Below are 144,179 nucleotides of genomic sequence, written 5' to 3' on the forward strand. Positions count from 1 at the left end.
GAGCTAAGTACCCATCCTACAGAAACCCCCAAAAAAGCTGCATCTTCAATGTACCTTGCGTAAGAGATACTAGAAGCTAGTGTTCACAACAGCACAATGAATACATGCTTCCGTGGGCAGGCTCTGTGTTCTTCAATTGTAATTTTTTCTTTACCCGCTGTGGAAGGGGTGGTATTTTTTTTCCTACAGGGTAAGAGATGCTTTCCCTTATACCTGAGTGAGTAGCAGTGAAGTTTTGGCCCATGGTGTTGCTTTTCCCTTAGGTCAACAGAGCAGTTCTTTGAAAGGACAGTTCTGTGGTGTCTGTGAAGTTCTGTTTCAGCTGAACATCTTTACCTCAAGTGGTCTTAACAACCTCTACAGCAGTGCTTTGTTCAGGTGTCCTAGTTTAGCCCAGCCACCACACAGCCACTCACCCACCCCCAGGGAACAGGGAAGAGAATTAAAGGGGAAAAGGGAAGGAGACAGATGGGTTGAGGTAAGTGCAATTTAATAATAACGATAATATAAAATTGTAAGTAATAATGATAATAATATATGGATATATATGTATATAATAATAATGTGTATCAAACAAGTGATGCACAGTGTAATTGCTCACAACCCAGTGAGCAAAAGCCCTTCTTTCCAGTCAGTCCTCATCGATATGCTGGGCATGACGCTGCATCCTATGGAATACGCCGTTGGCCAGTTTGGACCTCAGTCTTAAGTCCAAGTTCAAATCCTAAGGGGAGTTGTGGACCCTCTGTCCCAGCCATGCTCCCCCCAGCCTGTTGTGCTCCCGCACCCTGGCAAAACACAGCAAGCTGGAAAGTCCTTGATGTCTCAGCACCAACTATAAACATCAGTGCACTATCAACATTGTTCTCATAACAAATCCCAGACTAAAATCAAAATACAGCGCTCTTCTAGCTGCTAAAAAGCAAAACCAACTGTCCCAGTCAAAACTGGGACATCAAACCTGCTTCTTGCCATTTATTACTTAGACATTTTTATTTCAGCGATGCACATCAGTAACATTGCTCTAACGCTAATGGTACGTTTAAGATGCTGAAGTATTTCTGTTTGGTAGTAAGTCATTAGCATAAAACAACAGTGACCCTCAAAATGATGAGGTATTTTGATACACATACACTTTCTGATTATGCAAAGACTTTAAAATCAGTTTTCTAGCCAAGATCATTATTTTTTTTTTTTTACTTCAGAAATACCTAAAAGTCATTATCTAAAAAGGTAGTGACTTCATTCCAAGAGAGGTAACTGATGGGAAGATGTCATTCTCCCACTATCAAGCAGTGGATCTGGTCCTGAAACGTCATTGTAAAAGAGGATCAGAACACATACACAGAACATGAGGTTTATACACAGAAGAACACCACTTGGCAAACTAAACCATCGCAGAATACTAGTGCATGTTCCTGATCAAGTTATTCCACCTGAGGAAAAGAGAACCAAGCTCAAAGGGTTGACATTTCTATTGTCAACCAAACCATTGTCCAAACCAGGGTGGGGCGAGAACTTCGGCCAGAGTGGTGAGTTATGCCTACAGGAGGAACGCACAAAAACTGGGCTCTAGAAGAATTCCAAACTCTTACTCAAATTTTAATAGGACACTAACATTATTGCTTGTACACCTTCTCCAAGACAGTAACAACATGAGAATAAACAAATTATCCAAGCTATGTGATCATGCAAAATATTAGGCTTCTTTATTCAGTCTTTAAGTTATTCTGAATATACAAACAATGAGCCAGAATTACGAAGTGGCAATAACCAGTATTCATACTTCTGTAGATTTACACCCACAACACATCTCATTCACGTTTTCTGCATGCTCCTGAAACACGTTCACTTGTTTCGCTTGGTATTATATGCAAGAAGTAGACAAGTGCTTTCATTCTGAGCAGAAGCAAAAAAGTTACTTTCATTAGCATGATGTGTCCTGCTCGTAGCTCCAAAATTACTTACACATGCCAGTTACTAACACTGCAGCGTAACTTACCTCTCCCAGAGAAAAGGCAGCCGTTATTTCACCTCTTTGTTAGCTCTGACATGTGAAATAAGTGACAATGCTCGAGACAATCATGCAAAAAAACTTTTCACATCAATGTTCTGATAAAATACTTGAAGAGGTGAGGGAATACGATCTGTGAAGCAGTAATAAGGGACATGATAAACACTGCTCATACCTTTTTCTACACACGTGGCAGTTTAATTAACATGATTTGCTTTACTGTCTAATACTGCAGTTCTCGTTCTCTCAGTTTTATCACACAACTCAGGCAACTGCTTGGAAAACGACTTGGTTTTCTAGTTACCTGCCAACATCCAAAACTGTCAGAGCAATGTTTCTTTTAAGGTGGAGGATTTCTAGGTATCCGCTTTCCAGAGACTGACCAACAGAACAGCTCCTTTCTGCAGTTCATACAGCCGCTTGCTTTCTCACCAATCAGAGGTTAATACTTCCAGAATTCATCTGTATTGTTTCTCCTAGGCTTCTTTGGCATTTATGAAAACTCCAATGCTTCCAACGTAGCTGCTGGTACGATACCGGAGCAAAACGTTTTCTTTAGCTTCTGAATCACTTTCCCATTTAATTTGGGCAAAAGATTCTGATAGACACCTCGATTTGAGTTTTGGGGTAGGTGTTCACTGGGGGTGGGAGGGGATGTTCAAAACCAGTCTGGAAGTCTCATCTTTCGGTATCATCTGACGCCGTTTCTCCTTACCACAATAGTTCCCGCTACAATGTCGTAGGCTGTTCTGTTGTGCTGGAAAAACAGCAGTGTAATGAACGCAGGAAAAAACGAAGCAATAGAAAAATTCTTGATCAAAGCTCGTATTGTGGACCTGGAATGAGAAGAAAAACACGGCGCCTTATTTTCACTTTTCTGCTTATATTTTCACTTTTCAAGCTTAGTGCCTCAGTTTTGCACAGCACAAAAATCAGCCTCTGGAGTTCAGAGGAGACTATTTGGCCAATTAGGCGAAAAATATTGAAATGATTGACTAATTGCCAGTTTATTCTTAGGTTACAGAATCCAACAATAGATCCTGCAATCTCATTATTATTGCCAAGCCCAATAACAAAGTAGTAGTGTGTTTCCTTCCGAACAACATGCTTTCCATGCTATTCACCGGAAAGCAACGTGTCCAAGCTAAGACCACTTACGTCGTCATGCTGACGTTAGAAGATGGAATGACTAACACACGGCTGGGCGCAATAAGTACGGACGTATCACATGTCACAACTCGCAGTCCAAGCAAGAACTTCCCTGGGGTTGCTCCACCTGCTCCCCAAATGCAGATGATCTGTAAAAGAAAAGTTATTTCAATTCCATAGAACACTTTGTTGTCGATGGGTCTAGCAAGCATGGTTTTCATCAGAACTGTGTGAAAGTCATAAGCTTCAGCATCATCCAAAATACTGTAAAGAGGCTTTACTTCATAGGCCAGTGGTGACAGAACACTTTTAAACATTTACTCAACAACTGGCAACTATTAGTTACAGAAGTTAATGAGTAGTTACCTCATAGAAGCAGACTAATAGCCTGTAGATGAGAGCCACTATCATCATTTTCTGCAAATCTTCCATGGATGTATCTTCATCTATTTCTTCTATGATGTAATGCATGGCAAATTTGGAGATGTCCCTGTGCAAAATAAGACTGAACTTCAGAACGATCCTTCTTCCAGTACCGATGTTTCCGCTTCAGCACTAGAAGTCGCTCCTTCAGCTCTGGTATTAGTAAAGTAACAAAAGCTCTTTGGCTGCTTCAACACGAAACATGCCATTAAAATTCAGAACACTAGGCTTCCTTCTGAGCTGCTGTGCTGTGCAGTTTGTTTCTCTTTTCCACTAAGGAAAGAGCATTCTTTATTACCACTGTTGCACAATGGTGGAGCTGCAGAATTGTTGTGAAAATTCTCACACTTCTTGGGAGATCAACAAGAGACTCCGCATGTGACCATCTAACTCTATAAATGGAAGACATCCAAGTCGCTTCCTTATAGGAACTCTCAAGGAAAAAGAAACGGTGGCACTCTTCTCCATAAATGCAAGGGAGAAGTTGCAGGTCTCCCTAAGCCAGCCAGAGAGACCTGTCCTCCCTTTGCGTCATCAGGGTTCCTTGTTCTCTGCAGTCTTTACTGCTCACCACACTCTTCTAGAGGCAGGCACGACAAAGTTTTTAACTTAAAGCAACTGAAGCCTTCAGCTGTTTGCCCTGACAAAGCATCAATTTGGAGTCAACTGCATATTTCCACATGCTAAACTCTACATGATTTAACATTCTCAGCTGATACCTGGAATGGACATACCTGCAACATGGGTTTAGGCAAGGACTTCTCACCCATCTAAGTGAGAATTACTACTCACAGAAACGTGCAGTCCCACTTCAGAACAGTACATCTGTGTTTGTATGACTTGCTCTCCTCTTAACTCCTTATCTTTTTCAATCCTTAAATCTGAATAAAGAAAATGGTGTGGCACAACCTGCATTTCCCTTCAATACAACCTTGGTCTGAAGTCTGTCTTGAGCCCGTGAGGACGTATTTTTTCACGACAACTCCTCAGCCTAGCCTCAAGCACACCGCATCTCATGAGCAAAAAAACCCCAGAATGTTTCTCTGAAGTTACTTATAAGCAACTGACTGGGTCCTGCAGAAGTTCTGATATTGAACACACTGCAAATCAACTGAAAAAGATTCCCTCCTTCTGTCACCACTGTTTTACAGAAGCAATATACAAAGAGTTGTTCCCCGTCTTTCTAGTACTTCATTTTGTGTCACTCTCAGCTGACTAAAACCAAAATGGAAATACAAGCTGTTGAGTGAGAGCTGGAGGTTTTGACAACTAAACGGAACTGAGAGGTTGGCATTTTAATTGCACGCTTACCTGAACAAAACCCACTGATCGCTTACACTGACATACTCACTGGTTTGGATTTAGCCCTCTTCCACACACCTCTCAAGCAGCAGTTTAAGGTGTCTGAAAGATGCTGTCTATATAGTATCAGTTTACAGTCAGTCAACATTTGGAGAGCTCTTTAGCAGAAAAATTGGATTCTGAAATGTGTCTGCACAGTCATGGCATTACTGGCTACATCGAGCTCTCATCTCCTAATCAGACAGAAACGTTTGATTACACCAACCCAAAGCAGAACTAAACGAGATATAGAATAAGATACCTACAGCTCAAGCAGCAGATAAAAAAGAAACAGTCTTTGAGGTAAATGGTTATATCCGAGTATAAGAATGTGAAATGAAGAATCTTTCAGTCTAGTGTGTAGTTATATATCTCATATATATATCTTATTATATATCACAAATATATATCTCTCATACTTCTTAAGAAACCCAACTTATGCCCAGTAAAGACCACAGCATGTTGGCATTGCAAGCAATCAGGCTGCACTTTTAAGGCACATATCTGACATGCAGGACCTGAATTTTTTAGACTGTTGCTGTGGGTTAGCATTGTTTTGGCCATAAATCATAGAATGGTTTGGGTTAGAAGGGACCTTAAAGATCATCTAGTTCCAACCCCCCTGCCATGGGCAGAGAAATCCTCCACTACGCCAGGTTGCCCAAAGCCTCATCCAACCTGGCCTTGAACACTTCCAGGGATGGGGCATCCACAACTTCTCTGGGCAACCTGTTCCAGTGCCTCACCACCCTCAATGTAAAGAATTTCTTCCTTATATCTAATCTAAATCTGCCCTCTTTCAGTTTGAATCCATCGCCCCTTGTCCTATCACTACACACCCTTGTAGAAAGTCCCTCTTCAGCTTTCCTGTAGGCCCCCTTTAGGTACTGGAAAGCTGCTATAAGATCACCCCAGAGCCTTCTCTTCTCCAGGCTGAACAGCACCAACTCTCTCAGCCTGTCTCCAGAGCAGAGGTGCTCCAGCCCTCTGATCATCTTCGTGGCCCTCCTCTGGACTCACTCCAGTAGCTCCATGTCCTTCTTATGTTGGGGACTCCAGAGCTGAACACAGTATTCCAGGTGGGGTCTCACGAGAGCTGAGTAGAGGGGCAGAATCACCTCCCTTGACCTGCTGGCCACACTTCTTTTGATACAGCCCAGGACACGGTTGGCTTTCTGGGCTGCCAGCGCACGTTGCCGGCTCATGTTGAGCTTCTCATCCACCAGCACTCCCAAGTCCTTTTCCTCAGGGCTGCTCTCAATCCATTCTCCGCCCAGCCTGTACTTGTGCTTGGGATTGCCCCGACCCACGTGCAGGACCTTGCACTTGGCCTTGTTGAACTTCACGAGGTTCTCACAGGCCCTATAAATCTAACACACAGCACCACAGGAGATGCTATGAAGAAAATTAACTCCATCCCAGCCAGATCCAGTACATTTTCAAAGGCTCTTTCAAAAAACAAGTTTATTTGTCAGTTTTTAATTTGAAATTTTTAAAGGGCTTTTTAAAAAAAAATAAATCTCACTATTGCCTCCTAAAAATAAGAGTGCAAGTCTAATCTGTCCCTGGTAAGGAGTTTGTGAGCCTTGAAGACATCCACACAAATTCTTTGTTTCCATCCACTGACCCAAAATCAGGAAGCATTTGAAAGGTTAGTGTAATGATCCTTTTTCCTCAACTTTTGACAGCTGTTAAGTGCCAATACATGCATAAGCATACCAGAGGTGAAGAGCTTAAAGCTGTATACAACAAAGCTTTAAATTGTTCAACTTACTTTATTCCGCTGAGGTGCATAATACTTAAAACAATGGTTGCCTTTATAAAGAACAGAATAAAAAAATCCACCATCTCTGCAATGAACCTGTGTGCCAGCGAAGGGATAACAAACTCCCGACCTGTAACAGAAACAGGTAACGTGACCCACATGTTACTGCACTGACAAAGTTAACACCTGTCATCCAAAGAACATTTCACATTAACCTCACTGCAAGAACATAATCAAGATCTGGATCTCAGCTCACATCTTCCAGAAAAATTCTGGAATTGTACGAATAAAAAAAAATTATCTGAATCATTTAAATTGAGTTATAAGAACCTTCTTAAATTAAATCAAACTCTTTCAGAACTCCAAGTCCTCTCATAATTAGGATTAGAGGCAAAATCCCACTCCGCTAAAGAACTGAAGTACACTGCAGATGCATCGATTTTTGGTCCTCTCATTTAGAACAGCCTCGTAGAGAACAGATTTCTGAGAGTTCAGATAAAAGGGAGATGAGATCTGCCACAAGTTTTCTATCGCTCAGCAGCAAGGCTTCCATACATTCCTAGTATCAGCTCTCTGAAAGTAAAACGGCCTGTTTTGTCCCCAGTCAGGCCCAGAATTAGTAGCAGATGAAAATATTAGTCACACTTGACATAAACATTCCTATAGACTACTTATTGTAATAAATCATAGCGTGCTGCACTACTACAGACCAGAAAGCGTAACACATTTCTCCTACTCCATTGGCTCAGTGCACATGGACACAAAGTAGTCACAGTTACAAGCTTTTGTTGCTAATGCTACCTCAGATGGCTAAAGCAAAGAAAATGAGTATCTTAGAAAGTCTCCAAGGAATAGTGTTCCAAAATAATTTCATCTGGACCCATCGACCCCTCTACTTCCCAAAGGACAAACATGACTCTCACATGAAACCAGCAAGGACTCACCTTGAAACTTCGTTTAGAAATACCCAAGTAGTAGTATTAGATGTGGAAATTAGTGTGGAAAATAGTGACTGGGTTTGGTAGTGTTTCTGAGAGTGCCAGAACTCTTTTCACCCCCACACAGGGAAAAGAGAAAAGGAAAGAGGAGAGAATATCGTCCCTCTCTCCAATCTCAAAAACCATCATCAAATTCCACTTAGAATAAGTCTTCGCAGTTCAACAGCCGACACTGCCACTGCCAGTCCTGGCCTCACACGCCACACGAGCGAAGCTGAAAGCCCCTGGCACTTCAGTGCTTTTTAAATTTGTCCAGTATAACCCAGCAGCGATTAGGTAGGAGCAAGTTCTTATTTAACAGAGCATGGTCTATAAATCTTTGTATCATATCTGTTCCACCGATAACTCTGCACCGATGCTATTGAGCAGCAGGACTCTTACACATATGACACCAAAATGGTTCAGTTCTCATTGTCAAAGCGGATTCAAGTGCTCAATTAAATTCTGATTAGAGATTCTTCAACTAAGGCAGAAGGGAGCACAGCCAGTCTCCCAGTCCCGGCCTGACCATGCAGCACCAGACAAAAGCATTGACCTGCTCTGTCAGAAGGAGCACGTTTGCTGAAGTTAGTGGCCCAGTTTCATCGGAATAAGTCAGATTCGATGACTGAATAAGGAAGACGCTAAGTAGGGCTACGAAAATAAGTACTCAAATCACATTAAACTCCATTATATCAAGAAGCCTTGACACCCCTTAGACTCTAGCAGATTTCCACTGCAGTGATTTGAGATGCTCCTCATATCAGAACCCCACCATTTTTCCAGGGGTTACTATCAGTACGACAAGGACAGCCAAACGCAACACGGATCCGTCTCAGCCCGAAGGTGAGGAGCTCACCCTAAGCTGGCAACAAGGACGGCTTCACACCAGTCAGCCACAGGGATGGGCCTTTTGCTCTACTCTTCCCAGCAGAAGAGCAGTGATCTCCCGCAGCAAGGCAGGGAGGGGCGAGGGGAGGAAGCGTCTTGAATCACAACGACCATCCACAAAAACCCTGCTGCTGCCCAGAGTGCTGTTAATACTGGTGCTCTGACACAACACCTGCAGGCAGACTGAACTGGAAGAGGCAATTACCAGTTCCACTTTTTGACACCCCAGTTTAAAACCTGCAACATTAACATGAGCTGTCACTTATTACAGCTTACGCCAGCGCACCAGGCTGTGAATTGCAGCGGCGTGAGGACGGAGAGATGACCTGCCCTGCCCAGCCTGCTGCGTGGGTAATAATCTGCAGCAGACAAGAAGGAGCCGTAATCGCTTTAGCTGTTCCAGATAGATCCATTTGCAATCTGGAGCCAAAGCACCTGCACAACAGCGTTCGTTTACAACCCTATTGGATCACTGTGTCACATACTGAGTTCCCTTCATAGGGCCAGGCATTGCAACAGTATCTAGCATTCAGAATAACCATATTCAGCAGCATAAAATGCTGTTCCTGCCCTAAATTACCTTTAACATATGGAACCAGTTCCTGAAGAAGTAGGTAAAAACCCAAGGATCATTTCACTCTAGTCTTTGTCCACATCCTCTCTTTCAATGACTGGCAATATCTGTTTATAAACAATCTATATATCTCAGAGTCCGGGCACAACTAAAAAAACCACTACTTTGTGTTATAACCTTGTTTAAACAACATCTGCTCAAAACCACAAGAAAGAAGTAAGTTCAAAAGCTAGATTAACTTTTTCTTTCTTGAAAAGGCAAGGAACTAAAGAGTTCTCCCCTCACACCCAGCACTGAACTTATAAATAATGTCACAGATAGCAATGCTGTACTTTGCTCTGCAGAAAGAAAGGAGATCTGGCTTTTCTCCAAAGTCCTTCAGCAGTGTTCTGCTCCAGTTTTCTACCATTACTCGAGGTAACACTCAGGAAATGTCACCTAGGCTCTCCTCGACGTTTGTGCTCGTTTTTAATCTCTGATGTGATCCGAGCAAGTCTGTCTTACTCTCGAGCAAATGTAAACAGAAACACTGCTATGCATGGTCTTCAATATTTAGAGCCATAACAGACTTCTGTTTATCTCGGGTCCCGCCCCTAGCTTGTTGAACATAAGCATGTTTTCACTTCTCTGCTCCAAACTCACGAAATTATTTTATTTGAGCATCAATAGCCCACTAAAACTGATAAAGTTAGTTTAGATTTCATCACCCAAACAGGCTCACTCACAAAGCCAGATGCGTTACAAGCCTGTGAGTGCAAGAATAAAATTCACTGGAAAAAAAAAACAAACTCCATATCCACGAAAACATCTTACAAGCACTAAAGTTCTTAGCCGTACACACAAGTCGACGCTCTCAAACCTGCTTGGGGATTAAGTTCTGGGTTTACAGCCGCGGTATCCGGGCTGTCACCTTTTACAGGGCACAGCCACACACCGGAGTGCAGCAACCCCCAGCGCTGCAGAACCTTCTCGGGACGCGGTTTCCTGGAGCGGCCCGCGGAGAACGAAGGCGCGGGCGGGGGCGCCGCCTCCGCTCGCAGCCCCCCGCCCACCCCGCACAGCAGGCGGCGGTGAACAGGGGCCGCCCGCCCGCCCCCTTCCCCGCCGTGCGAAGCGGCCCACAGCGGCCCCGCGCCGCCCGCCCCCACTCACCTGCCGGCCGTCCCGTCTCCCTGGGGGCGCCGCTGCCGCTGGCGGCGCTGCTGGAGGCTGCCCTGGGCAGGGGGGCCAGCCTGCCCGCCGCTCCCGGCCAAGCGGCGGCGGTGGCTGCGACGTGAGGCGCCGGCCCAGCTGTGGCCGTGTGGGCCGGCGCCGGGGCGAAGAGGTAGAAGGGGCTGTAGTAGGCGGCGGCGGCGGCGGCCGCCCCCGGTGGCGGGGAAGGAGAGGGCGGCGGGGCGGCGGGGCGAGGGGGCCCAGCGGAGGCGGCGAGGAGGGCGGGCAGGCAGCCCTGCCAGCTGAGGTACCCGCAGTACGAGTCCCACAGCCACTGGTGCACACGCCGCGCGTACTCCGCTGCGCTCAGCGGCTTCGCCCCATCGCCCTCGCCCCCCGCGGCCGCCGGAGGGGAGCGCGGCGGGGACGGCGCGGCGGCGGCCTCCCCTCCGGCGACGCTGTCGCTCCCGACGCTGTCGCTCCCTTCGCTGTCGCCCTCCGCCATCGCTGCCGCCCCAGCGCCGCTCCGGCCGGCGCCCGGCTCCGCCATCTCCTCCGCCCCCTCCGACACTGACTGTGGCGCCAACCGCGCATGCGCTGGGGAGACGCCTCGCCTCTCCCACTTACCCCGGGGGAAGGGGGGGAAGCAGAGAGAGCGGACTCTCACTTAGGCGGAGCCCTTCAGGCACCCGGGCCGGCGAGGAGCGTACCACTCTCCAACAACCCCCTTTCCGCTGCTGCGCCAGGACAGAAACAGGCTTCCTTCTCCCCTTCCGTGAGATGGTATCGCCCGGCGTCGGGGCCGGGTGGCTGTGCGCCCGGGGCGGTTCCAAGCGCTCTGGAGGTAAAAAGAGGGGTGTCCGCCAGGGGGAAGGGTGGGCTCCCGGAGCGCGGTGTGCCCGGGGCAGCCCGCGCTCCTCAGGCGTCTGCCGGCAGCGGGGCACGCAGAGAAGGCACGTCCATTTCCCTTAGCGTGAACAGCAGCGTTCCCCGCCCCCGGTTCCTCCTGCAGTCGCCGCGGCCGTGTCGCTGCCGTCCCCTAAGCGGCGGCCCGAGCCCGCGTCCCGGCCAGCCGCCTGTCGGGGGCGAGCCGTCCTTCTCCTCAGCTGAAGCCGTCGCCGGCCGGCTGTGTGGCCCCGGCGGCAGTTCTGTGGCGGACAGCAGCTGCGAGAGCCGGCCCCGGGCGGTGGGGTTCCCGGCTCCAGCACGTCGTGCTGCGGTGCGGAGAGGGAGTCTCCATCCCCCGCGCGGGTGTGTTTCCAGACGGCTCCCCTCAGAGCGTCCTTGGCGGGGCAGGCGGGAACTCCTCTCTCAGGTTCTCTCTCTTTCTCTTCAGCTGACCTCCGAATTCGGCCCAAGTCGCGGGTGCGTCACTCTTGGCAGGCTGCGGCAGATGAGGCCCGAAACCCCCGTGCGGAGTGAAGCATGGCCGCGGCCGGACAGAGCGGCCCGTCCTCCCGCTCGCTGCCGCCTGTGATCGCGGCCCTTGTTCCTGACCTCTAGCAACTCTCCAGACGCTTTCTCTGCGCGAATAGGAAGTGGGTTGAAATCCTTCGGAGAGAGAAAAAGGTGTTAAATTGCCCTTATGTGCTTTGACGGTTTTATTTTGTTGTCTAAAGGTTGCTTTCTTTTCCATCCCCCCTTTTTCATCCTATTGCATCCGTGTTCTTCCTGCGCAGAAACGCTGAACAAAGAATCAGGAGCCCTACAGCAAGTTTAAACACAGTTCTCCAAATTAATTGTTAATATTTAAGGTTCCTGTGTACTATTAAGCATCTCACTCACACCACAAGTTCCATATAACACAGATGTTAACGTAGCTCTGTACTGAATGAACTAGTCATATGTACTGTAAACATGCAGTGTTTCCCGTTTTTAGCATAGCTGAAAAGAAGTTTCTGCCTCTCTCTGCTAGGCTAAACCAAATACATTATTTTCCCATGTAATCCTAACTCCTTTAAAAACTGAAGTCGTTTCTGCGGCCTGAGTCTCTCATATGGACAAGCTGAGGCGCGTTGACAAAAAGCTTAGCGAATATCCCATACCATCTTAAATAAATGCAGTTATGTAGGTGCTGGCACTCATTATGGAGATACGGTTCTAATACTGGCATGTGTTTTGTAACATTGACCTGTGTGAAATCAATGTGGTTAAATGATTTGGGAAATAGAGCAAGCTTTAGCATGATTAGGAAGGACAATGAAAGAAAGGAAGGAAGGAAGATAGATACATGTATAGAAGAAAACATGGTCTTAAACCAGCTATTAACTCCTTATAGAAAAACTAGCTTGGAAAACCGACAGTAAAAGTAATGTAACAGAGCTTCTTCCTTTATAATATTTTATTTATTCCTTCCTCAGCTACAGTATATATATATTTTTTTAAATTGGATTTTCACTACAAACCCTTCAGGACCAAACAGCTTCAGGCCTTTTTTTTTTTTTTGGGGGAGGGGGTGTTGCCACAGGTTTTGCAAGCCAGATCAGATCTTAAGATACAATTAACACGATCTCACAGGCTTCATATAATGCTGCCAGTAACATGTAAATTTTGGGGTCACCAGCAGAATTACACAGGCATAACCAGTTAGAACTCACTGTGATTATGCTGGGTACTCAAGGTGAACCTGAATCACTGACAGCAGAGAGAAGGGGAGTAACAGCTTGTGGAGACGACATACCATTTCTTCACTCCCAAATTTTTCAGTTGTTAGTTTTTCATTCTTCTGCCTTAAAAACATAACCCACAAAAGACCCACAAATTCTGCAAGCGTACAGATTATTCTATTCTGTGATGCGTGTGGCAAAGAGATGCTGAAACAACAGTGATTGCCAGTGGTGGGGAACCCACAGTTTAGGCTTTTGGTGACAAAGGGTCGTTTCATTGCTATGTCGGATTGCCACACGTGTTATGGAAGTACTTCTAATCTTCTGCAGCACTGCTTTGCTTCTCCCTACTTTGCTTTCCCTTGTGAGCAGAGTCAGAAAGGGAGATAATCCTGGGTAGTCGTTGTACCAGTTGAGGAAAATAAGTAGCTGAATGCTTTGGCAGTTAAACATCCCCTTTCTAGAAATGAGATTTAGGCAAGAGGAAATGTTTTGAAATAGATTAAAAGAGGGAGGTAAGAACCTAAAAGCTGATATTGCAATAGTTAAGGTTTAAGGGGAATGTGGAATCCCATCTTAAGCCCTATAGGTAATTCTGAAAAGCCCGATCTGTCACTCTTGAGTGGGGAATCTTCTATAGTCAATAGGAAGTAGAACCCTGGTCTGCTACGAATCTAGCTGTTGTTCAGAGATGTATTTTTGCTCACTTTTGAAACATGTTCTAGTGTCTTGTTTTTAAATTTTTAAAACCAAGGTATTGCTGAGCATTCATCTGGATATATGAAACTGAAGTTCATTTCCTTCCTTTGCTTGGGGGATGCAGGTCACATCTGGATCATGCTGAAGTGTTCTAAGAACAGGAGTCCTTGGGTGAGAGTTGTTGGACATTAATCAACCGCAATCTGTTGTCGTTACGAAGTGGTTAATTATTGTTGTGCCCAACAGCTTGCTATTTAGACAGATGTTTATTATTTTTTTTAATTATCCGTGCTATTTAGACATTTGTATCAAGTATGGATGTTCACGTACAGAGTGAAATTAAATGCAAATGTTGGATAAAAAGATTCTTCATTACTGAAACATACAGACTGAGTCACCAAAGAGTGAGAACTTTACCCCTTGTTGGGGCAAGCAGCCAGGTACAGAACATGAAACTTGAGCCAAAACCTGAATGTATGCATTTATGTAAGTGTGAAGTAAGACACTGTGTATTTCAGTGTAGAAAAACGGCACAACTATCTCTCAAGTCAATTTAGCCTTTCACTCTGAAGCCAGTCTGAGCCATCCAGCCGCGGACTTGGAAGGAGACATTGGCTCTAAAAGCTGTCGTGGTCCACTGAGGGGCATTTTATTTCTAACAGATGCCACTTCAAAGGTAACACAGATAGAACACAGAATCCCAGTGGTCACAGCTGATAAAAAGGCCATAGCAAATCAGCTGGAGAAAAATGAACTTTTCCATGTTTCTTTTAGGGTACATAGATTTTTAGTGTGGTTGCCTGTTTACCAGTACAGTCTGTTTTGGAAGTTGTTCATAAATACCTTCACTTGCCTTTTACCTTGACCTGCTTTGAATGAAGAGTAACCAGAAAGTTACTCAGGACTGTAGCTCTCGAATCCTTACCAGTTACCTGGTAACTGGTCACATTCCTGTCACATTCCCTGTCACATTCTTTAGTGTTCTCAGAGAGAAAATATGAGTGTGCCTTTGTTGAAGGAGCACTGGAACTAGGGGTTTGGAGAAGAGTCTTTGGTGGTCAGTGGTGATCAGGTAGGGTCCGAGGCATGCAGCTAGACTTAGGGAAGCAGGGTTAGGCCTAGAAAGATCACCACTGAGTTCTAGCTGGTGGAGTAGGTGGTGGTCTCTGTTCTACAAAAATTTGGCACCGAAAAAGATTTTTTAGGATTATTTCAATGATAAAGAGGGAGCAGGTTCTTGTTTTCTGGTAGTCAGAACATTCCTTGGGGATTGTTATTGATGATTTTTATCTAATGACTGCTTCGTATGCCAGGGGCCTGTTTATAGGCACCTTCTGAGGGCAATAGCTTCTTCTGGGCAATATTTTCATAACAGAGGAACTGATCTGTCTTGTATGTTCTTGGTAACTGCTGTGCTTGATAGCATATTGTGTAATCGAGTGAACGTTACCTCTGATTGTCTGGAGGCAGCTGCTTCTACATTTTAGAAGGAGCCCAGCTGAACAGCACATCAGGAGGGTGCACCAGGGGCATACCGAGTTGAGCCCCTGAAAGATTTCAAATGGACAAATGTTTGATCCCCGGGAAAGAAACGTGATGCATGGGTTTATGAACATGCTTATAGTACAATAGCATTTGAAGGAACTCGTGCAGGTACAGGGACGTTGAGGACTCAGAAAAGAGTAGGAACAAGAATGGTTTGTCTGGCTAATAACTATGGCACTGGGAAGCCTTAGCCAAGTGCCTGATTCCCCAGGACTTTGAACAGATTTCTGGTTTTCAAAGGCAGAGTTGAAATTACTTACACCTTTATCTTCGACAGCTCTGTTAAATATTACTTTTAAGTTCAGTCGGGTGTTGTTTTTCAAATGCGCGTTTAATGGAGATAGACTTAGCAGTGTTCAAAAAAACAAAAGACCAAATCAATCATTGGTAGCAAGTAGTTGTTTTTTCTTTTTCCCTGTTCATCCTAAGCAAACCTTCTCTTTTTACCAAGATGATAATTTCGCAATCGAAGTAACCTGTAAATGTTTTTACAGTGACTTTTAGAGAGTAGAATTTCCTAGTTCTTGGACGAACACGTCAAACATACACGTCCTTCGCAAGCGCTGTAGTCTAGCATTTTTCCATTAACAGCAAGAGCTTGTGAGGGCCTGGGCTTCAGCTGGTTTCTGCCATCTGGTGGATACGTGGAGTCACTACCGCAATACTGGCTCTGTCCTCTTTGCACCCTACCTTCAGGTATTTACACACATTAACAGATCTCCCCCCTGAGCCTTCTCTTCTCCAGGCTGAACAGTCCCAGCTCTCTCAGCCATCCCTCCTGGGGGAGATGCTCCAGTTCCTTCGTCATCTTCATGGCCCTTTGCTGGACTTTCTCCAGTGTGTCTATGTCTCACTTGTACTGGGGAGCCCAGAACTGGACATAGTACTCCAGGTGTGGCCTCACCAGTACTGAGTAGAGGGGAAGGATCACCTCCTTTGACCTGCTGGCAATGCTCCTCCTTATGCAGCCCAGGATACCGTCAGCCTTCTTTGAAGCAGGGGAACATCACTGGCTCATGTTCAACTCCTTCTTCACCAAGACTTTCAGGTCCTTTTCTGCCAAGCTGCTTTCCAGTTGGGCAGCCCCCAGTGAACACTGGCACATGGGGTGGTTGTTACCCCCCAGGTGCAGGATTTTGCAGTTCCCCTTATTGAACTTCACGAGGTACTTGTACAGAGTACTTCACAAGTACTTTTACAGAGGTTCTATTTAAGAAAGTATGAGATCCATTGAAGCTTTTCATAGGAAAAAAGCTTTTTACATTTGGACATTTAGTAAAAAATCTCTTTTCTCTTTTCCATGTGTTTTACTGGCTGATTGACAGCATCTACACTGGTGAATATTTGACCCACGCAGGTTTATAAAAATGAACTGACTAATTACACCACCCACATTTGCTCCATATCAATATATGTAGTTTTGACAGTTGCACTGATTTAGAGCATAACCACAGTTTTGGTGCCGTGTAGAGCTGAAATCCAGGGGTATATCTTGTGTGATAGCATGCAATAAAAAAAATGATCAATAGGACCTTAGGGATGCTCAGCAGTTAGCAGTTCATTCCTTGCTGGAGGCAGCCATTAAACACAGATCAAACTTGCTGCCGAAGACTTGGTGGACACGATGATCATGGTTGGGATGACTCATCAAATTGTCATTCAGCAGCTTGTTGACTGTTTCTATCTCAAGATATACTCGATTTTTCAGAAAATGAGTTTTTAACCTTTAATTGTACACAAATTCATGTAGGATGTAATCAGAACCTTGCATTTGTTTTGTTTGTTTAGCACGGCTTTATATTTTTCAAGTTAAAGACAGGTTGCAGGGAAACAGTCCAACCCACTGGAGATGTATGACAAGTATTTTTTATGAGGACCAGAACTGACAAAAGCTGGTTATAGAATTTTTGTCATGTGGCTGACTAAGAGGACTGGATGAAAGCTGGGTGCATATTTAAAAAGTCTCTCTCTGTTCTATTCTTCTGATGTCCAATAATGCATGGGCTGATAAGCCTTTTCTCCCGTTGAAGCAATTCCCTTGAGTCTGCCCATGCAAGGCCTTCTTCCTTATCTTTTAAACCTCTGCCCTCTGACAAAGTTCTCAGGTGTGTTCAGACTGTCAGGCACGCACTGTTACTGCGTAAGACTTCCTCCTGTTAAGAAATCAGTCCAAAAAAATGTACTTGGGTCTTTCACGTTGCAGAAACATGAGCATTAGGGAGAAGGTCTAGCCACAAGGGAGTTTGCCTTAAAATGTTTAAAAGAAGAATCAGACCAGCCTTCACACAGTTTGTTTTTGAGAGGGGAGTGAAATCACCAGGAGGAACTAGAAGAGTTTGCCTGGGCAGTGATTCAGAGCTGTCTAGCTGCATTCTGTTTGTCATCAAGCATTTGATAGTTGTTTTGTGCCACACCTCCAAAGGATTAATAGCTTCCTGTTGCTGCATAATGACTTGATCCCTATTTGATGCTGGATGAAAACAACAGTCAGTATTTCAGGTCAGAATGAGATTATTTTACGGAACAAATTATGATTTAAGGACTAAACAATCCTTCAACAATCCTTTTATCATGACAAGTATGTGATGACCATTTTTCAGAAAGAAGCACATCCAAGTGAAATATGGAGTGGGACCGCTTGTGGTTTCTTAACATACGAGGGACACATCCAAAGGGAAAAGCTAAAAATAGAAGGCAAACCTTACAAGCTTGCACCAGGTCATCATCGTCTCCCTAGACATAATCTCTGGAAGATACAAGTTGTACCTAGAAGTGAGAACCATGAGAAGCTCAATTCTCTGACTGTCACCAAAGTTATATGCAAGAAACTTCGGGTTTAGCTGCTAGCACGCAGAATACCCCCTGTGCACGGCCAGGTGGATTATGGCAGCAACAGTGACAATATTTAATGGAATGGGAGGAGGAGCTACTCTTTCTCAATCAAGCTTTTGAAACAGCATTTAAGAAGGAGAAAGCATATAGGGCAAACATTGCAATGGAGCAAGCTCTGAACAACTTTGTATTTAAACAAGTACATTTTCCTTTTTATTTCTTAAGAAGTTTACTGTTGAAAAAATGGTATGTATTAAAGCAAACACGTTATACACATAGATCAAACATCAGATAGCAAAACCTTACGGAATGAGCACTACTGGTTGTATCGTACGGGGTTTACAATCAAAGATGTACTTAAAAACCCTCAAGAATTAAAGGACTTTCAAGGTAAATTAGGCACAAAATTTAGCTTGTAACTAGCTCTGCAAGCATCTCACTGTGATTTCACTATTACAAAGTATTACAAGTAATCAAAAACATAAAGTGACTTTTTAAATTTTTAAAATTTTATTCGTACTATGTGCTGAAATAGTACAATTGTATACAACACTTCACCTTCGTTAAAAAAGCATATACAATAGGGACTATAAAGTAGAATCAAAGGGCTAAACAGGAAATTACCCCTTTGTTTGGGTCAGAATTAGCATGACATAGATCTATGGCTTTGCTTTGTGGACATGTTTGAAATTGAGTAAGCCCTACAAATGTGGGGAAGAAAAGGAAGAGATTTTTAATGAGTATGAGCTACAACAGCAATATTTTAGAGACTAACGTTATTAGTAAGGAAACTAGCTGGTATCTGACATATATGCCTCCCTTGGTTTTCTGAATAGGATGCAAGATACAATGTGAAATTTTAAAGAATAAAGAGATTGTCTTGAAAAAAAAAAAAGAAATCTGAGGAGCAACAAACCTTCAAGTGATTTGCTGCAAGGTTTTAGCTAAGATGAGGCTTTAGCTTGGAAAGAATTATTAATTTGCAAGAAATTAGAGGGCAACAGCAAGTCTGTGGACCATGATAAGATCTTAGTTCTCAGAAAACATAGGGATCTTCCAAATACGCATATTAGAAAAGTGTTTGATTAAAATACTAGATTTTTTTTATCTTTCGTTAGCAAAATGTATTACTGAAAGTTATCCCTTTTTGCTTGTTTAAAACAAAACCCATTATGATGGCCACAGAACTACAAGAAACTGCATACTTCCCAGGGGAACATTTCTGCTGCATCATACAGGAGTTGCTTAATAGGTTAAAAAAAAACATCTTAAAGTCTCAAGGCTGTTTTTGATTAGCAGAAACAGAAAAAGGAACGCACTGAAGCAAGATGGTAACAAAGTGTATCATGCAGTATTTTGGCTTAACATACACAGTATTTCAAACCAGTAACGTGACTGGAGGGTTGGGGGCTTTAATCCATTACGTTCACATGACGTCCTTGAGAATTAAAATCGTATGTGAAGGCAAACTGTGTGGAAATGTGCAAGATACTGAGATGCCTAACAAAAGTGTGCCGGATGTGTTATTGTTTCTTGCATGCAGAGCTGATGCTTGAAGGCCTATCACAGCAGTAGGAGCTACTGCTACTTCTAGCTCTTTACGTGACTGCTTTGTTCGTGCTGGCTGTGGTCTGGGCACAGTCAGCAAGTGCTGTATGGCATTAGGAGGTTAACCCACAATCTCTGCAGGTTCAGTGACCAGCTTAGATCCATCCCAGGCTGTCTTGAACTGTTCAGGAACCGGAAATTCTTTCTGGTAAGAAACAAAAGCAACAATGATGGTTAAATAAACAGTGGATACCTCATGAAAACTGGTGGAATACTATTAGTGCTACATGACTGAGAAAGCATTGATAGCTCAGACATGCCAGGATTAGAGAGAAGCCTTCTTCATTACCCTAGGAAGCTATTTTACAATGCCACACAGGAAAAAGCCTCGTTGCTACCCAGTTTCAAATAGCCTTGGTACGGTACTACTTTGCAATAATCCCTCTCACACCATTATGTGGAACAACTAACTAAATAAGCCTCATGTCAGAAAGGACTTTAGATTCCGTCACTGTCTGGGCTGGAAGACAGTAGAAAGGATTTAGATGTGGAGATTTAGCGATGAGGCTAATTTTAAAGACGAAAGCAATGCTATAATATGGAAGAATAATAAAAGAACTCCCTATAATTTTAAGCGTGATACCCTTCAAGACTCAGCATCCCTTGTGGGGCACACAAAATGAAGCAGAACATCAAAGAAAGTCTTCCATTCCGTGTATTCGGTGAAAGGACGGGAGGTGTCGTTTGGTCTTCCTCTGTTCCCAGTAAACCAAAAAAGATGTGAAGAGAGAAGGTTTTTTCCATTCAGACCTCCAGTGGGTGTTTTCATAGCCAGTAGTTTCAGACGATACAGCGATTCGAGGTGAGATGTATCAAAAGGACCTTTCTGGGTTTTTAATAGGTGAATACGCACCCACTGAAAATAATTAGTTTCAGTTACCTGAAGCTGGGCATCCAGCAGTCACTTTTGGAAATGGGGAGCATGAGGATTCTCTTGTTACATATTTTCTTTTATAAAGCCTAAATCCCTCTACCACACAAAATTCCAGCCCAAAAGATTTACCGGAAATTTAAGTTCTGTCTATGGCCATTCAGTGCAATTTCAGCACTGCTCTGTTGAGGAAACAAGGAAGCTATTAAGAGTATGCTTTGCCTGCATGACCCCTTGCTAGTGTGTGAAGTGACAAAGCATGACTTTTCGAGAAATGCTGGTGGGCACAGTATGAAAATCTGACTAGAACTGAAAAGGAACTGGGAAAATGCACAGGTTTAAGTGGTGTTTAAGGATGTACGTTGAAAATACTGGAAAATACTACAGCTGCTACCCATGTATCAACAGCTTTAGAAAAAACAAGTATATTACACTGTATTATTTAATCTGTAGTAGTAGTATTAATCTTAGTTTTAGCATCATCATGTTCAAGCTTGCATGCTCTTGTGTGAAGTGAGTTTCTTTGGGAGACTATGTTTAGATATCAAAAAAGAAAATTAAATGGACAGGAGATGAAGCCATTATCTATCAAAATGGAAAGAAATAATGCCATGTCTGATCGTTGAAATTAGTTTGTGCGCCAGAAAGTAAGTTCTTCCTGCGCTGATAGCTGAGATATGGGTACATAGAAAGTCAATTTTTTGGGATCATTTTTTGGTGACATAGTATGTGTGGTGTGTTAGTTTCTTTCCTAGCAGTTTAAGTGCTGTTAGCTACCAAGACTAGTGAGGAAGGGGGAGGAAAGCTTTAAAAATATCTCACTCACATAATCGCCATCTTGGGGGATGAGGATGTTCATCTCGGATGACTTGGCACTCACAATCTCACAGTCTAATGATTCTTCACTGAGGTAGATGTGGCAGCCTTCTGTTTTGTTAATAGAAATGGTTGGCACTTTCCCCATCACCTGCAAAATAAAATCTACTTAATATCAAATCTTAAAATGCACACAAGGATACTGTTAATAAAATCCTCTTTGCCTGCCAGATCTAATTTTGGCCACCAACATCTGATCTGTGTGTCAGCTGCCTGCATGATGCTTATATTTGATTTGTTAGAGACTGAAAATTCTTGGTGGTGGTAACAAAGATCTACACACAACAGCAAACTCAAACAGCAAGCTTTTAACTTGCAGTTTGATGAAAGTGCTTCCCTAATTCTAATTTCAGTTGTACTTTTGTGCCCATATTTAGGTGGTGTTCACCTTGTTCATCGGGGGAACTGGTTAAGGAATCAAAACATGTCAAGTCCAACCCAGTTAGGGCAAATGAAAGATGCCAGCTTACAGTAGTACTCAAGGAGTGATTTGTAATATGTTCTGAAGACTTCAAAGCTCTTCCAGGTTTTACAGCATACAATAGGAAAGGGTTTTTATCCCCTTCAGGCAGCTACAGTTCTAAAAAAGTACTGAGTTCAATTTAATTAAATTTCTCAAGGTATTTCTTCTGTCACTTTAAAAGCCAAGCACAAGATTTACTTGAGGGGTGAAAGGGAGATCTCCTATTTACAGTTCTACAGATTAGAAGATTTCTTCATGGCTAAGTGGCTGACTCACTGGTTGTCAGTAAAAATGCTTCCATCTCCTCCTGCCCTCTCTGGCAGGGACAGCAATGTACTTTGGACAGTGCATCAAGAGAGCAGAGGTTATTCTGAGCCATAAAACAGTAAAAGCATGTGATAGATATGTACTTGTTAAAGAACATCTCCCATCATTTAAGTTTGCAACATCAAGCAGTTTGAGCAGAAGGACGTGTGAGCAGGGCCGTGCACCCTGCTTGTAGGCCCAAAGCCCAGGGAGGTGCTCTAGGTCTCTGTAGTAATGGTGGACTCTTGCCTCAAGAGTTAAAACCAGTGTTTCTACAGAGAAAGCCCCTGAGATGTCTGACATTTCCACACTGACAGAACTGGTAAGGAAAGAGACTTCAGTATGGACAGTAGGTGACAATGAGTGCTCAGACCCTTCTCCTGGAGAAAAGGTGAGCACGAAAGATGTGCACAGGTTGATGATCTGCTGCTGCGTGTTGCAGGAAGCAGTCAAACTGCAGTATTAGAAGGGCCGAGACAGAGGTAGTCAAGTGGTTTCAAAACCATGCTCCTGTGGTGGATGCCACAGAAAATGAGGCACTTTGGACCCTGGTGACCCACAAAAGCAGGACTCTGCTTCAGTCTTCACCCTCTGACATTACAAGCAAAACCACACAAAGCTTTAACAGCTGTAGACACCCACGAGCAAGGTCTGCAAGGAGAAACTGCTCCAGCACCACACAGTGGTGTGAGTGCTTGTAGTGGGTGACTTTCTGTTAAGGGGCACTGAGGCACCCATCCGCCAGCCTGACAGGGAGTCACGAGAGGTATGCTGCCTTCTGGGAGCTAAGGTCCAAGGTGTTGCCAAGAGAGTGCCACAACTTGCCAAGGGCGCAGACTACTACCCATTGCTGCTCTTTCATGTGGGCGCGAATGACACTGCAAGCTGGAACCTGGGCAGAATCAAGGAAGACTACAAAGCCCTGGGAGTGCAAGTGAAAAGTACTGGTGCCTAAGTTATCCTTTCTTCCATTTTACCAGTTAGAGGAAAGGGTGCAGCCAGAAATAGACGTATAATGCAAATCAACTTCTGGCTTTGTGGCTGGTGCCATCGTGAGGGTTTTGACTTTTATGACAACGGGACATTCTTTGATGACTACAGCCTGTTAGGAAGGGATGAGATCCACCTGTCCGGAAGAGACAAGGGAGTCTTTGGCAGCAGGCTGGCCAACTCAGTGAGGCAGGCTTGAAACTGAAAGACTTGGGGGACAGGGTCTAAAGTGGCAACACTCACGCCATTCCATCCAACTGGGGAATAAGTGAGGCCAACCAGAGCAGTGACGAATGTTCCTTAGCTGCCTCCCAAGATGGAGAACCAGGAGACCAAGCATCTCAAGTGTATGTATACTGATGCACGCAGCCTGGGGAACAAACAAGGAACTGGAGCTCTGCGCCCAGTCAGGAAGTTGTATCATAGGAATAACTAAAACATGGTGGGACAACTCACAAGACTGGAGGATTGCAATGGATGGCTACAGGCTGTTTTGTAAAGACAGTCAGGGAAGAAGAGGAGGAGGAGCTGCGCTCTATGTTAAGTAGAACCTTGAATGTACAGAGGTCAACTATGGTGATAGCTCTATCAAATGCTTCTGGATCAAGATCAGAGAGGTTGTCTCCAAGGGGGATCTTATAGTAAGCATCTGCTACCGACCTCCAAACCAAAACAATACGGCCAACAAAGCAATATTTGGGTCACTTAAGCAAGCTTCAGGTCAACAGAACCTGATTCTTATGGGTGACTTCAAGTACCCAGACATTTGTTGGAAGAACAATACAGCAGCTTACATGTCATCCATCAAGTTCCTGGAATGCATAGAGGACTGCTTCCTCATACAAATGTTAAATGTGCCAACTAGGAATGAGGCACTGCTGGACTTGCTACTCACAAACCAACAAGATCTGCTTTGTAATGTCTTGGTTAGTGATAGCCCTAGCTGCAGTGATCACAATATTGTGGAGTTTGGGATCCTGCTGAAGGTTAGTACTAAGACAAAGGTTTTACATTTCAGAAGGGTAAACTTCAGCTTGCTCAGAGCTCAGCTGGGAGGGATTCCATGGATGTAAAGGAGGTAGTGAGTGCTGGGAGTTCTTCAAGAACACTCTCCTGGAAGTACAAAAACAGTTCATCCCCTTTAAAGATAAGGGAAGTAGGTGGAGCAAGATACTCCCTTGGCTTAACTGCAAGCTTCTGAGTCTGCTCAAAATCAAGAGAGAAGTGTGCCCAAGATGGAAAAGCAGACAGATACCCATTGAGAACTACAAGGGCATTACCAGGGTGTGCAGAGATGCAGTTAGCAAAGCAAAAGCTCAGCTTGAATTGAAATTGGCCAGAGATGTTAAAAACTACAAGAAAGGGTTCTTCAGATACATAAACAACAAACAGAATCAGAAGGAAAATATTAGCCTGCTGTTAAGCAGGAGAGGTGAATTAGTCACCAACAATGCTGAAAAGGCAGATGTTCTCAACACTTTCTTCACCTCTGTCTTTACCAGCACTGTTGGCCCCCAGGCCTTGGGAATAAAAACATGGGTTGACCATGGCTGACCCACCATCAGTGAAGGAAGAGGTGGTATGTGAACTATTACAGGAGCTTGACCCCAGATATCGATGGGCCCTGACAATACCCACCCGCGGGTGTTAAGAGAGCTGGCTGACGTTGCAAGGCCACTCTGCACAATCTTTGAGACGTTGTGGAGATTGGGGGATGTCCCAGAAGACTAGAAGAAGGCCAATGTCACCTCCATCTACAAGAAGGGCTTAAAGGAGGATCCAGGAAATTACAGGCCCATCAGTTTTACTTCAGTTCCTGGTAAAGTTAAGGAACAAATCCTCCTGGGGACTATCACAAGTCAAATTAAGCACATGACTGGGAGAAGCCAGAACAGATTCACCAAGGGCAAAGCGTGCTTGACAAACCTGATCACCTTCTAAGACAAAGTAACCTGCTCAGGAGATGTGGGGCGAGTGGTGGACATTGTCTACCTGGATTTCTCCAAGGCTTTCAATACAGTTTCCCACAGCCTCCTCTTAGAGAAATTGATGTGTTACAGTCGCATTATGGTCTAGACAAGTGGTCTTTGTGATGGGTGGGGAACTGGCTGACAGGCCGCATCCACAGGGTTATCAAACTGGCAACCTGTCACAAGTGGGGTCCTCCAGCGATTGATATTGGGCCCAACACTGTTTAATATCTTCATAAGTGGTCTGGATGATGAGATCAAGTGCAACCTGATGAAGTTTGCTGATGATACCAAACTGAGTGGGGAAGTGGATGCTTCAGAAAGGAGAGCCACCCTGCAGGAAGACCTGGATAGGCTGGAAGAGTGGGCTAACAAGAACCTTATGAAGTTCAACAATGACAAGTGTAAGGTCTTGCAGCTGGGAAAACATAATCCAGGAGTGCAGCACAGACTGGGATCTACCCAGCTAAAAAGCGGCTCTCTAGAAAGGTATGTGGAGATTCTGGTGAACAACAGGATCCATATGTGTGAACAGTGAGTATGTGTGGCAAAGAAAGCCAACAGCATGCTGGGTGGCATCAACAAAGGCATCACCAGCAGAGATAAAGAAATCATTATCCCACTCTACTCAGCGCTTGTCACGTCACACCTGAATACTGTGTTCAGTTTTGGTCCCCGCCAAACAAAAAAGATATGGACAGGCTGGAGATGGTCCAGAGAAGGGCCACAAAGATGATCAAAGGTCTAGGAAGCCTGTCATATGAGGAAAGGCTGAGAGAACTGGGTTTCTTCAGTCTCGAGAAAAGAAGGCTTAGGGGAGACCTTATCACTGTGTTTCAGTAGTTAAACAGTAGTTACAAGAAGATGGAGACTCCCTTTTTACAAGGAGTCACACGGAAATGATGAGGGGGAATGGGTACAAGTTACTCCTGGGGACATTCTGATTGGACACAAGAGGAAAATTTTTCACAATGACAATCAGCCATTGGAATAATCTCCTGAGGAAAGTGGTGGATTCCCTAACATTGGATGCTTGTAAGATTCAGCTGGACAGGGTGCTGGGCCAGCTTATCTTTGAGTTCCCTTCCAATCTGGTATTCTGTGATTCTATGATTTTATGAAGTTAAGAATATGTTTTCAGCTTCAATTCCTCAAATGTGACAGCAAATAAAGAACAAGCGGTCTGTCTTCTTGCATCCCACTCTGATCCTGAAGTTCGATCTATGTAGTGGATCGATGCATCTTAAACTGATCTTTCTTTTCTTTAATGATTTCTCATGCAGTAGAGAACAAAAGGAGGGTGTGTTTAATACATTTTGCAAACATCAGCAAGGAAAAAAACCCCAGTGGGAGGAAGGAGAGCCAAGCAACACGGCACTGAAGTAACTATTAATAGCAAAATCTGTAGGAATGAATTTACTGAATTTTGTTGCACGTATCAGGTATTTGCAAATTGTAAGCTCAGGTCTTCAAAGTACTGAGAAAATGGAGGTGTTCAGCACTTGGCATACTCAAACCCTGTGGAAGCTGCCTGATTCAAGCAGCATATGGCATATAGCCAGGCTCCAAACCTCCAGACTCTGCTCCATGGCGTAGAAGCCTTATGCAATATTCACAGAACCTGCTTAATCAAAAGAATTTTGATTTTTAGAAAAAATATTTCCCCTTTATTTGAGTATTAACAAGCTGTGGTTTTGCTATTCATTACATGCAAATTGTTCAGCTTTCATGAGTAGTTCTAGAGGTAATTATAAAAATTATCTAGTTATTTAAAAAGCACTTAAATAAATGCCTGGGATCTTTTTCTTTAACTAACTGCCTCTGCCATAAGAAGACATGTAGTGATCACAAATAAAACTGCTTGTTGCAGTTCAGAAGATGATGCACAGCTGGTGGCAATGCCAGTCGCTTGCATGAGGTTCAAGATACAAAAAATCACCTTGCTGTTATTCACTGTGGTGGCTGTGACCAGTATTTCTGAATTATGGAGCAGAACTGTCTACATTTCATGTCATACAGCAGAACACCTCACCTTCCTTGAAGACTGGCAGTTTGATATAATTTAATTAACATTTCAGTTCTTTTTCACTTAAAAGAATACATCCTAAAGTCCCTTCTTGAGGCTAGATTGTGTATGTTGCACACAACCCAGTGGAGGAGCATGTTAGACCTCTTCGGAGTGGGATGAGTGAGGTGCTGTAGATATCTGGTAGACTGTCTGTATTTCGAATGGGGCAAGTGTCCCCAGCAGAGAGGGCAACACGTAGATTTAAAATACGCATATATTCTTTTAATGAGAACCACAAGGAGGATGATCGCTGATGAAGCTTTGCTTGCTGGTTATCAAAGACAAAACCAGTAGAGGCTCATAGTCCAGTTGTAGGCAACTGACTCCATTACTTACTCATGTAATATGTCACAACACCAGCAGGGAATATTTTCAAAATCCCGGTGCCCACTTTCACTTTAAGACATTTAGTTGTCCTTTGAAAGTCTATTTGAACATTTCCATTGAGAGAATGAGAAAAAAAGAAGTAACCATATTCTGGGCTTAGAAATCAGTTAGCTAACTGCCAGAATTTCTTCCATAAGCACCGCTGAACTTTCAAGTTCATGTTTACCATGAAAGCAAAAAAATGAGGGCCAGAAGTAACAGTTCTCACAGTGTATAGACCTCTCAGCTTCACTGGAACCAGAACGGACTGGGCTAAGTGAGGTTTGTTCAGTGATGCTCAATAGTTTTCACAGGCATTTTCTAAAAACATCAGCAGATTTAGTGCATATAAAGATACTTTAGATGCATCAATCTCTTAATTTTGTTGTGCTCCTGTGAGTTTCTGAAATCTCCTGTAGCTACACCTTGGCCTTTTTCTTTCCTCCTTGTTCTCTGTCTGTTTCTACCTTTGTTTCTCAAATAGATACTCACCTGAATCTGAATATCCCTGGAATTGATCACTTCCACGATTCCCACAACGTTGTCAAACACAAGGCCAAACTTTTTGCAGTTGTCTAGAGTAAAAGCAATCAAAAATAAGAAAGGCAAGATAAAAGCAAATATACGCACACCTGCTACATTAACTACAGAGATTCCCAGTCTTGCACTGGTAGCCGAGTGGCTTTACTCACGTGACCAATCCATTAAAGTGAATGGAATGATTCAGATGCATTATTAATCACATAAGTCCTTTTTTTCAAGACTGGCATTTAAAGCCCAGCTGAGCTATCCACTCACCGATAGTAATTGAATTGATTTTGCCTTTTATCTGAAGTGTAGATTTGTTACACTTAAAAATGTAGGCCACTTGCTTGAGTTCAGTGTTGTTAATGACGAGGTCATTCTTATCCTCTTGATATTCCTGTTTCAAAAGAAAATTTATTTAATTGGTTGTCTTTAACTAGCTACCAGTCAGAGTTTAGTACAACTTATCCTCAAGTCATTGCATCTTCCGTTACAACAGAGCAATATCCTTCCTGTGGCTTAAAATTCTAGTCTGCTTGGTGATCGGGTATTTCACCTAACGCACCCTTAGATGACACATGTTCAGTTTAGAGCTGCAGAACTGAAGAACTTAGCACAGACCGTGGCAAAGCTCATTCATTTTGTAGGAAAGACATTGTGTTCACAACAGTTTAAAAATACCCTCACAAATCTGTTGCTTGGCTTCCATCCGATTTAGACCAGCACCTTGAAGAGCAGAGCAAGTTTTTGTTCGCCCAAAGGTTATATAATGGTCTATACAGTGTGTTCTGAACAGGTGCAGGCATTACCACACACAATAAGGAGTAATAGGTGAAGAAATTTCATTGTGAACCATGAAGGGACACTTACACTCCATGGATGTCAAGGAAAGACTAGGGATCCACAAGGAAGGTTCCAGGTACTATAACCCTATGGCAACATAACACAGGCAAACTGTGACGGCACGTTCCGCAAACTCAACTCCGTGGTAACGACTGTGTATATAACCTTCTGCATGACTAAACTGCATATTGTTTCTTCCCTCTTTTAACCAACACAGCCATGTGAATTTTCACCCATAGATTCTTTGGTGTATGCCTACATAAATGAACTCCCAGACTTGAAACAAATCTATATTTCCATCTGTAGATTGAGCAAAAGGAAAACACTCCTCTACTTTTAAGGATGGGAGATATGCTTGCATGGTAATGAAAAATAAATGAATAATTCCATTTTTTAACAAAGCTGGAGAAAGTGCTCCGTGATAATACTGTTCTCTCTCACTCATGTGAATGGCCTGCAAGGAAGTTTTTTAATTGGAGTTCTCCATGGGACTTGTTTCTGAGGGATTGTCTGATTTTTCAAGGAATTTATACGCTGGTTCTGACATTTTCCAGTTCAGACGGATTAGTATATGATTCTCAGAGATGAATGAATTAACTTTAGATGCTACAGAATAGTAAAAACTAAACTGCAGCAAGGTAGAGCAATGCAAGAATCAGCCCATTTTGGTGGTAACTTTGATTCATTGCACCTTGATCATAGATGGCCTTTTGCAAAAGACATCCAGCACTCAACCTGTTTTGCAATATGTAGGGTGCGATTCAGAAGTGCGACTGGAACTCACCACTCTCCACTTCTTTCCCTCTAGCTCCAGGACAGGGGCATGGCTTTGCTGTGGGGAATTCTTGGGAGAAGTGGGACTTGAAGTATGGCTTTTTGTCGGAGAACGAACAGATGGACCCTGGGCACGTAGGCTGGGGTTCTTGTGAGTCTTCTGGTCATCAGAGACATGTCGAAGCCCTGAAAAAAAAAAAGGATGTTTATGAAAGACAGTGCTTTCCAGTCCTAAGGGTGTTCATATTTAAGCAGGAAAGGTTCATTTGTAATTGTGTTAAATTATTCTGTGAATTTGCATTTTTTTATTTCCTCAAGGTTTGCCTGCGTAACGACCTGAAGTGTAACTGCCTACGTATCTTTAGCAGTTCATATAAAATCTCCTTTACTGTGGATGGGCTGTGTTAGTATCTTTAGCAGGAAATGCTGCAATGTCTTCTAGTCTCTTTCTGTCTGTAGCAATCTCTGAGAGCTTGTTATATCACATTTTTCCATCCATAAAAATGAGATTATTTTTCTAATTTATGACAATATTTGACCTACCCCTGCAGCATTACAGGCAGATATATCAATTGTATGTATTTAAACTCACAACCATCCACTTTAATTACAACTGTCCAGTATTAATACAAAAAGCTTTATGATTGTACTCCACACTGAGCTGTAAGCCATACCTTTTCACCTAATGCAGCACATTTTGACACAGGTTAGTACACTGAATGGGAATCACAAAGGAGGATAAAATTTTACTGCAATTGCAACTTAGAGGTTCACCAGCTACTGAGGATTGAAGATGTCCAGCTTGGCTGCTTTAAAACCAAAAGGATACCTCTAAATAAATGGTGTGAATTTCAAGTATGCTGAACGCATTTGGGTGCTGTTGTTTCTAAAGGAGGTTTTGGTATGCAGGCTTATCCATCAGACTCAGTGCAAGCCTCAGAAAGATCTGAGCTGCTTAAATGTAACTTAAAAATGCAGTGGAAGTTGGGTTAATACATATAGCAGCTCTTGATACCGTTTGACTCATGAACCAAAAATTTGACTTCTTTTCTCCTGACCTTTGGTAATTGCCTCTCCCTGGTTAAGCTGTGCAAATAGGGCTGAGCGAGACGCAGTTCCTTCATCCTTTACGGTTTCTGTGTCAAAGATGGGGGGAGGTCCAGGTGGTGGTGGCGGTGGCGGCGGTGGGGAGAGGCATGCCCCGCTTGTTAGAACAGATCGCATAGACATGGGCGATGCAACCGGACCCTGTTGGAGACAGACGGAAATTATCTTACAGACAGTGTTTCATGGAACATTGTATTATGATAACTCTTACTTAGTACCATCCTTGAATGCTCTGAGTGACTCCAGGCAGCCAGAGGCTCAGAGGAATTTCTGGCACCATAATCAAATGTAACACTATGACTCTTTCCCTGCATCAAAGCGGGCAAGGCTGGAAAGACCCACAGTCCACAGTGCTACCTTACTGCAGAACTACTCCACCTGAAATATTTATTTAAAATACTTGTCAGGGCTGGTGTTAAACATCTTTAACAGTAAAGATTCCACAGTTTATTCCAGCGTTTAGTTATATGTATAAAAGGGAAAATGTCTCCTTTTTTCAGATACCAAATTCAGTTAGCCGTAGATTGGTGTGCATTCAGAAACATACAGAAAGTGTTTCGAGCTAACACAAGCAACTGGGAGAGTCATGAACTGTCAGTTATACATATGCAACATCCCAAATTGTATGCAAGATGCAAAATGCCATTCTTCAGACTGTTCAAGTAATCTGCAAAGATTCAGATACAGCAGAATGTAAAAGCATGGTGACTTTCTTTTTTTCAATTGCCAGAGATCACAGCACACAAGTTATGAGTGAGGGGGGCACTGGTAAAGTAAGTAATCCAATATTTCTTTCCAGTTTGCATAATCAAAAGTGCATGTTTTGGTCTGAATTATACTGGTTATATAGAATATTATATAACAGACAGAAAATACTAATAATGATCTAATTAAAATTTTATGCATCCTAACAATAGACGTTAGAATCTGAGAAACTGAGAATTACTTTTTCTGTCTTGCCACTGAGTGTCACTCTGATGCCACCTCTCTGCAGCAGAGCCGAGACTGTTTTAAAAGAACCTTTGTGGAAAATTAGATTGGTTCTGATGAATTTAGCTAGCTGTACAGCCATTGTGCATTGCACCAGGACACGTTTATTAGGTGGGCAGATCCAATGGGAAAAGGGCAGGGACTTACGGAGTCACATCTCCTCTAATTGGCTACCTTTGTTAAGAGATACAGGTGGCTAAACGTGCATCCCTGGTAATCAATACTGGAACCAGATATTGCTTAGCTGGGCTCAGAGGATATTTTTAACCATTTACGATGCCACTCCTTGCTGCTTGCCACTAAACTGAAACAGCAAAGTATCCACCTGGTTCATGCATCTCATATGAGTGAAAACTGTAGCTATCTTTTAAAAAGTAAATTTATTCTCGCCTGTAATCTCAAACTGATAATGGGAAAGGGGCTGAGGTGCACGTATTCTTTTTTTTTTTACTCTTCAGATACACCTTATTTTTTTTAAAAAAAAAAGAAGCCTGGCCCCTGTGAGTAAGTAACTGCATTCAAACTTCTTGGTCATTATGGCCCTAATTAGAGTAGCATGGAAAGGGAATAATATTAGTTAACCTCTTAATGTACACTCTCTATTGGCACATGCATCTTCAGCACGTAAGTACAGTTGCGTGTGAAGGAGCTGTCTGTGGAACATGTTAGTGATGAATACATAGCAAGATTCTTTGTCGCATTAGTGACACTAAAACTGCATTGCACAAAAAAGACTGTTGGTACTTGGGTGAGTAACGGAACTGATGTAACAGTTTGATTGTTTCTGAAAGGATCCAAGATCTCTTAAAAGAAGGAGCTTTCTTCTATGCTATTAAATCTTTTTGATCAAATGTAAACAAATGAGAAGAATCCCTTTTTGGAATTGATTATCACTTATTGTCAAGATATACTGGAACTGATGAGGACTGCTTTTAGAGACATTTCTTTGTTGCACGGATACATTTAACTCAAGAGTGTTTCTGCTCACACACTTAGTAGTTACAGCTTATTGTTTTAGGCTGGGGACAACTTCGGCACAATTGAGGGCCCTCAATTTACAGTGCCTGTCTTCTTGCCTCTGCTCGTGCCAGTAATGTCACCTGCAGCAGAGTCAGCACAACTGCAAAATATTGTGATAAAAAAAAAGAATGTAAGTGGATTTAGTGGCACGATCCGTTGTTGCTGCCTGAAGTGCACTAGAGATCTTCCTTATCTGTTGCCTGCAACCATAGCAACTGAATCCACTATGTCCTGGTTATCCAGAATTGTGAACGTTGCATTTGCAAGGCTTTGGAAAATACTCAGGACACCCAGAAATGGCACTGACCGTTCACAGTGCAGTGTGAGCATGCAGTCATAAATTATGTATGCCTTATGGAAGATTAATAGTAGCAGTGGTAGTGGTTATTAACTTGTAGTCTGAGATAAAAATCTGATTTCCCGAATTCCAGACTGACATCTGATTTCTCAAACGTACCTTATTGCTTCCACCTGCGTAAGTACAGTGCTGTGATTTTCCAGAAACTTGTGTGTATAAGACTCAAATATTCATTTGGAATTAACACCAACTAAATTCTGCAAAGGCTGCAAAGATGCATTAGAGAAAAAAAGATGTAGAAGTTGTCTGGGTATTCTGCATACAACACGGAGTGGTGGGTCACTCTGCCAGTCTCTTTGCTTAAAGTGTCAAACTGAAGGCCATCACAGGTCTTGCAGGAGACTCTGGGCTCAAATGATGTTGCTGAGTAGTGCATCAAAGTCAGCTTCCCAAATGGCAACAAAACTATGGGAATGTCTAAGCAACTGAGGTGGAAGCAAAATCTCAGGGGGATTAAGCTGTGGAAGTGGATGATCTCTCTCCCAGAACTCTGAAGGAACTACCTTGTGAAAGTATAGACAAAAGGAAGTAGTTTGAACACATCAATCAAGTTTGGACCTGGTTTTGTGTGACTGGAGAATATCTTATTTACTTTTCAAGAAAGAGCAGAGGTAGGAGAGGACCTGGGAAACTAGGAGCATCTTTCCCTTCTGGAGCGGTACCGATGAAAAGACAAGTCTAGTCAAAAATTTCATTCTTTGACCTGAGGAATGAAGACATTCTAGTCCTATGAGTCGGTTTCAAGAGTAGGAAAAAAACTATCCCTTGCACTTATGCTGCCCATGTGCCTCCTCTTTTCTTTACAAGCCTGGTCCCTCCACCAAAGTCAGTGGCTATCTCCACTGAGCTCAAAAGATTATGAGTTAGATCTAATTAAGAACACAGGAGCTGTCATAAGGTCTCGGAAGATACCTGGAGTTCAGTCACCCTTCCTACTTTTCCTCTTAATTTTGTGCAGTCACAGAAAGAAGAGATGGACTGAATCTTTGTTGTTAACTTTTCTCCTGCATGACAAATTCTTGTCTAGATTATGACCTGAGTTATGGCTACATGAGCTAACAGAGCATCACGATATTTTCGATTATGTCTGGACATCTATGGCCATTCTGGAAACTGCAAACAACTTCAACCATGCATTAGGCCAGGCAAAAACTGAAGGACAAATCAAAGGAAAAAAGGTTGCTAAAGTACACGGAGGGACTAACTGCTCCACTGTAGATCTACTGTCTTACTGTCTACTGTGGCATGGGCACATCCAGTAGGACAATCTCCCATTGAAATAGAACAGCATGGAAAAGACAGACAAGTCTCACTAATGAGGAGGCGTACGGAGACTTGCTGCAAAGAGGGGTCCAGTCTCCCTCTGGCTTTTGTCTTCTTTTCTTTGCCATTTTGATCTACCTGATGGAAATCAAACAAATATTCAAGCGAGGTGAAATTCATTGTGGGAAGAGTGGCTCAGAGAGACTCTAACAACAGGACAGAAAGCACAAAAGTGAACTGGAAATGTGGAAAATACATTGCACTTCTTGCATTCCATACATGCCAGGAAGATGAGACCTGTGCTGTATTCAAACATGCTGATGCAAAGGGTGGTTTTAAAATCAGCCTACTGAAGTAGTTCCAGGAACATTAGTTTTTGATTAATCTTGACCCCTATTAATACATAGGCCTCCAAGTTACCAACCTAAGTCACTGGCAATTGGTTTGCTTTCCTTAGTCACCCTTCTAAGACTACTTAGACCCTCAGGCTGTAGTGTGTTTCTGAACCAGACTCAAACTGTTGTGGTATCTGGCAATACTTGTGTGTAGTCCTATCCAATTTCAACTGAAGTGCCCTTCACAGAGTCCATTCATTTCTGTTCTGTATAGGGTGGTGTTTGTGAGAGCTGCTTGGAATAAAATAGCATGTTACATGCCCGCAAAAGTTCATCTATCCTAAAGCAGCAGGTGCTTCCCAGCTTTGCTATTTGCAAACAACTCTTCAGATTAACTTCAAGCAGATGTTAACAACAGTGTATCTTTACACAAAGAGTGGTAAGAGCCATTTGGACTAGCAAAGGCGGTTATTTGCAAGCCGCCTTTCTCCCTCTTTCATTTCAGCTGTTTGCCTTGGTAACAGCTGCTGTTCTCAGTGCTGTGGTGCCTACAGACATCGCGTCAAGTTATGCTGGCAGCCGACTGTTCCCACTAATGTGTTGGTGTGGCCATTTTTCCATCATTTGCAAATAACCTCCTCGTAAGAATTATCAGGGGAGTAGATAGCTTCAGTCTTATTTCGTGAAAATGTAACACAAAAATAAGCCATTAACTTTTAACCTGCTAGTTTTATACCATAGTGAACTTGATTTGCTTTACACCTTGTTCCTGGAGCTTTCTGAAATGAGGGGAAAATGTAATTCTCTAAGGTCCTGTCAAGAACAGGAGATGTGGGCCCTGTGGCCAGGTAGTAACAGCTCTGTAGGGGATGGAACATTCCAGAAATCTTCTCCCAGGGGAAAAAATTGTCTTCAACCTCTGACTAAACCATGCCCTGAATGGGGTGATAGGGACCGGTCAGGGTTTGCTCCTTGCTGGAGAGCCCAGAACCATCTGCAGAGAGGCCCAAGGGCCTCCCATTGACTGTGGCTCAGCAGCTTCCTCTAGTGACAGTGTCTGAAGCTGCTCATAGAGCTGGGTCTGATAAAAGCGCGTTGTCACTGGACACAGGTTGCAGTACAGCCTCAAAGTATGTTGTATTTCTACCTTTATCCTGCAGGACTGGAGAAGGGTGAGGTGCTCTTCATCTCCTTGCTGGCTACCTAGCTGGCTCACTGGAACAAAGAAATGACTGCTTATGTTGAAGCAGCCGGCTGGTTAAAATTCATCCTTGTTGAATCTCATTTAATTCCCTTGAAATTACAGTGGAGATGAGTGAAGCCCTTTGCTTCTGAGAAGCTGCGCCTTGTTACAGCACATTTCTCCTAAAGGCTTCTGCTGGAGCACAGGGCAACAGCCAGTCTTGTTAGAGAAATAAAACGCAGTTCGTGCATAACACAAGTGCTCTGGATGCCACACTGTCAATAATTTTGGTGGCCATATGCAGCTTGACATGTCTTTAGGTTAAACCCAGGCACTGAGAGACAGTAAGGATTTCTTTGTATACCTTATCACAGATGTTACTATTTCCTGAGCCATTCTTGCTGAACAATTCCCTGGCTTAGCCTTCCATGTCACTGTTGCTCTATCTGAAGTTTTGCAGCAGTAAGGAGCCCTAGTCAGAGGCTCGTATCTCTGGGGACACGAGGGGCTTATGTGCCAGGCCCTATACAAACACCCGCGACGTTCCTCTGTGTTTATCCGGCTTTAGGTTGACGCAGGGCAGCACGGAAACTTGGGGGGAACAAAGTTCTTGTGGTGGCAACCTGCTGTGGAGCACCTGAATGGACACACGTTTCTTGTAGCTGCAACGCTTGTTTTTACTCAGGACAAAGAGATTATGGACATCTATATAATGCCTATAAATAAATGATATATGGATGTGTATAACAGATAGTGCCTATTTGATTAACCATTCATATTAAGGGGTAAGTATCTATTTGCGGCTGAGGTAACAGGTGGCTTAGAGGCACAAAATCCCTTCCTTAATTTATTGAAAAGCCTTCTTTTCATGGCAGCAGACAAACAGGAATCCTAATAGGAACTACATTCTTCTCAAAAAAAGAGATATGTCTGTGTTCTCCCCCTCCCCCTTTACAGTAATCCTCCTTTCACACCTAACATGATTTCAGCATTCTGTATCGCTCTTTCCATACATACGCACAGCCAAAGACAAGGATCATGAAGCCCAGAATATCATGTATCAACCTTTGGGAACAGGTGGACTGTGACTTAGGGGCACAGAGCTCTTGTTAAGGTGTTTTTTTGTGTCAAAGTAGCTTAGCACAACAGTTCTATTACCTACTGTGTTTAAACCACCTGTCTGCAAGGGGTTACACTGCCCCGAGATCCGCAGTTTACTAGAGGGAACAGCTGACTTACGGTGTCTGTAATCTTTGTGAATTAAAACACAAAACAACAAAAACCAGGCCAAGCTCTTTTCTTTTTACTGGGCCTCAGCAGAATTATTTATCTGTTGAGTTTTCAAACTTTGAAGCCCCTTGTAATACACTTCTGCCATTTATCACCTGTTCAGGATTTAACAGCTCTTCACAGTTATCCAACCAGAAATGTTTTACACAGCCAGGGTCTTCTAAATCATTTGAGAACTGTATGTACTAATGTAATTGTCAACAAGTACCAAGCTCCCACAGGCACATTAAACCATCTTTTACTCACATAAGCATTCAGTTGAAAAGAAGACCAGTGCCTGTAGAAATATAGTAAAGTTTTAATAGATGTGCCTTTTCCCTTTCTCTTAATTTTACATCCTTTCAATTTGCTTTTTGCTTTCCTTTTTCCACTGGAACTAGGTTGCATTATGTTACAGGTCAGGTTGTATTTGACAGCTGTTGTCAAATAAGCCTCTCCCAGGTTCTCCCTTAACATGTCTGAACGATGTTTGGTCACTGATGTTAAAAGGACACCATTCATATCCAGTAAAGACAAATATTGTCAGCCATTGTTGGAATAAGGGAGTAAAACTACTCTCTTTCAAAGGGACATGGATGTAATTGAGGCAGTCTCCACAAAAGAGGAAACTATTGTAGAGTTGCCAGGATGGCCAGTTTCTAAACTGACTGTTCCAAAAACTGAACATTGCCAATTCTCTAAGAAAGAAACAGTTGAGATTAAAGGATGCAAATTTTTCAACAAAAAAAGTATAAGGAAATAGGGGAAGGGAAGAGAAAGGAATGGAAGGGGAGAGAAAAGGAGAGGAAAGGCTATGACTGAGAAAAATTGAGCACTCTGAAAATGTCTACATCTTATCCAAGATATAGGCGTTTAAATCAGTGTATCTATGCTGCCCTTATTTCTATCTGAATGAGGCTTCTAGGATTACAGTGGTGGCTACGATGGCTGGAATTTGGCACTACAGTTTTGATCTTTAGCTTTAGTGAAGTGGCTCAGAGAATGGCTTCTTGATAAGTGGGTCAAACTAAATACAGCATAGAAGAGATACGGAAGGATAATAGGAGGGTTTTGCCCGCAGAAGTTGGTCTTTTGCAGCTTATTCACCTCAATATGTTACAGGAAAATGTTTTGCTAGTACAGGAGAGAGGCAGGGCCATTTTATAAGATGTCTGGAAGTGATTATTTTGGACAAGAATGAAATGGCCGAAGTCTGTTCTGAGCCTAGCATCATTGCACTCAATCAGGCTAATGTAGGAATTATGATGGTTCTCCTCGGTGTGGAGCCTGAGGAGAATTTAAACTTTTTTAAAGAGTCTTTTTAGACTACTACATAATGAGTTACAAATGTTTTTTAAAATTATATTTCAAGAAAAAAAGCCTTGAAGAGACTGTATTGGCTTCAATGGGAAGAGGATATAGATAAATCTCAACTGCTTGTAAAGATGCAGACTTCCTCTTAAGAACTCGTTTTGATTTGTAAAGGCAGGGGGGAACATTCATCACTTTAGTGAAATTCTATATAAGAAACTGGGCATTGTAATGAAATTCACTGCTAGTTTGTAAATATTTCCTGTTTGCAAATAATCCTGCTGGCAAAATTTGTCCTAAATGACTATTGCATACAAATAACACACACTTAACTGCAGATCCACCTGAAACTGAGAGAAACATTCAAGACAATTATCCTTGAGCAAGATTTGTTTCTTAACACTTATTTGATGTACGGGGAACTACAGCAGTCTCTCATTATTACGGGTTGTTTTCTTGCTGCAAAGTTAACCTGTAGAAATAGGAGCAGAAGTTTCACTCCCCCCAGCTTACTCGTGCAGTCCTTGTGGCAAACAAACTTTTATTAGGCATTCTTGTGAGCTTACGTTACAGCTATTCATTTCTTTGCACTACCAAAAAAAAAAAAAAAAAAAAGCAGAGAGGGAAGAAAGAGCCATGCTTGAATAGAATCCCTTTTTTAAGAAAAAAAAAAAAACACAACAGGAAGAAAAGGGCACTTGCTGTTTATCAGTAAGAACTGAAAAAAGATGTAGGTTACTGTCACAGCTGTAGATTTCATGTCGAAGTCAGAAAGTTGCGGCAAGCAAAAATAACAGTTGCTGCATGGGTAAAACGCTACACTGGGCATTTAAAACACTTCAGTATAATAACAGCTTTTGCGTAAGACTCAGTGACATCTGAGAATGTCACACGTAGCAGCATATTAAAGGTTGCAAATCTCCATGAGGTTTGTAATTGCTACGGTTCCCTTTGTCAAGGTGGCTCAATTGAGAAGTAGTGAGCATGGTGAACTGCTACTCACCACAGGGCATGTGCGGCAGGAGGCAGCTCACACTTTACATTCAAAAAAATGAACTGCAAAATCACACTTTTAAGGAAATACTGTAGACGCATCTGACTTCCAGTAACAAGCACATTTTCGCTGACATATGCACAATCAATTAATGAAAACGAGTACTTCAGATCGTGGGGAAAACACAGAGTGGAACGTTTTACTCTCTGGGACAATCCTGCTCGCAAACATACATGCTTTAAATATGTAGGTTTTTTCTGTGAGCACAGTACCAAGAAATATCCTAACCGTGTCCATCATGTCTTGAAATGCCTGCGATTTACGTAGGGTCTAGTTTTGTATCACCACTCTACTTGGGCAGCAAAACAGGCTCAAACACACAAAGGTCTCAAGGTCCTTGACTCCACTGATTTCTTGGCTTTCTCCTCACACAGTCCCACACATTTCAAAATGATGCCCCCAAGGAGTAAAAATACCATCACACATCTTGGCAGAACCAGAGCCAAAGTGAATAAGGAGAGAGAGTTGTGTTAGATCCAAAAATCTGTGAGCATCTGGTTTTATTACAAATTTATTATGAGGCTGATAGAGGTCACTGCTTTTGTCAGAGCCGACTGCTTAGCCATTATTTCAACCTTTTGCACCTGTTTTAATGTCTGTCTTGAAATGTATAAAGATATTTATTTCTCTTTCCTCTAAAGCAGACTGCCAGAGCCAGGAACACTTTACTGCGTGCACAAGTGATCTGTTCCAAGGTTGGCTGCAGCTGCTCCGTGCAGCTTGATGGAAAGGTACAGGGGGGCTGGAAATGGCACAGCTTTGTGATAATGCCACGGAGCACGGGCAGAAATGTGCACACCACAGCACGCGGTATCCGCAGGTAAAAAGGCCAACTGCCCAGTAAAAAAAACCCTGTCCCCTCCTTTTTGGAAACCCAAGCATAGTCGGATCTAGGCTGACGCTCCTGAGGATTTGTTGCAGTTCAAGCTATGAGAACACAGCTCTCAGAGAAGCAGTAGTTAGTGTTCTCCCTGACTCTCCAGTCTCTTTAGAAATACTCAAATATGTTACTTAATAGCTTTTTATATAAAGCTTCACACATTGCTTTGTTGACTTCTGCAGATACGAAGGTTAAATTATTGGTATAATACACTTTTAAATGTCTACTTACACAGCCAAAACCCTTCTTTCTCTCTCCCTCTAGAATAATGTATCATTTCCTTATCGATGCCTCCCTTTCAGAAATGTGCCACTTTCTTCACGCCTTGCCAAACTACTGCTTTTTCCTTTTTTCCTTTTCTGCTTGTAAGTGGAAGCTGCTGCGTGCAATGATTAACAACTGTGTCTGGAATATATCTACAGCTTTTATATATATCGCATTTCTGTCTGGGCCCTGATTCTGCAGACCTTTGTGCTTAACTTCACACAGCATGAATTTGTGACTTTCATTCTCACTTTAAAATGTATAACAAAAATCAAATTAGCACTTGAGTAACTCATTGCTTTCTTGAATGTATGTGTTACCAAGCTGCATAGAAATATTTAAACAACATTTAAACAACAAGCTATTTAAACAACCTGCTAACTTAACTGCATTCTGATTTCCTTACACTCACATGAAGTAAAACTTTAAAAAATTATACATCCATAAAAACGTGTTTGTAATTTAATCCTTCTGACACACACTACATGAATGATAATTTAAATGAGCCATACTTCCAAGACAACTTTCAGATCTCAGTGATATCCAAAGTGAGTGAAATCAATACTTTGGATGCAGTAATGTGCTCCTCACTCATGAGGAATGAGCACTGTTGGCAGGAAACTATGCTTAATATGACTAAACAAGTCACACCTAGATTTGTATTCAGCAATTTCCTGCACAACTCAAAAAAGAGAAATGGAAAGATGTGGTGGTTGAGATGCTGGTTTAAGACCAGCCAAATACCATCTGCAACAGCCATACTTCTGAAAGAGATTACCAGTACTCCCAGAGAGTTCCTCTTGTTTGATCAAATGGCTATAACAAATCTTTATCTTACAATACTTGTAAAGTTCCATTAAAGGTGAAGATGATTCTTTCTCTGTATTAACAATACTAAATTTGCCCCAGATTCTTAGGCTAATTCTGCTAACAGGGTACTAAAATTTCTTTTTCTTATCTACTAATTTAAAAACCATTAGCTCTTTTCACATTCACTGATTAAAATAGAGTAGGATGTAGCAAGTGTGCAATTTTGTACTAAATTAAGGAAGAGACTCATGTTTAATATTTTAAATTTTTACTACAGAAACCTACAAAGCAGCAGATAATTCCCGTTTTCTAATTTATCATGTTTAAACGTTTTTGCATTGCTTCAAACTAAGAAGTAGACACAGATCATGGTCTCCTGTGTTTGAACTTGCACTTGAATACTTGAGTACTGTAAGGACTTGTACAGTGTCTAATGAAGGGTGTGAAGAGAAAGTGGCATAGTCCGTTGCTGAGCACAGGTAACATACATTCTCTTACATGGTTGTTGCCTCCATTAGGCAGAGAGAAAGTATCACAGAATCACAGAATGGTTTGGGTTGGAAGGGACCTCAAAGATCATCTAGTTCCAACCCCCCTGCCATGGGCAGGGACACCCTCCACTACACCAGCTTGCTCAAAGCCTCATCCAACCTGGCCTTGAACACTGCCAGGGATGGGGCAGCCACAACTTCTCTGGGCAACCTGTTCCAGTGCCTCACCACCCTCATCGTAAAAAATTTCTTCCTTATATCCAACCTAAATCTATCCTCCTTCAGTTTAGAACTGTTGCCCCTTGTCCTGTCACTACAGGCCCTGGTAAAATCTTTCTCCATCTTTCTTATAAGCCCCCTTCATACATTGAAAGACTGCAATAAGGTCCCCTCGGAGCCTTCTCTTCTCCAGGCTGAACAACCTCAACTCTCTCAGCCTTTCTGCATAGAAGAGATGTTTCAGCCCTTTTCCACATTAAGATACATTCTATACAAAAGCTTTACTTCACTTCCCTATATTCCTGAGTTCTTACAGTGGTTTGGTCTGGGAATTAAATTATCTGGTAGCCTACATTAGTCCTCTGAATAGTCATTCAGTTTTTAAAAAATTACTTGCTTATACAGAAGAAATTATAAACTTGGTATGAAAGACTGCATGTGCCATGCACTGGTAAATTTAAGAGATGATAACCACAAAGAGCTGGCTGATTATATTTTTAGTAATTCTCCTAACCTGACAATAAACATGAGCGCATTATTAGAATGATGTATTGCATCAATGTAGACAGTGGATGTAAACTCTGACATTTATGCCCAACAGAAAATTAATTCTTCATGTTTATACCTTTCTTAAAGAACAATATTCATTGCCATCATCTTGCTAGGCATCTCAGATGTAACATACAGAAGATGTTTACATATATATAGAGAGAGCATAGATAGTTATGCATACAGTTATATTTACTCTCTATATGTATTTCAAAAATTATTTCTCTATGCATGAAATAATGGTTTTACAAAGACAGCTATCTATGAAGTAATAAACTGGTATGTATCCTTTGTGTTTCTTTTTCTTGTTATTAAATTTCTCTTTATTCAGATTCTTTCCACCATTCTCCTTCGTCCGTCATGTTCCTCAGAGGTCAGTACTGGGGCCTGTGTTGTTTAACATCTTTGTCAGTGACATGGACAGTGGGATCGAGTGCACCCTCAGCAAGTTTGCAGGTGACCCCAAGCTGTGTGGTGTTGTGGACATGCTGGAGGGAAGGGATGCCATCCAGAGGGACCTGGACAGGCTGGAGAGATGGGCCTGTGAGAACCTCATGAAGTTCAACAAGGCCAAGTGCAAGGTCCTGCACATGAGTCGGGGCAATCCCATGCACAAGTACAGGCTGGGCGGAGAATGGATTGAGAGCAGCCCTGAGGAAAAGGACTTGGGAGTGCTGGTTGATGAGAAGCTCAACATGAGCCGGCAATGTGTGCTGGCAGCCCAGAAAGCCAACCGTATCCTGGGCTGCATCAAAAGGAGCGTGGCCAGCAGGTCGAGGGAGGTGATTCTCCCCCTCTACTCTGCTCTCATGAGACCCCACCTGGAATACTGTGTTCAGCTCTGGAGTCCCCAACACAAGAAGGACATGGAACTGCTAGAGCAAGTCCAGAGGAGGTCCACGAAGATGATCCGAGGGCTGGAGCACCTCTGCTATGAAGACAGGCTGAGAGAGTTGGGGCTGTTCAGCCTGGAGAAGAGAAGGCTCCGAGGTGATCTTATAGCAGCCTTCCAGTACCTAAAGGGGGCCTACAGGAAAGCTGGAGAGGGACTTTTTACAAGGGCATGTAGTGATAGGACATGGGGCAATGGCTTTGAACTGAAAGAGGGGAGATTTCAATTGGATATAAGGAAGAAATTCTTCACTCAGAAGGTGGTAAGGCACTGGAACAGGTTGCCCAGAGAAGCTGTGGCTGCCCCATCCCTGGCAGTGTTCAAGGCCAGGTTGGATGAGGCTTTGGGCAACCTGGTGTAGTGGAGGGTGTCCCTGCCCATGGCAGGGGGGTTTGAATTAGATGATCGTTAAGGTCCCTTCCAGCCCAAACCATTCTATGATTCCATGATTCTATGTTCCCCCAATTTTCTTTTAGTCTGACATTTCCTTTAATTTTGGGGGTTTATTTTTGTTCCTATCTTCTACTGTAGAAGGCCTGGAGAATTGTGTCTGCTTCTCCTCACCATCTGCAGCTGGGTGTTATGGCTATAATCACCTCAAAACATGTACCACAATGGCCTGACACATCTTCACCTGCCTTTCCAACTTTTATCAGCTTAGTTGGGAAGCCATGACTTCTCTTCCTGGTCTAGATATTTATTTTTCCTGAGCTAATGACCTGCGTTAAAAGTCAAATTGGTTACTGGCATTTTGCGGTTCTCCATGAAAAAAAAAAAAAAGAGTACTTACAGTTTTACTCCAGGTGAGACCTGTGGTATGATGCTCTTTGATATAAGCTTGAAGTTCAGACCAGATGTTCAGGTATGACTTCACCCAATCAACATGGCGTGTATCACTGTAAAAAACAGAGACAATATTTATATGTGTGAATGTTTGTACTTTAAACCAGAAAGCATTGCTACTCTTGCTTAAAGCAGCAGGTAAAACCTAATATCTGCCTTAAAGCCATGGACAAACCAGTTAGCAGGCAGCCAGCCAGCCCAGTGCTGAAAATACTGAGGCCTAGGACACTGGAAAGCTTTTAGATCCTTCCAAAGGACAAACAGGGCAAATGATGTTTCTAGCGCAGTGTGCTTCCTGCTGGAAGCGTGTATCATCATCCTGTTCAAGCTCAAAGTCAATGGAAGAAGCACTAAAGGTATATGGAGCTGTGCAGTGGCTATCCAGACTCGGAAAATTAAATATCTGTGGGTTCTGTAAGATATTCTACCTTCCAAGTTCAAATGTAGCCACGGTAACACTGGATCATGTTATAGTCATCAGACTCAAATATTTATACATCAAGAATTTTTGAAGTTCAAGTCACAAGTTGGCTCTGGAATCATTATTTGGAAGGCTTAGTTCTTACGAAAACAAGAAATATGTAGAGAGAGAGAAACTGCTTGTAAGATGGTTACACTCAGAGAGTAGTGGTCAACGGCTCGATGTCCAAGTGGAGACCGGTCACGAGTGGCGTCCCTCAGGGGTCCATGTTGGGCCCGGCCCTCTTCAACATATTTGTCGGTGACGTGGACAGTGGCATGGAGTGCACCCTCAGCAAGTTCACTGATGACACCAAGCTGTGTGGTGCCGTCGACACGCTGGAAGGGAGGGATGCCATCCAGAGGGACCTCGACAGGCTGGAGAGGTGGGCCCGTACCAACCTCATGAAGTTTAACCAGGCCAAGTGCAAGGTCCTACATCTGGGTCATGGCAATCCCAGGCACAAATACAGACTGGACGGAGAATGGATCGAGAGCAGCCCTGAGGAGAAGGACTTGGGAGTACTGGTGGACGAGAAGCTCAATATGAGCCGGCAATGTGCTCTTGCGGCCCAGAAGGCCAACCGCGTCCTGGGCTGCATCAAGAGGAGCGTGGCCAGCAGGTCGAGGGAGGTGATTCTCCCCCTCTACTCTGCCCTCGTGAGACCTCACTTGGAGTATTGCGTCCGGTTCTGGAGTCCCCAACATAAGAAGGACATGGACCAGTTGGAGAGGGTCCAGAGGAGGGCCACGAAGATGATAAGAGGGCTGGAGCACCTTTCCTATGAGGACAGGCTGAAAGAGTTGGGGCTGTTCAGCCTGGAGAAGAGGAGGCTCCGGGGTGACCTTATAGCGGTCTTCCAGTACCTCAAGGGGGCCTACAAGAAAGATGGGGAGAGGCTGTTCAGGAGGGCCTGTTGTGATAGGACAAGGGGTAATGGTTTTAAAATAGAGGGAGGTAGATTCAGGTTGGATATTAGGAAAAAATTTTTTACCATGAGAGTTGTAGAACACTGGAACAGGTTGCCCAGAGAGGTGGTGGATGCTCCATCCCTGGAGACGTTCAAGGCCCGATTGGATGAGGCCCTGAGCAACCTGATCTAGTTGGAGATATCCCTGTTCCTTGCAGGGGGGTTGGACTAGATGACCTTTGAAGGTCCCTTCCAGCCCTAACGATTCTATGATTCTATGGAGTCCTTACGAAAATCCAGAAAAGAATGATTACTGAATAGGCTGTGGACTGGATGCTCACAAGGATTTGGGTGTCTATCTCCTGTTTACTTCCTTTGGAGTTTGATGCTTAATACTGCTGAGGATCTGGGTCAACAGGTTTAATCCCAAGCCTACTGAAGTCAAGAGAGAGCCTTCCACTACTTTGGAAGACACTGTGATCTGATTCAGTGGAAAACAGGAAAAGAATTCCTTATTGGGGGAAGAGCTAAACACCTAACTAATGTACCCTCTCTATACTGTTATGTGAGACATTTTCTTCTCCAGGATAAGTACTTCTAAAGCTACACTGTAAAAGTCTTCAGTTACCCCAGTAGGTACCTGCAGTAGGTAAACTAAGGCTTCAGGAATAATACATACTGTACATATAATATAACGTATAGTACATAATACATATTTATACACAGACCATAAATAGAAATATATACAGCAAGTTTTTATATATGTAAATTTTCCACATTAAAGAGGAAAAAATCAACTGCAAATACTGTTCTTCACTGGGATATAAAAATCAAGAGCCCAAACCTGGCCTCCAGGAAGTACCAAATCAATAGCATTTATACACAACTTTTTTAAGAGGGCATAGGAAGGACCTATTTTTTTTTCTTTCCCTGTCAGCTCACAGATCTCATTCATGGAGCTTTTCTCTGAATTCCTTGTGCTCTTTAAGAACAATGCAGTGGTACAGAAAAAATCCATTTGGGAGCTATGGAATTAGCTGCTCAGTTGTATACACCTACCACCTAAATGCACATTTTCAAGCAAAGAGCGAGAACGGTAACAGTATGAGTGCACAAGTGAGACAAGGATGCATAGCAGCTCGCTAGCCACATGCTGATACGTAAATATGTATTTGCATATAAGCTTATGATGCTGGAATGCCAGAAAATTAAATATAATCTTACAATCCGCAGAGCGAAAACCAGCGCTCCTAGTGCTGCTGCCATTCTCACTGTGACACGCTGCAGGTCAAAGGTGAGGAGGCAAAAATACACTACTGCAAGCAGATTTTATCAAATGCTTTTCCATTTACAAAATGCTTTCTGTGATGGCATTGTCAACTCTATTGCTATGCTTAACGCTCTGTTCTCTGGCTAGTAGATACTGGGACTTGGCAACATACCTGTGCTTGTAGTCCTTTAATACCCTGTTAGTATAAAAGGTTGCAGCATCATTCATCTCCTTGACATAAGGACCTGGTTTAGGAGACTAGGACCATCAACCCATGGTAGCAGGAAACAACAGGAGGAGAAAGGAAGTAAAACATTAGTCAGACACCTTCCCTGATGTATTAGGTCTATTACAAAACACTTTCTTGGGTGACTGCAGAACTATGCAGATGAGACTGCAGAGTTCTGCAAGATTCGGAGCTATTCTGGGCCACACCATCCAGAAGCACATTTACAGCCCTCCCTGTGTGTCACTCACCACTGCTATCCACCCAAGGGCAGGTATGCTTTCACTGACGGCTGAGAGGTGGTTGAACATTTTACTTCCTCTGTTCCTTTCTCTGAAGTTCTGGATTTCCTGAATCTTCTCTGATATTGGCTTGAGAAGCATTTCCACCTCATTCTGAAAAAAAAAAAAAAAAAAGAAAAAAAGATGACACTGCTGTTACAATGGGTGGTCCAAAAACAGTGGTTTACCACTGTCCTCCCTGCCCATTGATTGAACATAACAGTTGGAAAGAAAGGTCAGCATATTCTCTTCATTAAAGTAACAATTTAATTACCTTCCTTTGGTTGCAGCGGCAAAATGCACAGACATTAAGTATTAATAATGTGTTACAGCAGAAACTGTTCTCAGCATTTTTACATGCTGCCCAGGTTAAGATCCATAGCGACCCCACAGCTCAGAGTTAGCAGAATGCTTGTGTTTTTCACCTGATATCCCTAGAACTTTTTGAGAGCCTTTACACTGGCTTGAGTTTTTCAAGTTACTGACCAAGTTGTTCTTTCTATAAGAAACACAAACTACTTGTTAGGTTAGTGGCCTCTTATCATCTGGCAACAAGACTGAGAAAGTAATACACTGAAGGCAATATCAATTTTAGCTTTCCCTATTGCTAAGTTTTAATGTTTTTATTTCCTTTGGCTGCAAGTAATGTGGGAGGATTTCATGGGAAACATACTGCCTGCAAACCACGTTTTGGGGAAATTCTCCTGTGTTAATCAGAAACGAATGGTATCCAGGGGAATGATTGCTGAGCGGAAGGAATAGTGTCTGAGCGAAGAGAAAAGCAGAATGAATGCAGAAGCTACCCAAGCTCTTTCCTGTGCGAAGTGAATGCTAATCACACTGGCCCAGTGTCTCAGAAAAACTAATTTAGAGCACTAACTTACTGGGAAAAAAAATCTCCCACTCAGAACCAGCACATTGAGGGACAAGGAGTCATTAGTTTACAAGCAAAACAACTGCTGTACCTTGCAACTCTATGCAACGCTTCTATAAAACCCGTCCAATTCTTTATTGCAAAAGTATGCCTGCAGAACCCACACTGTGTCCCACCAAAGAGAGAGCACCATTCTTATTTTCCCTAGCAATTCAGTCGGAAGTCCCTCAGGCTGTGGCAGAACTCTACTTCTTCTCATCTTTTCTCAGGACTACTTGTTGAACGGAGTTCAGTGCTTGCTGGAGACAACTAATCCTCATATTCTTGAGGACTAATGCTGTCATGACACACACACAACGATGTGTGCACATGTGCTACTTGATCTCTGCCATCAGTAATGTATTTCTTTTTGCCCTTCTGCCAGACCTCAGATTTTCAGAATTTAGTGTCACCTTAAAATAAGCATATTTGCAATGGATCAACAGAGGTCAAGAGACACTCCCAAAAAACAGGACAAAAAGAGGTTCTGGATTTTTAAAAGGATTTTGATCCAACTATGGAGGCTTAGTATTTTAGCGGTGATGTAATTTGGAGAAAGGCCTATGCATCTGAAATGCACAGGGATATTTGGTCTTCTACAACGAAGTGAGTGGGAAGAAAACAAATATTTACAGTATTACTAAGAGATGAAAAGATTTTTTGTTGATGGCTTAATGACCAGCATAAATCATTAAGTCTGAAAAAGCCCTGAAACCTCCATGATTTGTAGTACTTAAAAACTGATTTTGTTGCCATAACATGATAAAGTCTGCAGGAATTCTTCTTTCTAATTTTTGCTTGTTTACAACATGCTGCAGCTGGTTAGTTCTTTCTTATTTTGCAGGGAAATCTTTCAAGTGTGACAGTAGTTAACAAAACTGAAATTTAAGAAAGTGCTTGTTCTGCTTTGATATTATGCCAGTTTTCCTCCCATAAAGTCTAAGGGATATTTACAGTCCTTAGCTTACTGTGAATCTTCATGGCCCAGTTCCAGCCAAAGAGAATATCAGGGCTAAAAATACAGCTCCACAGATGCCTGGTACATCTAGACAGCACTGGGAGGCAGCACGTTTCTGTGGATCGGGTGCAGAAGTGGGAGTCCATAAATGGGGGTTCTCTTTGCAGCTCTCCCACCGAATTATCATCAGGTTTTAGGAAAGCTGTGTTACCTTTCTGTGCTTCAACTTCCTATGTATGAAATGATGTTACTACAGCTTTTTATTCTGTAGAACGCTTTGATATCTACAGATAAGAAGGCAAAATTAGGGCCTAACATTTTCCTGAACGGTACCCAAAGACCCACGCCGCCTCCTCCTCCTCCTCAAAAAACTCCCAACCACTTTTGTAAAGAGTTTTCTGTCAGTGGTACTGACACTCGGAACACAGGACTTAACCTGTCCGGTGAATCAACTGTTTATAAAAATGTAATGGATTTATGTAATTTCACAGAAAAAGCGCCCTGTGGGTGTTTTAAAGGCGAAATATATATTGCTAAGGAAAGTAGCTCGAAGTAATAGTTCACTTGGCACTGCAGTGACACCAGAAAGAGCCACAAAGGGCTTAAGGCTCTGCTCATCTCTGTCCCACAAGACATGCTGGGAGAGCAGTACAGGCTGCCTTCCCTTCCCTTCCCTTCCCTGCGTGCTTCTCCTGGCCGGCTGCGCCAACGCCTGGTGTGTCTGCGCAAGCTTCTGGTGATCCACGTTTCTCTGTAAGGGTTGGGCACGAAGGAATACAGGCCTGCAAGGAATCACTATTTGAGTCCCGTCTCCCCACAGTTCTAAATTTTCAGTTAGTGATTAAACTGCTGATGAATTATAGTGTATATGGCATACAGGTACAGGAAGGCTCATTAATTCTGGCAGTAATCAGGCTTGTTTGGCTCTACAATGCAGAACCAGTTGTGCTGAGGGTTCTAGAAGAATAATCTCTTTATTGCAATGAATATTAAAACAGCTGGTTGTTAATAAAATGATTGTCTATACTGTATCTCTAAGAAAAAATTAATTCAAGGAGATGAATCAGAGCTGTTGGAAAAATCTTCAGCATGCCTTTGGCATGTGCTAGATAATATTTCTTGTCATTTAAGACACAGCACAGTTGTTTAACAGAAATTTAAGGGTCTTTGTATAAACACCATTCCTATTATAATATCAGTTTTGCTGAAATATTCAAAAACGCAACAGTGGCACAACTTAGACATATCAGAAGTAATTCCCAGTATGCTTTTGTCCTTTTTAAATAATTATTGAAAGCAGACGGACTTTAAAAATATTAATACCTAAACAACCAGCCCCCTTTGATCCATCTCTTCTAGTTCTTATTAGAAAATCAAGAGTAGTATGACTACTGCAGTGATTAGCCAAAACACTCCAAAAAAGTTAGAACATGCAACAAGATTGGGCTGAGACTGTTAAGTCTCTGAAGCCAAACCCTCATAAAATGGCCTGGCATACTGGTATTCCAACAGACTGCACTAAGCAGACTTTCTTCTCCGTCACGTTTTTGTAACAGCCACCTGGGAAGTTCCCTGTATGACAGATCTGACAGCACTAGGGCACACGGATTTAATTCAGGAGAACAGCCGAACTTTTGGGGTTTGTGACTTTTGTGATTTGCCTGTGAAGTTACACTAAACTCAGTGGCTTGCTGAACTTCAGCTGCTTGAGCCAGTGATGACTTGAAAATCTCAGCTTTTATTTGAGAAAACAGGTATTTTCTCAGGACTGTTCTTGTCCGGAAACCTGCCAGCACAAATCACAAAGGCGCAAAACCCAGCAGATAAATAAAAACACAGTTTTAAAAGACTTTATGTATTTTTAAGCTAATCTTACATGATTTTGAGGGGTGAGATTGTTTACTGAAGAATTTTTAAGTTGATGGATGGCAACACAATTCAGATCTCACTATTATATTGTTTAAATCAACCTGACCTATTACAAAAAAACATGGCAAGGGAACAAATACCCTTTTAAGTTATGGTGACTGAGGGGGTGGCAACCTTTGGTGTCGGAGCAGTAAAAGAAAGCTGAGAGCATTTGGGATCAGCAGCCCCTTCATTTTACTCAGCTACCACCAGAACAGCATGACTGCAACCTTTATTCCCTGGCCTACAGTTCCATTACTTTCTTCGGTCAGTTCAAAATCTCCATCGTACTTACATTGGATTTTTCACAGTCAAGTAAGAAACATGGAGCTGATTGGAATCAGCTGTCTTTGTATATGTTGGCAAGTAGTGCAGCCTAATAGGAATAGTTCTGTAGAGCAAAAAACAGTTGGTGCTGAGGACCTGACATTCACACTATACACGTTTGGTGGGGGGGGGCTACTTTGGACTAGCTGTAAATAGTGGTTTAGGTGCTGTCTGGGAATGTATCTTCCATTTAACTGCATCGGAAAGATACCCATTTTGTACACCCTAAGACCGCTCTACAGGAAAAACATAGTCCCACTGTGAACTAAAACACTAACGTAGACACAGCCAATATCTCTGCAGACAGCCTAGTACAGTCCCGTCCCACATTTTGTACTTTCAAGGGATGAAAGATGTCATGGACAGCACCCACCACACTCAGTGCTACTAGTCTAAAAGGTGAGCATCTGCTCTCAAGCCGAGACTTGAGTCTCTCTATTGTAAACGAAGAAAGAGATGTCCCTGAGGAATTCTTTCCACCTATTAATAGATGTTAGAAGACTATATATTAGAAGACATTAATAGATGTGAAGACTGCACTCTAGAGGTGCTGCCATTTATTGTGAAGAGAGCCTAGAAAGTCACCTTACACTACATGCCTACCGTGACAGCTGATGAGCAGAGTCCCATCCTGTGTCTATAGGAATAAGATACTGGTAGCTTCAGGGATCGCCAGTGAGATGCCTTTCTGTTATGGGTGGCTATGATTTTAGAACTAAAATAGTTTTAGATTAATTGTACTTTCCCCTATTTTGCATTTTGTAAAAGGCAGTCTGTAAAGAAGACTTTAAAATTGAAATTAGTCCTTTTTTTGTATATATGTGGTTTAAGAAAGGCCTGTCTTTGTTGTAGCTATATATCAACAGTCTGAATGGAATCAGTGTTCAGATTAGGCTGAGGAATAACCTCTTTCTTTAAGTATATAGAATTACTTTTTTTTCCCCCAGAGGTGAATCTAAGCTAGTTGGCAACTTTGAGCCTCCCAATGCTGCTTCCAGATACCTCAAATGCTTACTTTTTTTTTTCTTTTCCATGGTGAAATACTACCAGCTTTTGTTGGTGGCTATCAAACTGTTATGGCACTGCCTATCTCCATCTCTCCTTGCAGAAAGTGTTTCATATTTGGTACCACAGTTTCACTCTTAAAATTGCAGTGTAACGTACTGCACCATATTCCAATGCTTTCTCTGTAAGCATTTTCTGATTGGCAGTAGAGACCATCAGTGGGATCTCTCTGTGTGATCACTACATTCCTGTCCCTCTAGTATTCTGGTATTTTCAGGGTTCAAAGGTTTTCTGCTAACTAACTACAGAGGGACATTAATTTATTCTGGTCTCGTTTTCTTAGATTGTAAAACTTCGACATAGTGGTGTAACAAGTGTTTTGATTTGTTTGTCGATAGGACAGGTTTTGCCACTTCAACTCACTGCTGTGCAACAGCAGGACTATGACACAGAGAGACAAATCTACAGAAATGTCTGGTCAGCTTCATCAGCACAGAAGCTTAGACACATTTGTGTGCTTCCAAAGTGACTTAATTGGTATTTGGCTTTTATTCCTCTTAGGATAGCACGTAAACTGTCAATCTAACAGTCAATATTAGCTGTAGCAATTTTGTGCTTTGTGGGAAAAAAACAGGGAAGACCAAACCACAACCCCAGATGACAAATTACTAGTTTGGTCATTTGTGGGTTTATTTTGAAATGTGAACTCGGAGGGAGGGCAAATGGAGAGGAACGGGAAGACGAATAGCTTCTAACCAGTGGAGAAATCCAGGGCCTGATGCGAACGGCGTGCACCAGTTTACAGCAACGCAGAATCGCACCCAACGCTTTTGGCCAGGACCTTGGCTGGTTTTTAAATGGACTTGAACACTCTATATATTGTTTTCCTGACCACTACAGCTCTCCATGAGCAGTATATTCAACAAGGAAGGGTCCTCCTGCTTTAGGCACACAGGCAACATCCCACACCTAATCAACACGAATGATTACACTAATGAAATGTTTTCTACCTTTTGGTTTACTACTTCTCAATCTTTGCTGCTGTGACCATAGTCCATGTCAGTGGGACTGAGGGCACTCCAGGTAGCAAAGTTCTGTCAGAAAATGGCATTCTGTTGAGCCACAATTGTTTTGTTCACAACATGTGAGATCTGACAAGTCTTTGCTAAGGCCAATTAGGTTTCGCATGGGGTATGTCCCAGGACAAGAATGTTAGATGGTGCAGGCTTCCAGCCTTGGACATTCATGAGTTTCACCTGAGATCACCAGATCACCAGAGACAAACTATAAGACTGCCAGGTTCACGAAGCAGTCCTGGAGTCTGTGTAACTTTCAGAATTCAAAAGTCATTGGTGTGGTCTGATTTAGACCAAAGTAAAATTAGAAAAAATTGAAAAAACCCATGAACCAAAAAGCCTTGCTTTTCAGTCAGCTGTATCTCCAGTATTTTCCCTTTTAGACAATCACGCACAGTCCAGAAATCCTGAGAAACAATTGGGCAGCACAGAGAAAGGAGTGTACTGGTTTGGATTTGTGTTTAGCAGAGATAAAGAATATCATACTTAATGGGAAAGGGAGCGTCCTATCAGCATAGCTCTGTGGGATCTCACATGGCGCAATTTGGATATGAACTCTGGTCCAGGGACTGAAAACTAGCCTGGTGATTTTGGGACATTATTTTAGGACACAGCAGAATTCCCATAAGAGTCTGTAGGATCCCCAGAATTGCTTAGCAGGTATGTCAGACAAGGAGCTAGACAAGATACGGAGTATCATCTTCAATACTATCTTCCTTTTGGGATGATGCTGTTCTGGAGTAAACAAGTGCAAGGAGCCTTTGCTTACTGGACCCTGATTCTTGCACAGAACGTGAACTGCTGGAGAGTCTGTGCCTGGTGGTGTTGATGTGAGCCAGTCTAGAGGTATGCGATAATGTGCATCTCTGGCTCTATTTCTCTTCTGTGGAGATGTAGCACTGATCATGGCCCTTCTGTATTCCCTGGATCCCTGGGTGTCCCTGGGTCTCAGAGCTGAATCGTCTCAAATGCATCCATCTTTTCAGTGCAGGGGCGATTGACCTGGGAGTTTTGGCAAACAGAAGTGGGGAAGGAGAAGTGGTACAAAGATATCTACAGGAGTTAACCACAAGACAGACATTGAGGTGCTGCAGCGTGTCCAAAGAAGGGCAATGAAGCTGGTGAAGGGTCCAGAGCACAAGTCTTGTGAGGAGTGGCTGAGGGAACTGGGGTTGTTTAGCCTGGAGAAAAGGAGGCTGAGGGGAGACCTTAGTGCTCTCTACAACTCCCTGAAAGGAGGTTGTAGTGAGGTGGGTGTGGGTCTCTTTTCCCAAGTGGCAAGTGACAGGACAAGAGGAAATAGCCTCAAGTTGTGCCAAAGGAGGTTTAGTTTGCATATTAGGAAAAAATTCTTCACCAAAAAGGTTGTCAAGCACTGGAACAGGCTGCCCAGGGAAGTGGTTGAGTCACCATCCCTGGGGGTATTTAAAAGGCGTGTAGATGTGGTGCTTATGGACATGGTTTAGTGGTGGACTTGGCAGTGTTAGGTTAGTGGTTGGACTTTATGATCTTAAAGGTCTTTTCCAACCAAAACGATTCTGTGATCAGCAAATATCATGAGCTTGAGGCGGTTTAAACGCAGTTGAGCACCTCTGAGACAAAATTATGAGGTAACAGGTGTCAGGGGGCTACTGGGAGACTGGCAATACATTTACAATGAAGCAATAATCAACGATTAAAGTGGACCTGAAACTAAGAGTTTGCAGCAATATCCCAAAATGAGCCTGTAAACACTGTAAGGCAGCAGGCTAGCGACTGAAAACCCTCAGCTGGTCCATCACGGCGGCTGTGATCACGTGTCGCACACAGTTGTAGGCTTGCTGATAACAGAAATATGCCAACAGTTTGGCAAGATTTCAGAGAACAGGAGCGGGGGAAGGGGTTCCCTTTGGAGCTCAGGACTCTCAGACTCTGTCCATGTCACTCTTGGCACCTTCTGTAAGTTTGGGACCTGAGGACCTTAAAAGGACTGAACCAAATTCTTCCTTAAGCTATTTCTGGATACAGAGGTGCAGGTTTGCAGCAGTCAACCAAGTAGAAAGGCAGCAAAACTTGGCTCAGACTCTTTTGAGTAAGTAATAAATTCACGAGGTGAGGAGTATCCTGCTCTTCATATTTTTGGAAGACAGTAAGGGTGATCCCAGTAAGTACAAGAAAAAGTAGTCGGAAATGGAATGATATAAGCAAGCTAAGGTAATTAGCAAATCCTGCTAGGATGCAGCATAAGAAGTCCCAGGAGTCCTGTTATTGAAGTACTTTAAAAACAGAAGAGAGAAGAAAACGAGCAATCCTACACTGACAAAGAGTAGAGAACTGTAATTCTCCATCTTTGATTTCTACATAAAAATTCTGAGAATGAGTCCTTTATTCAAGGAAATTGCCATGATTCTGTTCCTACAGTAGATTTTTTTATTGACTATAAAAAAAGAAAACACTCAGGATTTGTACTCATAGCTCTAAGTCTAACTTCAAATACCGTTTCTTGGATTTCAGTATTTTTTTTTCCTTTTCTAGGAACAAAAGGGAAAGCCCTTCTTTACCTCTCACTTTCTTCCCCCTCTCTCCTCTCACCTGTGTGTAGAATCTGGATATTTAATCTAGGTATTTAATTGGAATGTTTGTCTGCACAATGTTACTAATTAAACCCATGAGCTCTGGCAGCCATATGAACTCAGCTTTTTTTTTTTTTTAATATGAAATTACGTAATCATTTATAGTCTGAACTGCATCTGCCATTTATATCTGTTTGTAGTACTTCTTACCATGACTATGCTTATCCTGCCTATGTTTATATTGATTCACAGAAAAAGTTATCTCGGTAACTAGTTCCCAAGATGGGAACAATGGATTATTAATGCCCTCAAAGCAACTCTTAAAATTGTTTGAACTCTTCAACTGAAATGAAACAACTCATAAAGAGAAGACAGTATATAAGTTACCATTCGCAAAGAATTCAGTGCAGTGACTTTGAGCAGTGATCTCATACATTAGTATTAATGATCATAAATTTAAAAAAAATTGTTAAACAGATAAAGCTGCTCAGGAACACTTTTAACTTTTTTAAATTATTATGCAATAAAATAGTAATATTTCAGTCAGAATTGTATTTGGCTTAGACTATGGGGAACAGAAAACTCAGATCCAAGCTATTTCATAATGTTTTGTGAAGGTTTATGTTAAAATTTATCTTGTGAATTGCCCAAGCAATATGTAAACGTATGTTCTCAAAACACCTTTTTAAACAACTTCTCACAGGATGTAGCAACACTCAAATTTATTTTCCCTTCTCCATCTTCTCTTTACTATCTTACATATAGTAAACAATTTATAATAGACATTTTTTTGCTTTAACATTTGAAGTTTGGCATCAGAAAATAATTTCTAGTAAGTGGATGAACTGAAGAATCCCATCTTGCTGAATGAGCCTGGATCCAGCAGCCATTAGCTGGGACATACACAAACAGGAATATCAACCGGTGGTTTTGTCATGTGGTCTCTGCCACTGCACACACAAATATAGAACATGACCATAAAAAGTAACAGAACATGCTCTCCATGAAGTAATTTATTGCAGTTGATGCTAGACTGGTATGCCAGCTGGAATTACCTTCTCGGCTCCTACTATTTTCACATATACAGATAATAAAGGCTGTGCACTGCAACAGATTCCAAATGAAAAAACATCAACGTTGTTAGCAAGAAGCAAAACTCTGCAAAAGCAACTTCAGCAAGCTTGACTGTTAGAAATTGTTTGCCAGTGACTCAGAGCAGGAGTTAAAGAGCTAAATCAATACTGGGGCTTCAACATTTTCATAGAGGGGAAAAAGTACTGCTTTTTCTACGATACATGTTTCTCTCTGCTAAGCACACAAAAAACCTAAGGATTATTATACATACAGGAGCTTTCTTTTTGTTTGAATTCCTTATTCATTAGTTTGTAAGCTGCAAGAGCTGAGCTAATTTATTTTTCCAGGGCATTTTCCCCTCCCTCTTTTTTTTTTTAAAGGCACCACGTATGACATCCCAACATGACAGGAACTCAGTAAATCCCCTCAGTCTCCACACCGCTGTCTCTGAATGTCTACAAAGCTACTATGCCATAATCGCAACTCGCTGGCTCATTCACAGCTTTACATTATAAAGCAAACAGTCTAGACAGCTGAATGACAGAATTACTCCCTTTTCTCTTGCATTTATAGATATGCTGTCATCTTCATTTGCTTTTCTCTACTCTGTGCATTCTGATACACTAATGATTGGCTTTCCTGTTTGGATTCCACACTGACTCCGTGGCTCTAGGCTATAAATACAACCAGAGCCCAGATGACATCACATCAATAAGGTCCTGAGGGGCAGGGGAGAGGACCCCTGCTTCGTTCCTTCTCCTGGGTTAGCTGGTGATAACCAGCTTTTTCAAAACAGTTAACCAATGGGGCTTTAAAATAGGAATTTTTGTCCCCCATTGAGACAGAGATATAAAAAGCCTAGTGCCTGGAACCGTCACTCTCTGCAGTGGAAAATACTGCTGGAGTTGCACAGAATAGGCAGCCTTCAATCCTTTGCAAGTCTGTCTATAGTACAGCTGAATGTAGCGTTGCAAAAAATATTTGCAAAAAAGAGAAAAAGAACAAAAACCAACATGTGTCTGGATGCCTATAAAAGATGTCTACCTAACAGTTATGTTAAAAAACCTTAAGTAACTGGACTGGGTTTGTTCTCACTGAGAAAGAAATTTCAATCTGTAATATTCCTGGTATTTTAGCTTTGGAATGATACGTACATGCACATCATGTGGCATTTCCTCAGTGCTAAAAGATAGTTAAATGATGAAAGTACACTTTCTTGCCTTCAGCAAGCTGCAGAAATCCATGCAAGCCTGATAACGTGCAACTAAGACATATGGATACGCATTCCCAGCTCTGGTGATGTTTATGACAAGGTTTTTATTATTTGTTGTTTTTCTTAATGCTTCTGCAACTGTCATTCTGGATTGCTGGAGAATCTCTTTTTATATCTGTTGGGTCGTTGGGGTTTTTTTTTTTTGCTTGTTTTGTTGCCATTTTTTAAATGAAAGTTTCTAAACTTTATAGATGAAAAAATCTCAAAGCCTGGACTCGAGGGGTAAAAGTGGGAAGAAGCCATCGCCATTTTCCTGTGAAAGGCAGACAAAATCATACTGACAGCTCATCAGCACAGGAGGCCAAACAGCGAGCCACAGCTTTTACTCTTACCAGAGCTGGGACAACACCGACACTTCAGAACGCTGAATTACGTTATGGGCCATTGGAAACTGTTCACTGGGGAATGTTTTACCTACGAGCATGAAGAGTTTTGTGGGCCGCTGGATGCGACTGTATTCACAGCCAATATAAATGGCTGCTTGAGGCCTGTACCAATGGGAATTTCGCCTGTTCTTTCTGAGTCATGACCCACTTTTACTCTCTGAGATCAGGGACAGCTGGAAAAACAACTGATCCCTTCTCTTGCTTGGAACCCTATAAATCTAAAGCCTCGCCTGGAATATCTGTGCTTTTTTTTTTTTTTTCCTTGAGTACCCTTGCCATTAAAACATACTGATTAGAAAAACTTTTAATTTGTGACTCTAAGAACAATAGTGACAGCAAAATTTCAATAATTTATACCAGTGGCAGAGAGTTCTGATTTGAAAATACAGAGTTTGATGAACTATGGAGCAGGGAGGTGGTGGAACAAGACAGAACTGAAGGCCGTGGAGAGACTGTGCAAGCAAAGTCTTCATTCTCCGCACACTCCGAGAAGGAAGGTTTGAGGGTGGTCCCACAGAAGGGCAACATGATCGCTATTCCCAGGAATGATACAGTGCTATTGGTCAAAATAGATGATTAAGGGAGTGAAGCATCTTCCTTATGAGGAAAGGCTGAGGGAGCTGGGTCTCTTTAGCTTGGAGGAGACTGAGGGGGGACCTCATTAATGTTTATAAATATGTAAAGGGTGACTGTCATGAGGATGGAGCCAGGCTCTTCTCGCTGGCATCCAATCATAGGACAAGGGGAAATGGATATAAGCTGGAACACAGGAGGTTCTGCTTAAACATGAGGAAGAACTTCCCAGTAAGGGTAACAGAACACTGGAACAGGCTGCCCAGAGAGGTTGTGGAGTCTCCTTCTCTGGAGATGTTCAAAACCCGCTTGGACGTGTTTTTGTGGGATCTGATCTAGGTGGTCCTGCTCAGGCAGGGGGATTGGACTAGATGATCCTTTGAGGTCCCTTCCAATCCCTGACATTCTGTGATTCTGTGTGATTCTATGTAAAACTTTGTGCCCTCCAGAACCTACAAATGGGATTTCATAACAACACTACAGCTTCCCTGAGCTTTCTGGTTGTGAGGGGAAGATTTAAATAGCTGCCACTAAAATAAGTACATAAATCAACTTGATAAAATTTCGTTTTTTCATTTTCTTGACAAAATGCTTTGCCTTCCTTCCAGAATTGGCCTAACCTGGGTTGCAGTTTGTCCAATACTGAGTCTAGGAGCCAGTATTGACTTTTCTCTCAATAGCTTATCCCTTGACTTCCAACTCTGTTACATAGCATACCTGTGGGGCTAGCAAAAAGCCATTCTATTCCATGGCATTTCCAGCTTTCCAGAGAAACACTGATCCCACTTATAGCTGTAAAGTGGAAACCTCCTTTGGTTTCTTCAGTGATCTTATATGTGTTGGTACAGAAAAGGTTGTTAACTCTGAACCATGACTTTCTGATTATTACAGCACCATGCTAATAATAGGGAAAGCAAGTCTTTAAGTGCACTGTGTAAATAAAGTAGCAAATAAAAGCAAATGCAGGGATTGATATTGAACATATGGGAACACAGCCTTCTTAAAACATTGCCTCTTGAAACTCTAGGTCACTTTTCTTACCTCTTGAGGCTCTTGACATTGAGACGCTAGCACCAGGAAAGATCTTTGTGCTTGGAAAGCAGCACGTACCATCTCTGCCTGTAACAAAAGGAGGAATATAAATTAAACCTTAGCCTGTAACCTCCAATACCTCTTCTTGGCAGCTCAAAGTCAAGTGTGACAACTCATATCTTTCTTGCTGCTTCTCATCTAAATCACAGCAACGCTGACTGGAAGAAATATATTACAGAAGTGGCTTAGCTATAGATTTTTTGAAATCTAAGGTTAAAAGTTCTCTGTCTTCTTCAGATAGGAAATAAAACGAGTTGATATGCAGCCTTTTGGTTATCACTTATAAGATTAGTCACAGGAGGACTTGATTTTAACATTTCAGAGAACGTCTAGGCATTTTAATGGCAATGTTTATACTTGAGCGCCTGATAACAACTTATTACCATTGAGAATGGCGACCTGCAAACTTTCTGTTGAACTGTAACTCAGGCTGTAGTGATGCTTAAGAAGAGTTCAGCATGGCATATTTGCTGAAGGACTATGCTGTAATTCATTCCCTGCCTGTCCTCTGCAAGCAGACCCTAAGATCGATGGCGATGAGAGATGAAGATTTTGGGGCAATTTTCCCCCACAGAACTCTAGGATTCGGGTTCAAGCTGCATCTGACAGCATGTTTACATGCTAACAGTGTGGATGGAAGGTAAATCTCTACACTCCTCAGTGTTCTCTGCTGTTCAAATTTCTGGTCTCTTTTGGGTTTTTTGAACACTATACATTTTCTGTACATTATGAATGATGTACATTGATCAGAATCTAATTGCTGTCTCAGTATGATCTATACCTCATTCAAGTGGGTAAGCAGTGACTAGGAGAAAGCATTATTGGTATAGAAAAGAACTATTCATAGCTAGTGTATATTGCTAAATAAAAAGCAAACCAAACCAAATGCTGTTCAGTTAATCTAACATGAATAGGTACATTTATAATCACTTTGTGAAAGGGTGGGGAAGCTCATCCTGTTTTTCCTTGGGGTTTCTTCAATCTAAAAAGAAAACAAGGAAATTTTATATACAGGCCTATGTGGATGCAACTTAAAATACATAAAAGTCAGGAAATTTGGAGTTGTAGCAAAGTAAAACAGCCAAATTGTGTTTATTCATCTTAAAATGTGATGGCATGAATAAAACATAATCTGTTAGGCTGAAAATCAGTGCAAGATGGTAAAAGAGGCCCAACTTGGACAGTATTTGAGGAGAAGGGTATATTATGGTCTGACAGGCTGAGATTTGGAAGAGGGTAATCATCTCTAAAAATAGATAAAGAAATAAATAATAAGAGAAGTTGTATGAGCATAGGAGACTTAAATTTTCCAGACGTAGACATAAATACTGTCAATACTATCAAGGTTTAGATATTCTTAGACATTCAGAAGACTGACTTTTTGGTACAGAAACCCATAAAACAAGAAAGCGTGTGCTATTTTAAGCTTACTTTTTTTGTGTGTGGAGGATCTTGCAGAACAGCTGACCAAAACCTAATGTTCTAGGAGGAAGTGATTATGAATGGATTTGGTTCTTCTTAAATTGCAAGATGGACCAAAATAAATCTATAGCTGAGGCTTGGTATTCTACAATGGCAAACTTTGAGAAAAAAGAAAAATCAGCAAATGATAATGGCTGGCCTGAGGAACTTAATGGTTTGAATGTACGAAAGGATGATGGATTTACATTAAGAATGGAAATAATCTATGTGAGCTGGGCAGGAGGGAGAAATTGTAGGAAAGGGCCAGAGCCTCTGAATGAATAAATAACCAAAGCAAGATACTAAGAATAGGTACAAAACCCTCAAAGAGTGAGAAGAGGCCTTGATTATCAAGGGTAACATTTTTTCAGACATAAAATACAGAAGCAAAGGAATGATGGATAAAGGCCTTGTTGAACTGTACCTTGTGCAGAAAAGTAAAACAAAGCCACATATTTTTAGCTACTGGAACGATAACAAAATAAAGCAATGAAGTGAGGCCATGGCAGTGACCTGAAGGGTAAGCTGGGCATGCCTACGTAACTCTTGATGGATAGCGTACCTGTTGTTGAATAAATGCTTTTCCCCAATTCCAAGGAAGTCGATGTACATGAAAATATTGAAAGAATAGTTAAAAAGAATGATGATAAATCAATGGGAATTGCATCATTTGAAAGGGAAGTCAAATATATGGAGCTTAGTGTGACAAAATCATTGGGTACATACTATCTTCATTGTAGAGTCCTGAAAACACTGGCAGATGGAAGTACAAGGAGAAAAGATTTTAAGTATATATCATTTGGAGATAGTACCAGATGACAGAAGTATGCAATGATGGGATTGGGTAAATATGCCCAAGAAGAGGGAGGAAAAGTATGTCAAGTGATTTCATGGCTGTTAGTGTGACTTCAGTGTCATCCACACTTTACAGAGTTGAAACGAGTGATTAAAAACATATATGAAAATTTAAAATGGAAGAAATTACAATGGGATTACCTGTGGTTAAAATAATTACTTCTGGAGATTGTTTAGAGTTTTCAGTTTCTTAAACAAGGATAATCACAGAATCACAGAATCACAGAATGTTAGGGATGTAATGTGTCAGATCTGGTATATTTAGGTATTATATAAAACGCTTATTGTGGGTCCTCATAAGAAACACACTTCAAGTGGAAATGATGCAAAGTAGTATAAAAACTCTTAAGTTGGATAAGAAGCTGGATAAACGGAGACAACAATAGGGTATATTACAGGCGATGTTATTTCAGAGGAGGAAAGTTGCTACTTGTGTTTCTCAGGGATTAGTTTTAGAAATCATCAATATGTTTATTAGTGTCCTAACAGCAAGAATTAGGTGTGCACTCATAAAATTCATGGGCAACACAAAGTTAGGAGATTTTAATATTGTTGAGAAGAACTCACTCATCACTTGAGAAGAATAAGACAACTTTATTGGCACAGGTAAATATGAATAGGATAAAATCTAGCAGTCCTCTCCCCTACTCCTTTAAAACAATGCATAATTTGGGTATAAACACGGAACTGATTAATTGGAAATGCTGAAGATTGGAAAATGCAAGTGTAAGAGCCTGGAAGGTGGCTTATGCTGTTCTACAATGGATGTGGCAAAATATTTTCAGTAGAGCTACAGGAAAATTCCTCTGGAATTCTGTGTGAGGCACTAGTCATCCATGTTAAATAAAGATGAGTTTAAATCAGAATTGATGCAGAGAAAACCTATTTAGATGTTTAGAGCAATAAGTACCTGTCACACAAAGATAAATTTAAAGTGTTTCGCTTGTTTTGCTTAGCAACACCGTGGCTGAGGATTGCGATGATTCTTTCTCATATGGAATGTAAATAACAGAGAAGGAAGAAAATAGTAGTGCCAGCGCATGATCACAGGTCTGTAAACTGGGTCACGAGTAATCATAGAATTTAGATTTCCCACTATCCAAAAAGTGAAGATCAGAAGAGATCTTCTGAATTCCTACGAAGAATCAGCATTATTCTAAGATAGAGCTGAAAGTGCTGATCGAACAGATCCTAAAACATGAGCATAGGTGCTCTTAGATATAGAAAATTGAGATTGTTTTGTGAGTTCTTGAGCATATACTGAGTTGGCAGCACCAATGAGGTTTGAAAAATGTGTCTGGCACTTTGTTTGCACTGCATTAAATCCATGCTTTTGGGTTCCCATTGGTCACTCACGGAGGCTGAGGAGGACTTTCTTCTGCACTCAGAAAGTAACAACTGGTTTCTTCTCTGATTTTCACCTCTTTCTGCTAAAGCACTGGAATTTGGTCAGAGCTGGAGACAGACTGTCGGATGATGTACACTGATGTTCCTAAAAGACTGACATTCCTTGAGTACGCTTCATACATGTGTCTTGTTCACCTGACCGATGTTAAACTATTAAAACCATTAAACTATTAAACTATTAAAACTATTGTTGGATGTGGAATCAGGATGTACTTCTCCTCCAGACATGTATGACTTTTACGTTTATTACTCCTCCTTCTCCACTGCAGTGTGGCCAAGGCCACTTTCTCAAAATGTCTGGAAGCTGTTTTTAAGAAATCTTCTGCTATTGAGGGCACCCAAGCCATTGGTAACACTCTTTGAATTAACTCTGGTGCATTAAAAATGTGGCTTTTTGCATTTTCTGATTATCCTAAATTTATTATAAGATGTTGGAAACGGTCAGTGGTCAGTGGGCTAGATATTGATTGCAAGGCTTGTGCTGTACGCTCAAAATTTACCCAGCCCCAAAAGCTTTTAGTCGTGTAGGGCTCACAGCACACACATCTCTCACCTTTGAATTTAAATTTTAATCAAAGGATCGTGCTAACAGAGTTTTTGCATTTTACAAGCAGAATTTTATAAGACTTCTGCCACAGTTCCTTCCTTCTTTCTCCAACAGCATTAAAAACGGCTTTCTGAGTTTCACTATTCCCGAGCACGCGGTACTTCTCTCCATGCGTCCCATCAAAGTCACAGAAGAGCTTCTGCTCATTAAGAATGCATTAGCTCAGTCTATCCCCATTCCAACTCTTTCTTGTAGTTGTCAAAACGTGACACTTCATTGCTGCCTCCTTCTACCTGGCAGGCAGGCTGTGTAACTAAGCAGGCAGCACTATTTTTAACAGGGAGATGATCTTTCCATTAGGCCCTTCCATCCAGTGAAGACTAATGAGTGAAAATGGACCGGGGGAATTTTTCTTAACAACTTATGTGGCTCAGACAAAAGATTGCCACAGAACAAATCAGCTGAAACTCTCTCAGTTATAATGAATGATGGTAATGAAGCCTGAGTGTCAAAAATGCATCACGAGTAAATTTATCAGAGTAGACTAGAATACAAACTTGCGCACATCTATCTGCAGATAGATGCAGATATTTTGGAGCAGCAGATAATTGAAATCTAAAAACTCTGGGTAATCCTTTTGGCATTCTTGGGATTATGCATAGACATAGCACTCTCAGACAGATTCCTCAGCTGAGGTGAATATTTTGAAGGAAGCAAGTTCCTCAAAGCATTTCCTGCTTTCCTTTTAGTGGTTTTTCTAGAGGCTGGAGGAGACACCTGTGACTGTGGACCTGAATGCCAGGACCGTGTGGCTTTCTGTTCACCACCTCCGTTTCCCCATCAGTGAATTGTGGAATAAGGCGTCTTAATCCTTTACCTCAGATGTGTTTGTTAGCTGTCTCAGGTGACTGATATGGTTGGAAGACCCAAAGGCTGACATGTATGTAACATCAGCCCAATTCCATGCCTGTTGAAACCTGGGGCTGACTTCAGTGAGTGGCCTCTCTGTTGCCATCGCAGCAGCAGCACAGATAGGCCTCTTTACAGTTCTGCCTGCGGAAGTTAATGGAGGAATCATACGTATTGAGAAATCATCTTTTCAATATCAACTGGTTTAACTTTCTCTGTCACAATACAATGGCAACTTTTGGTATTTTCCAGAAGCCATTGCTTGGAGAATTGCCAGATGTCTAATGGTGGCAATGCTTCTGACCTGTTTGAAGTAGTGTGAGAGTGGATTCCACCCAAACTTGCACTGTTTCAGACTGAGTAGACGTGGATGCACTGAACCTGAAGCTTAAACTACCAGTTTGCTTTGGCAAAGTTCAGTTCTCCAGAGCAGATGTGATTTTAGGATCTGTCTCTTTCTCATTTTAAATGTTTTATTCAATCTAAGTTGCCCATCACTTTGGTATCCTAGCACTAATAAATATAAATATTATTTCTGTGACAACAGTTTGGAAAACTACAAGAAGCAGACACATGCATTCAGATCTCAAGTTACAAGTGAATTCAGTCTTTGAAAAAAAAAAAATAACTAAATAGAAGTAAGAGAAACAAACAAAGGATTTCCTAATGAAATTTAGTCAAGAGAATTACCCTATTGACCTGATAATATTAAATTTGTCAAACATTATTATATTTAATAACATATTTCCTCAGAGCCATAGCACTGAAAAGCATAATGTATATGTCAAAATCCACTGGACTTCTGATGCTGGAGAATAAAACACACCTGCATATATATACATGCTAACATTAACAGTGATAACTTGCCGATAAAAACACAGATCTATATATACTTTGAATTCCTAAAATATACTTAATGACTTTATTCTGAAACAAAATAGTAAAGAGGACATGAGGGAAAAGAATTGGGATTTAGGGGTCCAGAGTTCTAATCGTAGCTTCTGCAGAAATAATTTTGGGTCCTTTGGGTCTAGCAGAAGACACAATGACTGACAGCGAATGACAACTACAGATGGAGCTTCACTGTTAGGAGCAAAGACCTCAGTCTTTCTCTAAAAGGGACAGTACCGCCGCAGAAACAGAAACGGTTTGTCTTTTACATTCTGCTTTCAAGAGCCTCTTCAAAGTGAAGTGGTGAAGTGGCTGGTGGCTTGAAGGGGGAAGCAAGAAATGGAAAAAGAGCAGAGTTTAGATTAAGTATGGGGATGCCATAGAAACTATCCAGGCCAGCTGAAGAGACAGTATTTATTTTGTAAAGCTAATTGGCTGATAGATATTTTTTTAAAACTAGGCCAAATGCTGAAGAGTCAGTGGCAGTTCTCCAAACAGAGCACTTTTTATACTGGAAAAGGAAAAGGAAGGAAAGTAAAAACCTGTCACCTTTCTCTTACTGGTCCATGCAGAAAACAGGGCTGAAATTCTAGTCAAAACTGAAGTCAATGGGAGATTTGCCATTGATTTTGATGGAGCCAGACACCACCCCAGATATTTTATTTTCTATTTTCAGACAGATACATTTGACTACCACCAATCAGCTGTCCTCTATTAGCGGGGTTTTTTTTAGTGTTTTTCAGCCTCCACAGCTATGTCCATATTAGGGAATTTTTGTTAAAATTTCTCAGCATTGCTACTGCCTGTCCAGTACCAGTCTAAGGTTACATCAGTCCTGGTCTCTCGTGCTGGTCTCTTTAGCTGTTTATGTCTGCCAGTGTATTAAACTATTAAACACTGTGTCATGTAACTGTGCTCAGTGCTGGCCAATATTACTTATTTGTTGTTTCAGAGTAGCATCTGTATCTGGGTTCATTAACTTTACCTTTTAGTAAGCCTGACTGCAACTTAAACCATCCAAAACTCTTACCTCTGGTGCAGCTCAAACCATACAGATCTTAAAGATCTTTCAGTGCTAATGACATAAGACAGATGGATAGAATTGTTTGGGGTAAATCATTGTTGCCGTTTTATTTCTCTGTATGAAACACAATCTGTACAGATGAGCTGGAGTAAAGCCAAGACAGTTGCTTTTACATTAATTACAAAATTCTTGCCTTGGATAAAGACTATACAGGTTCTGGATCTTTTGCACCAATAAAATTTGCCTCAGTGTTCCAGAATTTCCTCTAAGCTCTCCCAGTTTTGAGTGACATGAATTGTTCTGATTGATCTCAAGAGATTGTTAACTTTAAAACCTAATAAATACTATTTAAATGATTAATTCTTAATCTTGGTAGCAGAAGCAGTCAGTTATTTTGTTCATCTGTCACTGTTTCAAACAGATATAAATACCTGGCTGCAGGGCCATTGCAGCTACTGATTACTGCCAAGTGAAGCAGTGGGAGATCATATTCTCCCAAAACATCTATAATAGCCTCCACCCACCAGAGAAGAAGAGCAAGTCCAGACCAAAGCTCTTGACTAGCTGATGGTCTCCTAAAGCTCAGGCTGCTTCTGTGTCTTCCAGATTCATAAATTCTTCATGAATCTCTTTTACAACAGCCAAAAATCTGCAACTCTCTTGACCTCTGTTCATTTCAACTTTTACATGGAAGTTCCAAAAACAGAGGTAGTATATTGGTAGTTGGGGATTCTAGAAGGTTCAGCATAGAAAAATATTGGGAATTGTGTGCAATAGTCCACATATTACTGAAGATGTGGTCTATTTATAGACTAAAAGTTTTTTTTTTGTTTTCAATACCTTTCTTTTCTGAATAGTTTTGAAAATATTCAAGATTCAAGTTTGACATTTACATTGCAGACTGCTGTCTTCTGCAAAGAGTCAGTCACCTGCTGGAGATTTCAAAGGCATCTCATTGCACAGCACACAGTCATGGATCTACATTTAAAGTCCTCCACATCAGCAGAAGTAAAAGATGCTACTGGCACATTGCAACACCTGATCTTCCAGTCCCTGGTGCTTATCTATAGACTTGGACATCCCCAAATTTGATTATCAGCTGTAAAGATGTGCAGAATTTGTGCTGTCATGTTCTGCCTTTGTAATATGTAATTAGTGATAATCATAGAAACAAACAGCTGATAAAAACAGCCAAACATTTTAACAACAAACACAACAACATCATGAGAATAAATGGCTTCTCTTCAGTGCAGAGGATACATCCCTAAAATCTATACTAGGCCACCATTGTTGGTTGGAGCTTCCAGTAGCCAAAGACTGTCTTAGTATATTTTATGAGCTTTAGAGCATGAGTAACAGCAAATAGTGATCAGTTTGACCTGCCTCCAATTTCTGCCCAGGACTCCTGAGGTGAAAGGCTAACACTGTAAAAGAATGACAACCCAGAAAGTATGCAATTTTCCAGGAGGAATTAATTTAACTAATGGCATTACGGGAATATCCTTTGTATCGCATGTCAAAGGTTATGCCATGACAAAGTTGTAATTTTTTTTTAATCGGTATTAGGGAGAGTAGATAGAAAGTTCCCCAACCTGCACAGGCATTCATGGAAGTTAGCCACGATCTTCCTGAGGGAGCTCTTATAGCTCTTCATCCTGACTAGACTGCAAAAGCAAGCAGGTTTCTCAAAGAGACATGGGTAAGGGAAACCAGCCCACTTCAGGATTTCACGAAAGAACAGAAACTGTGGTACATTAAAGTTCCACAGACTTCCAAAGTATCTATTTTCTACTATTACTTGGAGGTACATTCTGTATTTCTGAAAGCGTGCATTACTTCCTTAAATAAACAGGAACCACACACAATGTACTGAATAAATGAAGTCCAAACTTTGGCTGTTATCAAGATCAATCGTTTCTTAAGTACAAGTTCCTATTTTTTTTCCCATGGATACCTGAGTTCAGAATTTTCTGGAGGGCTTGGTTGCCTGTGTTAAGAAATTATTTGTGGAGAGGCCTCATATTCCTGAGGAAAGGCAAACCTACATTTCCTACATGGACCAGGTGCTGTAAACCAGCACATCAGACAACCACAGAGATCCCAGGGACCTGCAGGTCTCAATGTCATCTGTACAAACATGCTTTTGCCTGCAGCACTCCAGTTATTTCTCTGATGGGCTGTTTTGCTCCTGAGGTCTGCTGCTAAGCAGTCCCACTCTCTATCCACAGCTATTCCCTCAGAAGCCCATCTTAGTGAAGGTCCAGATCCACGCTGAGGAAATTTCAGAAAAGGCTTTAAGGTTTCACAGGCCTTAGGATGTCATTCATGTGTCCCTCATTTAACAAATACAAGTTCGAGGAACTTCAGATGCTTATCTCTGTAAATTAAAAAGGTTCCAGCACTTGTTGAGGTATCACTTCATAAATATTCTTCTAGCAGTGTTCACTGGGCACCCTACTGAGGAGCTGGTTTCTTGACTTTCTGTGTCTAACAAATACCAAATTCCCTGATATATAGACTGCAGAACCATCGATTTCTACAAAATTGCATAAAATCTTGAGAGAAAGAGCTTGGATAAATAGGTTCTTATATTGAAATGGCTTTGTGTATGTTCTGCCTGTCACGTACTTCAGGACAACTGGTGACACTGCCCACCTCATTCTGCAAGTAGTCCCACTGAGCTCCCTGAAAGCAACTCAAAGGCTAAAAGTGCCACAATCTGTCTCGTTGTAACTTCACTCCCACTTTTATCACCTCGGAAGAATCCCAGACCCCAACCAAAACGTGCTAACGGGGAAGGATGTTCAAAGCTTAAAGCTGACACATCTATCATGATGTTTAAGGCTTCTTCCCACTTGAACCATGCTTTCCTTTTCAGACGTGCGAAATACCAAAAGCCTGCATTTACTTGGAGTGGAGACCTCAGCCTCGCTCAAAGGCAAGGTAGTTCTCTACATTCACAGTGATGTGATTGAAAAGGCTTTGGGCAATCTGGTGTAGTGGAGGGTGTCCCTGCCCATGGCAGGGGGGCTGGAATTAGATGATCTTTGAGGTCCCTTCCAACCCAAACCGTTCTATGATTCTATAAAAGCAGATCGGACCTAAGGTGGTTTTTTAAAGAGAACATGTATTAAAACAACAAGAAAGAAATATTTCAGCCTCAAAGATCTACTTCAAGATCCTAAAGCAATCTTTTTGTTATGGCTCTGGGATTTAGAATAAAACATACAATTAAACTTATGAAACAAAACAGCAAAAATTAAACTGCTTTGCAGTTCAGATTAATTATGGAAATAGATAGCTCTATTTATGGATGTCAGCAGACTAACAGAAGTTAGCAGTGACAGTGATATGATTTAATCTACCCTAATGGACTCTTCAATATTCAGAAATCTGGCCATATTGATCGTGCAGTTCACACTGGATAAAAAGAGGCAATACACGTTTGTGGCCACATTCCACCCTCATCACTCCTGACAGCACTCCCAGCTTATTTAAAACAACATTCAAACCGCACGTTGGTTTCCCTTGTGGCTTAATTCTCATTATTCACTGAACTCCTTTTTACTAGAAACTGACTGAAGAGCCAGATTCTGAGCTCATTGTTTGGTTTTTTGCTGACTACAATGAACAGCCTTCTCAGTTTCCAAGCCCAGCATTTCTATACACTCAAAACAGTTGCAACCATCAACTAGCAAAAATAAAAGCAGGTCCAGGATGGGGAGGCAGGATGAGTGAAAAGAGCGTGCACGTGCTTTTCAGAAAGAATGAGACTGAAAATTAATAAAAGACTTGCTCATAGCCTGTAGCAATAAATGACATCAATCAAGCATGGGAGATGTGTGTCCCAAAACAGAAAAAATTAAAAAAAAAAAAAAAAAAGAAGACCATTCAGGGATATATATTTCTCAGCTTGAAATAAATGGGCTTAAATAATGTTACCACTCCTACTTGAAAAATCATAATCCTTTGCAAGAGAAATAAGAACCATGAGCACTGATGCCAGTAAAGAGTTTTCAGTCACAAGAGTTTCCTGCTGATGACAAAAGCAGAGATACTGTCTCTCGGCTCCTCTGTCTTGCTTTTCCTGATGAATAACGATACTTTAATTTTCCAGGGGTTCACTGGAAATTACGGCTGTAAGAACCACAGACCTCACTGGTCTGAGGCTGAGTGCCTGAAATGACTGCCACCTATGCCCTCCCAATCCTGGACTGCTTTGAATCAGAGAAAAAAGTAAAAAACTCTGATTACCTTATCGAGGCTTCCTCATGGCCTTGGATCTGTGCCTACTCCATGTCTCCAATCCTCCCTAATAACTTTCCACTTACTTTACACTGGCAAATGTCCTATGCCATGAGTTTGCAACAGGCTCGTTGAGACACTCTCACACTGTTTTTGTGGCTGGGAGTGCAGCTGGTCCACACGCTAAAGCTACCCGTCATTTAACCAGGTAATGTAACCACGGAATTTTATCACCTTCTGATTTTTGCTTAAGCTGACGCAGTGGTTTTCAACCTGTGGGGCACTTATGCCTCTAGGTCTACACACTATTTCTCCTGGAAAACCACCAAGAAAAACAGGTTTTCTCTCAGCAGACTCAGATTTGCTCTTAGAGGGCTTCCATGAAACACGTTTAGAGGACAGCAAAATTAGCATGAGCTAGAGCATATGATCAGTTCTGATTTAGACTTCGGATGACTGAAAATATAATGTATGCCTTGATTAATTGCGTCAATCATTAATTAAATTAATTGGTAAAACATGGACCTCAAATCTAGTCTGTACACTGGGTATTATTCTGAACTCATCTGGTTGATTAAAGAGCCCTTCACTATCGGAATTTTTTTCATATAAGCAAGTTATCTTTTAACACCTCCGGGAGCAAAAATGATGAAATTTTCTTTGATTTACGATTGCGTACAAGGTTCATTCTGATACCTTTTTCCTGGCATTCTTTGGAGATCAGAAAATCCCGTTGTACTGGGTGACCACATACAGATATAATCCCTGCTTTTAGGGGCCAACAGTTTTAGACCTTTACCCCTAAAATGGTCCCTGATCAACTGTACTACTTTGAAATCAACATAGCTACTTATGGGCTTAGTCAGGAACCACTCCATGAGCAAATGGGTTATGAAGAACTGTTGACAGCCTTGACTGTGTTTCTGATTTTCTATGTTTCTGACTGAGGGAATGCCATATGGAATGTTCTCATTATATATTACCACCACCTTAAATTTCTCGTGCCAGCAATACACAACTAAATGCCCAGCATTGGCCACCATGGCGTGTGTTTTCCAGTAGTCTGGTTTGACTTTTGTCTCTTCCTTGTTTTTTTATAAAAGAAGAAAAGCAAGCAGTATTTACTGCAATGTCAGCATCCAGAAACTAACAGCCTGATCCAGCTCCCATCAAAATTAACGGAAAAACTCCCATTCTTTCAGAGGGTGCTGGTCTAGACTGGCAATGGACAGATTCTCCATGCTCAGAAGCCATCTTTATTCCCAACCAGGTGTCTTACAATCAGGTGCAACCACATCTGCACACCACTGCATCTGACCCAATACATCCTGCTTGTTTTGAAAGCCAAATCCAACCTGCAGGTCACAAGTAAAGTCCTCCTTTAGAAAAGAGCAATCAAAAGTTTTAAAGCTCCTAAAAATGATACTTTTTCTGAATTAGCTACATGGTGTATACTGCATTTCCATCTTTCTGGTGGTATTAAAGCCAATGTTCTTTATTGCTTGTGTTATGAAGTATCTTGTAGTACACATACAGGATGAGAAATACAGCTGAGTTAGTATTATAAAATCAACTTTAATATTGATAGGTTTCCAAGGTTGCTTTTTTGGTTGATGATTTATTTTTTTTTCACTTTTGGTGGATAGCAGTACTGTTTCTATACTTAGTCTCTTTCTTTCAGCTGAATGCATTTTGTATGCTATAAAAAATGTTTGCCTTTTTATCCTTTTTAATGTATTCTGTTTTCCCCAGTCCTATAGTAGCTACTCGGTTGGGTGTTTATTTCATGTGGCAGAAAATACCTATTACAAAAATGCAAAGGCAGCCTGACAGCATGTTGGCATGTTGACATCATCCTCCTCTCTGAGCTCTAATTCAACTTTCAACACAATGCCTAAAACCACACAGCCTCTGGGCACAAAAGATGAACACGAGAGCACACTTGTGCATTCTGTTGCCCTGTAAGCAAATTGCCTTGTTAATGAGGAATCAGTCAAATAATGGGTTCGATAGTCTGTGTTTAGATTAGGTAAGATAAAGTGCAAAAGTGGTTTTTGGTGTATCACGGACACCAGTGCACCCTGTTCAAAGTTCAGGGCTGTTAAAGTCATCGACTAATTCTTCAACGTCTCTCACAAGAAAAGGCAAGATACAACTATTTCATGTGTACTAACTACTCTTTGGAAAAAATCACAAAGCTAAGATTTGTTAACTTCACTGATGGGCCAAACGAGAGCTGCACTTTGCAAAGTGCATATATACCTCATAAAAGATAACTCCTGCTTTCAGTTCATAGTCTGTGTTTAACATGGACTATGCCTGGAAGGAGGAGAGAAGAATGCTATTGCTTTCATGTAATAGAAAAGGAAAAGAAACTCTGTGGGTATGTGCATACGACCCATGTTTGCAGAGTGAATATTGCTTCCCTTGCTCATGATGATAACGAGTCAGTGCACGCACACAGAGAACCCCTGCAGGCTGGATAAGGTGCTGTGAATTGCTGTGCCATGCTACCTATCTTGCTCGTGTAGTCATACATGTAACGAGTTGTATCTAAACTCTCCCCCAACAAGGAGTGAGCTAACCAACAGCCTTCTTATTTTCCAGTGCTCCAAGTCTGAGCTGTCTTGGCTGCCTGTCTGAGCTCTGTGTTTCAGCAGCTGGAAGTTGATGGAAGAAAGGAGGGAAGAGGCATCCTTATTTCTGTAGTTTTCCTTTCCAAGCTAAATAGCTTGGATGAGAGAAGAGGGAACATAACTGAATCACTCAGACAATCTGTTCTTTCAACTGGTGGGGTTGAGAGGTTAAAAGATTTTTACAAATAAACAATAAAAAAAGGCAAGTATTAGTTTATGTGTTTGACAGGAAGGCAGTAATTCTGCTCTGCTCTGTAACACATAAAATACTAAAATATGGAAATTCTACGTTATCTGCCCTCTCTTGTAGAACTAGTACATTCTCTTCTTATCATTATGTCTCATCTGGTACATTATTCAAACTCAAGCCAAAATATTCCACCACAGGAGATATCACATAAACAAAAACAATGTGAAGAAGCTCCTAATCAACACATTACAAAAACCTGTTTCTTGGCCTTCTAAAATCTTGCTTGCTTTGCTTTGACAGGGAGAAGAGCCCATCAAACCTGCTTGATGAGCTTCCTCACTGGGACACAATCTGAAGATAGACCGTGTCTTCCATGGTCAGCTCTTTTTCATCCTCGGCACGTTTTCTGTAGTGGTGGATGTATCCAGGCAAACAGTGATGAAACTCACGTATCTGTGATCCAGCGATCAGCCAGTGCGGTCCTATCTGCTGGGCATAAGAGAACTGCCGACGCTGTAGACCCACAGTCTATTTTATACTGCTTTTGAATTTCCCCCATGGAGACAGAAGAACAGTTCAGTGTTGGCACACATGGTGAGTGAGCTTCAGGGCTGTTCTAACCTGTAATAGTTGGTGACAGCCTCCAAGACACTGGTATGTCAGGCCAAAGACAGCTGGTTGGCAGCAGTCCTGGCCATACTCACTCTTTCACTGACTTCACATGCTATATAGTTACGACATGGACAGCAGAAAGCGGTTTCGTAAAATCTGTGCCTGTAGGGAACTTTGTATTTCATGGAAATAGTGATATAATCACCAGATTTTTATTGCACAGTGACAGACAGGAAAAGGATCTCATCTTAGCCGTTGAGCATAATTGTTTTAAATAGACAAAGTAAAAAACCCTAGACATTCTATCTTTTAAAAAGTGGTTAGTTTCTTTAATGCAGTTGACTTCAGAGATTCACCACTGCACGCACTGTAATTTGAATGAGAAAATACGCTGCTTTCAAGATTGAGTCTAAGCAGAACTCTTCTTTGATAAACTAACCTTTGTAAAACCCACTGTGCTGCTGTGTTTAGCAGAGCCAGGAGCTGGCTATTAGTTCTCTTTTTTATTTCGTTCTCTTTCAATAGACTATTTAGAGTAGAGAATGCTGAAAAAATAGGAATGGGGCTCCCCAGCAGATATTCGTTATGGCCGTGTTCTTCCTTTCGCCAGAAACATAAACCACACAATCCTTACAGCAATCAGCACGAAACACATCACGTTAAACCCCTCATTTCTTTAGCATAATACGAAGTGTCTGCTTCTCTCATATTACCATTCTGGTCAGTCAGGTATGTGAGGTTTTTCTAGGCAACAGGTGTTTTCTGAAATAAAATACAACCTTCCCTTCAGCTCATTATGTGAAAGAGACAGCAGCTGCAAGTATAATGCTGAGGACACATGGTCTATAAGACACCCAGAAGAAAAATACTCCTTGTTCCACTTGTTAAGGTAAAGCACAGATGTTGCTTCAGTGATAAGCATGAGCATAAGGCAACCACAGTCTGCTTCGTGTTGTAAATTCAGAGTATAAGATTTCAGCATATTTAGTAGGCTGCAATCAGAATCGCCGATTTCTTTATATAAGGGAAAGTTGTTTGTGTCTAATCTCATGGTCCTAACTCCTTATCATAGTTCACATTACACTATCATCAACAATATGCTAGGGACTATCCACAGACTTGGCAGATAAATTATTAATAATCTTTTATGTGGATTCGATTATGAGTATCAAATAGTGACAAATGCATAAATTAATACACTTACTGATTTAAAAATGCATATTAAAAATGTTTTAGTCAGTTAGAATGTTAAATGCCATTTTTTCCTGCTTAGTGTTGGTACTAAGGCTACTTCTATGTCTTTCAGATCTGGACTGTTGAGAAATCAAATGCAAAATAGTGGTGTCTAATGAATGTAATAACCAAAGCTAGAACCAATCCTTTCCAGGGAGCAATCCTCTGCTCAGTTAGGTTGATAATTCCCTCCTGCTCCCACCCCCGTTTATTAATTTTTTCCTCATTTCTTTTAAGAACAAGGTACATATATTGTAGCTTATAGTATAACTGTTAAGGTGAAAAGGCTTCTTCAAATAAAAAGGAAGTGCGGTATTTCCTTAAAACCAGAAAGATCCGCTAGAATTGCCTGATCTCCTTACTCCCTCCAGTTTTCTAGGCCTAACTAGGTCAGAAACTCTACCCTACCAGCAAGAACATACAACACCACAGAGAAAACATAGTTCACAGAACAACAGCAGAGCTCTTGCTTTGGGAGTAGACTGGTTACTTTGGCTGTCTTGCAAAATATTTATGCTGGCCTTGCAGCATGAGTCCCAGTAGCTTGTAGGACTGCCTGTTTTTCTGGCTACAGTTGTTTGTTATGCAGAGCAGCAGCTGCAATGAATTGGGAAATGTACACATGGAGAAAGGCCTGATGGCATGGATCTACTAGGAAAAGTCAAAAGCTTCACACTGCTTCAGATCCGGTTCAAACTGACCTTGGCTCTTTTGTGGGTTTTTTTTTATTCAAAATCTGTATTGGTAAGCTGTTAGCCAGATGAGTCCATCCTGTGTCTTTCTATCACCACTGGTTTTAGAGAAGACAGGCTTAAAAAATAAAATAAAACAAACGAGCTCTGATCACAAGATATTATAAGGTTACAAAGTAATTTCATCATGAAAATTACAGCATAGTACTTCCTTGCTATGACATATGTGGTAAAAAAGGGTCATTTAAATGTCTGACATACTCATTTTTAGTTTGCTATGTTGTTCCAAACAGAAGAGGTGTGAGTAACGAAAACAAACAATCAAAAGAACAAAATCTCTGCATTAATTGGAATGATGATACACGTGCTTAGAAGACAACCACAAGAAGTTACCTTTGCTCGGACCTGCCTATTGTTTCCTACTCATTTGTTGATTCTTGTTCTTAATTGTGTTTCTGTCCTGGAAAGGGCTTAGCAGCCAATAGGACAATTCAAATTGCTTGTAACTGAGAATACTTATCGTAGAATCATAGAATAGTTTGGTCTTGAAAGGGTCTTTAAAGGTTATCTAGTCCAACCCCCCTGCACCGAGCAGGGACATCTTCAACTACATCAGGTCGCTGATCAGCCACGTATTTTGCATACTATGGTCTTCAGCCTTTGGTGCTGTAGAAGAGGAGCACTTATGAATCCATACATCCTTTTGCCCTTCCTGAACCAGCTGTCCTTAGTGTGTTATGACAGGTTATTACTACTACAAGAACCAATAATTCAGAGTACTGCTATTAAGATTCTCCTCTACTCAGCAATCAAGGCTGATCACACAGAATCCAAGACTTGTACACTTATAGCATGGGGAGAAATTTGAGCGAATACTCACATGTGTCTTCACGTCACCTTCAAGAATCTTGCTGTACCTGAGAAACTCAGCAACACTTCCATTCAGCAGCCTATCAAAGGCTTCAACGTATGGTGCTATGCCTACAGAAGAAGAACATTCCATTATAAAGGGTTCATAAAGCACATAATGCATAGGACATTCCTTTGTAGCAGATGCAGGAGAAATACCATAGAAACAGGGGAAATTGCTGTAACTTAATTTCTGTCATACTCATTGATTTGTAAAATCGGTGAAAAAGGATGTATAATGATTATTTTATACCTAGAAAGGAAAAAGAAAACTGCTTGGGTTTTTTTGGTAGAACTTGGCTAGAAACACGAAGAGAATTTACTCTGTATAATGTAGTGGGAAGCTTCTTTTGTCTTAAAATAACAGGTGCTAAAATAAACATTTCTCAGCCCTTCAAAGACCTAGTGGCCTGATAAGGATGACTGTCTTAACAAAATTCTACTGTTGTACATAAAACAAATATTATCCCCTAAAAAGAATCTGCACTGTACTGAAAGCCTATTTTTATACCACCCACCCATTCCTGAAGATCTTTGTATTGTTTGGTGGCTTTTAATAGCAAGCTATTCAATTTCCAGGAAGATAAGAGTCTTTAGAATCTGTTGACAGTGGATTTATGCAGTGAGATGTGGCTCTGTAATGTCCTTATTTTGTTGTCTGATCTTGCAAAACTGTCACTGGATAAAGAAAGCTCAAACGAGTCTTCTAGATGACACATCCCATTGACTATATATATGCTATACATTCTAACAGAGGAATAAAAATGCTCATTTCTATATGGTATACAGAGCAGATTCCTGATAAAGTGGGCAATCAGAAAATGCAGATGAGACCCAGTTTCTTATGCATCTGGCATCTAAATGGCTTTGCGTGGTACCTTTTCAAGAAAGCAGCAGTAATCTTTCCTTGGATGCTTCCCAGCCCTCCCTTTACTCCTTGACATATCCTCATGTCCTGTCTATGCCTCAGAACCTTTGCCAGGTCCAGCATGAGTGATACACATGCGAATTTATGGCATCTGTAGGTTCTGAGAGATCAAGGTTAAATTTCTTCCCAGCCTCTCTCGCTCATTAACGAAGGCTGAAGATTGCTGTGAAGAGGTACCAGGCTTTCCCCAGAGAGTCTGCTTTAACCTTTTGGCACTATATGAGAATTGTGCCCAAATTCATAATCTTGAAAGCCCTCTTTATTCCACAAGAGTCATCTGGCTCCTTGACAGAAAAAAGAAAGGCTCTGGCAATGGGACTTTGCAATGGTCTGTGTGGAAAAAAAAAAAAAAAAAAAAAGTAGTTTGTCAGCTAGGCGGGATTTCAGGGCTCCTTTTGTTCTCTTGATGTCACTCACCTTTAATTCTGAGGAATTTCTGGGCTTTCTTCCATATTAAGTGTTTGTGTGTAAACCCCTCAAATGACCTAGTGTACAAAAGGTTTTAGCTGTGGAGATGCTTTCCAAAGCCCGTTTATGTTCTTTGTCAAAATCTGTGTTTGCCTCCAAGAGAATCATTGTAACCTTTCACTTCAGAGCAGAGTTTTAAGTAGCAGTTCACCAAATGGCAATTGTCCTATGCAAAACTAGCAAGCAACTACGCTGTTTTTCACCATTCAATACAGCCAGCTCCCAGGAGCATTTACTAGAATTTGCTGTGGGCCGTGTAGAGCAATTGAATGATTTGTTTGCAATCCTGCTGTTGTAATGCCATTTAGGAAAACAGTCAATGTACAGTTCTCCCATCCTCCTCATTATTTCATTGTTTCTGAAAAAGTATTAACTGAAAAGTCAAGGTTATTTTTTGTAATAATTCTAATTATGGAATGTTCTTTTAGGGGAGGGGGTTGTAGTAGAATAAAGCAATATATATCCATTTCCACTGAGACTTAAAAAAGGTCACACTCTGGCTGAGTATCAGTTTTAAAGGAGAAAAAGAGATCTCTTCTGTAAGACTGTCAGCTCTGCAGTTGCTGTGGAGGTTTTGCGAACCTCTGCAGAAGCACAGTAACACAGGCACACAGAATCGTGTTGGTGGCACTGTATGTGTATCCATCACCCAAACTGAAGAACTGGTACAGTCTTTCCTAACTGCACCAGCGAAAGCTAATTCCAGAGTCCCCGTGTCAGACAGCTCCGCCTGGAGACGCGGTGCGGGCTGACAAGTGCCCCATGGTGCCCCTGATCCTGGCTTCTCCCTGCAGTCTCCCAGTAGGTGTTTTTACAATCTCACTCCAGCAAGGTTTGTCAGTTGGTTTCTTCTAGGGATCTGTTGGGCTTTTAAGTCTCTGCTTCCCTGGAGGGTGAATCTTTTCACCTGCCCGAGCTCTTAGTTTAGGCCAAGGACACAGCAGTTTTCATGGAGGTACCTGACACGGTGAGTTCATCTCCCGTTCTGCAAGCAGCCCTGGTTCTGCAATGCTGAGCTCTGGATTGATACAGAGATTCACCTCAATGGATTCGTTATAGGATTGAAGCCTGTTTTTTTTTAAAAATGTACGTTTCCTAGTAGGGATTGATTTATTTGCCAGTTTGTGTTTCTCCATGACTCTGCTATGGTGTGCGAGCTGTCTAGGTTTTCTCTGGACCGTATCCATTACTGAATACTGAAGCTTACTCTGACGGGCTAAGTCCTCTGCTATGGAAGCCTGCTTCCATAGAAACACGTGGCTTTCACTCAGCTGCTCCACAGGAGCTGGCGGTGTGTAGGCCCACGGCACAGATGGCTGTGGGGAAGGTCTCTCGCACGTGTTGGTGGGTAAGGGCTGGCATACAGGGACAATAAAGCAGCTGACATCCACTGACTTGCTTCTGTGTCAGTAGGGAAGCTGCCTGCAATGCTCTGCTTGTTCTGCAGCTTCTTTCTGTACAGCAACTGAGTCCATGCTGGGATGCGCTCTTCTCTGGAGAATGCAGGAAAGGCCAAGGAATACAGAAAGCGAAGGACATGAAGCTAATAAAGGGATATTTTGGGCTTCTGGGTGAAAAAACAAGCTCTGGAGAAAGGAAAGGGCACCTCTATTCAATCAGCATTAGAACTGCCACATTTATAAGTTTATTTACCCTGTAAATTTCAGGAACAACAAAAAAATAAAGGAGTGAAAAATATGATTTGGTGGTACGATGTCAATAAATGAAGACAGACTTTAATGGTGTGTTCTCCAGTGTAGTGCTTTGGAGATCCACTTGAGAAGGGAGAGCTCTAGAGATAATAAAAGGTGGCCACGGATGTGCGGCAGCCCTTAGTGAGCAAATGCTTAGGAACAAACTTATTTGATTAAGGATATTAAACAATTACATGAAGTAGGTCTGCACTGTGAAATTCAGAGAGCTGGCAAGTAAACTTGGTGTTTATATTGCTGAATTCTTTAGGAATATTTATGCTGTAAATTTGGAGATGTCTCATTTCTTCTGCTAATTGGGCTCGAGCAGACATTTTCATCTGGGGAATTATCTACAACAATGTGAGTGCTAAAATGGAAAGAGCTATACAGCTTGAAATATGGACAGTATATTTAAGAGACTAGTTAAATCTCAAATTTTCTAGGCTATATTAATTTAGAATTATGCATACAACTAAGCTTGTCACATGACATTTCTAAATTAACTTTTTAAAAATACTACTCTCGTTTGATATGGAATTCATAAGGGGTGCATTCCCTCTTAGGAGACAAACATGCGCTCTAATTGCAATTTTTTAATATCAGAGAGATGGTACTTCAAAAAAGGTCTTACTTCCATTGACTCCATTGATGGCATCACACTCCATTCCACCAGATCTGTGCGAATCTGAAAATAATGATTCAAGTCGAGTCACTGCTTTCTCCAGTCTCTCCATCAAACCATGATCCTCTGCCATTCTGAAAAAATCATGAAGGACAGAAAGAGTGTTAGACCTCTCTGAATAAAGCCTGTGCTTTACTTCATGTTCTGTTCATCTTGTGGCTTTATCTTTTATCAGCTTTTATGGTAAAACTTGTATTTTTTAAGTATTGTCTTGCATATAAGCAGTTGCAGTGAAGCAGTCGATATACGGTAACTTGCTTCTAACTAACAGTACTTGGCCTGCTTTTTATTGTAAACAGCCCATTCAAGCCACTGCTAGCTTTGGGCAGTCTATGCGTGGACAATTTATGACAAATGTATGTGTATGCTCCCAATCAGATACTGAGATGACTGAAATATTTATAAATGTAACAGATAAAAACTTATGCCTACAATGATTTGCATCAGCTATTTACAGAGGCAAAAACACAGACCCAATTCTCCTTGACTGAAGGCCAGACTTGAAATGTACACCTCTTGATTTTTGAAAAGGCACATTCTGAAATTTTCCTGAGTCTTTTACACTTTGTAGCAAGACTCAGCCACTTTATTGAAGACTACACAAGAAGTCAAGAAGGTCTTCTGATTGTATTCTGGTATGATTTCCCATCACTTAACATTTTTCTTATGAAAATACCTGATGTGAATCAGTGTTTCTCAAGCTTTTAAAATCAAGCACTAATTAACCTTTGGAAAGAAAAAAAAATAATCCAGGGGGCTGCTTGTGCAGTATGGCTTACAGTACTTTTCACTTAAAATGAAACCGAAATTAGGTTAAATTTTTAACAACTCACACATTACTTTCTTTCTCCACAATGTGATTATCTGCCTTCTTACATGTGAGGAAGTGTAGGCATTGACATTTTTGAATACTGGCCAACGTCTCAGGGAACACAGCGCTATATACACTGCAGACTGAGAAACAGTTACATAAGCAAAGACAGAGCTATGTTTAAATCCCCTATCATTTAACACGACAAGTTTAAGGTACACGTTCCTCACTTAAGGTTGTGAGTGCTTTATTCTGCTAAGTGACACACAGTAAGCGAGGGGTGATCCATGGCTCTGGATTGACATGATCCTTGTGAACAGTTCCAGCTCAGCTCCCACACGAGGGCTACATCCCCTGACCAGCACTGGGGTGTGCAGAAGCAGGGGCAACGGGGGAACCCATCCCCAGCTGGGGCAAGCAGATAGTCAGCGGCCCTCCGGAGTCCCTACCCTGCGGTGCTCTCCCACAAGACATTGATTGCTGTATGGCTTGTAGACTAGAAAGGTTAGGACTACCTGGAACATATGTGTAAATGTATTAGTTCCTAATGAACAGCCTGCTAAAAGTGCTAGTATTTTAGGGATACCAAAGCAAAATAGTAGATTCCAATAAACTGTGCAGTACTATGCAACACTAGGAACCAAAACAAAAAATGCTGCTTTGGTGTCCCCATACCCAGGGGAGAATGCCTAGACGTTATAAGTAAAGTAACATGAAAAGTTTTGATTTACAAAATAGTACTAATAATTTTTATTAATAAAAATAGTAACAGTATTTTTATTGTTAAAATTTAAGTGTGAGAGAAGACTAGCTACTAGAACTGTGGAAATACAAGCAGAGATCTTGTGCTGAGTCATGCTGCCTGTCAAACAAGGTGGGACCTTCAGACTTTACCCTATAAATATAATGAGGCTTGTGTTTGACCTAAAAGTGTAGCAGAAGATTTTACAGTGAGAAACCCTTGAGAGAACTATTCTCATGAGAAAGTTTTGTCTGGAATTTATGGGTTTCTTCTATTTACATTAAATAAAAAAGCAAACCCCCAATAGAGGATGACATTAGACAGCACACATATAAACTGTTAAAATTCAGAGGGGCTCTCTTTGATCATGCTGCAAATTCACACTATTCTGTTTGAAAAATCAATGAATTTTTCAAAGAAACACCTTAACTTTTTGTAAGATTACAAGTATCTTGGCAGGAATGAGATGAAGATATGAGGAGAGCTTCTGAAACCTTTCTTAAAACAAAGCACTGTTAATCCTCAAAAATACTATGAACACATTCTTTTCACATTTTACCCTGCCACATAAAAGTCTAAAATGGCATCTGTTTTAAAAGTTATGTTGTAAACCAGTCTAACGTCAGGCTGGTCTAACACAGCATAGTAACAATCAACTAATTTCATCAATATTTTAAAGTATATTTACAGTATAGTTCCTGTTTGTCTTCATTTGAAGATACAGCCTGGTCGATTGTTTTTTTTTCATCTACCTTAAAATCTTCCTTGATGACTTGTACAAATTTATTTGGAAGATCTGTTACTTTTTGGCTTCTTCAGCGCCTGATTTTGCCTGTGGAAGGACCCAATTGTTTGACTACAAACTCAACGTGTTTGCACACACTTGGACGTCTGAGGAATCTCACAACTGAACAGAGGTGGGTCACACTTGTAATGTCCTACCCAGCAAACTGTCCTCTGTAAGACGCTAGGAATATGGACTATGGAGTCAGAAGCTCAAGGGAATACCCCAACTCAATAACCCTATGGACATTTTTATGCAGCACTTTCCAGCTGCGACGTAGTGTTTTGCTCACTATATTCTTCACAGTTTTATTCTATTCCCATTAGCTGGAGAATTACCATATTGTTCTTCCAAAAGCAGGTATCACCAGTGAAGCAATCACAGAACAATATATTGTTACAGTCTTTTAGACAGAAGTAGGAACCATTTTCACCATAAAATTAGGGATGCTAGGTTTTTGTTATGTTTATAAGCAATGTTACATTTAAGAACTCCTCAGTCATTATGTTTACACTGAACCTACCTTTTTATCTGTGTACTTATATTCATGACTACAAGGTATTTGTATCTATACTTATATATATGCGTGCACATAAGCATGCACACCGGTATCCCTCTCATGTTTGAGTAAAGTGCAAGCATACTTTTGCCATAACTGTGTATAACAAACACTACAAAAGCTAATCAGTGGTACATACAATAACCTCACATTTACACTTTGCTTTACCATCAATTGGTGAGGTACGTATCTTACAAACAAGACTGGAATTAATGGTACTGTTCTGAAGGGAAGACTCCACTGAGCAACAGCATGACAACCCTCTTCATCCATCCCGTTCTCAATCTAAACATTGACATCTTTGCCTATATTTAGGGATTCACCTATTTGGCTCATATTACGACAACCTTCAGCGTTTGCTTGGCCTATATTCAGCTGTTCCTTTGATTACTAATCATTCCACACTGCACTCCACGTGGTCAAACCAACACCACAAAGCCATAGCTCAAAAGGAGTCAGAACACAAACAGTACAGCTTGACTCTGTGAAGATACTGTCTGTGTGATACAGCATCAGAGCTTATATTATAAATAAATAATAAGACTGGTCTGCTTACAGTGCCAAATGAAACCTTTGCATGTTAATGAAAAGTAAAGAGGATGTAAATATGTCTACGGGATGCTTCCATTCCCATAAAGCATGTTTTTACATCGAGACAGATTCTCTAACTCATCTCTATTAGGATTTCAATTAAAGCTTTGATCTTAAAGTGGATTATTTGGGTTAATCATGTGTCTTTTCCTGGAGCTGATGCTGACTACCTATAAGGGGTTAAAACCAACAGTGTTTCAACTTCCATGTAATCCTGAATCTAGTTCCTGTCTTGGTGGAGAAGTACACTGTCCTTCATTGAAAATAAGGTCAGCTAAGAGCCAGGAAAGGTGTTAACCCACATCTACTGACAATCATTTAAATGTTGACATTATTAACTCTCTCTTGTGCACAAAAAATAAGAGGGAGGATCTGCAAATCTGCCCTGTTTACTGTTAGTGATATCTTTTTTGGGCGTGCTAAAGGCATGTGGTAATACTACCATCTGTTGTTTCTTCCTCAAAAGAAGTGAAGCCAAACCCAGGTAGAACGAGCCATGCTGAAGACCAGAAAGCAGATCTCTTTTTATAGACAGGCCTTGGGAGACCACTGCTTTTCTCCCCAGCTTGACAGCTGTCTCAAAGCACTATTTATCTATTACCAAGGGGAAAAAACTTGTCTGTAGACTAAAATCCCCTAACATATTCATCCCAAACAGCAGTCAAATTGGAAGCCAAAACACACAGGTACTATTTGTGTTATCATTGTATGTGACTTACAACAGAGGACCATATTGCTCTATCTCAAGAAGAAACAAGCTGTAACGAGCCCACAGGGAAAATACGGAGAAAAAACCCACCATATGATGGTTTATCAGACACGTAAAAATGGCAGTTTTGAACATAAGAATGGTGCCACCCTGTAAAGTATTATATTATTCTGACAAACATCAGCAAGAGATAAAAGTTTCACGGCTCTTTTTACTTCCTAGCACTCTCTTAATTTAGAAGAAAAAGAAGCAACTTGTTCATTTTGGTTTCTTTCTCCTAAGTATCAGTCCTTCCAAATCCACCTAGCATCTGAAAAATTAAGCCGTGTCTCACTCATGCTCATCATCTGAGATGCTACAGGTGAGATTTTGCTTTTTCTCTCTATGCCACAGAAGGCTAGATGCCTAAAACAGAATACAGGCAGAAATGTGGCATTTTAATTGTATCTAACATTCCTATACTGCTTGGAAAATAACAGTCATATTGAAAGCATAGCAGCCTGCACATGTGCTTTCTCTCATAGTCTTTTAATAAATTGCTACTGAGGTAAGAAATAAAATATACAACAACTTAGATTGCCAGCAGCTACTACCAGAGAGCCAGTCATGGATGTTTTATAGATCCAAAGTACTGAGTCCTCTAAGAGTTCTTCTGTACAATATATATCAATATATGTGAAGGGAAGGGAAATGCGTGCATGCTTCTGAACATCCCCTCGAATTACAAAAACATTTTATGGCACCTCATTTCTGAAAAAAAACACAGCTTGAGCCTGAAACAGCTGGCTTTCCTACACTGCCACACAAACGTGCGTACCAACTCCAAGCTGTGTTGAGCGGGCAGTCTTTTTGCCACCTTTGGCATCAGACCCAAATTCCTGCTCCACCCCATTCTGGTCCAGTCAACGAAAACCCACTGGCTTGAGGCCTTGGGGGTTGCTCGTTTCCAGGCAGAGCTCAGAAGCAGCCTGGTACTGGCTGAGTGGTAACGAGGAGCCCCTGAAGCTATTTGGGTTAGTACCATAAAAGATTTTGGGTGGAGAATGAAAAGCAAGGGAGTATTGGTTAGAAGAAAGTGTGTGTTGGTAGACAGACAGACATTACCTTGTATGGTTTGTGTTTTGTTTCCCATTAGCTGTATGGAAGGAATGTAAACAGAGGCTGGTCAAACTGATGTCAAATGGGATTAAACCAGAAGACCTCTCAGTAAAGCCCTGTGTGAGGAGAATGACTCAAGGTCCAAATCAGAGCCTTTGGTGAACTTCTTCTTCTTGTTTTGCTCCTAGATCTGCTACAAGCTCCTTCAGAAGCAAGTATAGAGAAAAAAATACCTTTTTTTATCCTAGTGAAAGATATAATCTTGTATACCTAACAGTATTAGAATTCTGACAACTTTGTTTTGTTTTGTTTTGTTAAAATGGACAAGTGTTATATCGGGAAGAGCAAAAAGACAAAAAATATCTGTGCGACTTCTGCTTTTTGTGATGGGTATGTCATTTTGACTGATAAGTTGGTTTGAAGTCTTGGCTGGCTCTAGTATACCCATCATAAAATATTTCTGTCTATAGCTCAGCGTGTGTGTTAAAACCACTGATATGCTATGAATGAGTCTTCTACTGCTATCTAAATTATCTTGTCTAAGAACTTCTCTCTTTGGCATACCCTCTAAAAGGCTGGGTTTTATAAGCAAAAAAGATTTTTATGTAGAAGTGGAGAAAGCAGGTTCATACTGAACCTCTTCCATTTAACCCAAGTTTTTTCTTTGTCTGGCTTTATGCAGCTGGTACCACAAAGCACACTCTTCTGTTTGCATTCTGGCTCTTCCCTCTGCTTCTCTCCGTCTCCCAGCGATCACGCAGCTGTTTACAAAAACATGCAGGAAAGGAATGGAGGCATTTTTGCATCCCAGTATTTAAAAAATATTACAAAACTGCTTTGTAGAACAATCTCTATTTTGACAAGTACCCTTAAGACTGTTGACACATTTTAGATTTCTTATCACATCCCAGTTTAGTCCCACAATTTTGTGTGCGACCGCACACATCAAGCTGTGCGTCTACAAGTCAATGAAATAATAGCAAGGACTGTGGTTAGGCTTCTCATAATTTAATATTAATTCTTTAAAACATGTCATGTGTTCATGTATGTGCTTAGTATCTCCTGGAATATCAGTTCATTTTCTAATTATATGTAGGTTCGGTGAAGAGCTCCTATCCCTCGCTGAATAATTTTGACTGTCTTATCAATTTTCTGATCACAAAGAACAAGTTCATTATTTAATGATATGCTGAAGCAGTCGACTTGACAGTCTGTGTGAGCATGATTGACTTAAAATAACCAAGGCAACCCAGTTTCTAAGTACATTCTCCTATTCTTTTTATGCTCCCTTTTTATGTCACCACCGCTCCTAGCTTTTTGTCTTGGTTTTATTTTCTTCTCTCCCTCCAATGAAGTGTAAGAGTTTTAGTGTCTCTCTAATCAACAGAAACACAATGTTCTTAGCCACCTCATTTGCTATGTATTAGTGTGGTGCTCTTCATGTAATCAAGCATCCTAAAGGCCTTACAAGCCATTTAATTACCTGTCACAAGTCCAATTACTGTATGTAAGCAGGCTGCCTTGCTGAAACGAGAAAGTACTGCATGGAGGCATTGATTTCATTGAAGTGCTTCAGTTCAGTCCATAATAACTGAACAGTAAGATTCTTTATGCTACAGTTCCAAGCAAATTGAGTTTGCACTCTCCGAAAGGGTGAACTCCACAAAGTACAAACCTTTACAGAGTGTTTCAGTACTTTTCAGTTTTCTGTGTTCTCAGTTTTCTGGGATGAGAAATTAGAAAAGCAACGAGGGAAAGTTAAAACAAGCAGATAGTGTTGCAAGCTCGAAAACCACCTACTATGAAATGACTTCTGCAGAACAGATGAGATTGGAGTTGTCCAGTACCAAGGTCAGTAACGGTTTTGTTTGCTGTGAGGGTGGCCTTTCACAACGCTTCCCCACCCTACTTCACCAAAGCTTGAATAGCTGGGCTTGATTTCAGCCAAGTTAGCTAGCGTTCTTGCTCCTACCAGAACGTCCTGCTGCAATGATGGTCTCAGCACTCCGTGTCTGCTGGTCTCAGGCTCATCGTGGCTGCCTCACTCAACCTGCAGCCTATGGCCCATCTTCCAGCACGGCAGCAGCCAGGAGGGCTGACACAAACTTCTTGCTGTTTGAGTACTCCCTTTGCTCTGCAGCTCGTTTGTGATCTTTATTGATCGCAAACGCTCAAGGCCTTCGCCCATCTCCCATACCAAAACTCAGCGCACTGATTCTGCAATGCTGTCAGCGTTGCAATGGGTTGTGTCTTTGCTTCTGATTCAGGATGAAATGGGCCACCTGCTACTAAAAAAGACCTTTCTATTTCCTGCTATAACCTGGTTACTACTTAGAGGTCCTGAGTTTTAACGATAATCCATGCCATCTTGCTCACTTACAAGATGTGAGATGTTTGGCTGTTTATCCCTCCTCTGCCTCAGTGTGAGGTATCATGAAGCCCAGGAAGATCAAACTGGACCCATCTTAGTCGCTTGTAAAGTTAGCCTTTTCTACGATGGCTGTTTTAAGAGGACCAGGTGAATTATTCTGCTGTTTCTTCTCTCTAAGCAATGACAGATTACACATGGAAATGTAAATCATTCTTTGCATTCCTTCCAAAAAGCAATTAATTAAGTATTAAAACTAATACAAAAACATAACTTTAATGCATAGGATCCGAGCATGTCTTCTTGGAGAAATACGACACTATTCAATTACGTAATTGAGTGTTTACCTGGTTTTTTTTATATATGCTACAAAAGCATTAAGCCTTTGATTCCCAGCATACTACTAGTGGTATTTCGGATTCTGAAAGCAATTTCTTTAGCCTGCTATTCTCTGAAAAATTGTAGGTCAGACAGAGCAATTTCCATTAGCATATACTCAGGAAAGTAGTCTCAATGGGACCTTTTTTAGTAACAAAAAGTCCCTGAAATCTGACAGTCAGGATACCTTACATACGCAGGTGGAACGAACACTATGTGTATGGACTAAGGCCATGTCTATGCCACAAAGTCTTGCTAACATGGTGACAACTATCACAGAGGTTTAAGAAACCCCGAAACCCATACCCCTGCTGAACTAGCTGAATCAGCAGAACCTCTGCCATATTTGTTTATGTGTGTTTTTGTCATTTCAATGGACACTGCTTAGTAAAGGTGTTGATATTCTGGTATAGTTCTACTAGTGACTTTCTGAAGAATAGCTGAGCCTTTCTAGTTCAAAGCATTTCTTATCTGAAGAGTCAGTAAACCATATCTGCCAAAATTACTCGTTTTTCAAAAACATGCAAGCAACTGTAGCTGGCTCTGTACCGCAGGAAAATGACAAGGTCCAAGTTGCTCCCCCTATTGCAAACGATTCACTTAGAGTTTTAGAGAAAGGAATTAAAATTATTTATATATATTAGCTGTGCTTCACCAAGCAAAATCTTCTAACCAGTTCATAATAAAACAGCTGTCTGAATTGCTGCAGTAATTTATACCATACTAATTGTAGGTGTTTCTTTGGTTTTGCCCCAATAAGCATGATAAGTAAAGAACGTTCTCTTTCATGTAGTCAGATGGTCTAGTAGGCAGCAACTGCAACTATTGAGTTTGCTGCTGTGGCACATGATGTTAAAACTCGTGCAGAACGACAAAGAATATTTCTTTAACATATTTGGCAGCTCATCATTTTTCTCTCTGGAGTTCAAACCACTTGCAACGTTTTTGTCACTGACAGGTCACAGACTGAAACATAGAAAGCTTCTCTAACTTGTTCCAGGTAATGCTGAAAGTGAATGTCAAGGCTGGGAGCTGAATACAACCCGTCTGGTTTCCAGCCCTCCCTGCTGCACTCTACTTCTTCTCCAATACCTGCTAATTCAGATTCCCAAGGATTTTAGTCCTGGGGGGATTTTCACTCTTTTCTTTTTCCTCCTGACTTAGAGTCCCTGATGTATTTTAAATGGTTAATAAAAATTATACACTGGGATTAGAAAATCTAATGATAGGAAGGGGGTTTAATACATGTAATCTTAGTACCCTTGCTCCTTGTGGTGTATCAGGAAGCACTCTTCTCCATCAAAGTGAGTGCCATAGCTGACAAGGAATAATGAAAACGTATCATAGCTGGGTTCTACTATAATAGTGAATAATGCACATCCTCTTCATTTTTATTTAATCGAGAAAACATATTTTATTCATTACGGTCAGAGTTGTGCCTGTCCACACTCCACATCTGAGCAGCATTTGTCTGAGAGGGAAGACGTGAATGAATCGTAAGAATATTCTGAGGACTAGCATTTTTGTTATGCCCGAGACCAAGAAGGGTCATATTGTTATATGTGCCTAGCTTTGCTACAGAAGGAGAGTTGCCTTTGTTCTTGTGCAAACTTGCTCAAAACAGAATCAAACAATGTCATGAAATCCTTGTGTTGAAAATGTATAGAATCAGAAAAAAGTTTATCATTTGCATAATGAGTAATTAAAAGGAAATGCTAGGAAAAATTTGCATAAAATTAGGATATCCAACTCACACTAATGTCTTAAAAGGCCAGCTTTGAGAGTACTGGGTTGAGTTTCAACTCCTTCTATCTACCACTTTGCTATTCTAAATATTTTTTAAAGTTACATTTCTGAAGTGGGAGTAGTTTCCCGATTACAGTTTCACAGAACAATGAAACATGGTGGTCCATGAACCATTGCCACTCTTGCCTGGCTTAGAAATAAATTCATAAAAATTCCCTGTATTGATCCCACCCTCCTAAACAGACTCTTTCCAACTATTTCCTAATGGACTGGCATCTGTAGGTTTTATTCTGAAAATATTTTCCATCATTGGAAAACAACCACGTTTAGGTAATGCATATAAATAAAGCTTTCTTCCCCAGATGCTCTTTGTTTTTAAGACGTGTTATGAAATGTGAATTTCACTTGGTAAAAATCCTCACTGTTGATCCTGTAACACTAAGATACAGATCTCTCGCAATCCTCAAAGCAAAGGACAGATTTTACATTTTTATGTGAAGTCATGTCAAGTTCTCCTCGGCTTTGTGCTGGCTGTGTCTCTGGGGGAGTATTCCTTTCGGATGTCAAGTTATTGCAAAACGCAGCATCTCAGCTCCACAGTTCTTCATTTCTGCCTTCCTCCTGCACCCTCTGAACGTCGTCTTCTATTTTGCAGAACACCTGACATATTTTTATACAAAAGGTATACATTCTGCGTTCCGATCTCTGCCCCTACGATGCTGTTTGACCCTTTACTCCGGGCTAAACCTGCAGGCTGCTCGGTCACCTCGCCCACATGCATCCCTCGGGCTCCAAGCGCGGGAGGAGCCCAGGACTGGGAGCCCAGCTACCCACCAGCACCGCTGCCGCCTCCCCCGAAATTAGATCACCTTACGCTGGTTAAGAGAGTTCAAGACTGGCATCGCTTGACAGAGTCAGGTCTGCATAAACAAGCGGAGGGCATTTCTCATCACCTGTGGGAACGCCGGGCGGCCGGGACCCGGGGCACAGCCGAGGGCACCCCCGGGAGGCACGGACGGCAGCCGCGGGCGCGGAGCACGGGCTCGGCGGAGGAGGTCCGCCTTCATCCCTCACTGCTGTGGTATTTCACTCGGGTTTCCCCCCTCTCCCATTTCCTCTCTTCCTCCCCGCGGCCCTTCGCACTTATCACCCGGGGGGAAGGGGGGAGGGGGGGGATGCCCTCCGTGCGCAGCCCGCCGCCGGTGAGGGGCACCGCGCAGCCCGCGCCGCCTGCACGGCCGCGCCCGCGGGGCCCTGACCCACATAGCGCCCGCGGCGCTGCCCGCTCCGCGCCTCCCGCCGCCGCCCTGCAGCCCCCGACCCGAGCCCCGAGACGCCCCCTCACCACCACACCCCCCCCCCGCCGCCCCAAGATGTCCGCTGCGGCCGCCGCGGCCGGGCCCCTCCGCGCCACCGCCGGCGGGAGCGCACCCGCGGGGCCCGCCCCAGCCAGCCCGGGGCCGGGGGGGGTCGGGCCGCTCCCCGCATCCTGCCCCGCCCGCCGCTGCCTGCTCTTGAGTTACCTGTTTTGATGACCCGTGTAGCCTTTTTTTTTTTTTCTCCCCCTCCTCTCTGCAATGAAAATCCGTGGCCGGTCACTCACTCGCTCCCCCCCTCCCTCGCCTCGCCTCGCCGCTGCTCTCCCTCCTCCTCCTCCTCCTCCTCTTTCTCCTCCTCCTCCTCAGCCGGGAGCCGGTGTCAGTCAGTCACATCAGCTGCCCGGGCGGGCAGGGAGAGAAATGCCCAGCGGCTTCCGGCAGTGCCAAATAAAGACAAGTCCAGAGAGGGAGAGACGGTGGCAGAGATGGAGAAAGAAAGCAAAAAGTGGGTGGAGTGTGAAAAGGGAGAGGGAGAGGGAGAGGGAGAGGGAGAGGGAGAGGGAGAGGGAGAGGGAGAGGGAGAGGGAGAGGGAGAGGGAGAGGGAGAGGGAGAGGGAGAGGGAGAGGGAGAGGGAGAGGGGAGAGGGAGAGGGAGAGGGAGAGGGAGAGGTGTCTGGCGGCGGCGGCTCAGAGCCTGGGAGGAAATGGCAGCGGTGGATGGAGCTCCATCTGGGATCCAAACTCACTCGTGCAGACAATGTAACTGGCATTGGAAATTGCAAAAAAAATCAGTGCCGCAGCTTTCTGTACGCAGTCAAACGAACTGCTCCTCCTTGGCGTGTATAAACAGCCAGGTAAAATCAACGGAACAGCACAGCTTTTAAACCAGAAGGTCTTGCCAAGCCTCCCAAAAGGGAAAAGGGTAGTATGGAGTTGAAGACCTGATTGCAAAAATGCACAGAACACAGAAACTACTTAAGGAAAGCAAGAAACAAGCCCAGAAGATCTCTTTCTGGAAAGAAAACCCAAAAGTATTAAGAAACTGAAACTACTACATTTAGATTAAAAGCTTGAGGGCCATATTCCATACAACTCACAGAGGAATAAAAATCCCAATACCTGTGCAGCATCAGCATGATAAGTGGAAAGTTTAGGATGATAAATGCAATGGAATTTCTGTAGAATGTCAATTTAAGTTGAAAAAAAATAAAGTCGTTAACTTAAGAAAAGTTTTACAAGCTCTTACTGCAAGAGCACAGTCAAGCACTCCACATCATTCTTTTACATCACAGGCACGCAGAAAAGAGGGAAAAACCACTGGGCATTTCCTTTCCATGGAAAAGTCTTACGAGGCTACCAAACTGGCAGATGCCATACATATCTAAACCAAATTGCCTATAACGCATCTTCGCTCCCATCTTCTGTACTTTCTTCACAAAACAAGTTCTTTTTTCTCTTTCTCAGGCAAATGTTGGTAAAAGGCTAAGGTAAAGGGAACCACAAGAAGTAAGAAATTTAGTAAGAAGAGAAAAAAGGGAGATTCAGTGATTGTAAAGTGACCTCATAATAGAGGAAACCCAGTGGCAAGCAAAGATGTAAGATGTAGTGCCTGAAAATGTCAAAGAAGAGAGCTTTGCAGTTCCTATATAAATAAAGGTAATCTTAAAAGGCAGTTCTATAAAGAACTTTGTAGTTAGTAACTTAGGCCAAGCAACGGCCCCTAAAGAGAAGAAAGGAACAAGAGATGTGCAAATTTTGGACTTCGCAAAATTCTGTATGTGCAAAAATACTGACTAGATGATATGCTCTTGTTTCATCCTATCATGGAAAAAGAAGGCTTGGACAGCAATAAAAAGTACGTTTTGAAAACGCTTGGCATTGGCATCAAGTGAAACACAGAGCAAGGAATGGCTGGAAGATCAGACTTGGGGCTGAGTACTTTGCCCTCAGTCTCGCAATGCGTTCATATGTTGGCTTAGATTTATATGCAGAAAGTACATTGATGCCAGTAATTGGAACACGAAAAGTTAGAAGTTTTTATTCGTATACTTCTTTTAGTGGGGACAGGGTTGCCAACTTCAGGATCAAAACATTCAAAAACCCCTGGCACTTCTAATTTATGCTATAGTCCTTCTGAAATTATGAGGAGCTCTTCTTATGCAAGAAGTGCAATAATAGCCCTCTTGCGGGAAGTTACCCAATTAAAATGTAGTGGCTCATGGAGGGTAGTGTATGGCATTTAATATAACTTTATAATTTTTTTTAAATTTTACTTTCTGCCTTTGCTGCTGCAGACAATCTGTGCCAAGGCTGGTATGTTTTATTCCCTTTTATAGAAGAATTTGTTTCTAAAGTTGTGCAGGGATCCTGAAGTACACGTCAGAGGCTGTAGAGATAGGTTATCAAAATCTCTGTAGAACAGCAGCATTGTAACCTACTTAGAAGGAAATACTCTGATGCATCTTTTATTTGCATACATGTTTTTTCACTAAAGAAACCTGTTGAAAATGTTAATGCCATTAATAAATGTTAATGCCATTAATAAATGTCCCAGTATTTGTTGAAAATGGACTTTGGATTTACATGATTGTAAAATTTCCCTGTTGATTGATATAAGTTAGATGGGTTTGGAGGAAACCACAAATACTGCTGCTCATTTCCTTGCATGAAGTCTGTCTTTCCTGGGGCAATGCAGAAAATATTAATATGATTTAAAATTTCACAAGCACTTATTGATGTGAAAACAAATTGGAATATCATGTGAAAATCTTGGTAACATGACTTGCTAGATCTGATAAATAATATTGGAGGGTGTTCAGGTCATGTCAAGATGCCTTTTGCTTACCAAATCTGCTGTTTAGTCTACCGAATTTGAAAAACATCATATAGCCAATTAACTAAATGGATCTGTGAAGAGCACTTTCGGGGTATCTTGTATGGATCAAGTGTCAAGACACGTAGGGAAAAAGGGAAGATTCCGACAAAGAAGTGGACTATTTCTCCTCTTTCAAACTAGTGTGAAATAAAGCTGAATCTGTCATGATTCAATCTGATCACCTTTAAAATAAGATTATGACAGATTCAAATTACATTTGGTTTCACAGATGTCACTGTACTGCTTTTTTCTCTCTTCTCCATATTCTTTTTTATGCAGTAAGCTCTGGAGATGCGGACTCTCATTTCATGATTGTACGTTAATTAGTTGTATGCTTCTCTTTAAGCATGACAACATAAAAAGTTAAATAATAAGCATGTACGTGCTTATCAGTAAGTATGTGAGTAATGGCATCCCCGTGTAGCAGAGCACTTAGGCATTCCAGTTGTATTTAAGCAGCTTGTCGCATAGGGATGGAATTACTCTCTTGTTTATAATTCAGTATGTGTTTAAGAGCTTTGCTGAATCCAAGGGGAAAATGTCCCAATCTCACAAATACTAATCTCTGTGACTACTTTTACTAATGGTAGTTTTGTGGTGTAATTCAGTTCTGTGGAGCTGTTCTTTTGGGAAAGCTGCTCAGTGAATACTGTAGGCATGGGCCCCAGTTCTGCTAAGTATTTACATTGCCCTATCTATTTATTATCAGGAGAAGGAGATACAGGCTTCTGTTGTGTTTCTGCTGAAAATCCTGTTTCATGCAGTATTGGGTTTTGATATGGGTTTCAAGTGAAGTTTCATGTTTTTCATTTAATTTCAGGCAGAAATTTGCAAGGAACTTTTAGTGAGGGTGATATAACTTCCCAGAGGCAGGAAAGCAAAATTCTCCAGTGTGTGAGTGTCATGTTACCTTGAACTACTCTTTGGCTGTGCATGAAACCTATGGAAGCAGTAGCCAAAAGGAATGACGACGTCTTACTCACTGGTCAACGTTAGTTCTCCTGTTTTAGAAGTGCTGGCATTTGTCTTTGAGCTGCTTAGTTCTGTTTTCATCTTTCTTTCAATCTAGGCTGTAGGGGATGCACTAAGAGACTAGCAGTGTCCTCGACTTGTGCATCGGCACAACTAAACAGATTGAGGTACTGCTTCCAGCTTAGTACTCGAATATCCAGTTCTGGTTTGACAGAGTTTCAGGACAGCTTTCCTGTTGTGCTGGGCCACCATTCCAGCCCCAGATGCGAGCTGCGAAGCATCTTAGTAGGATAATTGCAGCTGGTTAAAGTCTGTGCTCTTGACCTTGTCATTGTCAGTGCTTTGTAATCCAGCTGCGTCTGAGGAAAATGCAAGCATACCCAAATACTGCCTAGAGTGAAAAACTACTAAAAAGTTTTGTGATCTTCTTCATGCCACAGCTCCTCTGACTCATTCAAAATGTCCCAGCATCCTTAGGAGCTCCATTCACCTTCAGAATGCACGAATGGGTCAGGCATGAAAGTCTGGTGTTTTAATCTGTGTTTTCTTGTGGCTGCAGTTTTCTTCTACTAGATGACATTCTTTTCATTGTTGTCTGCTGCTATGTTTCCTTCACCACCATGTGTGTGACAGCATATCAATGTCATGATCGGAGCTTGTCAAGACTTGCTGCGTCTACATCATCAGTAAAATGCATCTGTCCTCTTCATGTACTATTCTACTAACGGTTAAAATCCCTCATGTAGTGTTCAGTAAGAGCTGTTTCTGCTTATTGTTGGGGAAGTTGTGCCATGGCTTACTTTTTTCCCCAGTAAATCCAGTTTGCAAATACTTTTTTCGGCCACTGGAGGTATAAAGCATAGAGCCAACTCTATAAACTTTTTCCTGGGATGACTTATTAATCAATGTTCTTGTTGCATAGGAAAGCCTGGACACCTGGTGCAGCAGGAGTACTGAGAAATCCAGATGCAACAGAAAATACGATTTTTTTTCTAAAAAGCTGGGGATGTTTGAGATTCTTTTCATTGCTATTTCTGAGATTTTGGGGAATAATCAAATAGTAGTGAATTCAAGGTTTACTATACAACCCACTGGGCTAGAAACGTAGTTTTTGTTGGAAATAATTACAGAATCACCCGATTCTATGACATGGTGCTTTAAGGAAAATCGAATTGTGCAAAATTTGTGGTAAAATCACCTGAATTGATAACTTGGTGACATAACTTCTTACAGAGAGAACACTTTGTAGGATATAATCAAATACCAATGTGGACAAATGACCAATGTGTATTCTGACAGTTATATACTTAATGTTGTTCCAAGTACTTAACTGGACTGTGCCTTTATTCATACAGTGGTTGATAACCCCAACTGCAGTCACTGCAGGCCAAGTCAAAGAACCCCCCTTAGAGACAGAATTCCTCTGTTCTTTCACAACAGTTAATGTGCTACGAAGTGACATTTGCTGCCCACTTCTGCTGATGCTGTACCTAGCTGGTTTTGTCCATCTCCAAGCGCCTTTGCACTGGATGAGTGAGGGAAAAGTCCCTGTTAGATCAGTCACTCAGGCAGAATTTAAAGACCTTTACCTGGCCATATTCACCATGCATGGGTTCGTCCCATAAGGACCCATTTAGCTATTGACAGATATCTTCTGGAAATACATTTACTACCCTAATACAGAATAGAGGGGGAAGGACTATGAGTTTTGAATGAGAGTCTTTGAAATCTTTTACTTAGTTCTGGAAAGATACTGAGGTGATTTATGCTTTTCTGATACAGAAGTGGAATGCCAGGGGTGACAGCGGCGTGAATTTTCTTCTGCTCCTTCAACCTCTCCCTCAGCTGAGGACTTGAAGAATGACGATGTCTCAGTTTTATATCCTCCTGCAAAATGGGACTGCTGGCAAGGATCCCTAGGTACAGTACAGTACTTGTATTAATATGCAGTTTTGTCAGCCTAAATTATTATTTTACAAATGATGATCAGGTACAAGGAGCTGATTGGGCACAGCAGCACAGAGCCAACAAGAGTCTTTTACTCTACATATCATATTCTTCATGGAAAATGGAGTTGCATCTTTTTGTTTTGCAGTATTTTGAGAGCTTTTTAAGACCAGCCCCCTTTTCTGAAATCTGTCCTTCTCAATATATGTTTTTCCCATACAGCTGTGGCAGAAAGATTTCCTCTGTTGAGTAAAGAAGGGTTTGTTCTTTTCTAAGAACCTTGTAAGTGTAAAGCCAGAAAAGGTTTTAGGATAAATCAAGCTAAGTACTGGATTAGCCAGTTTATCTTCTTGTCTTTTTTTTTTTTTTTTCCCCAAAAAGAGAAGGAAGAGCGAAGAAAAGCAACAAAGCATAATTAAATTTAATGCCTAAAACAGATTAGAAGGAACTATAAATATTTCACACTGATGGGGTGAAATCCTGGTTCCCCTCAAGTCAATGTGCAGCTTGTCACTAACACGGTCAGTGCTTCACTCTACGTTTCTGGTTTAATGTTTCACTTGAATAAATGTAGGCCAATGATGTAGGTGTCAGAAATAATCTTTTTGTTTCAAAACTAATCCTTTATTTCATTGTTATTTCCTTGCTTTCCTGTATTTGCACAGGCTCTGTACATACTGCACTGCATTTGTGAAAGCTACCATTTTCTTTAGAAAAGAATATTGTTTACTCTCCTGAATTATTCATCTTGGAGTTCTCTTTTAATCCCCCATCAAATGTGCCATTCTCATATCTTCATAAAGGAAAAGAAAGGAAAACAACACTCTAAGGCTGATTTATGAATTAGACCATGAACATTAAAGATATATAAAGTGTTGGTATAAATAAGAACTTCCGTTTAGATTCTGATTGTGTTGTATCAGTGCCTCTGAAATAACACTATTGGTTGTATGCAGATTTCCACTGAGGTAACCGACTTATCACAGAGTATGAATAAAGGAGCATAAGAGATAAATATGATGCAGATTTGATATTTAGCCTTGAGCTAATATGGCTGACAATATATGTAGGATGTAAAGGCAAACAGACGTGCTTAGAGTATGATATAAATTCAACAGTAAATTTGCAATTTATAGTATTTGCAAAACAACCAACTAAGAGTTGATAAAAGAGCTTTTTTTCCCACATTCCTGTGTATCCTATTAGGTTAAAATATAAATATTTTAGATGGAAAGGAAAGAACCCAGAAGCACCTTCATAGAGAATCTGTGGGTCACGAGCACTTGTAAGGTCTGTCATTAGGTTACTGTTATACATTTGATGTACACGTCAGATTGGCGAGAGACCTTTCGGATTCCCAGTGAGGTTCAGCTCCATCTTGTCACTCCGATCTGTAGGAGGTCATCTGCCTCCACGGCCCAGCTGCTGAGCTGGGATGTCTCCAAATCTTTGTTGTAAGCAGCTCCAACTTGTTTTCTCGGTATAAGACAGACTCAGGCATTGCAGCTCCTATAAAGTGTTGCTTCAAAGCTGTGAATCTGGTGTTTTTTATAAAGCATTAAATGGTAATAACCAAAGTAGATGTATATTGCCAGGAAAAAGGAATTCACAAAGTCAAACCAATATTAAAGGTGCACATCTATGCCACAGGATATAAAAGGTTGTTGCTTGTAGCTGAGCTGACCAATCCTGAAATGTCAGCCTCTTCCAGTCACCAGCTTCGTTCAGCCTGTAATAATCAGCCAAACCTGTGGTGGGTTGCCTCTGCACGGCTGAATGGTTTGTCTATGGCTTCTGTGATCTCCTGTGCACGTACCTTGGTGAAAAGCAAAGTTAGGGGCTGCATTGGGGCACCTCAGGGGTTGCATTTCATCATCAGCAGCAAATGAATTGTTGAGAGTTCTTTTGGAGAGCACTTAGTAAAAGGAAAATAAAATGTGCTGAAAGAACCGTGGAATGAAAACTTTTGGGGAAACAAAAGAGAAGAGGGTCCCTACAGGAACGTTCTTGCAACTATGGGCTGATGTACAGCATCAGTGGTGGTGAGCAACACATATAATCCCCTCTTCCCAAGTCATCCATGAGTATAACAGTTCAACAATATTAATGGGATAATGTTTAAGAAGCTGATATATTTCTGAAGTGTAGCTTTCCAAGCAATCCTCATGATATTAATAGCAGATCTTCCTTAAACCCTTTTTTTAATGTTGTTGAGCAAATTTGGTGGAGAACCTGATGTGCTCCACATATGGAGGTTGTTTGAGGTTGATTTGTTCATTGGTTGTCCTGATTTTTGTGGGGTACAGGTCCTCAGCCAAAAGATTTTATGTCTTGTACTGTCTATTAATAGAATAATAGGCCATTTACTGTTTAATTAATAAAAGCAGAGCAGAAGGGACTATTACTTGTTTGCTTTTACTAGTTATCTTGATATTTGTTACTACCTTTTTCCACTCTCCTGTTGTCATTTTGGATGTCAGTTCTAAGTCATTAATCACAACCTTTTTAATGTCTTCATTTTCTGAAATGCAAATATTCATATTCAGGACCAAAACCTAGGTTCAAAGTTACCATGTGGCGTTTCTGACTGTTGGCTGGACGCCAACAAATAACAAGCATTTGAACAACTGGTTTCATGTGTGAGTAAAAATACACATATACATTCGTGTTTCCCAAGACTGACCAGGACAAGGTTGACGACCAAAGGCCCAGATCCTCAGAGGTGTTTACAAAAATACATTTCAGTACAGACACTAAACAGAAGATGGGCAGTGCCAATATGTGTCCGGGGGCTGTTTTTAGCAATTGGGCGTTCACACAGGAGCCTTTCTGAGCGAAACACCTGCTGGTTTTAGTCCAGTTTTGTTTGAGGGAGAGCCTCAGGTTTAAAGGTCTGTTTGTTCCAGGATGATTGAAGTCAACACAAGTTCAGCCATTGATTTGAAAGAGCAGGTGGCAGTCCTCAGGGGTCCACTCCCATTCCAGCTGAAGTCAACTGAGTTGTTACCTTTATTTAATAGGAGATAGCTGTAATTCAGCAAATAATTAGCAAAAACGTTAGTAAAAACGTCCTTAAACCTTTGTGCAGCTGAATCAGCTCACCTTTGAAGAAAGCTTGTCTCCTTCTGATGCTGGGGCCGTTGATGGGAGCAGCTGCTGTGTGGGTGTGTGCCGGTGCGTGTCTTGCCCGGCAACCTCATCCACTGACTCGGGATTTCACCTCCCACGCTCCACCTGCACGGGGCATGATTACTCAGTTTCTGTACAGCAGCCTGGTGTTAGTACTTGGCTGAAAAGCAGTCGCAGCCTTTCTTTTTTAAATGGGAGGAATGCCCTTCCAGCCCCTCTTACGCAGTATTCATGAACTTCAGAATAGCTGCAAAGAAGTGATTGCACGCAGAATGATAAGTACAAATGGATCAGAATTATATTAGCACTGGTTTGTCATATGTATATATATGCAAATACACCTGTGAGTGGTCTATTTTGTGTAAGGAATCCCAATACTACTGGTCGTATAGTTTCTTCTCTGTTGTCATCATACATACGTATTGAAGAGTGTGCCATTAAAATAGCTGATCAAGAACATAGAAATATCCCTTTTTGTCTCTTACTATTTTTCTTTATTTTTTTTTAATTTGTAACTTTGTTTAAAGAAAATAATCAGATTAGCTTTTTTTTTTCTTGGTATACAGAATCTATGATATACAATGTATAATAATTATATAATATGTAGTACATGTGATATGTGGTACATGTCATATGATATATAATATATAACATATATAAATATCTATCAGATAATCACAGAATTGTTCATATTGGAAGGGACCTCTTGAGATCATCTCCCCTCAAGCCCATCCCCCTTAAGTATTTTTTCCCAAAATTTTTTTTTAATTTCAGCAAGGGTGTCCTTTCATGCAGTTTCTTCTGCCTTATTTAAACCATTTATGTGATGTACCCTAAACAAATGAAACCAAAGATAAATATGTAAAATATATAAACTATATAAAATAAATATGCTTTTTAGAAAATTTTAAATTATTTAATCCAAAAGAATGATCACAAAGTTCAACAGTGTAAGCAGCTATCACTCCTTTGGAATTAATAATAATATGATGATGATTTAGAGCATCTACAACTCTGTATCCGAGTTATTCTATGATTCTGTAAAATCATCACTCTAATTATGGGGGGTTTACCTCTTTAAAAACTGGTTTGATCATTCCATGTGTGAGCCACACCCTGAAAAACTAAAAGGCTTTTCACACCTGATTTAAGATTTAACCTAGTATCAGTGTTAAACCCGTTTCAGTCTGTCATTTTCTTGCTTAAAATGCTGTGGAACTCAAGGGATTCTATTTGCTTGTTTAGCAAATCATTTATTATAATCTGCCGTGGCTTAGAACTCCATTCCTGCAGTCCAAGGTGCATAACGCGCTTTTCTTCCACTAAAAATAATTGGGGAAAAAAAAAATCACTGGCTTCTTTTTCTTTCCAAGTGCATTGAATGGAATAAAAAGAGCCAGCTTGGTAGCACTGCAAGCTAAACGCTCGCAATTGTGCTCAGAGCAGACAGCAATCAGACCTCCCCACACAAACCCAGAAGCCGGCAGCCTTTCACCTGCCTGCAGCTGGTTTTACGTCCTCTCGCCGAGGTTTTCAGCCACGGTCACAGTTGCTGACCACCAAGAACTGCATCAGTACCACCCCTGGTTGCTCTTAGACTTCTGAAAAGGTTTTGTGGGAAGGAAAAAGAAAAGGCTTCTTAATTCATATTGCTTCAGGCTATCACGATGCTACAGACTAAAAGATCCCTAGCTTTAGAGCTGCAGAATCCCTGGGAAGTTCAGGAACCTGACTCCGCAGTGACCTTTTCTGAAAAAAAGGTCAGCATGCCAGAGACACACTTGCCAAGTCAACTGCTTTTCCCTGTAGACCAAAGCTTTGTGGTCTTATCCGCAGATCTGTTAGGCAACTTGGCCAGGCTCCCACTTTTTGTTGTTTCAGGCATCGGTTTGAGTGTTAAACGGAGTTTCGTGCTAAGTGAGAGTGATCTCAGTACAATGGAAGTAAACTTAGCATTGAAAATGGTTAAAATTCGTCCTGTGGCTCCCTCTACATTATCTCCAAATTTTTATGAGCAAATTTCCTAGATTCATTCGTAGGATTTGGTTCTGTACAAATCTCTCTCTTCCATTTTCATGCTTGTTTTTCTTTTGTTCTCTCAAAGTTGAGAGGGGTGGGACCATCAGGGAATGGTCTTCCAATGGTTTGAATTAGCTTAGGATCAAAACCTAACCTCATTACTGCCACCTCATTATTTCCTGTTCCAAAGAGCTTTTAAGCACAGGGGTTTATTTCCTTTATTTTAGGGAACTGTTTTGGGGGTACAAAGTCTGGACAGGCCACCTCTGGTTATTTTAAACACAGTCACAGAAACGTTTTGACAGTTGGGGTGGCTTGGGGTGGCAGTTTTGCTTTGACAGTGGCTTGGGGATTGTTAGTTTTAACAGAAGATTAAATTTGGGCCAGAACAAATATGGGCTCTTCCCATCCTCTTCCTTCGACTCTCTTTGTGAGATAAATAGACATTAATACTGAAAAAACTGCAGAAGCTGAAGATTTTATTGTGTCAAACCTCTCGGGTATCATATTTTCCCCTATTTTCCTTTATTTCTGTTCATTTGCATCTTAGATTAGAGTACCTGTTTAGGGCAAGAACTGTGTTTTTGGGTAGTATTAATCAGCTAATGTGTCTTTGGAGACAGTTATGTAATTTTTTCTGTTAATATTTTAGAAGTAGACTCTTACCCATAGCAGTTATTTTTACCTATTAAATGTTTTGGGGTTAGATTCTCAGTTCTTCTAGGTTTCTGGACCTATACTGAAAGCTGCAGGGATCTACTGATTTACAGCCACTGCACATCTGACCCAGAGTTCATGCAGTTGTTTCGCTGAAATATAATCTGAAACTAGGAATGAGTATGCTGCTAATGACTTAAAACTTTATTTTTGTGACTGCTGTAGCAAAAATACGTGGCGATGGGCAGTGGCTTCTGTATTGAATATTGTCAGGTCATTGTCTAGTCATGCCCTCACAGGCTTCCTAACAGAGGTAAAATTCAGACGCTGGACACAGATATGGCGTTGGAAAGGGGAGGTTGCACCGACAGGGATCAATGGATCATGGACTGATCCAAGTAAAAGATGTTACTTAATTTTTCCCTTAATTTTTTGTTAACCTCAGAAGCCTCAGGCAAGGTACTTACAGCACGGCAAAGTATGAATATGTCAGATTCCTCCGTGAGTCACAGACCAAGTGGTGTGGATCAAAAGCTCAGTGGCTGAACTTTGCGCTGGGCTTTGTAAGAACAACTTGCACTTGAGCGTCCCAGTGATGCCCGTCGGTGCCGCGGGTTCTGTGCTCAGATAGCTCTGCCGTGTTGCTGCTCAGCACAAATATATTCACCCAGAATTTGTTATGTGCTCTAAGGAATCACTTGTCATCAAACCTGCGTTTCAGTAACTACATATGTAGCGAAGAAAGATAGATTGTTCTCATCCATGGCAAAAAAAAAAAAAAAAAAGCAGGAGACTATACGTCCCTTGGCTGTAGTTGTTTTATGATTCAGTTGGCTCAATTGACTCAAATCAAGTTTTATAATACAACTGGCTCTTCAGTTGTTTTATGACACTTTTCCCATCAAGTTCCATCTGTTTCAGAAGGGTGACAGAGCTGAATCTGTGGCACTCCTGTTCTTTGGTATTATCAGAAGGGCACAGTGAGATACTCGGAGTCTGGCAGCACCGCTGGCTACGTTGGCTGGTGCTGTGCAGGATGAAATGAGAGTGGCCATTACCAGCTCCATGCCTGTGTTGTAGCAGGAAACACTTGGTTGGCTCTATGGGTTTTATCTACTGACAGGACACTTGTGGTGCTGTCCGAAAAAGAGGAGGGAGACTAGTAGTGATAACATAATGCTCTAATTTACACAATTGCTGTTTCAGTAATTGAGGGAATGTTGGATTTTACAGCATGTTCTCTGATCAGCTGTGAAATTCTGGTGCAGCTTTATGAAGAATTGAAACTTTCTAGTAATCATTTTGCTCATATGGCACAACTTTTTACACTTTTTCACAACTTCTTAAATACCCCATCTTTTAAAATTGTGGATTTGCTATGACTACTTATTCATAAAAAAGCCTATTACCTTCTTTTGTCTGAAGAGAAGTCATTTAACGAACAGACCTTCTGTATTGTCAACTGTCTTGGCCAGATATAAATGGCCATTAAAACTGCAATAATTCCAGCTCAAGTATTTTGAAAGAACTTGTGTAATCTGCTCCTCTCTTTTCAATGTGAAAACAAGTCTGTATTTTTCTAGCAGTCTTTTTTCAAAGGACAGCCACCACAGCATGTCACAGGACAAACTCAGCGGAAGCTATGCAAGAAGAAAACCTGGCCCACTGATGATGCATTTATTTCAAACTCCCCTCCTGCACGCAGTCACCAGAGGTGTTTGAGCCTGCAGCTTTGTGCTACCACACCTGCATTAGTTACCTGGCAAATGCACCTTTTACATTCCACGTGTTGTCTGGCCCTCAGTCCACACACAGATGCATGCACGTGTACTCACGCCGCAGCGAGCAAAAGTCATCAAACAGAACTGATATACTGTGCAACAAAACACGGTCAAAATGTTGAGGAAAAGGCAATGTAGAAAAAACAGACAGCTGCATTCGTTTACATGTGTGTAAGTGGAAAGAGGCAACTTTGTCTCAACACTGAAAGAAGTTGTTGGTTAAAAGAAGATAACTAATATGCAAAAAATGTGTGTTGTATGCATGAAATGAATGTGTTACATACGTGTTTGATATTCCATAGCATATGACAGATAAAATTCAATATGCAATGATGTGAATTTGTTTACTATATTTGGTTAATTCTTGCCGTTCTTTCATACCTTAGTGTTCGGTGATAGGGATTCAAGTCTGTGACATCTGTTCCTGACTTACCGTCTGTGCCTTTTAGAGAGTTACCAATGTTCATTTCCAAAAGCTATAGGGAAATATGTATCACATGTAATATAAACATTGTACAGCATCCACGCTGTGTCAGCTCTGTTAACTAGGTGCTGATGCTAGATTTATTAGAAGATGAGACTTGAGAATTAACCAAAACAAAAATATTGTCCTTCTTTCCAAGCACTTAGAGGTCCTTGTGCACCTCCATTCACCTTCGTAAAAGAACATTTAAATGGACTATGTACTTAGAGAATTTTGGTATAATGATTTTTTCCAGGGAAAATTTTGTTTCAAATAGTGGAAAATGTGATGGAATATGTTCCTTCCATTTTTCATTTCTCCTTAGACAGTTTTTTAATCTTTAATGAACTATTTACTGGACATGCCACTTTTTACAATAGACATGTTGATAATTTCAAATACAAACTTTCACAAAATCATCTTGATTTTTCTGAAATGGAAACTAGTTGAAACATACCGTGAAACTTTTCCTCCAATGATTTCAAATTGTCTATGTAAACACAGGCTATGCTTACTACTATTCCTTACTGCCAGTTTTTGATACCATAGTTAAGGTTGTATCTTTGAAACTGAGAGTGATTGTTCTGTGAGTTCGCAGCAGAGTATCATTGCTGTTGATACAGTACATTCATAATTTATTGTGTTGCTGTATTGCTTTTATGATTTTCTCTATGAACTATCTTCAGGATTTAGTTCAGTTTTAATAGAGAGGCAAAGCTAGGCAATCTCTGTCTTATATTTCTATTTGAAAAACAAAAAATCAGCAGAAAACATTTTACATAGGAGAAAATAAAACTGGGTGAAGAATCTACAGAAGCAAGCTTTACCTTAGGTGAGGTAGTCTCCCTTGCATCCTTTTACAAACAGCAGAAGGAGGCTCCTGACAGTAATTTAGAAGATCTATGTGTCTTCTTGACCACAGAGCGAGACTAGGGAGATTAATTTTCCTACAACAAAGTTAGGCCTGTGGCAATTACTTTCCATTTTCTCTATTAGAAGCAAGTTCTGCTCTGCACCAGACTACAGTATTCAGTGCTGGTAAAATGTAAGGTACAGAATTATAGTATTTGGCATCATCAGACATGCTTGTCTAATTCATTGCAGGAAGGAGAGGACATATATCCTATTGTCTTTTTTTTTGGTTGGTTGGTTGTTTTTTTAAGAGGGAAAGTACTTGAACCCATTCTTGCCATTTAACTTGATGCAACCCTAGATATAGAAAGTGATTCTGTATTTTGTACGCTGAATATATAATCCCATTCTCATTTCTCACTGTCAAAGATATCTGGTGATCTCATATGGAAAGTTCAGACTGCTGTGTCACGGTCAGCATATTTGGTTTCTTTGGAACTAGGCAACCCCAGCTTAGTCTATTCCAAATAAAAACATTTCTTATTAATAGAGTTCTTTTAAGAGTATTGATAGTACTTGGCAGGTATGGAGAACTGCGTGTGCTAGATGATGGCCTAGTTAATTGTGGAATTTGATTCTCCTTTATTTCATGAGCTGACTTGCAAATTCTTTCTCTTTTTATCAGAGAAGCCTTTTGGAAGCACCAGAAACCAAACTGGGGAGAAACCTGGGATTTTTGTTCTTGGATCTGGTAACAACGTTATATGTTGCAAAGATCCCACAGCTGTCCTGACTTTAGGAGTGTTTGAAAACATCTGTTAATACACAGAGAGGGTCCAGAGGAGGGCCACGAAGATGATCAGAGGGCTGGAGCACCTTTCCTATGAGGACAGGCTGAAAGAGTTGGGGCTGTTCAGCCTGGAGAAGAGGAGGCTCCGGGGTGACCTTATAGCGGTCTTCCAGTACCTCAAGGGGGCCTACAAGAAAGATGGGGAGAGGCTGTTCAGGAGGGCCTGTTGTGATAGGACAAGGGGTAATGGTTTTAAAATAGAGGGAGGTAGATTCAGGTTGGATATTAGGAAAAAATTTTTTACCATGAGAGTTGTAGAACACTGGAACAGGTTGCCCAGAGAGGTGGTGGATGCTCCATCCCTGGAGACGTTCAAGGCCCGGTTGGACAAGGCCCTGAGCAACCTGATCTAGTTGGAGATATCCCTGTTCCTTGCAGGGGGGTTGGACTAGATGGCCTTTGAAGGTCCCTTCCAGCCCTAACGATTCTATGATTCTACACTTTATTAAAACCATCTAGACTGAAAACAAGACCACAAGACCTGATCCAAAGTTCTCTGAAGGTATCTGCAGAGGTTCCAGCAATTTCACTGTGCTGTGGCGAAGGCCACTAGACCCTTTGAGAGGGAAACAGTTTTCAGTCAGTATGAAAATGTCTGTAATTCTGTTTAAAACTTCTCTTCCAGCCTCTCCCCTACTTTATCCTGCCAATTCTGTGCTCGCTTCTCTCCTGACTGCTGTACTGACCAAATTGGTTCTTTAACTCAGACTGCAAGCTCCTCTTGGTGTTTTCCAAAGCCTCAGGATACACTTCCTTTCTCCTCCTAACAATTGTAGAATAAGCAGGCAGATCCAGAAGTCCTCTTTTCTCTCCCAGTGCCAGGAGTTCCAGAGAGTAAAAGGGAAGAGGATGAGCAGAGGAACCTTCCTCTGCAGTGTGGTAGAGGAGGGTTCCTTTCTCAGATGCTTCCAAACATGTGCCCCTTTCTGCAGCCTGATGTGATGTTTATAAATGGATTTTCTGAGTTCGTGACCTATTTTAAAGCCAGTGCTGGGTGCCAACACATTTTGTCCTAGCTTATCTGAGGACAGTGGGCACCTGTTGCAGAGAAGGTTCTTCACCCCGGCCTCTCCAGCGGGTAAATCTAAGCTTCTATCTGGATAAGAAAAGGTCTTGAATAAAAAGGAACGGCCCTGGGTGAATCAGACAGAAACTTAGATGATATACAAATAAGATCTTTGTTGTTTTTTTTTTTTAAATTATTAGTCTTTTCTGAACTTTCAAGCGTGTTTATTCAAGTGACAGTGTTAAAAGGGAGCTTGTAGAAAGCCCAGTGAGGATTCCATAAATTTTAAGTACCTTGCCTGGCCAGATTTCATTTTACTTTTGCCAAAATATGGAGAAAAGGAAGGCAAGTAGCTTTGAAATTTAATTTTGAGTACATTTAAATAGATTACAGCTAGATTTTCCTATAGCCATACAGGTTTGAGGCAAAATTTTACAAAGCCCACATAACACCAAAGCATTACCAGCTCTTAAAGTGCAAAAGAGTGCCTGAGGATAACCACCAGGTGTGTGTCGCAACTGTCACTTACACAGTTACGAGGAATTTGTGTATAAAGTTTTTTTCTTGACCATGAAAGTCAAAGGATTCACATGTATGTTTCTTCCATAGAGCCTTTTCTATGTCAGTTCCAGAGGATGCAGTCTTCAAGGGTAGTGTAGGGACTGGGGACACTGTTGGGCTAGTGATTCCAAATGATGAACTGACATTAGCCGAAATTTGATCTAAATTTCAGAGCTTTTGCACACAGTGTGGGTGATTGAGCAGTGCTTACAGAACAGAGAAGATACATGGGATCTGTGAAACAGTAAAAGGTGAGATTTGATTATCTGACCATGGATCGTTGTATTTTTACCACCTCGGTGATTTAGCACCATGCTCTCTCTCCTCCTCCTCTCAGCTTCCCAGCATTTGCCAACAGCCAAAAGAAATTTTCAGTTTGGTGCATGAAAATCTTGAAAGGACTTGGACGAGATTCCCATTAGGGCAGAAAGAGGCTTTGGAAATCTGTTGCCATCCCATCAGCCTGCAGAAGCACTCTAAAATGCCCTATTCTCGGGGAGAGAATGGAAAGTATCTAGAGCACCAAATGTGGCAGCTGGAAATGATTTAAAAAAAATACACAAGATGGGTAGGCCAGTAATGTTATGAGGGGTAAGAGAGGCAGCTGGGAGATTTAAAAGGGAAGGCCTGAGAGCAGCTGAAAGATGCCAGCAATCTGTGAGCGAGAGTGTCTGAGAGCTAAGTGGCTGTGTGTGATGAGATAACATGCCAAAATGATAAGAAGAACAGCTGGAGAAAAACAAAATTTCAAAGCCTCTGAAACAGGGATGGATATGCAAATTCTGTTAACACCATTGAATGAGTAAATGAATTACTTTTTTTTTCCCCCCCTCTGCTTTTGTAAGGTTCTCTTGTTTTCACAAATGACGTCTGTCTGCAGAATCTGCAAGAGTCCGTTCCTGCTGCCTCCTCCTCCTCTTGATCTTTTGAGTTTTGGTTGTTTCCTCCACAGCAAATAGGTATCTCTGAGCAATACTGTTCACTTGTTAATAGTCTCTTAAGCCACTGTTTTAACTGTTTATTTTTCTATTTCCTGACCTTATCAAGACTTTCCCTGCTTATCATTCTGAATGTGAAAACCCCTCGGTGGAATACCATTCTCTGTGAAGAAAATGAGCTGGTAGCAGTTAGTTTTAATAGTTCCAAATCTCATTCTGGGTAGGACCTATTGGATTGAGATGGCTTTGTGTTCCAGAGGGCTAGCTGGAGGAGTTGGCAGTCTCTAGAATTTGGCAGGGTCTGAAACAAGCTTGTAATAAGAATGTGGTGACTTTGGAAAGCAAACTATAAAAATGCACAGTGGGGCAGATTTTCAGGGCTTTATGTGTTAAAACTGCACTTGTATTTCTGCATGTATTTTGTTATACATGCAGCTTATAGTTTACTTGCATCTGATCACATATTTGAATCTAGTCTGGGTGCGTGCATCAGTGATGTGAAGACACCTGCCAATATCTGCATACAGTAGCATGTTCTTTACCTTTGAAATTGTGGGTCTGCTGTTTTTCATCTGTGAAAGTAAGAGACAGTATATGTGTACTTTTTTTTTCCATAAATCATAAGGAACAAAGCGCTTATGTGAAAAGAAGAGTACAGGACAAGATCTTAATAGATTCTATTCCATCAAAAACTGAAATACAGAGACATGAAAAGAGCAAACATGCTGTCTAGCTTCTCTGAAGCTGTTGCTAATGACCTCCAATGAACTAGAAAATGTTAGAGTGCATAGTCTCAACTTGAAGCCTGAGAGGGAAAAAATAAGCAGGCAGAGAGAAGGATGCAAAGAAAGTGAAAGAGAGAATGGAGACAGTCAATAAGTATTTTTCAGCAACAACAAAACCCCCATCAGGCATCAAATTTTTGATAGCTTTTATGCTGCATGACCTACACTGTTATGTCCAGACCAACAGGAAAAAGAGAAGAAGCAGCAGCAGTTTTGGAGGGCATGAAAGTAGACTCACATTATAATAAAGGGGCAAATCGAAAGGGGGACATGAAAATATATTAGATTGAACATTTTATGAAAGACATCTGAGTGATTACCACTTACTATTGGTGAAACATAACTCATTGTGTAGCTGTCGTGGTTTTTTTTTGACTGAGGGTCGAGACAAGAACCGAAAAGGGAGCACCCACCAAACATGGTCTCGGGCAAAACATGACTCAGGCTTTCTTAATAAAACAAAACAATTTATTAACAGTTACTAAACAAAAGACAAAAGGGAACGAAACCGGTTACTTGAGAGGAGAAAGAGAAAACAAGGCCCGATCTTAAAACAACACCTCCCCACCCCCTATTTTCCTTTCGTTCCTGGCTCTGTCTTCCCCCCAGCGGCGCAGGGAGACAGGGAATGGGGGAGTACAGGTCAGTTCATCCATGTTGTTCACTGCCGCTCCTTTCTTAAACGAGGAGGAGTCTTTACACCATTTTTCCCTTGCTTCGGTGGATCCCCCACTCACAAAGAAAAAAGTCCCCAAACTTTTCCAAAGTAAGTCCTGCCCGCAGGATTGCAATCCTTCCCCATGGATCGCACCAGTTCGGGCTTTACCAGTCTCGGCCTCTTAGGGAGCTGCTGCCACTCGCGTCGGCGTGGGCCGTCCCACGGTCTCCAGATGCCTCCACGACCTCGTCGTGCATTCCATGCCCCATTATCAACAGTACCTGGTCGCGCATCCCCTGCTCCACGACCTCTCCTGGGCTCAGGCATCTCCTTCCCGACGTGGGTTTCTCCACAGGCCACGAGTGGGTCGCTGCTCCGCCGAGTACACCCTGGCTGCAGGGGGGCCGCCTGCCATCTCACACCGATTTGCAAGGGAAGCCTCAGCTCCAGCACACCTCCTCCTGCTCCATCTTGGCTGACCCGGTCGTTGTGGTTGTCTTCTCTTAGATATTAATCCTCTCTGGGGAAGCTCGGCCCGGTGGGCACCCCGGGAGTGGGGCGCTTACCGAGTCCCCCATGCGGCTCCCCCGGCGCCATCTTGAGCACATGGCGCCGGCCCGGGCCCGAGCGGCCGCTCGGCCGGGAGCCGGGAGCGAGGGCCGCGCCCTCCCGCTCTCTCTCCTAGCTCCTGAGCAAAAAGCCCTTTCCCGCCCCTTTGTCCCAACTTAAATAGGGCAATTCGCAGAGGCGCCGCCTTGGCTCAACCTCCCCCGGGGGGATGGGACTCAGATCTGGTGGCACAGGGAGCAAATCCCCTCCCCTGCCACCAGAACACCCCCCACACATCTAACTATCACAGTAGCATATACTAAATACTTAAAATAAGAGAGTCAGGTCAAAAGTTTTACAATCCAATCTGATAAAATACCAAATAAGACAGAAAGAGCTAGAACATTTGCCAGGGAAAGTTATGCAAGTCTGGCATAGGGAAAAATACTTGGACTGAGTGAGAAGAAATGTTCATGGTGCAAATCAATTCTTCTTAAAGAAGGCATTTAAATTAACTTTTCACACATCCGAAAGCCTTTGACTGTGTATTTTAAAAGAAGATCTTTTGTTTTGGAAGCCCTTGACATTATATTCCCCTAACAGAAACAATTAACCAAAAGCATAGACTTACAAGACATTTTACATATAAGATCTAGTTGCACTAGATCTGTTGCACTTTTATGCTTAAGTGAAGTTCTGTCTTGGAATAAGAAATTTAAGCTTCTGTTCCTCATTTTTTCCATGATTAGCAGCAGACCAGGCAATTTATTGTTCTACATTCCAGTGTAAATATAGATGGCCTCTGCTTTTTTTTTTTTAAAAAATGAGTTTATGATAAGTGAGTGCAGGTGCGCTCATCTGAAGAGAAGTGACATAGCGGATTTGAGAGATAATGGGGAGGCACAGCCCAACTCTCTGCCTTCTACATGTCCTGCTTTCCAGCCTGTAGGTTAAGAAGATCTTTGCCAGTGGCTTTGCACCACCTTGTGACTTAGGAGAATTTCCCCCCCAAGAAAGCTGTCCAGGTTCATGTAGCCATAGCCCTTGGGAAGAAGGAGGATATCATTTGCAGAAGGAACAACAGTTTGGTCAGTTGTATTTTTAATTAAAATGAAGCAGTGGTGAAGAGACTGAATTTGCAGCACGTCCTACAGCAGGAGCATGAACCTGTAAATCCAGTCAAGCTGCTATGAAATCTACAAACTAGAGATGCACCTTGGTGGTTCCATTTAAACTGGGTGCAATACTTCCGGTTCGTAGTTGGCGTGGTTCCCCCACATGCTGCTCTTTGAGTGATCTTACTCCATATTGTTTCTCAAAAAATTGCAAGATGAGGTGCTTTCTACCACTTCTCAAGAATTAGAACAGTGTGAGAGATTTCACAGCTGGTAATTTTTTTCAAACTCTGGGGAATAAGCTGAGCATCACTTCAATGTTTCTTTTTCCCCTCCTCTCCTCTGCACCAAGTCGTTATCAGAACAGGCCTGAAAGTTCATCATAAACATGAACGTGTACCTACCCTTTTCTTCTTTTTAGCACATAGAATCATAGAATGGTTTGGGTTAGAAGGGACCTCAAAGATCATCTAGTTCCAACCCCCCTGCCATGGGTGTTCCATCACATGGAACAACAGAATTATCTTTCCACTAAACACACGCAGGTGTTGGAGTGTGTTCCCATACTACAAATTTTGGAGCAAGTCAATGCCCAGTAGGGCAAAGTGTTGTTTGGAGGGTTTACATGCAGCTTGCTCTGCTCAAGAGCAAGGCCGTTGCAAGTTGTTCTCTGGGCAGCCAAATGGTCTTGCAAACACTGGTAATCCTCTAAATACTGGGATCTGTGAACAGTGCAGTAAAATAGTTATTTTCTTGGGATCATTGCTGATTTAGGAATTAAAAGTCAGTATCATTAAAACTTTTACCTGTATGACTGACAACCTGAGACTTTGCAGGCAACCCTGCCTAGATTTAATAACATCCCACTGAGAAACAATTCGTTTTCATGTTGATATATTTATGGCTTTGTCCTCAGGAGTCACCAAATGGGCAATAACGACCCTTGTTCTCAGCCAGTTAAGACCTGGAAGATCTGCTCTTAGTTTTTAATCTCCAAACAATCGTACCATCCTCATAAGCACATTAAATACCACAGAAAATGTCAAGAATCCATGAATATCTTTTGATGTTGGCAAGTAATAGCACTTTCACCACCACCAAGCAGACTGTACTTCTGACCTCTTTAGAGCAAACCTCTCTTGCCTCCGGCAATTCTCTCAGGGTATATTCATGCAGATCTTCTGTTTTCAATCCAGGCCCTGGCTTCAGTCCCTGGGTATCAAGCTCATCTTGATTGCACCCAAAGCTTGCTGTTCTGTTCTCCCTGCAGCAACGGCTGTGGCAGTTCCCAACCAAGCTGTCCTGCTGAAACAGACCATCATTAATACAGTGCAGCTGCATTTCAAATAAACCGTATCTTAAATGCAACAGAAGACAGAGTAGAGGCAGTGCCTGCTTCTCCCTAAAGCCAGATTCCTTGAGGCTCCTCCACACGCTGTTTGTATCTCTGCCAACCTGTATTCTTAGAGAACTGTTGGCAAGCACCACTGCCATTGTCAGGATCAGACCGCAGCGCTCCGTACGGTTTGCATTATATTGAAGACAAGATACAGGATCTTTGAAGCCAGCTTCGTTCTTTGAAGTTCCAGTGGGCACCAAGACTTTCTTCCCCAGAAGGACACTACAGTGCTGCTTTGTTTGCCCTCTGCCTAGCCTTTATTAGGCTAAACCAATGCATTCCCACCAGAAAGCCTTTCAACTGTGGTGTGCCCTTCTCAGCTGCTCACTCAGCTGAGCTAGTGCAGCCACGTCAGGGCTTCTGACACAAGCCCTCCGAAGGCTGATGGGCACACTTCTGTTTTCACACTCAGCCCTTGCTCTCGGAGCTTTACGTTAGATTCCAATTTCTTTTGGCAAGATCCCAGGTGTTGTTAGAGTGGACAGGAAAATTGCTGGGTTTTGATAAGGTCAGAGGAAAACCAGTTTCGAGATACAGGAGCATACGTGGAACTGGTGATATTCACAGAAGAACAAAGCCTGAGATCTTTGTACTCTCTCTTAAATGAAAAAACAGTCTAAATTATGATGGCACTCGGGTTAGTGAAAGGATGTACTTTATAGAGAATGAGAAAAGTCCTTACTTGATAAAGTAGTTCACTAATGGAAAAAAAAAAAGCCAATATTGATTAATATCTGGGAAGAATAATGCTTAAACTGGCATATTGTGATAATTAAGACTTGGTTTATGAAGACCACGCTTTCCTTAAATAGTTTTCATAACACATATTCGTGCCAAGGAATGTGCACTACCTCATAAATGCATACTGAAAACAAAATTTGTGGACTTTCCTTATAGCACTGATGTGCTACTCACCCTCGTACACAGCTAGAATGAGAGCATACTAGACAAAGAGAACATCTCACTTTTAAGGTCCTCCATTGCTAGGGTGGTGAAGAAACTACATTATAAGTGAGACTGACCATCACTTTAAAAAGCTTTGGACATACCTTGGAAAAAACCTTGTGCTTCAGCTTTGTTATGCTTGCGTTGTTCCTCTTGCCTGTGTTTACTTGTCTGCATGAAACATTCCCAAATTGTCCAACTATCCGCAGCGAAAACAAAATTTGCCTCTAGACTTTCATTATTTCTATCTTCATTCAGAAATATTACTAGTGAGCAAATTAGGAGATGAATTCCAGCAGTTTGAGCAAATAGCCAGGGAATCTCGATTTTTGGCAACAGTATGGCATCCACAGCCTTGAGCAAATAATCTGTCCTGGAAAATACGCTGATGTATTTCTATTGAAAACCAGTCAATTGTAGTGGTCCATTTCAAGAAAAAATCAGAACATTCTACTGTGGTACTTTCTAAGTACAAGGATATTTTTTTTTTAAATATGTTTCTTTAAATATTTTTTTTTAAATTATCAAAACACACAATGTTTTAAAAATTACCTGAAATTTTTCTAGGAGGGAACTTTGTTTACTGCAGTGTTTTAAGCTCTAGCTTATTTTTGTCATCACTACAAATCTGGACAAAAAAAAAATCTAAAAGTTTTTCTCAGGGTGGCAAAATCCCTTATCTGGAATGCTGGATAAAAATGTGTCCTGTTCTTCATGTGTGCGGTAAAGATTGCTTCATGTCCTTTGCAAGTGCAGTGACAAAGCTCATTTAACAGCTGAATGACAGCTGGTGGACTCACTGAGCTTTGCTTATGATCTCTCAGTTTTGGTATTTTGACATTTTTGCCCTGGTTCAAGTGGAATCAGCGAATTCAGAAGGTGAGCTGTGGATAGAAAGAGCTCTTTTGTAAAGATTTTTCCAGATTTCCTAAAGTTCAGATCATGGGGTTTTCTTAATGTAACTGAAACATTTTACCCACCCTTAAGTAGGAAGAGAGTGGGCACCTGCAAGAGCCCTTGCCCTGTGTAGAAGCAGACAGCACATCACCCACAGTAGCCACCTCTAGAGAGGAGAGAAGAGGCAGCAGGCACAGCTATGAAGTCTGGTCCAAAGACTAACACGATGGTACTGAACTACAGAGTATATATCTCAGAGACCTCTCACCAATTAATTCCCATATCTGTATCTTTTGACTTTCAGATGCTTGGTGATGAAACAGGCCTTTGTGGGTTCCTCCCTAATCCCAGCCTGGTTATGTCAAAAATAGTGATTGTGTAAGCTAGCCCAAATTAATGATTTATCTCAGCAAAGTTGGCACATGGAACTGGGAAATGTTCCAGAGCTAATTTTCTAAACATTGAGAAAAGCTGGTAATTGTTCTATGTCCACATCTGCATATTTGAACGCAGTCACAGTTGTAGTTTGTTCCTTGCTCTGTGACACTAGGTCAAGCTTATTTTTTCTTATAATTTTAGACTGGGTTTTGGAGGGAAGAAGGAATCTGCAAATAGACCCCCAAAGTCTTATAATTGTTCATAATAAGGCTTTTGTAAATTCACACATAACCACGCTGTTTTCAAAGTCCTTAAAAATCTTTAGTTACTGTAAAGCGTTTTCTTGGGTTTGCTAAACGTAGTATGTAACAGTATAATGAATCTATTCCTTGGCATCCTTATGCCAGATAATATGGTGGCATGAATGTAGTGAACTAACTTAAAAGAGCATTTCCCAATTGTTTTCAGGGATATACAAAGAACAGCTGGACGTAAACTTCTAGCATACATCTTGTAATATAGTCTTGCTAATCAATAGGCTGTAATATGTATTCCTCATGATAACATCAAATGTAGTGTAAGGCTCAGTGGTTTTCCATTTCTTGCATTATCTCGTCCTTCCTGCTGTATCCCATTCACAGTATTTTATATTTTGGTGATAGTTACAAGGCCAAATTCCATCAGAATTCTCAGATTTTACTTGCTCATAAATTTTTCATAAAAAATTTCCTAGAACCATAGAATCATAGAATGGTTAGAGTTGGAAGGGACCTCAAAGATGATCTAGTTCCAATCCCCCTGCCATGGGCAGGGAAACCCTCCACTACACCAGGTTGCTCAAAGCCTCATCCAACCTGGCCTTGAAAAGGCCTGTTGGATTTTACAGTTTTTACAAATTTCCTATGGGCCTGTGCGTTTTACAGTTAGACTTTGCCCAGAGCCTGTTTTATTGCTAGTTTAAGGAAGTATAACCTAATGGTTTGAATTTCAAGCACATAGGAAAACACAACCCAAAAGTTTAATACTTTGCAATCTGAATACACTGCCTGCGTGTTTATTTATACCAAAAACCTGGAAAATAAATTGAAATTGAACTGAAGACATTTCAAATCGTCTGTGCAAGCTCTTTAAAACTGAAACATAGGTTCAGAATAGAATCCTTTTTCTCACAAAGTTTTGAGCATAACTAGGGAGTTGCTCAGTTTGAAATGTTTCAGCATCCGATGAACAAGACTAAGAAGTGCTTTGAATGGTGGGATGATTAATTTAATCCTAATATAGTCCTTTCACATGTTTGAAAAATCCAATAAAAACTGTATGCAAAAAATTCTAGTAATACCAAGTTTTGTTCACTAGTTAATAGGAAAACACAAGTGTTAGGAAAAACTACAATTCTAGCAGCCAGCTCACCAATGTAATTTTTCAAAGCATTATATCTTTTTTAATCTACACATTCCTTAGCAATGATGTTCCCAGTTTCAACCTCTCCCTCCTCCTCTCCTTCTGCGAGGAACTTGGAACTGGTCACTTTTCAGTGTAAAATCTCTTTTGAAGGTTTTGGAAACAAAACTGGAAATTGTATCGTGTGCAATTTCTTGCTGCTTACATCTATGCCATCTCTCAAGTAAAATGCTAACATTTCTGCTGGGTATTCATATGTGTCAGAATTAAATGTTTCTGTTTGTCAGTTATTTTATTTTGGTCCTGGTAATATGAACTATTTGTGTTTCAAGTATGTGAGGTGTTACTGAGGTATATTTTATGTACAAAGGTCTGTTCAGCTACTCATTTAGCAAAAATAGGAGTTAGTGTTCATGTTGTGTGCCCAAAGCTAGGTTTGCTAGCGGAACTTGCACGTTTACATTTTTGCTGAGGTTGTTTAATCTGTCAAGTTATAGACCCGACATGCAATTGACCTTTATAAACTGAATCATAAACTTCTACCCTGTTCTTCTGGTGCCTTGCCACAACACAGTCCCCCTCCAGGGCAGCAAGCATTCCCCTTCACGTTCCATCCTGGGGTATCTGTCACCTCCAGGTGGAGGCAGGGGAAGGTCCCAGGACATTGGCAGGACTGTATATATGTAGGACAAAGAAGTCCTCTTCATCCTAAATCAAATAATAGGTTACTGTGCCACAGAGTTTCCCGAGCCATCTATATCCTCTGTCTTCCACTCAGAGGGACCTCTGCTTTTAATTCCTGCTTGATACCATGTCCTGTAGGCAGACCGTCTCTGGGGCAGGGAAACCAGAGAAGAGAGCAGAGAACAGCATTTGTTAACTGCTTCCTACTCACCTCCCTGCTGGATGTTTATATGCTTCTTCTTAGCAGAAAGAACATTACAATACGCTCTGCCATGTCGCAGATCTTAAAGTCAGACTGCAAGAGGCAGTTTGGCAACACTTCTCAGCAAACTATAAGCCCTGGTTTAGAAGAGGACATGAAAGCATCAGCCCAGGGTGTTGGTGAGTGTATCAGTTCTGGACAAGTCTCATCATCTATGGTGAAATGAAGTCTGACCTTGAGACCAGGAAAAGTCTTTTCTATCACTTCAATTTCACTTCTGCCCTCTTTTGAAGATGAAAAAGACCACTTTTGCAGATGAAAGAACAGCTCAAATTCTGCAGTCAAGCCTGTGCTTCTGCTGAAGTCACTCTAAGAGTGACAGCTTCAGTAATTAATTTCAATATGAAGATTATATGAACATCCCTCCCATTCCCCAAAGAATTGGCCAAGACTGTAATGCATTTCACACAGGCTTCTTTCAAGCGTCAGGTAGCAACTGCTGTTGGTCATTAGTGGCTTGGACTGACATTGAAATGTTGAGTGTTCCTAAAGATTACAAATCCATCATCAACTGGATCTGAGCAGCTACTTCAATGCTTCCTGGTTCAAGTACTCTATGCAAAAAGGTGCCCTGGCTTTTGTCATTGTGAGGTTGCTCACTATAATCTTTGAAAGGTCATGGAGTTTGGGGAGGTCTTCCATGACTGGAGAAGAGCAGATGATGCACCTGGCTTCAGAAAGGGCAAGAAGGACAATCTAGGGAACTACAGAACAATCATGGAGTGAGCAATCTTGGAAGTAATCTCTGGGCACATGAAGGAGAAGGTGGTAATTTGGAATAGCCAGCATAGATTTACAAGGGTAAATCATGCCAGACCAACCTAATTGCCTCCCATGATAAGATGCCTTCATTTGTGGATGAGAGGAAAGCAGAGGATGTTGTCTACCTTGAGTTTAGCAGGGCTTTCCATGTAGTCTCCCACACAATCCTTATCTCCAATTTCGAATGGTCCAGTCTAGATAGGCAAAAAACTGACTGGATCATTGGTCAAAAGGGCTCAATTGGTCAAAGTGGAGTTCTTTGGGGGCCTATCCTGTCTGACATCTTTTATCAATGACCTGGAGGAAGAAACAAGATGCAGTACTATCAGTTCTGAGAACTGATGATACTAAATGGAGGGTGTAGTTACAGAATCAGAGAATCACAGAATCATTTAGATTGGAAAAGATCCTTAAGATTAAGTTCAATCATAAACCTAACACTGCCAAACCCATTGCTAAACCACGTCCCTAAGCACCATGTCTGCACATCCTTTAAATACCTCCAAGGATGGTTACTCAACCATCCATATAGTTGATATGCTTGATATCAGGCCTGCCATTCAGAGCGATTTACACTTGCTAGAGGACTAGGACAACAGGAACCTCATGAAATTCAGTGAGGACAAATAGAGAGTCCTTTATCTCAGAGAGACTAAGCCCCTGCATAGGCCAGGGCACGACGGGCTTGGTAGCAGCTCTGCTGAAAAGGACATGGGAGGCAGCCGTGAAAGTACATCAGACTGTATCAACAGAAGCACAGATGGCAGATCAAGGGAATTACTTCCTTTTACTCAGCACTCATTAGACCACAGCTGGCATAGTGAGTCCAGTCTTGGCTCTCCCAGTACATGAAAGCTGTTGATAAAACTTGAATGACTCCACTGGAGGGCCAGCAGGATGGCTGGGGGTTGAGGCATGAGACTTGTGAGGAGAGGCTGAGGCTGTGGGATTTGTTCAGCCCTTGGAAGAGAACAGCAACATTCCCGTTCCTTACAGGAGGTTTCCAAGAAGGTAGGGCTGGGTTCTCTACCAAAGAATGAGCGATTAAAGTTATAAATGAACAGGGGAGGCTCTGGCTAGATACAAGGGGAGCCAAAAAGAGACTGTGGGAATAATTAGGCAGTGGAATAGATTACCCAGAGGGACTGTGCAGTCTTGACATGGAGGATTTTAAGACCTGACTGGACAAAGCCATAAGCAACCCAGGGCCTCCTAAAGTCCCTTTCACTCTGCGTTATTTTATGATAACTCTCAGGATGGATCTTCTCCATCTCTCTGTAGAATTTTCTCCACATAATAGAGTTCATATCAGCCTATCTATTTGAAGTCAGTGCCTTATGCTGCTATTCACCCCAAAGAGCAGGAAAATGACATAAAAGGTTGCCCCCCTAGTTTTAATTAAACAAGATCTAAGGCAATTTGAGCAAGAACATCACTAGACGGGATGCGACAACATTTTTTTATTGTTTTAATACGAGTGAATAGATTAAGAGATCTGAAATGTTGTAAAGCAATATACATACTGAATAAATAATATGCACAGGAGAGTCATGTCTACATTATAACACTGGCTAGTATTCAGAATACTTAAAATAAATCCAGTGACATTGGATAAAGTCCATAAAAATGCTATCCTGTCTTCCCTTGTATGAAATTGTTCAAGTATAAAAAAATCCAATACAGTGTAAAATATTAAATTCCATTTCGGTCAAGAATAAAAATTGCAAGTATTGTAGTTTCACAGGACAATGTAAAGCAGCATTTTCTAGCAAAGGGAAAAATAGTCAGTCTACATACAGATGAGTGAGAAAACGACACTAATGTATTTGCGAGGTCTACATGAAAAACTAGTAGAGGGAAAAAGAATGAACTAGCAATATTTTATGTAAAAACCTAAAAAAGTGTTAATTTAAGAGTACCCTCATACAGTGCACATACTGAATTTAAATAAATCCAAGTCAACATCCTTAGTTAATTAGGTTAATATTTAATATGCTACATCTAGGCCTACTAAATAATTTATGCCATGAGATGAATACATAATTTTACAGTGTCACATCTAAAGTCGCTTTCTTTAGAGCGCAGCATAGTAAAACTTTCAAAATAAATATTTCTTTTTAAATAGCATAACAATTAAGGCACAGTATAAATCACATACCATTAACCCTTCAAGAACTGCAGTCTTGGTAACAAAAGTCGCCTCGTGTACTGTATGTTTGCTAATAAATATTTTAAATATAATCCTGAAATAGATATTAAAATTGTACAAATGGTTTCAGAAAAGAAAATTCCCTTGAAACAGTTCTTAAAGTTTTTAATTCATTAAGCTTCTTCCTGCCTTTATTCACAAGTTACGAATAGATGCAATAAATAGAAAGAGAAGGCTGTTGTAGTAAAGGGCTGATCCTATTTTAGAATCAGAATAGCTGACACCAGCAGTTAAAGTTTCCCAAAAGTGAAACAGGATGGGGCGAGGGATTAGGATGTGACAAGCTCATCACATGAGCACGAGTGATGTGTTCTGTCCAGAACTGTCTGTGTTATTGATTGTCTCTACAGCTGTTGCACCCCTTACTTCCACATCACTTGCTCCATAGCTCCACTCATCCAGAGGACAGAGAAGAACATAACTTTGGTGCCTGTCCGCCATCTTACTAGCCGGCCATCTTCCTTGGGTTGCTCGATGCCCGTTAGTGAGACAGTGAGAAGGCACTATCTCACGGAGACAACTTCTGAAAGCTAGAAAGGACAATCAGTGCTTTAAGCTTGTTTCCTCTTAAAATGGATCAAGATTACATATTGCTGACTCAGTTTTTTCCCTGGTTCAAACTATTCAAATACCATTTGCTTACTTATAAAAGGCAGTTTTGCTTCCCTGATACTGTAAAAAGTACTCTTTTGCTTTTTTTGGTTCTTGTTTGCTTGTTTGAAAAGATGAAGTCCCATTGCTACTCCTGCCACTCTTTCATGACAGTACAGTATTTTTTCCCCCATTTTCTTCTGGCTCGATACTTGAAACTAGACATGCCGCACTACCCCTCCCCTCTAACAACATGATTTGGATGCATACTGTATGAAGACAGTGGAATAAAAATCTTTCGTTTCGCAATAGCATCGCTTTCCTTAAAGCTCCTCAGTTAATATCGATTGTCTCTGATTCACTACTTATACTGGAAGGCCGAAAAGAGGAAGAGAAAGAAAGAGCTTCCTTCAGGAGTCCACCTGCTATTGCATACGGTCTGTCTGCAGCTGTTGGGGCTGGTACTGGCCAAAAGCAGCAGCCGCCGCCGCGGCCGTCCCAGGCGCCGCTGCGGTGAGGGGCTGCTGCACCGCGTAGCCGTAGCCCCCCGCCGCCACGTACCCGGCAGCGGCAGCCGGCGAGGCGGCGTACGGGTACTGCTCGTAGGCGGCCGCGGCGGCCGAGTACTGGGCGTACGCAGCTCCGGTGTAATCGATGTAGGGCGTAGTGGAAGCAGCGGCTGCTGCGGGCTGGACGTGGGGAATTACCACTCCGGGCTGGACAAAAGCCTGTGGATAGACATAGTGAGCAGGTATCCTGTTGAAAGATGGGAGAGGGAGTTAGAGTCGGTACGCCAGTCAGCGCCTAAGCGTCATATCCATACTCCGAACTAAACCAAACTCAATTTAGTTGTTGTTATGTGCATAGGGTTGCCACAATAACGAGGCTGAACGGACCAATTAGCGGTTCACTGGCCCAAGGAGATGCATCGCTCCAAAGCACAGCTTTATAGCCGAGTTAAAGTGGAGTGCTTAATGTTGCTCATTATTATGTTTAATGCTATGAAAATCTTTAGAAGGACCAGGATCACTGATGGCAGTTTTAAGACAACTCTAAAGGAGTAAGCTTGATTATTCCATCTGGAAAATTGCGGTGTTTGTTTTTCAAAACACCTGTAAGCCATTTTTATTACCCTGCTTCTCACTTAGCTACTCGGCTCTTAGTAAAATTATTTCCTGCAATACTTTTATTATTAGTAACTGAGCAGTTTGACAGCATCACTACAATGAGTTTGACAATAGCCAATAAAGCAACAAAATGGTTGAACCCTGACTTTATGTAAAGTCTTCTCAGGGAGATGGGGGAAAGAGTGTATTGTGGCAACCCTACTTAAGTTGCTATGCAGACTCAGCACACATTAATTTCTCTGCAACCTCAGTCACCCTTATTAAAAATAAGGAAAAAAAACAACACAGGCGACAAAGGAGTTTAAATAAAGTTCACAAGTGTGGTAAACACAGCAAGAATCACACTTTCCAAACGAACGATAGTGCAGCTCACTCCGTCACAAGAGGCCATTGAGGGGAAGCTACATAGATGCTATTAAAATCCATAACAGTGACTCCTAAGTACATGTGCATCACACTTTTATAAAGTTCATAAGGACACAAGGGTCAAACCTGTTTGATTATCAGGCCACTGATGTCCTGTTTTGTGCCAGCTTGTTTATTTCTATGCAAGACATACAGCATAGAGGTTTTTTGGGAGATGGGCATAGGATTAAGTCTAAATAGATCTGATGCTTAACAAAAGCAAAAAACCAAATTTACAGCTTAAGAAATAACCATTCTAAACAGATCAGTACACACTTTGCCATCTTCTCCAAGTCACAAAACATGCTTCCTTGGCTTGTTTACTCAGCCCTTCAGTTTTGAAAACTGGTCGTATCGTTGTCTTAGCACAGAAGAGTACAGACGAGTTCATCTCATAGTTGTATTTTATCATATAAAATTATTAAAAAAATATACTAAATATAATTATAATTTAACAGTCATAACCCTGTCTTGCATCTGAATTTCCAGAGAAGTCCTTCATGTATGTAACTCTTTTCCAGTCAGTGAATCTTTATAAATTCGTGAAAAACTGCTCGTACAGATTTACTACTGTTTCATACTGAACTTTACCTTCACAGACAACTCTAAAGACTGCACCAACCTTTTAGCGCACTGTAAGCACAGATGCAAATTGCAACGGTAAAAACTGTCCTCTTTTCTCCAAATTCAATATTTAATGGAAAGGGGTTTTTTTGTTTGTTTCATTTTTAAAATAACTTCAAGATTTACTTTAGTAGTCAACAAGGAAACATTTCAATCAGAAGGAACACTGTCAACTAGATTCAGAGCAAAACAGTTTAAAATAAGTGATAGGCTTTAGAACAGCCTAGTTTTCTTTTTAAGAAAAAAAGAGCTCAGTTGATTGAATAGGAATATTAGCAGAGAGAAATGTTCAGTTGCCGTGTTTAAGACATGAACACCACAATCATAAAAACCCAACATGTCAATGAAATTCATTTCCTACTGTGTGAAGGGAAAAATAAAAAAAAAAAGGGGGGGGGAAAGAGTGACAAATAGAGATTGAGAAGGAAAAGGAAACATAAAACAAAACCGTAAGTTGGGTTTTTAACACTCACCTAATTTATGAAGTGATTAGCCAGAAGTGCATGTGAAGCATACTTAAGCTGGCTCTGTGCGTTTAAATACACATCATTACCTGAGCTCTCCGTACCAAATGGATGAGCATAAAGAAGCATTTTGTATTGGTCACCCATCAAGTACAATCCTAACAAATGTAACACCACGTTTTCTAAGTATTAAGGGAAGAGGTATAAAATCAAATTTCACTGAAGTCACCGAGAGCCTCTTCTGCATTATTAAGTGTCCATTTAACACCACATCAAAGGAATCTTTACACACAGCATTTATGAAAGAGAGCAATTCTAACACAAGAGAGAGTAAGCAAGCTTATCTAGATGCTTGTGTTGACTTGGACTGATGTTACTAAGATTTTCTGAAGACATCAGGACATTCGGCCATATCCTTGAACAAGACAGAAAGATACATGTGCTCTCACTTAAACTCTTGTGACTTGTTTTATTTAAGCCAAGAAACTAACAGGTGGTCAAGTTATGAAATGTTATCTGTTTGCCACATCTTACCCTACAATAAACATAAACCCTGTGCAGGGTCCTCACCACCATGCCATTTCACACATGATGATTGACAGCATAAGCTGCAGTGGGGCTATTTTTGATCATCTGTCATGCTACAACTGTTTGGAGTCGACTAAAATGGCTTTATATGGCCAAAGTAAATTTCTACCTACTGCACAGGCCAGCGCATGTAGGTCTCAGCCATTCAGAACCTAACTGCTTTTAGTGCTCTGCCAGGTCAAAAGCTGAAAAAGCGATTCCCAGTTATGCTGCATATCCTTAGTATCCTTAATTTTAAATAAAAGCTGCTGCTTTACTTTTGAGAGTAAGAGTGTGAGAATTATATACGGTTTTAGCTTTCCTTCCTGGCAGTAGTTTTTATTTTGGAATGTGTATTTATTGTTTTACACTTTTGCAATAAAGAAAAAGGGAAGCCACATTTAACTTTAGCAGTAACTGTAGCTTTGGGATATTCAAAATTGAATGACATACACTCCTGTCGTAGGCCATAAGACCTTCATTGTTGTTGTAACAGAAGATTTGCGTTTAACTAAGACCTCAAAAATAATCCTATAAGCAAAAATAAAGTGAAAGCTAATTGTTGGAAAGAAAGAACTTTGGAGGCTAACTCAGAGAGCTGTCGCATACAGAAAGGCAGCAGTAGCAGCACATCATTGACTCTCAACATTAAATTCTTGGGAAAGCTGATATTTAACGTTGAACTAAATGTTTTGCTTTGGCCTTTGCATGGCATCAATGGGTTTTGTAAGCATAATTAAAGAGTGCATTTTCACCAATGCACAGCTTTCCTTACAACAGAAATAGGTTATGTAAACATCAAGACATACAAGACCGTTAAAATGCTCCCTTTTAAATTTGTGCCTGATACCATTAAGAGGACATTTAGCGTTATGCGGGTTAAATTCAGACTGTTCCACCTTCATTCCCTCTTGCCAGATTACCCGTAGTCTAGTCTACAGGTCTTTTGATCATAAACTCAAGAGAGGGCTTTTCCTTCTCTCTTAAGAAAGGCAGAATTGCCTAACTCTTCAAAGGTAATACCAAGCAGGTAGTATCAGCTAACCATTTGATAATGAACTTAATAGCTTTGCATTTAATTCTGGTCTTACTAAAAACAGTGGGAATGTTCTCCTTTTGATCAAGGTACAAGTTTTAGACAGAAAATAAAAGGAAAAAAATCTCTCCAACAGAGAAAGTCATATACTATGCCAGTACCTCTGTATAACCCCGTATTTTCCCATCAATATTAAAGTAAGAATTACATAAGCAAAATGAGAAAAGCGGTCTTAGGAGGGAAAGTCATCTTCCCCCTCCATAAATTCCTACTGAATTCAGAGATAGTATTTTAATAAACAATCCTGAAAACCAAGCTCTGTAGATAACCAGTCCTGTGATCAAACGGCTTTCTACGAAACACACCAACAGTAAGACAGATGCTGAACGTAAAAAGCAGGGAGAAATGTTATTTGGTGGATGAATTGATCTCTGCAGCACTGAATAAAGAAAAATTCCCAGCATTTTAAATGCTTCATGCATTGGAGCTAATCTAGTTTCTGGCTCCCTCCACCACAATAATGTTGTACTTAATTCAGAATATTGTACTTCTGCATGTTCTCAGTAAAAGTGATGTAACATAATCCAATTATTTTCAGTTTCTTGTTTGATAGGTGGGGAACTGTATCAAAACACTGCTGACCATACCAGAATATGGCAGCACTGCACTAATTCGCACTCTGGTGGAAGAAAAAAAACACAGAAAACTTTTGGAGCTTTTGTGTATGGATTAGCAGAGTATTGGTAGTCAATTGCCACTACAACCCATTTTACACAACACGTTAGTAAAGTGGACTTTTAAAAAGTGCAACTGCACAGGAGGAAGAAAGGCTTTAAGGTGACCATATATTTCAGTGCAATCCATGTAACATCCTCTAAGAGTGAATTCTTCAATAAAAATACATTCAAGTGAGCACATTACATTCAACTGAAACAACCTCTCTTATTGTCAAGGAATAGAGCGAATGAAGATGTTCCTTCATCCTAATGAATGCTGTTCTTAATCTGAACTATATTCTTTAGAAAAGGTAGAGGTCATTGGAAATTTTGAGGAGGAAGCAGGATTAGTAATCTCCTTTGTTTGCACGTAGCAAAAGAAAGGCAAAAGCCAAGGATTAAAAATGACCAATTTCATAATGACCATGACCTTGCAACCACCATTCCTTTTCTTCAGATTTATGCACCCTGCATTAGAACTAAAACCTTCTGCAGCCTGCTGGATGAATTTCCCTGACCTAAACACGATTTACATGATCTATTGTTGGCTCTAGGTACGGAAAGCAAAAGTGAGCCCTCCATTTGCACAGTCCTTTTAACAACGGATTGCCACAGGTTGTCCTTTTCTGTTGTGCTCAGCAAATACTCAGTCTCTCCACGGCCGATCCCCGGGCAGTCCACTGGTTCCTCTTTGCAACAAGTGCTTTAACAGCTCCGGAGACAGCGCGCTCTGCCTCCTGCCTACCTTAGCGCAGGCATCGTAAACTGATCACTGTATACACACTGTTGTCTCCTCACACCTCAAAGAAGTCAAACAAAATCAGCAGAGGATAATAAAGTTTTCCAAAACCTCCCCACAGGTCTCAGAAAAATCAACATTCTCTTTTAAAAGTACATGAAGTCCGTACGGCTTCTTCCTATGGTTTTGAGGACAGAAACTGTTTCCTACCATTTTGAAAAAACAAACTCCTGAGAAGCTATTCTTGCTTAATAACAGCTATAGAGCTATTCCAGTCAAATAAACAGGATACATTTGTGACACATTTTCCCTATTTATTGTTAAGTTACTCATTAATTAGCAAAATGCACTATTTTGCAATGAGTTTCTCAGTCAGTGTGCATTAGTGAAGTGACACTGTATGGAAAGTTTAAAAGCAGACTTCACCTCCTAATTATATGCCTTTAAGAAGCAAGAGTTAGATCTACTCAGGAAGAGGATACTCAAGTAAAGGAGAAATGCGCTACATACGAAAGACAGATTGAAGGAAAAAAATCTCAAATTAGAAAGCCCAAATGGACGCACACTGTTAATAAGGAGCTCCACACCCCTCCCAAGAACAACCCCCCCCCAAAAAAAAATTATGAACATGCAAGCAATACGTTGATTTACTTAAAAATCAAGAAGTCACACAATTTAGCACTCACTACAAAATACGGTTAAAAAAGTCACAGGCTACAGCTTGAAAGCAAGGAAAAAAAAAAGGCCCTTTGCTCCCCATGGCAAAGTCACTCCTCAACAACAAAACCAAAATTAAAAAGACCCCCCCCAAAAAACTTTCACTACAGCTCTTTCAATTAAATAAAAGCACACAGTTTAGCTATCAACACCACTTCATTACTGTAATAAATAAATAAAAAAAGCACACGGAGGTCTATTGACTATATGAAAAAAAACATACATGCATCGTTAATCACCATTTTAGCTTGTTTGTGTTTGAGTCTACTGGTTACAGAGTTTAATTCCAAACAGAACTATTCCACCTCTTATCATCATATCCTTCTGATCAGTTATCTTAACCGTAAACGATCCCTGTCAGATTAGAAAGAGATAAATAACATTGAGTCAAGCTGGAAAAAAAAAGAGAAATGGGGCACAGCAATCTCGCATCAAGTCATACCTCCTTGTTTTATCATAGGGTCATACGGGACTGGACCGCTTAGGTGGAAGGGACACGTCCCACACAACTTGACTCAGCTGCAGCATTCGGAACATGACCGACAAGGCGAGCGCGTTTACGGGTATGCATTTATAAGTCTGAGAACTTCAGCACTGCTGGTGAGTTTATAAGGCTGCTGCTACTGCAAGAGGCCTTCAAGGATCATACTTTTTTCTTTCCTTTTTTTTAAAAAAAAGATTTTTCCTCCCCTGCTTGAGGTCCCATTGAACAAACTTACCCAAAAGGCCTCTGTATGAGAGCTGGATGAAGCTGCTGGACACCAAAGGCAAAACCTACCAACAAAAACACATCACATTCTCTGTATGGGTGTTCTTTTGGCCACTTATTTACGCTATATATACACACGCACACAAAGGCAGAGTAACAGCCTTCCCTAACAACCTCCAGTGACAATGACTGCAAGGCTGCAGGACCACAAATCAGAAAGCAAGATGTATCAATTCGTATATACACACACCCCCCCATACAGGCATACAGAACTTAAGGAAAGCACACGCTTTCCTAGAGATGTTTAGAAGAACAACTTTTTCTAAAGAACAAGCACAAAGTTTTCATTCACCTTTTATTTTGTGCTCCATTCGGTCCCTAGCTTTAGCCTCTGAAGGGTCATACGGCACTTTCTATTCATCGGTCTATTTGTGTACTTTCTACAGACTTAAATTTGAGCCATCTCTACGCATGAGGACTTAGCGTGGGGGTCAAATTCTAACTTCATTTCTGTTCCTCAAGCACCCAAGCATAAACTTCTTTCCTCGGTGGGCACTTAATTACTCCCACAAGCACTCCTCAGGCTAAGTACACGGGAATTCAGAGCAGCCTCCTCTAGAGCACAAACGTGCGTGCACTCTGCGCTCCTGTCTCTTCGCTGCAAAGCAGCAGTTTGGGAAGCGGCTGGGATATCAGATTGGCTGAGATGTGGTCTTCGGAAGAGCTGTTTCATTTTACAGTCTGCATAATCGCTCGCATCTGTTCGAGGAGTTTGCATTAAGATATTGTTTGTATTAATAAGACCGCACACATTGGAAGCAATTCATTCCTAGGCCAGTCTTTCCCTGCAACGATACTGTAAATGGTCAGCGCCACCACATTCCCAGCAGCAGGAATAACCAATGAAGCGTCTGAGCTGTGGAAATCTTCCTGGGGAACTTACTTCACATATTTTATTCCTGATTGCTTTTGGTTTTAAAATAAGGCACACGTACAAAATATAGCCAGAAAGTTACCACACGCTGCATTTAAAAATCAAACCCGAAGTGCACCCAAACAGCGAGCGCGCTTCACGAACGTGCGGGACAGCACTACCATTTTTAAAAAGTTTTACTCTCTCCAGAAAGCTGAGGTGCAGAGAGAAGAGCCGTTCAGGGCCGCTTCCTCACCTGGCTGCATTATCCGCGGCTTGGCACCCAGGTACGCCAGGTTCACGTTGGCTTTCCTGCCATCGATGATGGGGTTGGGGTCTTTACAAGCCCTTTCCGCGGCAGCTCTGTCAGCCATGGTGACCTTAACGGGCGATGCTGCGCGTTAGATCCCTTTCCGCGGGGAAGGAGAAGCCTCTCGCCCACGGCGGCGACCCGGCTGCTCCCCGGGCGGCGCCGGGGGGCAGCCGGGGAGGCGGAGGTGTCCCCTCGCCCGCCGAGCGGAGCGGAGCGGACCCGGGGAGCGGTGCCGCGGGAGCCGCGGCGGGGCGGAGGGCGCGGAGCGGAGGGCGCGGAGCGGGCTCCGCCGCCGGCAGATAACCGCCGGCGCGGCCGTATCAGGGAGCAACAGGCGCGGCGGAGGCGCTGCGAGAAATGAGGCAATTCCCCCCTCAATCTCCTTTTTCAGTAATACCACCCCCGCCCCACCCCCCCCCCCGCCTCTCTCCAAACTCCCCAGCAGGGAGAGGGGAAAAAAAAAAAAAAAAAGGGGGGGGAGAGAAAAAGCAAAAGCCAAAAGCCCGACGCTGCCCCCCGTCCCCGGCTCCGTACAGCGACCCCCGCAGAACTTTCTCCGCGATGCCCACGGAGCCGTCCACCTGCCCCCTCCCCGGGCCGCCTCCCTCGACCCCCCGCCGCTCCCCCCCGCCCTGCCCCGCGCCCCGGCACTTACAAAGCCGTATCCCCGGGACTTGCCCGTCTGCCGGTCGGTGATGACCACCGCCTCCTCGATGTCCCCGAAGACCTCGAAGTACTTGCGCAGGCTGGAGTCGGTGGTGTGGTAGGGCAAGCCCCCGACGAAGATCTTGGTGTAAGTGGTGTCCTTCTGCGTCGTGTGCATCTTCCGCCGGGCCCTGCGCGCCGCGCCGCGCTCTGCACCCACGCGTGGCCGCCCGGGCGTGCGGGTCCTGGGCGCCGAAACCCGCTCCCACGCTCAGCCCCGCTCTTTTTTTTTTTTTCGGATTTTTTTTTTTTTCTCTCCTCTCTGCCCTCCCCCCGTTTACCCCCCGCCACCCAGTTACAATGGAATTCCCTTTTGCCTTTGCAAACCCAGTTTCCTCCTCCTTCAAGAGCGGAGCCCCGCAGCCTCCGGAGGTTTTGAGGTAGGTACCGGCAAAAGGAGGAGGGCAGGCCGGGCGGCAGCCAGCCTGGCGGCCGCAGCGCCCCGAACGAGCTGAAGCAGCAGCTAGAAGAGGAGCGCAGGGCCTGGCCGCTAACAACTGAGTGGCCTCCCCCCCCTAAAAGCCACCGGGTCGGGCACTCTCGGTTCCTCCTCCTCCTCCTCCTCGCAGGGGCGGGGACGGCGGCGGGGCGGACCCCGCGCTCGGCCGCGGCCCAGCCGGGGCTGACACACAGCTGTTGGCAACAGCTGGATGCCCCCCGCCCCCCGTGCGGCGGGAGCCGGCCCTTCAGAAGTGCCCCGCGGGGGAGGCTCGGTGCCCTCCGAGGCAGGTTGTGCGGGTAGGAAGTGCCGGGAGGCAGAGGTTTTGTGGGATGACCGGTGCCCGGCCAGCCGGCGAGCCCGCGGGCAGAGCCGGGAGCTGGAGGTCCTCAAATGCTTCGATCCCTCGCCGAAGGGTTGTGGTGAAACCCCTGCCACCCTCACTTACCTCTCTCTCCAGGCTAGCAGAGCTGCGGTGCCACAGCACTGCCATTATCATCGTCGTGGTGGTGGTGATGGTGGTGTGGTTCTTGTTATTGGTTTGGACACGAGATGAAAAAAAATGGTAAAGCTGCTTCCTTTGTTTTTCTCTTCTCTTGCTGCTTCTGCCCTGTGCTGGGACTGGGAAGAAGGCGGAGGAACAAAAAGAAAGGAAGGTCCGTGTGACATGGAGAGGCAGAGGACTGTGGGAGTTGGGGGGAAGGGAGACTCACAGGGAGACAGGAAGGATGGGAGAAAGGTTAAAGATTGGGGAAAACAGATGTGCACATGTGTATAGACTTCTAAACCATTCCCTTGTGATTCCAAAGTCTTGATAAGTACTGCTGTTCTTTTTCCTCTTTCTCCTACTTCCTCTGTCTTTTAGACTTTTTCCTGTGAAGTCCCTCTCTCCCGAGCAATGCACCAGTTTGCCGGAGGGACTTTCACAAAGCTCTTCAGCTCCTCCAATACCAAACGTTAACCATAATGACCACACTTAGCCCTAAACTTAGGCCCTGCTTGCCCCACATCTAACCTTGGCCCCATTTGATTTTTCAGCAGTCGTTATCCTAGTTCTAATGGCCTGTACAATACTAGGTCATGCCGTTACTAGAACTAACTCCAAACCCTACTTGATCTTTCAGACTCTCCAGATGAAATAATTTGGTTTTATATGTTAGGACTAACTCAGGTTGAAGCCTTGCAACCCTAGCAGGATCCAGATGTAAATGTTGCTTTTCGCCTCAAGCTATGACAAGCCCTTATCCTTGGCCTGAATCCAGTTAGGCCAGCTAACTGTGCCTCAACGTTTCTCCCTGTGTGGCTCTCATATTGGTCTATGTTAAACCTGACACTTCAGCCACTCGTGTTCCAAGGGCTAATCATAACCTTAAAACTCAGTGACCTCAACTTAAATACTAGCCCAACTAAAGGTCTCGGTGCTCACTAGAGCACTACAACACACACACCACTTAGGAGTACCTTTAAGTTCTCAGCCCCTTGTAGTCCTGAAAGATGAACTTCACTTAAACCCGAACATAGGCCATCCCATCATGTTCCCCCTCCCTTGCTGTGCCCATCGCTCCTGCATGCCTCGTGGTATCTGCAGGAATGGTAAATTAATTTAGGTTTTCAGTTAGTACACAAACTCCTGTATCAAGGCCAGAAAAGCGACACTTGCCTATCTCAGAACTAATTGCAGCTGTATTTAGGAATTTGCTTCTTTCATCCCAGACACACGGCCCGACAGAAATTTGAGCCCAAGTGGAAGATTGGTGACTTTGACAGACTCAAACCCAAAACCTAGCCTTTCGGTCTAACAGCAACAGCAGGTCTTCCAGGATCCAGAAACAAAACCTAATTTTCTGCATCTATATCCCAACGAAGGACAAAATTCTTGCATTCTGATAGGGTTCACCAGGCAGCCCTTGCTGTAGCCTCAGTCCTTCTGTCACAAGTCCAAACACAACCACAATGCCATCATTAACTCCAGGTGTTTTAAGAGATGTCTTAATAAAAACCCCAGATCTGATTTCCCTCAATTGTCCCTAATCTGCTTACTATTTTTGTGGCCTTTGCAGCAGGTTCCTGTAATGAACAAGCCTTCTCTGATCCTTCCCTCATAAAGCACAAACCTGATTCCAACCAAACGTTGCCTTAAACTAAGAGAGGTAGCCCCCACAGCAGTAGACCTAACTTGCACTACAACACTACCTTCATGCTACAGGCCTACAGACCCTACAAGAACTGAAAATATATCTGCAGCCTAAATTGTTGCCCGTTAGATTTTACTATGTGCTAAACCTCATCCTATTTCAGTGGTGCCTACAAGATTCACATATTGGGGGTTGGAACTAGATGATCTTTAAGGTTCCTTCCAACCCTAACCATTCTATATAATGTCAGCAGTCCTTGCCCTTCTTTTCCTAACCTTAAACTGAACCATAGCTGTTGTCAGTACCACAGCCATTGCAAAACCCAATGGTCCTGGAACCGCAATTCTGTAATCTCATTTCTCTCACACTCTAATCCCAATCTTCAGCCTAACCATAGTTTAAAGTTAAAAGACATGATGCCGCCATCCTGTGAGTATCCTGCACAATCTCCTTGCAAACTAGTACTGTCCTCCTTGTTTCATGTTCCGTAGAGGATTAAGATGGTCACACAATTCTCCATCCAGTTCTCTCTCACACCTTAGCTCTGTCCCTAAGGCAAACACTAACTGTAGCCTTAACACAAGAACTGTTCCTGCTATGATCCAAAGCATGTACAGTCCAATTTTCACCTTAATCTGGCAGAAGTGACCCTGGCCATTAACAGATCTAAATAAATCCTGTAACCTATATTACAATCATTCTACTACTACATTAGCATCCTCAATTTAAGATGGCAATCTCAATAAAGTTTAGGAATAAATAGAGTTTTCCAGTCTATTCTTTCCTCTAACCCAGCTGTATCACTAACGCTAACACTATCACAAGAAGAGAACCTCTACTATTGAGGGCTAACCCCTCAAAATTCAGTTTTACCCTTTCATCCCTGCCAGCATCAGACCTTTTCCCACTTTGGTGGTCCTGACAGAATCTAAGGTGCAATTTTCCAGCCTTAGGATTCCTCAGGAGTCCTAACCTAAATACCAGAGAGGTGATACCTTGCCCTTCTGCAACTAACTCTGGTCTGTTCAGTCCATTGTCAACACAAGCCTTTCTTTTTGCATGGAGTACCCTGTGAAAAACAAACAGAGGCCTCTGACTCTTGGATGGATGATCTCTTTACTATCTTCTGACCAAATTGGGGCTAATTTGGTGCTACCAGCAAGTCTATATCTTACTTCAGCAGCTCTCAAAGATAAAAACATTTTCCAACTGTTTCTCGGTCTTTATCATCACTTTGACTCTAGATTTATCTCAAGAGAGATGACCTCTATCATATGGAAATGAATTAAAGACCATTTGAACACTTCAGTGTTCAAAACTGTATTGTATACTTCTCTCCTAAACCATATGTCAACCCCAAATTTTAGGCTGCCACCCAAAGGAGGTGACCACTAAGACCGCAGAAGCGTAGACCTTTCAGATTGCACCCATTTCAGGTACATTCTGGCCTGATTAGGGTTTGTGTCTTTGTGCTAGGTTTGGGGGTCAGTATAGCAAAGCTTGAAGAGCAAAGATCATCTGTGACACCTGTAGGTACCATGGGAAACTGGTGAAGCTGGATGAATTTTGAGATGAGGATGAGTCTAAGAGTTAGCTGTTGGTTGGATGGTGTTTACCTGGCTATGCTGGATGTATGAACAAGTTTGCAGTCAGAATAATGGGTTTGAAGATTTCAAGGCTTGGACTGTACAGCATCTATTGTGCTGCAGGGAGGTCGGTGGGCAGCTTCACCAATGTTGCTATCCCAATTGCTTGAGATAATATGTATTTTATGTTCTGGGAGGGGTCACTGGGATGACTTACTGCTAGGGATCTGGTTGTGGCTTTGGAATGCAAGTGTGGAAGAAACAAATTTATTCCTATATCCTGCAAATTTTGCAGTATTGATGCCACTGGTGAAAGTGCGACAGTTCAGGCAAGTGGTGAGAACATGTGGAAGGAGGGGTGTATAGGTAGAGCATTCCTGGGAGAGATGTGAAACTGGGGTTCCTAAACCCATAAAGAGATTTGGAAATTTAACCTGGATCACCCGTGTCCTGGTAAGTACCACAACAGTAGACCACTGTAAAACCTGAGAGAAGTATCAGTCTCGTAGGTGGCTATTTTGGCATTTTCAGGATCTCAGTTTTGAATCAAAGTAGAGTGTAGGCACCGAGGTCCTGCTTCACTCTTTTATATTGCTGTGAGTCTCTCCCAGGTATGTCGATATTGTTGCTGAAGGATGTTGTAGCTGACAATTACCTTCTGTGTAATTTTAATGGTTTTAAAAAACGTAAAATGTATCTGAAGCTATACATTAAAAAGTGGTCCAGTGTTTCTTCTGGAACCTAGTAGCGTGACTTAACTGGAGGAAGCCCCAAAAGCTATCACTTACAATTAATTGTTTTTACTCAGAGATTTTGTGTTTTTGCTGTCAAGGTAAGATAGAGTAGGCAACTCGCCAGCTTAGAGTAGACAACTCGCCAGCTTACCAAATGGTACCACTCACTGGTATCAGCGTAACTGTATCATCATGCTTTTTATTTATTTATGAGCACCATATGCCTGTCATGTCAGAAACCAGTGGATGTCGTGTTCATTCATTAGGTTTCTGAAAACAACAAAGACCTCTGATTGTGTTGCACAGCATTCATTCTTGCTAGTGCTTTATTTCAGAAAATAATAGTGGTCTTCAGAACATTCAGTATACCATCAATTAAACGCAGTTGGATTTTCTGTATATGTTTATATATACCTATACCTATACCTATACCTATACCTATACCTATACACATATTTTATTTGCTAACACTATTACTAGAATGCCTAGGCTCTGAAACTCCATGGGTTTTAGGTAGGGCTGAAAAGAAAAGTAATTACTTCTCTGTTAACCTAGTGAGACGATCAGTTTGGTCAGTGAGACATTTCTGCTGAAGTTCCATAATGCCATAGCTCCGTGAAAGCATTCAGCTAATAACATTAGGCATGGCTTTGTCTGCTAATCTGTGCACTTCCACCAACCACATCCCGTTACAGAGAGGAGCAGAATATCTAACCTCTGCTCTGCTCAGTGTATGTTACATGGGCAACAGTTTGACTTTGTCTGGGGAGGCATAAAGTACAGTAGTAGGTAGTACGCTTATGTTCTTAAACAGATCACAATGTGAGAAATTTCAAAACCTCGCCGTCTTCTTACTCTTCTTGCTGATGTACCATCTTTAGCTATGATTAGTTCTTCAATTGTCAGTTTCTGCTAAAAATTTTCTAACTAGGGAAACTTCCACCAGCTCTCTTCTAATAGTGTGTCCCCATTATAACAGATTTCATCATAGTTTTTTTTTTTTCTTCCTGAAACCTACTAATCTTATTATTTTCTAAAGTCTCTTGCTATCATATCTGAGCACTAATCCGCATGATCTTTGACTATTGCAATCTCCTTATGCCCTATTAAATCACCACTTGTAGACCACCAAGGGTAGTTTCTATCTGACAGGAATATTCTTCCCTGTAAAGGGCAGTGGAGGAGGTGACAAAGAATTTCAGTGATTCAGCAAATAAAATTCAAAGCTTGTGAAACTGTGGATGCAAGATATATTGCCTATATATAGGAAAGTAATAGGCATGTCAAGTGAAGCAGAGGCGAATGGTAAGCGTACCCAGAAGGTTGAATGCATTCATAATGGTTACAATGAGCACATGCTGTTGGTAGGGGAACACATGGAAAGGAGTAGTAGGAAAAAAAAAAAAAAAGGGAAAAGGTTTATGAATACCAAATCATGAGTGCTATACTGAATAGTGCTTCCCAGTGCTAGAACAGGTCAGAAGGTGGAATGAGGCTAGTGCCTGGCATGAGCTGAAGCTGTCCTATGATGCTGTAACGGAGGGAGCGTTGACGCCAGAGGCTGAACCTGCAAAATCACAAAGCTCCCACACCCACCATGTGACACGCTGAGAGTCAGGAGAACAAAGGTTCTTAATGTCAACAACAAGCAAGGCAGTTGTGCAGGGGAAGGAATAAATGTGGATTTTTAGACTGGCCGAAGCTTAGAAATCAGAGTGTGAAACACTAAACTCTTGTATTTACCTGTCCTGGTCACAGGCAACTAAGAGACAGATGTCTGACAACTCTGTAAAATCCCATTGATGTTGATTTCTGTGGTGTAACAGCTGGGTGACTCTAGGCTAAGCATAGCTCTTTCTGCCCAACTCCTGTGCATCTTTAAAATGTTGTGCACCCACCCCCATCGTGATACTGGATGGAAAAATTAGTGCTGAGCTGCCTGCTGAGCCATATACGTGTAGCCTGGACTGATACAACCACATAACTCATTGCTTGCTTATATTTTGTATGCAAAACAAGAACTCCTGCTACAAAGAGTATTGTTGAGAAATAATTCTCAGCCAGTGTAAATTGGTGGAGCTCTGCTAAAGGCAAAGAAACTGAACGAAAATTACATAGGTTATGTCTGGCCTTCAGTCAAGATAAGCAGGGAAAAAAGAAACAGAAATACGGGGATGCTGGTGAAAGACAGAAGCCACTAAAACCTCATCAGTTATTATTACAGGGGATTAAACTGGCAGTTGACAAGCTGTACGCTAGACATTAGCCTCATAGCACAGTGCACATCTGTTAGTAGAAGCAGGGTAGTAGAAAGGAAAAAAAAAGTGGATAGGTGGATAGGAATGCAGAGAAGAACTCATTCAAACACGCTTCAGCTCCTTCAATTCTTAAGCCATGTTGGAGAAATGTTACTGGGGAAAGTCCTTCGTGAGCACCCAATTACCCATCAGATGAATATCCTGTTCGGCAGCTCTGGATTCAGGAATTGCCTTCTCTGTGGCCTTGTGCACTCTCGGCTTTCAAAGGAGTGACTTGCACATTTCTGACAGGGAACTGAAAGGCTCTAATTTATGGCCAGGAGATACCACATCCTCATTTGCCAAGTTCAAGCCAACACTTTTTTTTTTTTAAAGGACATCGTTTTTCTCACATTGCTTGTACTGGGGAAACTGAATTTGCAAGCAACTTGGCTTTCATCTAGCCTCTGAGGCAAAGTGTTCCTTTGCCTACTTTTAATTAAGAGAAAAAAAGGTAGTTTCTGTGTTCTTCAGCCCTCACCCAGGGACGTGTCTACTAAGGGAGAACAGAGGGAGAACTGCTCCACACAACTGTCCTCTCCCTTGAAGGCATCCTGGGCACGAAAGCACATGGAGGAAGAGAGGATGGATTAAATTTGTGCTCTGTCTTCTTCACCCAGAGTCTTTTACTAGGGCTGTGGAGTCCCTCGTGTTGTGACTCAGACACTGAGATTAGAGCTTGAGACTTCCTTTGCAAGTGCTGGAAGAGAGCGTTTAGGAGGGAAGATGGACTTCAGCCAGAGGTCATCCCATCTGCATGCTGTCCTCTCTCAGGATAGACAGTATATTGCCGATCTCACCCATAACGTGCAGGTGAGATGTGTTGTAGGAGTGTGTAGCTTGTTTACTAGTTCAACCATGTGTTCTGATCCAAAGATATTATATGTTGCTGTCGAGTATTTTTAGTCTCAGTTCCTAATACCCAGTTTACTTTGCAGTCTTGGTTTCTGCAACTAAAAATAACTGCAAGACAACAATAGCTCCTAGGTGGTTCCAGTTTTTGGATGAAACACAATTTTTTTAAAAAAAAGTAGCAACGTGTGATGGTAGTTTGGTGCCTTAATTCCAGAAGGATCTTGGAGAGTTTTACTAGCCTGTGCTGAGTCTCACCACCTGCTGCTGTGGTACAGCTAGCTCTCCACTGTCACACAGCATTCCTCTTCTTCAAGGACTGTCAGAGCAGATTATCTTTTTTAGTTTAGAGATATTTTTTTTTCTGGCTGGGATTTTTTTTTTTTTTTTGGTAGGTAGAATGAGCTAGGTTAAAATTTAACGCAAACACTGAAGTGGAATAAACTTCCAGCTGAGAAAGATCGTGGAGGCTTCCTTCACACCTCTCTTGAACGTCAGGATCTCTATAGTACGTTCTCTTGGCAAGGTGGCACCTGCAGGTACGCAGCATTTCTCCCATCTTCCTGTGGTATCTGAACAGAAGTGACTCAGAAGGGAGGAGCTCTGCCTGCACTGAATCACCATTGCTTTCTATATTTATCCTACAAATTTAGAAGTCAAATTCAGTCAAAAATTATGTTTAACCTGTAGGATCCTAACCCTGAGGGCTACAGCTTCAAAACAACGCAGCAGGTTGTGGGAGCTTTTTTGTTTGTTTTGCAGTGCACGTGGAAATTTGAGCATGTTACTGCTTGAGCAGTGGGAGTTTTGTCAGTGTAGTGTCTACACACTCATTGCTGCTGAGGTTTTTAAGCATTCTTATAGCCTTTATTGTCCTCGGTTGGAAAAGACATAACTTTTGCCTTTAAAAAGAAGTAAAAAAAAAAACCTTCTGACTTTGTCATGAGAATAAAAATAGTACCATTTGGCTGGTTTGCGATGTTTGTTCCTTAGTCTTAAGTTTCACAGTTCATCTGAGGTGTGAGGTTATGAAGAAGTACACAGAAAACGTGTCATGCTCTAATGCCTCCATTTTCACCTCTGGAAAGGACCTTTGCTAAGACACTACAGCAGCTAGTGCTGCAGAAAAGGTATCACATTGCCCTTTGGTTAGCCAGGTACAAGGATCAAATCGGATTTAATTCTACTGAAGAACTCTCATGGCTTTGAAAAATGGACCCTGTGAACATGAAACAATAAAAATTTTGCACTAATTGCATATAAGACTCATGCATGGTGCTTGGATTTTCTAAGACACAAAATGTAGGCTGTCTTCAGTCCTAAGATAAGCATCCTGCCTACCCAATGAGCACTTGTCAAGGCCTGTTAATTTACACTGAGGTTTACCAATTCGTTATTTTTTAAAACTACAGTCTGGGCAAGAATTTTTCTGAGATTTGATCATTTTACCAAGATCTGTTAAGGGGTTTAGCAAGGTCAGGTAAGCAAATACCAGTCCACTTGCTGACCTGAGCTTGCACATTGCCTTCCCACTGGGAACTGTAAGTACCTTTCAGTGCACTGTCTCCTTAGGGAACTTGGAAAAAGGTAAGAAGTACTGGATCTGCTGCAGGAGTGCGTCTGGGACTTTGGTGAGGTCTGTGCAAAACTGACTTGCTGTCTGATCTGTACATATTCTGCCATTTGACTAAGCCTGGACTAGGCAGGTTTGCCTCACTTCGAAGCACAGTAGTCATTTAGGGCCTAGAATGCAATATCGTCGAATCAGAATTACGAGAACAAATTGGATTTCTGCACATAGATAATCAGGATTTTGCTATTCTGGCTTGCTAGCTACTGTCATACACAGACTGCCATGCATTCCATATTGAAAGCAGGTGTATTAAATGAAATATCAAGAACACAAAAACTTCATATTAAAGCTTATTTTTTTTTAACCTCCCTGGGGAAAAACCTTGGTCATTTCAGCCTATCAGCTATTTCCTTGGTATTTATTTTTTTCTGTTCATCTTTGAAACTCAATAAGGAAATAAAATACCAACATAAATAAATGAAGAAGAAGGTTTCTCAACACCAATAAGCTAGACAAAAGAAACAGAACACTGGAGAATGTTTACTTATTCATGATATCTTCATGAATGCCATACTTTGGAAGGAATGGGAGATTTTTGTTCATGTTTGACTCTTGAGCATGTTAAGTGGGTTTTATTAAAATAGGAGTGGGGGACAGTGAGGTTGAAAAAAACAGAGAAGCTAAATGCAACCAGATTGGAAGTTCATGTGAAATACTAGTAAGAGAAATTTTTTAAAGTCAATATTATATTCAGGGAGTTGGGGAAATATTTTCATAATCTTATTTAAGGGGAGGAAATCTTTGCGAAAGGATGCATGGTTGTGTGGTGGAAGTACAGAGTTTATTCTGGGACGTTTGTTCTGTTCTCTTCCCTGCTCTGTAAAAGCGTCCTGTGTAAAGTTACAGTGGTTTTGTCTGTGCTGTTATCCTGTTTAATAGGCATCTTCTTCAACAGGTGAGAAGACCCCTTGAAAATCATGAAATTCCTTATAATGAGTTCAGTACATGCATAAGCGTTTTCAAGATTTCAGAGTATCTCTGTGGTTCAGGTCCATACTGCCTGTCTCTCTCTGTGAGTGCTTTGCGTTAGTGTGTAGCACAGGGAGTTCTGGCTCAGGGTTTCTCTGTACTACCGTGACCCTGGAAGCATCAGGAAAACAGTCCTAAAAGTGAAATCCAGATATTACACAACAGTTTTCTCATCTGGCTAATTGAGAATTGTCAGCAAAGTACAAGACGATAGAAGCAGGGAAAAACAACCCCCTGTACTGGCAAGGGTATAAATTAAAATGTCACATCTGTGCTTGTCACGTGAAATTTCTCAGAGCTCCATCTTTGCAACGTGCTGCGTAACTTCCCTTACCAGAGAAGTTTAGGGGCTGGGGTCGTGTCCTGCCATCTTAAATCTACGCGAGGCGAAACCACGCCGCACCTCGTAGGACTGGATTCAAGAATCCAGTCGCTAGAGCCTGTTTGCTGTTGGTATGGTCTGTCTAATGTCATTTCAAGTTATCTGATAGCAGTTCTTAAAATGCTGGCAGTTTCCATGCTGTTAGGCAAATGAGGCTTAGAAGAATTAACATATATATATGGTCAATGACACAA

General features: G+C 41.8%; 3 protein-coding genes across 4 annotated transcripts; all 3 read right to left on the reverse strand.

Annotated features, from left to right (window-relative positions):
• Positions 1-1,687: 1,687 nt before the first annotated feature.
• On the reverse strand, positions 1,688-10,854 carry FAM8A1 (family with sequence similarity 8 member A1). Its single transcript, XM_086608456.1, has 5 exons — positions 10,287-10,854; positions 6,702-6,822; positions 3,530-3,653; positions 3,173-3,312; positions 1,688-2,850 (listed from the first exon to the last, which is right to left on the reverse strand). Exons 1-5 carry the CDS (start codon positions 10,834-10,836, stop codon positions 2,706-2,708), a joined length of 1,080 nt encoding a protein of 359 aa, XP_086464582.1. The 5' UTR covers positions 10,837-10,854; the 3' UTR covers positions 1,688-2,705.
• Positions 10,855-19,637: 8,783 nt separating this feature from the next.
• CAP2 (cyclase associated actin cytoskeleton regulatory protein 2) lies at positions 19,638-82,206 on the reverse strand. The gene is made up of 12 exons (XM_086608996.1): positions 82,083-82,206; positions 78,333-78,433; positions 60,700-60,777; positions 47,584-47,727; positions 47,279-47,364; positions 44,414-44,519; positions 30,687-30,876; positions 29,639-29,814; positions 28,285-28,408; positions 27,979-28,061; positions 21,274-21,414; positions 19,638-19,721 (listed from the first exon to the last, which is right to left on the reverse strand). Exons 1-12 carry the CDS (start codon positions 82,204-82,206, stop codon positions 19,638-19,640), a joined length of 1,437 nt encoding a protein of 478 aa, XP_086465122.1.
• A 42,100-nt stretch (positions 82,207-124,306) lies between these two features.
• RBM24 (RNA binding motif protein 24) lies at positions 124,307-133,117 on the reverse strand. 2 transcript variants are annotated; one of them, XM_086608458.1, is made up of 4 exons: positions 132,909-133,117; positions 132,197-132,320; positions 131,038-131,092; positions 124,307-124,679 (listed from the first exon to the last, which is right to left on the reverse strand). In XM_086608458.1, exons 1-4 carry the CDS (start codon positions 133,074-133,076, stop codon positions 124,349-124,351), a joined length of 678 nt encoding a protein of 225 aa, XP_086464584.1. In that variant the 5' UTR covers positions 133,077-133,117; the 3' UTR covers positions 124,307-124,348. The 2 variants fall into 2 exon arrangements, with proteins under 2 accessions (XP_086464584.1, XP_086464583.1); XM_086608457.1 differs by having other exon boundaries at positions 132,855-133,117.
• Between the last annotated feature and the right edge of the window lie 11,062 nt (positions 133,118-144,179).

This window comes from Tauraco erythrolophus, chromosome 3 (assembly GCF_009769465.1).
Source record: "Tauraco erythrolophus isolate bTauEry1 chromosome 3, bTauEry1.pri, whole genome shotgun sequence".
In the NCBI taxonomy this organism is placed as follows: Eukaryota; Metazoa; Chordata; class Aves; order Musophagiformes; family Musophagidae; genus Tauraco; species Tauraco erythrolophus.

Coding starts and splice junctions, on each gene's coding strand:
- FAM8A1 (XM_086608456.1), bottom strand. CDS start 10,836: ATGGCGGAGCCGGGCGCCGGCCGGAGCGGCGCTGGGGCGGCAGCGATG. Junction 3,654..6,701: donor ATGCACCTCAGCGGAATAAA/GTAAGTTGAACA, acceptor TATTTTGCACAG/GGACATCTCCAAATTTGCCA. Junction 2,851..3,172: donor TCTAACGTCAGCATGACGAC/GTAAGTGGTCTT, acceptor TTCTCATTCCAG/GTCCACAATACGAGCTTTGA.
- CAP2 (XM_086608996.1), bottom strand. CDS start 82,206: ATGGCAGAGGATCATGGTTTGATGGAGAGACTGGAGAAAGCAGTGACT. Junction 60,778..78,332: donor AAGGTGACGTGAAGACACAT/GTGAGTATTCGC, acceptor CTTTTGTTACAG/GCAGAGATGGTACGTGCTGC. Junction 47,365..47,583: donor CCCTTGGGTGGATAGCAGTG/GTGAGTGACACA, acceptor TGATGGTCCTAG/TCTCCTAAACCAGGTCCTTA.
- RBM24 (XM_086608457.1), bottom strand. CDS start 133,076: ATGCACACGACGCAGAAGGACACCACTTACACCAAGATCTTCGTCGGG. Junction 132,321..132,854: donor GCGGCGGGGGGTCGAGGGAG/GCGGCCCGGGGA, acceptor TCGCCCGTTAAG/GTCACCATGGCTGACAGAGC. Junction 131,093..132,196: donor GCCGCGGATAATGCAGCCAG/GTGAGGAAGCGG, acceptor TTTTGTTGGTAG/GTTTTGCCTTTGGTGTCCAG.